Source organism: Cherax quadricarinatus, chromosome 61, assembly GCF_038502225.1.
Source record: "Cherax quadricarinatus isolate ZL_2023a chromosome 61, ASM3850222v1, whole genome shotgun sequence".
In the NCBI taxonomy this organism is placed as follows: Eukaryota; Metazoa; Arthropoda; class Malacostraca; order Decapoda; family Parastacidae; genus Cherax; species Cherax quadricarinatus.
In genome coordinates this window covers 22,972,440-23,107,702 of record NC_091352.1, presented here as the reverse complement: position 1 = coordinate 23,107,702, position 135,263 = coordinate 22,972,440, and the positions used below count along the sequence as shown (strand labels likewise).

General features: G+C 40.5%; 1 long non-coding RNA gene across 3 annotated transcripts; it reads left to right on the top strand.

Annotated features, from left to right (window-relative positions):
- Window positions 1–13,630: 13,630 nt before the first annotated feature.
- Window positions 13,631–119,224, top strand: LOC128699245 (uncharacterized). 3 transcript variants are annotated; one of them, XR_011393723.1, is made up of 5 exons: window positions 13,631–13,767; window positions 80,261–80,321; window positions 87,988–88,096; window positions 114,120–114,275; window positions 119,073–119,224. It is a non-coding gene; the product is annotated as an uncharacterized lncRNA (long non-coding RNA). The 3 variants fall into 3 exon arrangements; XR_008408569.2 differs by lacking the exon at window positions 114,120–114,275 and adding an exon at window positions 92,086–92,340; XR_011393722.1 differs by lacking the exon at window positions 114,120–114,275.
- Window positions 119,225–135,263: the final 16,039 nt, after the last annotated feature.

The window sequence follows — 135,263 nt, the reverse complement described above, 5'->3', positions numbered from 1 at the left end:
AGGAATAAGCCTTGTGCATACATCGAGTGCCACCGAGTTAATCTGTTCTAGGCATAAGTTGGGGTCTGTGTTGCTTAGTATATCTTCCCAGCTTATATCGGTTAGGACTTGGTTTACTTGGTCCCACTTTATGTTTTTGTTATTGAAGTTGAATTTGGTGAATGCTCCCTCGTGACTAGTCTCATTATGTCGGTCTGGGGCTCCACGCATACATGTCTGAACCTCAATTATGTTGTGATCTGAGTATATTGTTTTTGATATGGTGACATTTCTTACCAGATCATCATTGTTAGTGAAGATGAGGTCTAGTGTATTCTCCAGTCTAGTAGGCTCTATTATTTGCTGGTTTAAATTGAATTTTGTGCAGAGATTTAAAAGCTCGTGTGAGTGTGAGTTTCAACAGAGCTGCCTCCTGGTGTTATTACTGCAACAATATTATTTGCTATATTCCTCCATTTTAGGTGCCTTAAGTTGAAATCCCCCAGGAGCAAGATGTTGGGTGCAGGAGCTGGAAGATTTTCCAGACAGTGGTCAATTTTTAACAGCTGTTCCTGGAATTGCTGGGATGTTGCATCCGGAGGCTTGTAGACTACCACAATGACTAGGTTTTGGTTCTCGACCTTTACTGCTAAAACTTCCACTACATCATTTGAGGCATTAAGCAGTTCTGTGCAAACAAGTGACTCTGCAATGTACAGGCCAACCCCCTCCCCCTTTTGCCTGTTCACTCTGTCACATCTGTATAGGTTGTAACCTGGGATCCATATTTCGTTGTCCAAGTGATCCTTTATGTGGGTCTCAGTGAAAGCCGCGAACATTGCCTTTGCCTCTGCAAGCAGTCCACGGATGAAAGGTATTTTGTTGTTTGTTGCTGGCTTTAGACCCTGTATATTTGCAAAAGAAGAATGTTATTGGACTGGTGGTATTGTTGGTACTGGGGGGGGGGATTTTTTTTCCGGCATTAGTATCTGTATCTGTTGGTTTGGAGTGGAAGCCATCGACTGTGGCTCCACTCCAGGAATGACTGGATTTGGTGTACGATTTCTGCCATTTCCTGCCAGTTTTTTTTCCTTCCTGGCACTAAAAAACCTCTCCCTCTTGAGTGGCTGTGGCTACCCAGGTTTTCCCATGGCCTGGATGTTTTGTATCTTTTTGTCCCCTTTAGATGGTATGCCTGGCAATTTAAGTTATAGCACAGTCTTTCCTGTACTGAAGAGGTACACAGTTCAGGTTGAAAAAGCTTACAGGAAGGTAGTTTGCATTTTCCTGTTGTCATATGGGCATGGTATTTTCTAGGGTGGTCATAGTTGCACGTCCCATCTGTTTTTCCAGATTTCCCATGCCAGCAGATCCCAAGTGCATAGCATGTGCACAGGCTTGGTTTCCGTTTTCCTTGGGTTTCTGTGACTGTATTCCCTGTTGGTGCATGTTTCCCTGTCTTACTTCTATCCTCCCTAGCACCAACAATGGAGCTCCCACCAGTTGTTTTTGGTAATATATCCTCACTATTGCTAGTGGAGTCCTCTTGTTTGCTATTTCCTGCGGTATTTCTAGTTTGCAATATTGGTTTTATCTTATCTTTGACTACACTTGTTTCCCTACTATGGCTCCTGTCCCCTGTGAGGTCATTTATATGTATTCCTTCCTGCGTATAATTCCCGACTACCTGGACAAAATCTCCAGCTTCACCATTACTGTCTCCCAGGACAGCATCTCCAGCTTCACCATTACTGTCTCCCAGGACAGCACCTCCAGCTTCACCATTACTGTCTCCCAGGACAGCACCTCCAGCTTCACCATTACTGTCTCCCAGGACAGCTCTATCAGCCCCACATTTACTGACTACCAGGACTTCATCTGCAGCCTTACAGTTTCTGACTACATGGCCAGTATCAAGGGCTGTACCATTCAGCCCAGACTTTTTATGTTCCCATCTGTTGTAGAAAGCTTTCAGGTTTTCTATGAAAGCAGCTTTGATGTTGTCCTCTTTTAATACCCTTGTGATTTTAGTCCACAGATTTATTTCATTTGGGCAAACCCAAAAACACTTCCCTGTTTTAATACTGCTTGTAGCTAGTTCTTGGATATCTGCACAAGGGGCGTGACACCAATTTCCACAAAAATGACAATTTACCCATGTGGAAGCCAGTTTGTTTGACTGACCACAGACTACACACAGCTTCATAATGATTTGAATGGTTGATTTACTGCAATTCTACTAGCAACCTCTTGAATATTCTATTAATAACCTCCTTAAATGAAGCTCTAGCTATTTGTATTTCTGTTTCTAACTGTTTTTGTATATTGGACAGCTTACCGTGCACGTTCCTGATTTATATTTAATGTTTGTGTTCATAAGGGCGCCTATAACCCCATCTGTTTACAGTCTGCTTTATTGTCCAATGAAACCGTTTGAAACCAGTCAAGGGTTCGGACCAGTCAAGGGTTCGGACCAGTCAAGGGTTCGGACCAGTCGATCTGATCTGATCAGTGGGTCACTTATTTAAAACATACTGGTCGGTGATTTGAGCTAACACATGAAGGATCTACTGGAAATTATCTACCCGAGTAATATGTGATTTGATTGATACAAAAGTATAACTTGCGTGTTGAAGAAACCGGTGACTGCTGGAAACTCCTACAATGACGAACGGTCGACCTCAACCCTTGTTTATCAATCGCTGTATCTAGCTTTTCTATTTTTTTTCCGTCTCCACCACAATAAATGCTATATTATCACTATAGTTGACTGGTGGAAATTTTGGAGGAAGGACGCTTTTTCTGTAGTAATAATTGCTTCTCGTTGTGTATATTGCGACCGCTGGTAACTACAGGTTATATGAAATTCACAGTGTACGTCTGGTATTTCAAGAAAAAATAAACTAATGAAAGTCACTCCACTCCACTAAGTACCATTATAATACTGGTTAGTTGCTACTACAACACTGTATTCTGCTATTCACTGGTATCACTAGATACCAGTGAATAGCAGAATACAGCAGGCCAGGAGGATTATTAAAAACAGCTGACCTGTGGTAAGTTTCTAGCAGGCCAGGAGGATTATTAAAAACAACTGACCTGTGGTAAGTTTCTGGCGACTTCTGGCACCTTCGTCTATAGACTTATCACTTCATTTACAAATTCACCTGTTTTCAAATGACACTTTAGCCTTAATCATCAATATACTAGGGAGCCACTGTAGTATACACTATACACTATGTATACTCAATGTTATCAGGGAGACTTTCTTTCCTCTGACACGAAAAGTTCAATTATTATTATTTTTTTCACACGGGACACAGGCCTGATTCCCCTCTGGCAGTAAACTCTGCTAGGTAGTGCACACTAATTCTCCTTTTTTGACTCAGTATATAATGTTTTCCTCCCAAGATTGGTTCCAGGCGCTAGAGGGATGCATCGTATAGGATTGATGACACAAATTAAAGTTCTAGCACGTAAGAGCATCTGTGAAAACACGAGAAAACCCGGAGCACAACGAGGCACGCTGACACGGTTGACAATGATAAGTAAAAGATCTGGCTTTTTGTATTTCTATTTCTAACTGTACTGTTGTGATAGAAACACAGGCCTTATCTCTAGGCTTTATTGAACATAGAATCTTCATAGTACTTCTGCAACAACAAAATATAATGACTAGTACATCTAATAATGGCTTCTACAGGGATGGTGATGTCTTGCATATGTCAAGAGAAAAGTTATAACTACAGGCCACATATTTAAACTCACCATGTAATCTGCATCGCTTATAAATGGATAAAGTAGGAGAGAATCACACACCATGTGTTGGTGCCCATGACACACACCAAACTGTTGTTGTTGTTAAGGGCCCCTAGAGGTGGTGCAGTATTATCCTGCTGCTGCTCCCCACAGGACCAGTATCACTACAATCTCCCCCTTCTAAAATATCAGAGACAGTAATCTCCCAAACTGTTAGGTGGGCGACGTACACGTCCCGACCTTCGTAGCCCTTGAGCCTCTTCACCAGGTTCGATATTTTCCAGCGGGGTTTGATTAACTGCTGGAGCAGAATCCTCTATTTCCATAGGGGTAGTCTCAAGGGGCTTTCCAGGAGAAAACGAAGCATCTTTCACATCTATTGGTGTATCTTGAGATTCCACACTAATAGGGATTTCAACTGGGGCTAAATGTCTTGTAGATACTGTAGTCTCTTCACCATTTTGGTAGCGAATGTGGGCGTAATGTGGATTAGCTTGCAGGAGCTCTACCTCTTCCACTAAAGGATCCGTCTTGTTCATCCTACGGTGACTCTTCAGGAGAACGGGTCCAGGATGACATAACCAAGTGGGCACGGAGGCTCCCGTAGAGGAACGACGTGAATAGTTGAGGAGTCTTTCATGAGGGGTTGCATTAGTAGCTGTGCACAGCAGTGATCTAATAGAGTGAAGAGCATCAGGTAGGACAGTTTGCCAGTGTTGAACAGGTAGATTGCGTGACTTTAATGTCATTGTAACTGCCTTCCATATAGTACCATTGAACCGCTCCACTTGACCATTGCCTTGAGGGTTGTAGCTTGTTGTTCTGCTGCAGGCAATACCTTTGCTAGCCAAAAACTCCTGAAGTTCGTTACTCATGAACGAGGATCCCCTGTCTGAATGGATATAAGCTGGCATACCAAAAATAGAGAACAACTGTGAAAGACAACTAATAACAGTTGAAGCAGCCATATTTGCACAGGGGAATACAAAGGGAAACCTTGAATATTCATCTACTATGTTAAGGAAATACCTATTCTGATTTGTGCTTGGTAGAGGTCCTTTGAAATCTATATTCAATCTTTCGAAAGGCTGGGTGGATTTTATGAGATGAGTCTTCTCTGGCTGATGAAAGTTTGGCTTGCACTCTGCACATACTCTGCATGCTCTGATCACTTGTCGCACATCTTCCACTGAGTAGGGCATGTTCTTTGATTTGACAAAATGGTACAGGCGTGTAACTCCTGGGTGACACAAAGCCTTGTGGAGAGCTGAGAGTGATTGCAAATCATGACATGCTGCTCCACAGAGGGACCTAGAGAATGCATCAGGTGAGATGTTCTCTTGACCCGGTCGGTACAGAATATCAAAGTCATAACACGATAGTTCCATCCTCCAGCGTAATATCTTGTCATTCTTTATCCTACTTTTGTGCCTCTTGTCGAACATATACATCACGGACCGTTGGTCAGTCCTTATGGTGAAATGTCTACCAGTTAAATAATGCCTCCAGTGGCGAACTGCTTCTATGATGGCCTGGGCTTCCTTTTCTACAGCAGCATAACATTTCTCTGATCCTTGAAAAGTTCTCGAAAAGAAGGCTACTGGTCGTCCTGCCTGAGATAAGACTGCAGCAATGGCAATGTCAGATGCATCCGTTTCCACTTCGAATGGTAGGGACTCATCAATGGCTTGAACTACTGAGTTTTCAATGTCCTGTTTGAGAGTATGGAAAGCGGCTTCTGCTTCCTTTGTCACAGGAAATGTGGTAGCACTCAATGGGCGGACTTTACTTGAATAGTTGTAGATCCATTGTGAGTAATAAGCAAAGAGACCAAGAGTTCTTCGGAGTGACTTTTTGTCTTGAGGCATTGGAAGTTCCCGTAGAGGTCGTAGTCGTTCAGGGTCTGGGAATATTGAACCTCCTTCCACTACATAACCAAGGATGCTAAGCCTTTTAGTTGAAAAAGTGCACTTTTCCTCATTGTAACTGATATTTTTCTTCTTGGCGGCTTCCAAAAACTTATCAAGGTTTGCATCATGTTCCTCCTGGGTCTTGCCACAAATGGTAACATTATCTAAATACGCGTAGGTTCACATGAGTTGCTCTTCCTGAATGAGTGAATCCATAATTCGTTGGAAGCAGGCTACCCCATTGGTGACTCCAAAAGGGACTCTGGTAAACTGATACAGGCCATCACTAGCCTGAAACGCTGTGTATGGTTTATCTTCATTCCTTATAGGGACTTGATGATAGGCACTCTGCAGATCAATTGTACTAAACACGTAGTGCTGAGCAATTTTGTTCACTGTATCGTCAATTCGAGGTAGAGGGTACCCATCAAGAAGTGTAAATTTGTTGATTGTCTCAGAGTAATCGATAGCCAGTCTCCGTTTCCTATAACCATCTTTAACAACAACAACCTGTGCACGCCAAGGGGAATCACTCGGTTCTATAATACCCTCCTTCAGCAGCCTCTGAGTTTCTTTCTCAATGAACATCCGATCCTCATAAGAATAGCGGCGTGACTTAGCTGATATAGGATGGCAATCCGCGGTAAGATTTGCAAACAGCTTTGGTGGGTCTACCCTTAAAGTGCTAAGTCCACAGACAACAAGAGGAGGCAGTTCACCTCCATATGTTAAGGTGACACTACCATGCAGCTTCTGAAAGTCCTGACCAAGGATAACATCAGAGCACAGTTGTGGCAGAATAGCTAAATGTACATCTTGATAATCCTTTCCATTAACTCTGAGATTTACCTTACAAAACCTTAAGGTCTGAATAGAGAGAGATGTTGATGCCATGGAAACGGTACCTGATGAGTGATGTAGAGTCAAGGAGAGCCGTTTAACTAAGTCAAGGTTGATGAAACTCTCTGAGCTGCCACTATCAATAAGACCATCTACTTCTGTTCCTTTGATGAATACTTTCACAACTGCCTTTGACAGTGAATTTGGAGTAGCCGCAGAAGTCACTGTTGCTAGAGTCGCATGATCACTGGAATGTGTGGAGGCACTAGCTCTTGTTGATGCATTAGCACGACATACTTTAGCAAAGTGACCTTTCTTGTGGCATTTATGGCACATTGCTTCACGAGCAGGACACTTTGGACGTGGATGTCTTGAAAAACCACAAAAGAAACACACCGTACCTGCTGCTGCTGTCACTGAGGCAGGTTCCCAAGTAACTTCATTGCAAGAGTCTTGGTCAGGAATTGCAGCACTTACCACTCGAGAAGGCTGAGTGGTACTGTATACTTCAGAATTCTTCTGGGCTGAATCTAGAGCTCTTGCCTGGTCAAAGGCAGCGGCTAAGTCGAGAGTTTTATTCTCCAATAAACGCTGCCTTATTATTGGTGATTGCAGGCCGCTGATAAAAGCATCCCTGATGGACTCTTCACAATACTGAGCAGCTGTCACTGCTTGGAAGTGACAGTCCTTACCTAAAATTTTCAGTGCTTGAAAGTATTCCTCTAAGGACTCATCAATCTGCTGGCGGCGAGTTGCAAGGCGATAGCGTGCAAAGATTTCATTTGTAGGTTTAATATACTGAGACTTGAGGGTTTTGATAGCATCTTCGTAGGTATTACACTCAGAAATAGCCTCATATATCTTAGGTGACACAAAATTGATGAGCAGACTTAGTTTATCTAGATCTTCTTTAGGAAGGGCTCCCAAGAAGTTTTCGAAAGTCTTAAACCAGTGCTTCCATTCCTGAGCAGCCGTTGATAAGCTGGGGTCACAGTCTAGCCTCTCAGGTTTCAGTAAACGCTCCATGTTGTGATGTAGTCTAGCGCAGGATCACCACCAGGTAGCCCAAGATTCTATGTTCAATAAATTGTTGTGATAGAAACACAGGCCTTATCTCTAGGCTTTATTGAACATAGAATCTTCATAGTACTTCTGCAACAACAAAATATAATGACTAGTACATCTAATAATGGCTTCTACAGGGATGGTGATGTCTTGCATATGTCAAGAGAAAAGTTATAACTACAGGCCACATATTTAAACTCACCATGTAATCTGCATCGCTTATAAATGGATAAAGTAGGAGAGAATCACACACCATGTGTTGGTGCCCATGACACACACCAAACTGTTGTTATTGTTAAGGGCCCCTAGAGGTGGTGCAGTATTATCCTGCTGCTGCTCCCCACAGGACCAGTATCATTACATGTACTTGTATATTAGGACAGCTTACCGATGAACGTTTCTGTTTTATATTTATTGTTTGTGTTTGATAAGGGTGCCTAAAACCCCTTCTGTTTACAGTCTGCTTTATTGTCCAACGAAACCGTATGAAACTGGTCAAGGGTTCAGATCAGTCAAGGGTTTGGAACCAGTCGGAGCTGATCAGTGGGTCACTTATTTAAAACATATCTGGTCTGTGATTTGGGCTAACACAGGAAGGGACTACTGGAAATTATTTAACCGAGTAATACTGATACAAAAGAATAACTTGTATAACTGCATCCTACTCCACAAACTTGACAACTATGATACAAGAGGCCATGCGCTTGCATATTCTAAATCCTACCTTTCTAATAGGTATCAGTATGTCACCATTAAAGACACAGCCTCATCAATACGGCCACTTGATACTGGAGTTCCGCAGGGAAGTGTCCTTGGACCCCTGCTCTTCCTCATTTACATCAATGATCTTCCAAACACATGAAACCCATTCTCTTTGCAGATGACACGACTTATGTCATCTCCCACCCGAATCTTGCCACCCTCAACACCATTGTTAACGAGGAGCTGCTCAAAATATCGACTTGGATGACAGCCAATAAACTTATACTTAACACTGGCAAAACCTACTATATTATGTTTGGTAGCAGAGCAGGTGTTGCGCAACGTAACATTAAGATCGACAACACTCTAATTGCCAGACATAATGAGGGCAAATTCCTTGGCCTATACCTCGACAACAACCTAAATTTCAGCACCCATATCCAACACATAACAAAAAAAGTATCCAAAACGGTGGAGATCCTCTCCAAGATACGATACTACGTACCGCAAACTGCCCTTCTCACACTATACCATTCAGTTATATATCCATACCTCACCTATGCTATCTGTGCTTAGGGTTCAACTTCAGCAACACACCTAAAGCCAATAATAACCCAACAAAAAGCCGCAGTAAGAATAATCACTAAATCCCATCCCTGGGAACACACCCCTTCCTCTCTTCATAGATCTAAACTTACTCCCTGCTCAGAACATCCGCGCTTACTACTGTGCAGTCTATATCTACAGGACCTTAAATTCCAATATTAATCTTGACCAAAAATGCTTTCTTGATAGTTGTGACAGGATCCACAGGCATGACAGTGTCTTCCATTGCAGACACTGCAAGGCTCCAGGCGGACATCAACCGAATCTTTCAGTGGGCTGCAGAAAACAATATGAAGTTCAACGATGAGAAATTTCAGTTACTCAGATATGGTAAACACGAGAAAATTAAATCTTCATCAGAGTACAAAACAAATTCTGGCCACAAAATAGAGCGAAACACCAACGTCAAAGACCTGGGAGTGATCATGTCGGAGGATCTCACCTTCAAGGACCATAACATTGTATCAATCGCATCTGCTAGAAAAATGACAGGATGGATAATGAGAACCTTCAAAACTAAGGAGGCAAAGCCCATGATGACACTCTTCAGGTCACTTGTTCTATCTAGGCTGGAATATTGCTGCACACTAACATCACCTTTCAAGGCAGGTGAAATTGCTGACCTAGAAAATGTACAGAGAACCTTCACGGCGCGTATAACGAAGATAAAACACCTCAATTACTGGGAGCGCTTGAGGTTCCTAAACCTGTATTCCCTGGAACGCAGGAGGGAGAGATACATGATTATATACACCTGGAAAATCGTAGAGGGACTAGTACCGAACTTGCCTGGAGTTTACCTGGAGAGAGTTCCGGGGGTCAACGCCCCCGCGGCCCGGTCTGAGACCAGGCCTCCTGGTGGATCAGAGCCTGATCAACCAGGCTGTTGCTGCTGGCTGCACGCAAACCAACATACGAGCCACAGCCCGGCTGATCCGGAACTGACTTTAGGTGCTTGTCCAGTGCCAGCTTGAAGACTGCCAGGGGTCTGTTGGTAATCCCCCTTATGTGTGCTGGGAGGCAGTTGAACAGTCTCGGGCCCCTGACACTTATTGTATGGTCTCTTAACGTGCTAGTGACATCCCTGCTTTTCATTGGGGGGATGGTGCATCGTCTGCCAAGTCTTTTGCTTTCGTAGTGGGTGATTTTCGTGTGCAAGTTCGGTACTAGTCCCTCTAGGATTTTCCAGGTGTATATAATCATGTATCTCTCCCTCCTGCGTTCCAGGGAATACAGGTTTAGGAACCTCAAGCGCTCCCAATAATTGAGGTGTTTTATCTCCGTTATGCGCGCCGTGAAAGTTCTCTGTACATTTTCTAGGTCGGCAATTTCACCTGCCTTGAAAGGTGCTGTTAGTGTGCAGCAATATTCCAGCCTAGATAGAACAAGTGACCTGAAGAGTGTCATCATGGGCTTGGCCTCCCTAGTTTTGAAGGTTCTCATTATCCATCCTGTCATTTTTCTAGCAGATGCGATTGATACAATGTTATGGTCCTTGAAGGTGAGATCCTCCGACATGATCACTCCCAGGTCTTTGACGTTGGTGTTTCGCTCTATTTTGTGGCCAGAATTTGTTTTGTACTCTGATGAAGATTTAATTTCCTCATGTTTACCATATCTGAGTAATTGAAATTTCTCATCGTTGAACTTCATATTGTTTTCTGCAGCCCACTGAAAGATTTGGTTGATGTCTGCCTGGAGCTTTGCAGTGTCTGCAATGGAAGACACTGTCATGCAGATTCGGGTGTCATCTGCAAAGGAAGACACGGTGCTGTGGCTGACATCCTTGTCTATGTCGGATATAAGGATGAGGAACAAGATGGGAGCGAGTACTGTGCCTTGTGGAACAGAGCTTTTCACCGTAGCTGCCTCGGACTTTACTCTGTTGACGACTACTCTCTGTGTTCTGTTAGTGAGGAAATTATAGATCCATCGACCGACTTTTCCTGTTATTCCTTTAGCACGCATTTTGTGCGCTATTACGCCATGGTCACACTTGTCGAAGGCTTTTGCAAAGTCTGTATATATTACATCTGCATTCTTTTTGTCTTCTAGTGCATTTAGGACCTTGTCGTAGTGGTCCAATAGTTGAGACAGACAGGAGCGACCTGTTCTAAACCCATGTTGCCCTGGGTTGTGTAACTGATGGGTTTCTAGATGCGTGGTGATCTTGCTTCTTAGGACCCTTTCAAAGATTTTTATGATATGGGATGTTAGTGCTATTGGTCTGTAGTTCTTTGCTGTTGCTTTACTGCCCCCTTTGTGGAGTGGGGCTATGTCTGTTGTTTTTAGTAACTGTGGGACGACCCCCGTGTCCATGCTCCCTCTCCATAGGATGGAAAAGGCTCGTGATAGGGGCTTCTTGCAGTTCTTGATGAACACAGAGTTCCATGAGTCTGGCCCTGGGGCAGAGTGCATGGGCATGTCATTTATCGCCTGTTCGAAGTCATTTGGCGTCAGGATAACATCGGATAGGCTTGTGTTAATCAAATTTTGTGGCTCTCTCATAAAAAATTCATTTTGATCTTCGACTCTCAGTCTGGTTAGCGGCTTGCTAAAAACTGAGTCATATTGGGACTTGAGTAGCTCACTCATTTCCTTGTTGTCATCTGTGTAGGACCCATCTTGTTTAAGTAGGGGCCCAATACTGGACGTTGTTCTCGATTTTGATTTGGCATAGGAGAAGAAATACTTTGGGTTTCTTTCGATTTCATTTATGGCTTTTAGTTCTTCCCGCGATTCCTGACTCCTAAAGGATTCTTTTAGCTTAAGTTCGATGCTTGCTATTTCTCTGACCAGTGTCTCCCTACGCATTTCAGATATATTGACCTCTTTTAGCCGCTCTGTTATTCTTTTCCGTCGCCTGTAAAGGGAGCGCCTGTCTCTTTCTGTTTTACATCTACTCCTCCTTTTTCTTAGAGGAATAAGCCTTGTGCATACATCGAGTGCTACCGAGTTAATCTGTTCTAGGCATAAGTTGGGGTCTGTGTTGCTTAGTATATCTTCCCAGCTTATATCGGTTAGGACTTGGTTTACTTGGTCCCACTTTATGTTTTTGTTATTGAAGTTGAATTTGGTGAATGCTCCCTCGTGACTAATCTCATTATGTCGGTCTGGGGCTCCGCGCATACATGACTGAACCTCAATTATGTTGTGATCTGAGTATATTGTTTTTGATATGGTGATATTTCTTATCAGATCATCATTGTTAGTGAAGATGAGGTCTAGTGTATTCTCCAGTCTAGTAGGCTCTATTATTTGCTGGTTTAAATTGAATTTTGTGCAGAGATTTAAAAGCTCGCGTGAGTGTGAGTTTTCATCAGAGCTGCCTCCTGGTGTTATTACTGCAACAATATTATTTGCTATATTCCTCCATTTTAGGTGCCTTAAGTTGAAATCCCCCAGGAGCAAGATGTTGGGTGCAGGAGCTGGAAGGTTTTCCAGACAGTGGTCAATTTTTAACAGCTGTTCCTGGAATTGCTGGGATGTTGCATCCGGAGGCTTGTAGACTATCACAATGACTAGGTTTTGGTTCTCGACCTTTACTGCTAAAACTTCCACTACATCATTTGAGGCATTTAGCAGTTCTGTGCAAACAAGTGACTCTGCAATGTACAGGCCAACCCCCCCCTTTTGCCTGTTCACTCTGTCACATCTGTATAGGTTGTAACTCACTACGAATGCAAAAGACTTGGCAGACGATGCAACATCCCCCCCAATGAAAAGCAGGGGTGTCACTAGCACGTTAAGAGACCATACAATAAGTGTCAGGGGCCCGAGACTGTTCAACTGCCTCCCAGCATACATAAGGGGGATTACCAACAGACCCCTGGCAGTCTTCAAGCTGGCACTGGACAAGCACCTAAAGTCGGTTCCTGACCAGCCGGGCTGTGGCTCGTACGTTGGTTTGCATGCAGCCAGCAGCAACAGCCTGGTTGATCAGGCTCTGATCCACCAGGAGGCCTGGTCACAGACCGGGCCGCGGGGGCGTTGACCCCCGGAACTCTCTCCAGGTAAACTCCAGGTAAACGTAACACCAGACACAAACATCTCTATGACATTCCCCGTGTTCGACTAACCCTTTACAAAAATTCAATGTATTTCAAAGGACCTAAAATCTGGAACACCCTACCTGAAAACTCTAGAACTGCAGACACATTCATCACTTTCAAAACTACAGTTAGAAAACATCTTATCTCCCTGATACATCCCGACAACTAACTACATGATAACCACCTGGTGGTTCACAATTACACTCACTCACCCACTGACTATAAACCCAGAAATACTAATCTTAATCTTAAAATAATAAATCCTAACTAGTCATAAGTTTGCCTATGATACTCCAGTATAGACACTTTGTATTGTGCCAAAACAAAAGCATTCACATTGCTAATCTCACAAATTATAATGTAGTCACTTAGCCTTAATACCATAATCTGTAAGGATTTAATGTTAAGAATTAATCTAAGTCTGCTCGAAATGCCTAGCCAGGCTAGGTGTCCTAGTGGCCCCCTCTGTAATTAGTATTTTATAACATGTAAACTACACAATACCCAAAACCTGTAAACCCCACATTGTAATCCTTATAGAGAATAAACTTGAATTGAATTGAATTGAATTGAATTGAATTGAATTTTTTTCCCAGGCATCGTTTACGTCCATGCAACTTGTTATCAATGATCTAATAGGGAACTTCCATTTATAAAAGAACTCTTGTTCCTTTTTCTTTCATGGACCAACTTTGGACAAGAAATCATCCCCGGACATCGGGAAGTCGGGTTCGGTACTGAGTAAGCTGTCGGAAGCCCTGATAAACCCAAACAATAACAAACAATAACAACACATAATTTTCCTCACTATATGATCACTTATTTAGTTTATATTTTAGAGACTGATGTCTGAGGTAAGTAGAAATAAAGGCACATTAATTTTTTTTCTGGAAAATGCTCTTATTTGCTTTAGGAAACAGAAATAATGGCAATGGCGGATATGTTAATTTTTTACTCAATGATTCTCAATATTCATATTTTATTTACCATTTAAAATGTTGTATGTTAAGTACACCAGAAATGTTGAGTGTTAGCTCCTGGCCCTCCTGTGTGTGTGTCACGGTGCTTAAAATGAAATTTTTGGATTATTAACTCAAAGGTTTACTGCGAGAAATTGTGTATGAATTTCAGAGGTACAATAGACCCCTGAGTGTCTTCAAGAAGGCGCTGGACAGGCACCTGGAGTCGGTACCTACCAGTCAGGCTGTGGTTCCTACGTCGGGTTGTGTGCGACCAGCAGTAACAACCTGGTTGATCAGACTCTGATCCATCATGAGGCCTGGTCACAGACTGGGCCACGGGGCATTGGCCCCCGGAACCCTCTCCAGGTATACTCCAGGTACACTCCAGGTACACTCCAGGTATACTCCAGGTATACTCCAGGTATACTCCAGGTATACTCCAGGTATACTCCAGGTACACTCCAGGTATGCTCCAGGTACACTCCAGGTACACTCTCCAGGTACACTCCAGGTATACTCCAGGTATACTCCAGGTATACAATCCTGAGTTAAACCTCCACCTTGACTACCTCACATTAGTACTAAGATATAATAAAGATTTATTAAAACGTTAACCACTTTTCTATTGTCTAGACTTAAGTAGTTATTATATACAGTGGTGCCCCGAGTTTCGTCCATAATTCGTTACTGAACGAATTTGTTTCCCTAAGGAATAATGTAAATTAGATTAGTCCATTTCAGACCCCCAAAAATACACTCACAAAGCAATTACAATAATACACTTACATATTTGTTTGAGTTGGGAGCTGTACGAAACTTGGGGTACCACTGTACAAGGATTAATCTGCCAGAAATGCCCTGGCATGATAGTGGCTTTCATTGTACTTAACAAATCAAAATTGTAATTATACATTGTAACCTTTACAAAGAAATAAAATCTTTATTCTTTTTTCTTTAACATTTCCAACACATAGCTGGGGAGAACTCTGGCACATCTAAAACAGAGTTCACTTATTGAGAGATCTGTACCTTGGAGACATGTATAACTTCAGGAATAATGGGTCACCATATTACTCCACCTTTTCAGCTCCTCAACTCACACATTAGGACCTTAAATTATGTAAATGCATAGTCCTTGAATATTGATTAATAAAGGAATTTCAAGCCAGTAAAACTGGCTGTATTTGATAAATTAGACACATGTGCAACTCTTGGGTATCTTTATTGAGGAAACGTTTCGCCACACAGTGGCTTCATCAGTCCATACAAAGAGTTGCATGTGTCTAATTTATCAACATGTCGGTTCTGTGAACCATTCATCTACAATCCTGTCAGACACTGCAACTTCTTGGGATCTTAATACTTGGGAATTCTTCGCTTGCCCAACCCTTGGGCACGACCTACTTCTACATTGAACAAATGTGACACCACCTATGACTGCTGCACCTCTCCTGCTTACAGTTTATAAGCTCCTTCTCCGCACTTATGCCGTATTCTATTCAAGATTGATGGACTGACCATATTGACTCAAGGCTGAGGGACTGATTACCTCATTCTCCTCCTGGTCTTCAAGATTCTCCTTTGTATGGACTGATGAAGCCACTGTGTGGCAAAACGTTTCCTCAATAAAGATACCCAAGAGTTGCACATGTGTCTAATTTATCAACGTGTCGGTTCTCTGAACCATTGATTACAATACTGGCTGTATTTAACATAGACTCCATATTAACCTTTAAACTGTCCAAATGTAGTTCTACGTTCACTCGTGTAGCGCTCTGAATGAAGATCTACTTTTTTTCTTTTTTACGTTAGAAAACATGTAAAATCGAACGTTGATCTACGTTCGGAGCACTACACAAGTGAACGTGGATCTATGTTTGGACAGTTTAAGGGTTAAGGATTATCAGTTGCTTGATCTAAATGGAAATAAGTCACTTTGTCTGACTTTTTTGGGTTATCCTAGGTTCTCTACACATATGCTACTATGTATGATAATCTATGTATACCTGAATAAAGTTACTTACATGAGTACCTTGAGTCATAATTTCTATAAATTAACTACAGTGGTCCCTCGTTTTTCGTAGTTCTCGGGAATCATAGATTTTGGAAATCATAGGGATATTTTCATATAAACATGGGCTCGCTAATCATAGGTTGACTCGCGAATAGTAGTTCGTCCGGGATGTGTATGCACGGTGTGAGCCGGGGCGGCCTCCCTACCCGGCCAGTCTGGCATTGTTTACCAGTGAGCGAAGGTCCCCTCACGTGCTCCTACGAAATATTTCATAATATTCCACTCATTTTAGTGCTTGCAAGTACTAAATAAGCTACCATGGCTCCAAAGAAAGCTCCTAGTGCCAAGAAGGTGAGAAATACTATTGAATTTAAGAAAAACATCAGCAGGAACAGCAACAGATCGCAGCTCAGAAACTTGCTGCAGAGGAGGAGGAAGAGAGATGGAAGAAGGTACCTTCAGAAATTAAAGAGATTTTTGCTATGTGGGGTAAGATGGAAAGCTTTATGGAGAAACATCACCCTGACAAGGTTGTTGCAAGCCATGTTGGCAACATGTACAGTGGCAAAGTCTTGGGCCATTTTAGGGAAGTGTTAGAGACGCCAGAAACAGAGCTCTCTCCTCAGTTATATTGCGAGACAGGACTCCAGTGACTCTCAAGGTGGTCCTAGTGGCATTAAGAAACAGAGAAGAGAAGCAACCCCAGAAAAGCAATTGGTACCTGAGGTGTTGATGGAAGAGGATTCCCCTTCCAAACTGTAAACAATCCAATCTCTCTCCTCCAGTCTCCCATACACTAAGAAGAATCTCCAATAAAGGTAAGTGTTATGCTGTTAATGTTTCATTCATCATTTCCCATTGTATTGTTTATGTACTACATCTGTATTTCATGTAAACAAAATTTTTGTTTTAATACTTCTGGGTGTCAGGAACGGATTAATTGTATTTACATTATTTCTTACGTGGAAAATTGATTCGAAAATCGTAGATTTCAATAATAGTAGCAACTCCAGGAACGGATTAACTATGAAAAACGAGGGACCACTGTATATAGAAAAAACACGGAGGACATTTAAAGAATATGTTACTAACCAAATTATGATCTTTGTGATGTATCCTAATGCCTCCCTAACAGGAGAGTAACCTAATATTAACCAATAAATAGATACCTGTTCTGTGGTTTTTATACCATATATAAGGTGGTGAACATAACTTATTCCAATTCACAATATGTTCAACATATTGCACGTTCTATCAGCATTAGTTTAACAGTTATTTCACAGATCTAGACCTTTCCAGACACAGTCTCATCATTTAGACTGACGTTAAAAGACACGACTGATATCTTCTCTGTCTGCTCTGATTACAATGGATTAAATGCCCACAAACTCCGGTCTGTCCTTCCATTATGCCATATACTGACTTTTTTATCTCCTCAAAGTGTTTTCGTTCAGGTAGTAGGTTGGTAGACAGCAACCACCCAGGGAGGTACTACCGTCCTGCCAAGTGAGTGTAAAAGGAAAGCCTGTAATTGTTTTACATGATGGTAGGATTGCTGGTGTCTTTTGTCTATCTCATAAATATGCAAGATTACAGGTATGTCTTGCTACTTCTACTTACACTTAGGTTACACTACACATACATGTACACATTTATTTATACACACTCATCTGAGTTTCCTTTGATTTTATCTTAATACCTCTTGGTCTTATTACTTTTCCTTTTATATCCATGGGGAAGTGGAATAAGAATCTTTCCTCCGTAAGCCATGCATGTTATAAAAGTCAACTAAACTGCCAGGAACAATGGGCTAGTAACCCCTTTTCCTGTAAAGATTGCTAAAAAGAATAATAATAAGAAAATTGTCAAAGTGGGAAGTCTGAATGTGCATGGATGTTGTGCAAATGATAAGAAAGAGATGATTGTGGATGTTATGAATGAGAAGAAGCTGGATGTCCTGGCTTTAAGTGAAACAAAACTGAAGGGGGTGGGAGAGTTTCAGTGGAGAGGTATAAATGGAATTAGGTCAGGGGTTTCAAATAGAGTTAGAGCTAAAGAAGGAGTAGCAATAATGTTGAAGGATAAGATATGACAGGAAAAGAGGGACTATAAATGTATTAATTCAAGGATTATGTGGAGTAAAATAAAGGTTGGATGTGAAAAGTGGGTTATAGTAAGCGTATTTGCACCTGGAAAAGAGAGAAGTGTAGAGGAGAGAGAGAGAGATTTTGGGAAATGTTGAGTGAATGCGTGGGGAGTTTTGAACCAAGTGTGAGAGTACTTGTGGTTGGGGATTTCAATGCTAAAGTGGGTAAAAATGTTGTGGAGGGAGTAGTAGGTAAATTTGGGGTGCCAGGGGTAAACAAGGAGCCTTTAATTGAGCTATGTGTAGAAAGAGATTTGGTAATAAATAATACATATTTTATGAAAAAGAGGTTAAATAAATATACAAGGTATGATGTAGCACGTAATGAAAGTAGTTTGTTAGATTATGTATTGGTGGATAAAAGGTTGATGGGTAGGCTCCAGGATGTACATGCTTATAGAGGGGCAACTGATATATCAGATCATTATTTAGTTGTAGCTACAGTTAGAGTAAGAGGTAGATCGGACAAGAGGAAGGTGGCAACAACAAGTAGGAGGGAAGTGAAAGTGTATAAACTGAGGGAGGAGGAAGTTCGGGTGAGATATAAGTGACTATTGGCAGAGGGTGGGGGCAGGAGGAAAGAGGAGTGATTGGTGAAATGATGAAGTATAGAGTGTGATAAAAGAGAAAAAGTTAGCTTATGAGAGGTTTTTACAAAGCAGAAGTGTTATAAGAAGAGCAGAGTATATGGAGAGTAAAAGAAAGGTGAAGAGGGTGGAGAGAGAGTGCAAAAGGAGAGCAGATGATAGAGTGGGAGAGGCACTGTCAAGAAATTTTAATGAAAATAAGAAAAATTTTTGGAGTGAGTTAAACAAGTTAAGAAAGCCTAGGGAATGTATGGAGTTGTCAGTTAAAAACAGAGTAGGGGAGTTAGTAGATGGGGAGAGGGAGGTATCAGGTAGATGGCAAGAATATTTTGAGGAACTTTTAAATGTTGAGGAAGAAATGGAGGCAGTAATTTCATGCACTGGCCAGGGAGGTATACCATCTTTTAGGAGTGAAGAAGAGCAGAATGTAAGTGTGGGGGAGGTACGTGAGGCATTACGTAGAATGAAAGGGGGTAAAGCAGCTGGAACTGATGGGATCATGACAGAAATGTTAAAAGCAGGGGGGGATATAGTGTTGGAGTGGTTGATACTTTTGTTTAATAAATGTATGAAAGAGGGGAAGGTACCTAGGGATTGCCAGAGAGCATGTATAGTCCCTTTATATAAAGGGAAGGGGGGACAAAAGAGATAGTAAAAATTATAGAGGAATAAGTTTACTGAGTGTGGTAGGGTCATAATTGAAAGAATTAGAGGTAAGACAGAATGTAGGATTGCAGATGAGCAAGGAGTTTTCAGAGTGGGTAGGGGTTTTGTAGATCAAGTGTTTACATTGAAGCATATATGTGAACAGTATTTAGATAAAGGTAGGGAAGTTTTTATTGCATTTATGGATTTAGAAAAGGCATATGATAGAGTGGATAGAGGAGCAATGTGGCAGATGTTTCAATTGTATGGAATAGGTGGTAAGTTACTAAATGCTGTAAAGAGCTTTTATGAGGATAGTGAGGCTCAGGTTAGGGTGTGTAGAAGAGAGGGAGACTACTTCCTGGTAAAAGTAGGTCATAGACAGGGATGTGTTATGTCCCCATGGTTGTTTAATATATTTATTGATGGAGTTGTAAAAGAAGTAAATGCTAGGGTGTTCGGGAGAGGGGTGGGATTAAATTATGGGGAATCAAATACAAAATGGGAATTGACAGAGTTACTTTTTGCTGATGATACTGTGCTTATGGGAGATTCTAAAGAAAAATTGCAAAAGTTAGTGGATGTTACGTTGGTTTGTCCCTTATTACTTTGATAGTAAGGTTCTCACTACATGTTCTAGTGTGGGGGTAGCTTTTACTTAATGGTCTTATTTGTCTAGGGGTAATACTTACATCATGGCTGATCATCCTGAGTGTCTCTGATACCCTTTCACCAGCCCTCTTCACAGGTTATGTAAACTACTACTATAAAAATATAACTGTATTCTCAATAGATATGTACAGAATATACAATTACAGCCTCACATTTTCAAAACAACGATCTACACACTGCATAGCTGTTCTCCCACATGGTATATCTCAACAACTTTAGTCCTCTCTCCTTGACATAACTCTGGGCTAACCAGTGTTTTGACACACTTTAGTCACCCTGGGTATGGTGGTCACAACTTAAATTATAAAAAAACTCACCCCTGGAGCACACATAATGCCCCAAAAGATAGAAGAAGGACCCAGAGATCCTGCCAGGTTGAAGGCCAGCCACAGAGAGCCCGAGTCAGTGCGAGGGAGAGAGAGAAAGAGGCTAAGCTCCTCCCACCAAAACAAAAGACTGTTGCCAAGCACAATTCTCCAGTTACCACAATTCTACCACACCTTAATTTTACTTTTACAAAAGGAAATACAACTTTATAAACTACTTATTTAAATTTGTGTGTTTATGTGTCTATAGTATAACCTATTATATTGAGAAAAATAGGCTTGACCCAGCTGCTTCTCAGTCATAAGGTTGATCAGTCCTTCTGACATTTAGAGCAAAGCCCCCATCAATTCAATATAATTAGGTATTCCAGAGTAACTGTTACTTATAAATACATGTTGGGTCCTATAGCCCCATAACAGTGGATGAATTAGGGAGTGTGTGTAAAGGCAGAAAGTTGAAAGTGAACATAGAAAAGAGCAAGGTGATGAGGGTATCAAATGATTTAGATAAAGAAAAATTGGATATCAAATTGGGGAGGAGGAGTATGGAAGAAGTGAATGTTTTCAGATACTTGGGAGTTGATGTGCCGGCGGATGGATTTATGAAGGATGAGGTTAATCATGGAATTGTTGAGGGAAAAAAGGTGAGTGGTGCATTGAGGTATATGTGGAGTCAAAAAACGTTATCTATAGAGGCAAAGAAGGGAACGTATGAAAGTATAGTAGTACCAACACTCTTATATGGGTGTGAAGCTTGGGTTGTGAATGCAACAGCGAGGAGGCGGTTGGAGGCAGTGGAGATGTCCTGTCTAAGGGCAATGTGTGGTGTAAATATTATGCAGAAAATTCGGAGTGTGGAAATTAGGAGGTGTGGAGTTAATAAAAGTATTAGTCAGAGGGCTGAAGAGGGGTTGTTGAGGTGGTTTGGCCATTTAGAGAGAATGGATCAAAGTAGAATGACATGGAGAGCATTTAAATCTGTAGGGGAAGGAAGGTGGGGTAGGGGTCGTCCTCGAAAAGGTTGGATGGAAGGAGTAAGGGAGGTTTTTTGGGCGAGGGGCTTGGACTTCCAGCAGGCGTGCATGAGCGTGTTCGATAGGAGTGAATGGAGACGAATGGTATTTGGGACCTGATGATCTGTTGGAGTGTGAGCAGGGTAATATTTAGTGAAGGGATTCATGGAAACTGGTTATTTTTATATAGCTGGACTTGAGTCCTGGAAATGGGAAGTACAATGCCTGCACTCAGGAGGGGTTCGGGATATTAGCAGTTTGGAGGGATATGTTGTGTATCTTTATATGTATATGCTTCTAAACTGTTGTGTTCTGAGCACCTCTGCAAAAACAGTGATTATGTGTGAGTGAGGTGAAAGTGTTGAATGATGATGAAAGTATTTTCTTTTGGGGGATTTTCTTTCTTTTTTGGGTCACCCTGCCTCGGTGGGAGACGGCCGACTTGTTAAAAAAAAAAAAAAAAATCTGTTCACTTAGTTCAATAACACGTCCAGGTGTGTAATACATTGTCATTTTTTGAATATTAATTTCCTCTAGTTTACACTGCTTATATTTTACTAAATTAACTGATTACCATAAAAAAAGCAAATTATAGGGATGTTGGTTCCTCTGTGGCTTATCATCTTTTAAAAGTCACATCTACACTACACACAAACACTACGTTATTTAAACACTATTATATCCTTCAATTGTTATCAAATTACAGGAAAATTATCAAAATTTCCCACAGTTACTAACCTTTCAGGTTCATTTATTAGGAACTTTTTATCAGTCTTCCTGAACTGGTTCTTTCTAAGACTGGCCTTGACAAGTTCAAGCAATCCACTCTCCTTCTTTATTACTGTATAATAACTGTAATAAAAGGTGTCTAAGGCCTGACTACCTTCTGTAGGTAATAATAAACTGTATTTACTTTTCCCAGTACCTTACTGGTTTTAGTTCCTTATTCTAACAAAATCTGCAGTGAGATATTTTGGAAACTGAGAGCAATTTATAAATGTGATTTACTCAAGACTGCACTGCCCCATCTTCCACTAGAATTTCAGAACCTGGGAGATGGGGTACAGCAGTTGAAAGTAAACCATATTGCTCACAATCAGTGCCCAGACTATCTGGCTGCAAATTTTGTTATGGTTAAGTACAAAATCTGTTTCAGTACTAAGGGAAGTGAAGACAGTTTTGTAGTACTTACAATAGGTGGTCTGGCCTCAAGTAACTCTTATTATGCAGTAATAAATGAATGGAGTTGATTAATGAAAAATGTTCAAGCCATTCTTATCATAAACCAGTTCAGGAAGAGAGGCAAAAGTCTCCTAATGAATGATGTTAGATAAAAGGAGAAAGGTGATTTCTTGTAAAATTAAGAATCATGTATAATTTTTGTCAAGTACTCACTTTATATTTATCTCTGGTGATAATTAAGGACTCTTGTTCTCGAAGAAGAGAATAAATTTTGGTAAAAACATCCAAATTTTAACTCACAGCTGTTTACAGTGGAACCTTTATATTTGTACGTTCTAATACAGTGGACCCCCGGTTTACAATATTATTTCATTCCAGAAGTATGTTCAGATGCCAGTACTGAACGAATTTGTTCCCATAAGGAATATTGTGAAGTAGATTAGTCCATTTCAGACCCCCAAACATACACGTACAAACGCACTTACATAAATACACTTACATAATTGGTCGCATTGGGAGCTGATCGTAAAGCGGGGGTCCACTGTATTTGCATGACTTGATATTCACGCAACTTTTTCAAGAAAAATTTGACTCAATATTCGTATATTTGACCTAAACAAACTCGACTCGATATTCGAGCTAAACAAATGACTCGATATTCTACCTAAACAAACACAGCATCATGCACTTAGTCTCTCGTCAGCTTTCACTCATTAAGCATCGTTTGTACAAGCTCCATGAAAATTTTTGGTACATATTTCATTGATATTCTGTAGTGTTTTTTAAATATTTTCATTGAAAATATGTGATCATGTATCAGAATATAAAACAAATTCCAAGCACACAATAGAGCAAATAACTAATGGGAAGGACCTTGGAGTGATTATGTCAGAGGGCTCACCTTCAAGGATCACAACAATGTAGCTACCACATCTGCTAGAAAAATGATAGGTTGGATAATGAGAACCTTCAAAACTAGGTATGCCACGCCCATGATGACTATTCAGTTTGCTTGTTTTCTCTAGACTGGAATGTTGCCCAGACTCATGGAACTCTGTGTTCATCAAGAACCACAAGAAGTCCCTATCACGTGCTTTTAACATCTTATGGAGAGGGAGCATGGACACTGGGGTCGTCCCACAGTTACTAAACACAACAGACATAGCACCACTCCACAAAGGGGGCAATAAAGCAATAGCAAAGAACTACAGACAGATAGTGCTAATGTCCCATATCATAAAAATCTTTGAAGGGATCCTAAGAAGCAAGATCACCACTCATCTAGATACCCATCAGTTACACAACCCAGGCCAACATGGGTTTAGGGCAGGTCACTCTGTCTGTTCCAACTACTGAATCACTACAACAAGGTCCTGGATGCACTAGAAGACAAACAGAATGCAGACATAATATACACAGACTTGCAAAGGCCTTTGACAAGTGTGAGCATGGTGTAATAGTGCACAAAATGCGTGGTAAAGGAATAACTGGATAAGTTGGTAGATGGATCTATAATTTCCTGACAAATAGAAAACAAAGAGTAGTAGTCAACAGAGTAAAGTCTGAGGTGGCTACGGTGAAAAACTCTGTTCCACAGGGCACAGTACTCACTCCCATCTTGTTCCTCATCCTCATATCAGACAGACAGGGTTATAAGCCACAGTGCTGTGTCTTCCTTTGCAGATGACACCCGAATCTGCATGACAGTGTCCTCCATTGAAGACACTGCAAGGCTCCAGGAGGACATCAACCAAATCTTTAAATGGGCTGCAGAAAACAATATGAAGTTCAACGATGAGAAATTTCAATTACTCCAATATGGTAAACGTGAGAAAATTAAAATTCATTGGAGTATAAAACAAATTCCAACCACACAATAGAGCAAAAAACTAACGTCAAAGACCTGGGAGTGATCATGTCGGAAGATCTCACCTTCAAGGACCATAACATTGTATCAATCGCATCTGCTAGAAAAATGACAGGATGGATAATGAGAACCTTCAAAACTACGGATGCCAAGCCCATGGTGACACTCTTCAGTTTGCTTGTTCTATCTAGGCTGGAATATTGCTGCACACTAACAGCACCTTTCAAGGCAGGTGAAATTGCTGACCTAGAAAATGTACAGAGAACCCTCATGGCATGCATAACTGAGATAAAACACCTCAGTTACTGGGAACGCTTGAAGTTCCTGAACCTGTACTCCCTGGAATGCAGGTGGGAGAGATACATGATTATATGCACCTGGAAAATCCTTGATGGATTAGTACCAAACTTGCACACAAAAATCACTCCCTATGAAAGCAAAAGACTCGGCAGATGATGCAACATCCCCCCAATGAAAAGCAGGGGTGCCACTAACACGTTAAGAGACAACACAATAATTGTCTGGGGTCCAAGACTGTTCAACTGCCTCCCAGCGTGCATAAGGGGGATTACCGATAGACCCCTGGCTGTCTTCAAGCAGGCACTGGACAAGCATCTAAAGTCAGTACCTGACCAGCCGGGCTGTGGTTTGTATGTTGGATTGCATGCGGCTAGCAGTAACAGCTTGGTTGATCAAACCTTGATCCACCATGAGGCCTGGTCACAGACCGGGCCACAGGGGTGTTGACCACCAGAACTCTCTCCAGGTAAACTCCAGTTAACACCCCCTTTCAAGGCAGGCAAAATTGCTGACATAAGTACAATAAAGCACCTAAATTTCTGGGAACAGTTGAAGTCCCTTGATTTGTATTTTCTGGAACACAGGCACGATAGATACAAGATAATATACCCCTGGAATATCCTAGAGGGATTTGTTCCAAGTTTGCACATGAAAGTCGCTCCCTACAAAAGCAAAAGACAGCAGATGCAACATTCCCCCAATGAAAATCAGGGGCACCATGAGTATGCTAAGAGACAACACAGTAGGTGTCAGGGGTCCAAGAGTCCAAGACTGTTCAACTCCCTTCCAGCATACATAAGGAGAATTACCAATAAACCCCTGGGTGTCTTCAAGAAGGCGTAGGACAGGCACCTAAAGTCAGTACCTGATCAGCTAGGCTGTGGGTTGTATGTTGGTTTGTGTGCAGCCAGCAGTAGCAACCTGGTTGATCAGACCCTGATTCACTTCAAGGCCTGGTTATAGACTGGGCTGCAGGGGCATTGGCCCCAAAACCCTCTCCAGGTATACTCTAGGTATGGCCCCAAAAAAGAGTAGTGACTCAAACAAGCCTAAAAGGAAAAGCAGTGAGAAAAGAACTCATTGCAAAGTGGGAAAGTGGAACACGTGTTGGACATGGGTACTCAATATGCTACAACGAATTCCATCATTTCATCCATTTTGAAAAAGAGAAGCAATAAAAGGGGCTGATGTGGTGAAAGGAGTGAAAATTCTTTCTATGAAAAGGTCACAGATAATTGAAGAAATGGAAAAACCTTTGTTAGTGTGGATTTACAAAAAACTATTAACTAGTGACAGTGTTTCTGAAACAATGAGAAAAAATGCTATAATGCGGAGGGCTAATAATAAAGCTTGGGTAACAAGGCAGTTCCTCACTGAGTGGATACATGAAGTGTTCGCCCACAAGCGTGAAGCAGTACCTAGCGAAACACCAACGTCAAAGACCTGGGAGTGATCATGTCGGAGGATCTCACCTTCAAGGACCATAACATTGTATCAATCGCATCTGCTAGAAAAATGACAGGATGGATAATGAGAACCTTCAAAACTAGGGAGGCCAAGCCCATGATGACACTCTTCAGGTCACTTGTTCTATCTAGGCTGGAATATTGCTGCACACTAACAGCACCTTTCAAGGCAGGTGAAATTGCCGACCTAGAAAATGTACAGAGAACTTTCACGGCGCGCATAACGGAGATAAAACACCTCAATTATTGGGAGCGCTTGAGGTTCCTAAACCTGTATTCCCTGGAACGCAGGAGGGAAAGATACATGATTATATACACCTGGAAAATCCTAGAGGGACTAGTACCGAACTTGCACACGAAAATCACTCACTACAAAAGCAAAAGACTTGGCAGACGATGCACCATCCCCCCAATGAAAAGCAGGGGTGTCACTAGCACGTTAAGAGACCATACAATAAGTGTCAGGGGCCCGAGACTGTTCAACTGCCTCCCAGCACACATAAGGGGGATTACCAACAGACCCCTGGCAGTCTTCAAGCTGGCACTGGACAAGCACCTAAAGTCAGTTCCGGATCAGCCGGGCTGTGGCTCGTATGTTGGTTTGCGTGCAGCCAGCAGCAACAGCCTGGTTGATCAGGCTCTGATCCACCAGGAGGCCTGGTCTCAGACCGGGCCGCGGGGGCATTGACCCCCGGAACTCTCTCCAGGTAAACTCCAGGTAAGGGCACTTCTGATCATGGACAATGCTCCTGCTTACCCTCCAGGCTTGGAGGAGAATTTGGTAGGTGAATAAAGCTTTAGTAAAGTAAAGATTTGTAATACCACAGCCTGGTCAACCAGGCTGTTGCTGCTCCCTCACATGTCCCTCACAGCCTGGTTGATCTGGCATCTGGTAAAGATATTTGTACAGTTTCCTCTTGAAGACTTCTGTACTTGTTCCAGCAGTGTTCAGTGACAATGTTGTTGACCACTTGAAAAAAATTTTGTAGAGTCGTCAAGAGCAGATAACATTGGACAGCTTTTTTAGCAAAGAAAAAATGTCAAATGCTAGAATCCCCATCATCTTCCAGTGCTACTGCACAGAGACAGAAAAGGGGATAAACACCAGATGGGCAGTTACTTGATGTTTTTATGGAAGGTGGCACCCTTTACGAACAATAACATCTCTCCACCTTCCTCTTAGGCCATCAGAACTCCTCAGTAAATATCAAGTGCAGTTGAATTTTCATTTATTTCATGTATTTATTGTTCTTATAGTTTTCATGTATGATTTTATGCATGCAATATACTATTATACAGGTTTAAATAAGCAATAGTTTCACTTAAAATGTTTTATAACTGGTAATTTTTTGGGGTCTGGAATGGTTTAATCCAATTTACATTATTGGTCTTGGGAAAAATATATTCACAATTTGTGGAACTCACTGTTTGAACAGCCTCCTGGAACGGATTAAGTTTGAATATCAAGGTGCCTGTGTAATGCTTTTTATTGTAACTGAGTTTCACGCAATTGAGTTACTTAGCTGTTTTAAGTTTTAAGGTTTAAATACAGGTCTGCCATCACAAATTCGGCAATCAGTTATTCGGTTCCTTCAGTTATTCGGTTCCTTCAGTTATTCGGCACTAATTTCGGCTAGCATAATTTTAAATTTCCAGGGTTGCCACACCAACCTGCTGGTACTGTTTGGTGGCACTACTTGCTGCATAAGTCATTCTAATTTCTTTTTCTCCATTTATTGTTATAACCTGCTTACTTTTAGCCCTAGCCATGGTTCCAATGAATAAAAGAAATGCTTTTCGTTATGTAAAGCACCTACACAGTACATTCTCCATTAAAGATAAGGTGGCTTTGAAGCCACTGTCGGTTGCTATGAGCTCAGTCTCGTGATGCAGGAGAATATGCTTTATTATTATGCTAATATCAACACTACAGCTTATTTGCCTATCACAATTGATCTAATATGACATAATAAACAATATAACATAAAACATGTTAAATACTCCAGAATGAATAATATTTGGCATAATACCGAGCAGTTCGACGGAGGTATGAAGAGGATACGAGATACAGTGGACCCCCGCATACCGTACGCATCGCATACCGTACAATCCGCATACCGGACGCTTTGATCGCAAAAATTTGGCCTCGCATACCGCCCAAAAACCCGCTCACCGTCCTTCGTCCGAGACACGTCCAATGTGCGGCCTGAGCCAGCCTCATATGTTCCGCCGGTGGCATTGTTTACCAGCCAGCCTCCGCGGTAACATCCAAGCATACAATCTGAATATTTCGTATTATTACAGTGTTTTCGGTGCTTTATCTGGAAAATAAGTGACCATGGGCCCCAAGAAAGCTTCTAGTGCCAACCCTACAGCAATAAGGGTGAGAATTCCAATAGAAATGAAGAAAGAGATCATTGATAAGTATGAAAGTGGAGTGCGTGTCTCCGAGCTGGTCAGGTTGTACAAGAAACCCAAATCAACCATCTCTACTATTGTGGGCAACAGAAAGGCAATCAAGGAAGCTGTTCTTGTCAAAGGTTCAACTGTGTTTTTGAAACAGAGATTGCAAGTGATGGAAGATGTTGAGAGACTCTTATTGGTGTGGATAAATGAAAAACAGCTAGCAGGAGATAGCGTCTCTCAAGCGATCATAAGCGAAAAGGCTAGGAAGTTGCATGACGATTTAATTAAAAAAATGCCTGCAACTAGTGATGATGTGAGTGAATTTAAGGCCAGCAAAGGTTGGTTTGAGAGATTTAAGAAGCGTAGTGGCATACATAGTGTGATAAGGCATGGTGAGGCTGCCAGTTCGGACCACAAAGCAGCTGAAAAATATGTGCAGGAATTCAAGGAGTACATAGACATTGAAGGACTGAAACCTGAACAAGTGTTTAATTGTGATGAAACAGGCCTGTTTTGGAAGAAAATGCCAAGCAGGACCTACATTACTGAGGAGGAAAAGGCACTCCCAGGACATAAGCCTATGAAAGACAGGCTTACTTTGTTGATGTGTTCCAATGCTACTGGTGATTGCAAAGTGAAGCCTTTATTAGTGTATCACTCTGAAACTCCCAGACCGTTCAGGCAAAAGAATGTCCTCAAGGAGAATTTGTGTGTGCTGTGGAGGGCAAACAGTAAGGCATGGGTCACTAGGGACTTTTTCTATGACTGGTTACACCATGCATTTGCCCCCAATGTGAAAGATTACCTAACTGAAAAGAAATTAGAACTTAAGTGCCTCCTGGTGTTAGACAATGCCCCTGGTCATCCTACAGACGTGGCAGAGCGACTTTATGGGGACATGAAATTCATTAAGGTGAAGTTTTTGCCTCCTAATACCACTCCTCTCCTGCAGCCCATGGACCAGCAGGTTATTGCAAACTTCAAAAAACTGTACACAAAAGCTCTGTTTGAAAGGTGCTTTGTAGTGACCTCAGAAACTCAACTGACTCTAAGAGACTTTTGGAGAGATCACTTTAATATCCTCAATTGTGTAAACCTTATAGGTAAGGCTTGGGAGGGAGTGACTAAGAAGACCTTGAACTCTGCTTGGAAGAAACTGTGGCCAGAATGTGTAGACAAAAGGGATTTTGAAGGGTTTGAGGCTAACCCTGAGAGGATTATGCCAGTTGAGGAATCCATTGTGGCATTGGGAAAGTCCTTAGGGTTGGAGGTTAGTGGGGATGATGTGGAAGAGTTGGTGGAGGAGGACAATGAAGGACTAACCACTGATGAGCTGATAGATCAACTTCAACAGCAAGAGGCCAGACCTGAGGAAACTGGTTCAGAGGAGGGGAGAGAGAAATTGAAGAAGTTGCCTACTACAAAGATTAAGGAAATCTGTGCAAAGTGGCTTGAAGTGCAAACCTTCATGGATGAAAATCACCCTCACACAGCTATTGCAAGCCGTGCTGGTGATTATTACACTGACAATGTTGTGAAACACTTTAGGGAAGTCATAAAGGAACGAGAGGTACAGGCCACTATGGACAGGTATGTTGTGCGAAAGAAGTCCAGTGACTCTGAAGCTGGTCCTAGTGGCATTAAAAGAAGAAGGGAAGTAACCCCAGAAAAGGACTCGACATCTCAAGTCTTAATGGAAGGGGATTCCCCTTCTAAACACTAACACTCTCTCTCCCCTCCTCCCATCCCATTAATCATCACCAGATCGTCAATAAAAGTAAGTGTCATGTAATTGTGCATGCCTTTTTCAGTTTGTGTGTATTAAAATTAACATTTCATGTGGTAAAAAAATTTTTTTTTCATACTTTTGGGTGTCTTGCACGGATTAATTTGATTTCCATTATTTCTTATGGGGAAAATTCATTCGCATACCGAACATTTCGCATAACAACCAGCCCTCTTGCACGGATTAAGGTCGCTATGCGGGGGTCCACTGTACAAGTACCATTCTCTTATCCCTGTCTTGGGGGCTTATATTAAAGAAAACGGAGTGTAGCACAGAGCTAACTGTGATATACACTCGTACTGCACCATAAACCTGAAACAAAAAAGCTATTTTCTCTATATAGATTACCACACATAGCAGCATGTGTAGAGAACCTAGGATAACCCAAAAAAGTCAGACAACGTGGCTTATTTCTAGTACCTGCCTTGGGTTAGCCATATATCTTTGTTAAATATTCGATTCCCAGCAAGGGTAGAAACATTGGGCGTGTTTCTTTACACCTGTTGTCTATGTTCACCCATCAGTAAATGGGTACCTGGGTGTTAGTCGACTGGTGTTGCTGTTATCCTGCTATCCTTGAAATACTCTGCATAACAAGCGGCTTTCTATATAGTAGTATGTCACTGATGTCAGCTATGTCTGTATCCCATGTACATGTACGTGTAGTAAATTATTATTATTATTATTATTATTATTATTATTATTACTATTATTATTATTATTCTCATTTGTTTGTTGGGTTATCTTATTGAAACTTGGGCAATGTATGATGGAAAGATACTTCTTAATGCACACCAAAAATGAAAGAAATCAGACCATAAATAGCGGAGTTCACTTCTCAGCCATTAGAGGCCGCTTAACGGTATATTTTTGTATGGTTGTTATGGTTATATTCTCATTTTTTCGATCTCATTTGATATAATGGAAGATATATTACAGAAATAGATATGATTTTGATTGCTTTCATGATGAAAAGTACCTTGAAATTGCGCTCACAGTAGCAGAAAAGTTCTATTCTTTAGCGATGCTCGAGTAAACAAATGACTTCATCGTCCAATACCTGTCCGCCTGCCAGTCCAAATTCCAATATGCAGTCAAGAATGCCTTGGCATTATTTATACAATTATTACAATAATGCATAACAGTAAATCTTCTATTTTTTTGTGTGAATAAAAAATCCCAAATGGTAAGCAAGATTAATATAAGAGGGGCCTGGAGCCATGACTAATGAACAGAGAAAATGTTATTTTAGTGCCAGGAATATCTGCATTGTCTATTCTGGACCCTATTTTGAAATTGACATCTGTGAAATTGGCCAAATTGCCAATTTCTGACCACTTTATTGGGTAGTTAAAATAGGTGAATGGGCGGTTTCTTGTACAGTGGTCCCTCTTTTTCGTAATTAATCCATTCCTGGAGCCATTACTATAAATGAAATTTATGATTTACGAATCAATTTTCGCCATAAGAAATAATGTAAATACAATTAATCCGTTCCTGACACCCAGAAGTATTAAAACAAAAATTTTTTTACATGAAATGTACATGTAGTACATAAACAATAGAATGGGAAATGATGAATGAAACATTAACAGCATAACACTTACCTTTATTGGAGATTCTTCTTAGTGTATGGGAGACTGGAGGAGGAGGAGATGGTGGATTGTTTATAGTTTGGAAGGGGAATCACCTTCCATCAACACCTCAGGTACCATTTGCTTTTCTGGGGTTGCTTCTCTTCTCTGTTTCTTAATGCCACTAGGACCACCTTGAGAGTCACTGGAGTCCTGTCTCGCAAAATAACTGTGGAGAGAGCTCTGTTTCTGGCGTCTCTTTAACACTTCCCTAAAATGGCCCAAGACTTTGTCACTGTACATGTTGCCAACCTGGCTTGCAACAACCTTGTTAGGGTGATGTTTCTCCATAAAGCTTTCCATCTTACCCCACATAGTAAAAATCTCTTTAATTTCTGAAGAAGGCACCTTCTTCCATCTCTCTTCCTCCTCCTCTGCAGCAAGATTCTGAGCTGCGATGTGTTGCTCTTCCTGCTGAAGCTCTTGCAGCTCCTCAGTGGTGAGCTCTTCATTGTGGTCTTCCACCAATTCATCCACATCCTCCAAACTCACATCCAACCCCATGGAACTACCCAGTGCCACAATTGATTTTACAACAGACATAGGCTCATTAGGGTCAGTCCCAAATCCTTCAAAATCCCTCTTGTCGACACAATCTGGCCACAATTTTCTCCAGGCAGAGTTCAAAGTCCTGGTAGTCACTCCCTCCCAAGCCATACCTATAAGGGTTATGCAATGGAGGATGCTGAAGTGTTCTCTCCAAAATTCCCTTAGGGTCAAGTGAGTGTCTGTGGTCACAGTCAAGCACCTGTGAAACCTTGCTTTTGTGTAGAGTTTTTTAAAATTTGTAATAACCTGCTGGTCCATGGGTTGGAGGAGAGGAGTGGTATTCGGGGGCAAGAACTTTACTGTGATGAACCCAAACTCCTCGAAAATTAGGTCATCCAAGTTTGGAGGATGAGCAGGTGCATTGTCCATTACTAGCACGCACTTGAGATCCAATTTCTTTTCCAGGAGATACTCCTTCACACTAGGGCCAAACACTTCATTGAACCACTCGATGAAAATTTCCCTTGTGACCCATGCCTTACTATTAGATTTCCAAAACACACACAATTTACTCTTCATAACATTGTTTTTCCTGAACACTCTGGGATTTTCAGAATGGTACACTAGTAATGGCTTCACTTAGAAATCCCCACTAGCATTAGCACAGAACATTAGCGTCAGCCTGTCTCTCACAGGCTTGTGTCCTGGCATTGCCTTTTCCTCTTGTGTAATGAAGGTCCTCTTTGGCATTTTCTTCCAAAAGAGGCCTGTTTCGTTACAATTGAACACTTGTTCAGGTTTCAGTCCTTCAGCCTCTATGTACTCCTGGAATTCATGCACATATTTTTCAGCCGCCTTGTGGTCCGAACTGGCAGCCTCACCATGCCTTACCACACTGTATGCCAGTACGGTTCTTAAATCTCTCAAACCAGCCTTTGCTGGCCTTAAATTCACTCACATCACCACTATTTGCAGGCAATTTCTTTACCAAATCTTCATGCAACTGCCTAGCCTTTTCACAAATAATCTCCTGCTAATTGTTTCTCATTTATCCACACCAATAATAACTTCTCAACCACTTCCAGCACTGGTGATCTCATTTTTGTCAGCATAGTTACTCCCTTTGTAACAATAGAGTCCTTTATTTCCTTTTTCTTGGCCACTGTGGAACATAAGGTTGTGTAGGGTTTCTTATACATCCTGGACAGTTCGGCCACACTTGTACCACTTTCTTATTGTTCAGTGATGGTTTTCTTAAATTCAATCGTATTTCTCACCTTTACCACAGGCTTGGCACTAGGAACTTTCTTTGGAGCCATGGTAGTTTATTTAGTACTTGCAAGCACTAAAATAAATGGAATATTATGAAATATTTCGCTGGAGCACGTGAGGGGACCTTCGCTCACTGGTAAACAATGCCAGACTGGCTGCCGCCCCGGCTCATGCCGTGGGTATGCGTCCCGGACGAACTACGACTCGCGAGTCAACATATGAAAAGCGAGTCCATGTTTATTCAAAAATACCCCTATGATTGGCGAAATTTACGATTGCCGGGAACTACGAAAAGAGGGATATCACTGTACTCAGTCAACAGACTAGAAGTAAGTAAGTTTATTCAGGTACTATACACAAATAGTACAGTTACATAGATTATCATACATAGCAGCGTATGTATAGAGAACCTAGCATAACCCAAAAAAGTCAGACAAAGTGACTTATTTCCAGTACCTGGCTTGGGCTTACCATGATTTTTGGTAAATATTGTTTTTTTCTCAGTTGTTTGTTGGGCTATCTCATTGAAACTTGGGCAATGTATGATGGAAAGATGCTTCTTAACATACACCAAAAATAAAAAAGATGGACCATAAATAAGGGAGTTCACTTCTCAGCCATTAGCTGCCTCTTTTTGGTATATTTTTGTATGGTTTTTATGGTTGTATTTTTGTTTTTTGGTCTCTTTTGATAGAATGGAAGATATATTACAGAAATAGATATGATTTTAATTGCTTTCATGATGAAAAGTACCTTGAAATTGAGATCAAAGTAGCGGACATGTTTGATTTTTGCCGATGTTCAATGAACTTTGTGTAAGTAAAGTTGGTTAGTTTTATTAAGTGTATTCTAACCTAACCACTCTGTAATCCGGCAAACTCAGTAATCTGGCACACTACAGGTCCCAATGATGCCGGATTTGTGATGGAGAACCTGTAATAAGATATTACAAGATCCCTAATGGAAATAAGTCACTTTGTCTGACTTTTTTGGAATATCCTAGGTAATTTACACTATGTATGATAATTGTACTTGTGAGGAACTGTGCCTAAATAAACATACTTAATAGGCCTCCCCCACAAAGACAATGGCCTGACCCACAGGCAGGTTGTCCACAAGCATTTTAAGCTTAGGATATGGATTTAGCCGATCTAGAATAATAGCCTGTATACTGGCAAAAAATTTTTTGCATTGTTTCACATAAATTTAGCTAGTTTTAAGTTCATGATCAGCAGATGCTTTATCATGACTAATCTTTCTCTGACTGTGTTTCAGTACAGTGCTTTTGAGTTCACTACGTGAGGAGCTCAGCTCATTCAGATAAGCTGTATGGGTTTTATGGTTGTATTCTTTGTTTCTTGGTCTCATTTGATAGAATAGAAAATATATTTCAGAAGTAGAGATAATTTTGATTGGTTTTGTGAGTAAAAATACAGTGGACCCCCGCTTAACGATCACCTCCAGATGCGACCAATTATGTAAGTGTATTTATGTAAGTGCGTTTGTACGTGTATGTTTGGGGGTCTGAAATGGACTAATCTACTTCACAATATTCCTTATGGGAAAAAATTCGGTCAGTACTGGCACCTGAACATACTACTGGAATGAAAAAAGTTCGTTAACCGGGGGTCCACTGTAGTTTGAAATTGAGCTCAAAGCGGCAGAAATGTTTGATTTTTGTCGATGTTCAAGAGTAAACAAATCACATAATGCATCCAATACACGTCAACTGGTGGGTCTAATATGTGTTCACAAATGTGCTGATATTATTTAACCCTTTCAGGGTCCAGAGGCCAAGTTTCAAAGTGCATCAGGGTCCAAGAATTTTCAAAAAATAATTTTGTTATTTTTTCTTATGAAATGGTAGAGAATCTTTTTCTAAAGGTAATAAAACAAAAAGTACAAAATTTGATGGAAAATTGACAAAATTATGCTCTCACAAATTTTTTGATGTGTCTGGGATATTTATGCATCAGTGATTTTGCCGACTTTGACTCCCATTTCAAGCCAATTACATTATTCCAGTCAACCAAATTCTTAGCTATTTCACTAGTATTGCTTCTATTCTATCGATTGAGAACAAGAAATCGCCAAGTTAATTGTTTCAACCACAAAATAAAGTGATCAGAAATTGGTAATTTGGCCAATTTAATGCAAAGTTCAAATTATTCCAATTTCAAAATAGGGTCCAGAATAAACAATGCAGGCATTCCTGGCACTAAACTAACATTTCCTCTGTTCAATAGTTACATTTTCAGGCTTTACTAATGTTGCAACCCCTGAATGGGTTGCAATGTATATTATGTATATATATTACATGTATATTACCTTTTTATATAATTTTATATTGCTTATATTTGCGATAATAGCTAAGTCGTAAATATATTGCTTTATATTATTATTTGACTTAGTTACCTGGTGTTAGGTAGGATGTAACACATATATTATGTGCTCATAGTTCTAGTCTTGATTGTCTAACTACTGTAATTATCGCTCTTTGCTCGTTATTCTGCTGGCTTCTGTCGCTGAGCTGCAGCTGTCCATGGAGCTATCACGTGATCGAGGGGGGGGGGTGATCACACCTCGCCTGAAGTATTCAGTCTGGTCTAGACTCTCTTGGTGGTTGGACATATTCCTGACAAGTGACTAACTCTTTCTTATTGACCCTTGGTGGAAGATCGTCTCTTGTCTTATTATTGTTAGTTCTGGAGACTGTTCACAGAACATTGTATAGACTTAGTGATTTTCGACGTTGTATTGAGGTTGTGTGTCAAATAGACACTCTGAGCAACTCAGGTCCTGAGCTGTAGCTTCTGGCCTAACTTGTACTGGTTTCTGTGTACTGTCACAGTCGGGAATTTTCTTATGCTGAACTTAGATTCAGTAGTATGGGAGTTTTGTGACTTTTGTGGAGGATCTGCTGATGGTCCCTACTTAGTGTAGTTATATTATCTCCTTGTTCCTGATTGTGTCGCAGTCGCTTGTTACATTGCTATTGGGCTTAGCATTCTTTTTATTGTTCAAGCAGACTGTTCTGGTTGCCAGTCGATCAAGAAGTTAGTTTATTTGAGGACTTTGTCAGTCACTTGTTTAAGTCTAGTCGAGTCGTGAGACATAGCGAGCTACTTAGAGCACTTACACATATACACATAATTATTTGTATATTGTATTATTAAATGTTAATGTACCAGACGGTACTTAAGACATAAATGCGATATGTGCTATCAGCACAATACTGCTGTACACGAGAGAAGTGATTATTCTTATTTTGTTGATTACTGTGATTAATTTAATTTGATATACGCCTAGACAACTTAATTAATAAATTTATTAAATTTTAATTTCTCTAGTTAGTAGCCTACCAGTTGTAATCCTGAAGCACTATTGAATCATACTGAATTCTAATGGATAATTTGACAAGGATACTGACTAATTGTTACGAAAACCCAGTAACAGGCTGGATGCTAGAAGGGCAGTTCTTTCTAGTATTCACTGGAGATCTCTAAGCTTTTAGAATCTCGTTTTTTGTAACAAATGGGGGCCTGTCGGGGAGGCTCTTGATCCAAGGTGTTGGAAAAATTGTCCAGTTTGACATACTAGTAACTCTATGATCAAACACTTTGAGTACTTTCCTAATCTGAAGACTTTGAGTTTAGTCTTGTACAACATACTAGGTGGATGTATGTACTTGACTGAGTCTCTTGATCCAAGGAGATGGAAATACTGTTAATGAGCTCTAGCTCTAAGACAACCAACACTAAAATTCCTATTAGGATTATAGTTTCCCATAATCACTCTCTCGTAGTACATTTATTTTCATGATGTATGCTAAAGTGAAACAGTTAATTGATACTCTGACTTTGTCTGAGTTAAGTACATTAAAACTTCAGACGTGTTGGCGAGTAGCCAAATATCTCGGTGTGATGTATAACAGGAATTACACCGCAGAAACTGTCAGAGCATTAATTAAAGATATATTGTTTCCTGCTCATACAGAGATTTCTGATTATGATTCAGATTCAGAAAGCCTAGTGTCACAGTTAGGAAGTATGACTCTATTTGATTACTTAGAAGAAAGAGCAACTATGGCAGAAGTGTCTGAGCCTATTGAACCTCCGCTCATGCCTTCCCGCCTCACTGACACAATAGTACAGAGTATAGCTGGTAGTATGACTCAGCCTCATACTAGTACAGTGTATGCTACACCTGTATCTACTTATCCTAGACCAGATCTAGACTCTCTTGAGACGCCTGGACAAGGTGTCCGACCTAAGGACCGTCCAGACCACGTTAGATTCCTGACTCCTAAATTACCCACTGGTCCTATCTCTCAGGATCAGTTTGAGAGGTTTGAACGCCTCATTATGTTGCAGACTGCACAAATAGAGGTACAGAGGAAATTGAACAAAGAAGATTTCCAGAGAGAAAATATTCGTCTTGGAAGACAACAGGCTGATAGATCACAGGACACATTTAATGTGCAGAAAGCTGCATCCATGGTTCCTAAGCTTTTTGAGTGTGACTTAGACACCTATTTTGATGTGTTTGAGAACCAGGCAAGTGCTATGAACTGGCCACGTAAGCACTGGGCTACCTTGTTGCACACAGCTTTGACAGGAAGAGCTCAAACTTGTACTGCTGCTTTACCATTTGCCAAGTACATTAGTTATGATGCTGTCAAGTTAACTATTCTAGAGACATATAACTTGTTACCCGTAAGTTATCAAAGCGCATTTCGTAAGTTAAAACGACGACAAGATCAAACTTGTGTAGAGTTTACTCGTGAGAAAAAAGTTGCATTTGAGAGATGGTGTAGGTCTGCCAAGAGTAACAACTACGACAGCCTAGTTCAGTTGTTACTTCACGAAGAGTTTTACAACTGTATGTCTGCTGATATACAAAAATATCTGATCGATCATACTACCTCGGATATTCTGGAAACTGCAGCATTAGCAGTCAATTACGAGATTTCTCACAAACTTGTATGTACTAAAACACAGAGAAACAAGGTAACTAAAATTTGTCCTAGAAGTTGACAACCTAAATCAGCTGCTCATTGCCGGCCTGATGTACCTGCTACTGTAACTTCTCGTACCTTTACCAGGAAAACTCACAATCCTGAATCTGTCTCTGTGGTTAGACAGAAATCTGATATCGAGAAGAAGAAAGTTAAATGTACCTATTGTAACAGAAAAGGACATGCTAGAGAGTATTGCTATAAGTTAGAAAGAGATGCGAGAGACAGTCGTGCGGCTGGCGCCCCCACACAAGTTGTATCTTCTTCCGAGCAACAAAGGCACCAAAATCCTAGTAATACCTCTGATCCTACTGTTTTAGATAATATTACTCAGGATAGATGACTAGCGTCAGAAAGTGTATCTGACGAAAAGATTCGTTCAGTGATGAGTCCTTACTTTTCGAGAGGTAAAGTAGGATTTGACGAATCACATCTAACTGAGATAATTACTTTCAGAGACACTGGCAGTTATCTCACGTTATTAAGAGAAGATGTACTGCCCATAACTGATGATACCTATTGCAAAATAGATGTATTGTTAGAAGCCTATGGTGGGGCTGTTATAAAAGTACCTCTTCACAAAGTTTACATTGAAACAAGCTATTATACTGGTTATATTTCAGTGGGTATATCCAGTGGTGTATTTCCCATCAGGTCAGTGGACTTGTTGATAGGGAATGATATCCTTCATGCTGGTATATGTAAAGAACCACTTGTGATTGATAATAACACTGATGATAATTATGCCATTGAGGCTTGTAGAGAGAAACCTATTTTATTTCCTCTCAGCGCAATTACTAGAGCTATGTCAAAGTTTCAACAGCCATCCTTGTCTCCTGTTGAGTTAGTGGATGACAATGATTTGGGCTTGAATATGTTGTTCAGTGACGCTCTGCGCCCAGGGTCATTAACACTGACTCCCCCCCTGTCAGCGACTTAGTCAGGACACAACTGACGATAAATTTCTAACTCATGATGATTTAATCAAGGATCAGTTTGTTGATCAGTCACTGGAAAGACTGAGAGATATAGCAGTTACTGAGAGTGAAGCAAAGGATCTCGATAATTGTTACTATTATAGTAACGGTGTACTGATAGAGAAAAATACTTGTAAGTTGTCAGCCAATAGTGTTTCCACCACAGTCATGCATCTCGTAGTGTTACCAGTTACACTTCGTGAACAAGCCATTGATTTTGCTCACAATAGTCCCATAGGAGGACATTTGGGTGTCAAGAAGACACTCAGTAAACTGGCAAAACATTTTATTTGGCCTAAAATGAAGGAAACAGTAGCTGATCATGTGCGACGTTGCCACGTGTGTCAAGTGACAGGGAAGCCAGCACACACACCTCCACCTACATCTCTCACTATGTTCGCTAGTAGCAAAGTTCAGTTCATCTGGACTAGTGATTGTTCAGATTTGCTCAAAAGGTTGAAGCATCTGCTCTCTTCTGTTCTTGTGAAAAGTCCTAATTTCAATCTTCCCTTCTTTTTACATATAGATGCGAGTGGCTATGCAGTGGGTGCTGTGCTGCTCCAACAGTCAACATCCACTGACATTCTCCATCCTATATGTTACTATTCATCTAAGCTTAAACGACACCAGAAAAATTATGCCACTATTGAGAAAGAGGCTCTAGCTCTTGTGGTGTCCTTGGAACATTTTGACATGTATTTGGGCACTTCCCCATTTAAAATTAACGTTTTTTCAGACCACAATCCACTCACTTACGTAAACACTATGAAGAGTAAAAATGCTAGGATCATGAGGTGGGCACTCAGAATCCAGCCTTATTCTATTAGTATAAAACACATAAGTGGTCATTGTAATGTAATTGCTGACGCTCTGTCACGTCCTTAATAATTATCAGTTACGTTAAATTAACGTAATTTTAATGCCCAAATACCTTTTGTTACTTGCTATGTCAAATTCAGTAGAGTAACTTAATCCCTCCAGCCCATATTAACTATATATACTAATGTCTAATTAATCTATTTATATATTCACAGTAGTGGTGATATGTGTGTGAGTTGGAGACAGAAGCTGAGTGATGAGTGGGTAGTGTTGTGTGGGCGACGTTACTGCATGGCAGAACACTGTCCTGCCGTAGACCCCCTCCCTCACTACACACCTTAAGCTGTTTCATACTCAGATATCCATACTGCATAGCATTCCACAACCACTACTTAAGAGTGGAATGCAGTCTCCTCTACTATGATCGAGCCTCAACGTGCCATGCTTGTCTACGCTATCCTGTCTCTACACTGATGTACATAACCACGAGTATGCAGAGATACGATACTGTGTACTGCCCTAGTACTAGGGGCATAACTTAGTGATATAGACACTGTAAAATTATAGAAGTGCTTGGCACAAGAGTGACTCTGATTAATGTTTATGTTAAATTGTATTGATATGAATAATCAGTAATAATGTGAAAGACATTAATGCAACTCCTAGTGCGACCGTTCGTCATGTTGGGGGGGTGTTGCAACCCCTGAATGGGTTGCAATGTATATTATGCATATATATTACATGTATATTACCTTTTCATATAATTTTATATTGCTTATATTTGCGATAATAGCTAAATCGTAAATATATTGCTTTATATTATTATTTGACTTAGTTACCTGTTGTTAGGTAGGATGTAACACATATATTATGTGCTCATAGTTCAAGTCTTGATTGTCTAACTACTGTAATTATTGCTCTTTGCTCGTTATTCTGCCGGCTTCTGTTGCTGAGCTGCAGCTGTCCACGGAGCTATCACGTGATCGAGGGGGGGGGGGTGATCACACCTCGCCTGAAGTATTCAGTCTGGTCTAGACTCTCTTGGTGGTTGGACGTATTCCTGACAAGTGCCTAACTCTTCCTTATTGGCCCTTGTTGGAAGATCGTCTCTTGTCTTATTGTTAGTTCTGGAGACTGTTCACAGAACATTGTGTAGACTTAGTGATGTTCGACGTTGTATTGAGGTTGTGTGTCGAATAGACACTCTGAGCAACTCAGGTCCTGAGCTGTAGCTTCTGGCCTAACTTGTACTGGTTTCTGTGTACTGTCACAGTCGGGGATTTTCTTATGCTGAACTTAGATTCAGTAGTATGGGAGTTTTGTGACTTTTGTGGAGGATCTCCTGATGGTCCCTACTTTGTGTCGTTATATTATCTCCTTGTTCCTGATTGTGTCGCAGTCGCTTGTTATATTGCTGTTGGGCTTAGCATTCTTTTTATTGTTCAAGCAGACTGTTCTGGTTGCCAGTCGGTCAAGAAGTTAGTTTATTTGAGGACTTTGTCAGTCACTTGTTTAAGTCTAGTCGAGTCGTGAGACATAGTGAACTACTTAGAGCACTTACACACATACACATAATTATTTGTATATTGTATTATTAAATGTTAATGTACCAGACGGTACTTAAAACATAAATGCGATATGTGCTATCAGCACAATACTAGTGTCTAGTGTACACGAGAGAAGTGATTATTCTTATATTGTTGATTACTGTGATTAATTTAATTTGATATACGCCTAGACAACTTAATTAATAAATTTATTAAATTTTAATTTCTCTAGTTAGTAGCCTACCAGTTGTAATCCTGAAGCACTATTGAATCATACTGAATTCTAATGGATAATTGGACAAGGATACTGACTAATTGTTACGAAAACCCAGTAACAGGCTGGATGCTAGTATTCACTGGAGATCTCTAAACTTTTAGAATCGCGTTTTTTGTAACAACTATTGAATTACATTTTTATTTTTTATTCACATAATGAATTTTTATTCAAACCAAAAAACAGAAGATTTACTGTTGTGCAATATTATAATACTAATATAAATATTATCGCCACATTTGTGAACATGTATTAGACCCGCCAGCTGGCGTGTATTAGACATGTGAGGTCATTTGTTTACTCTTGAATATCGGCAAAAATTTAACATTTCCACTACTATGAGCTCAGTTTCAAGCCATTTTCAGTACTACAATCAGTCAAAATCATCACTATTTCTGTAATATATCTTTCATTCTATCAAATGAGACCAAGAAATCGCAAATACAACTATAAAAAACATACGAAAAAACACTGCAAAGTCGCTTTTTTAATAAATTATGGTCTCATTTTTTTCTCACATGCACTGTGTGCTGCAAGATTTGTTTTATGTGGTGCACACATACCACATAGTTGTATTCTCTCATATCTTGGCCCAAATTTACTGTTAACAGTTTATCAGAGTGAGCTGAGCTCATGGCGTAGATCTACGGTTTGGACGCTCAATATAAAGCCTTAGATCTATGGCACGGACCCTGAAAGGGTTAAACAATTATTACGATATTGCATAACAGTAAATTTTCCATTTTTTGTGGGAATAACAATCAAAATGGAATTCATGTGTAAAGTCTGGAAACATTACCAAAAAACAGAGTAAATCTTATTTTAGTGCCAGGAATGCCTGCAATGTTTATTCTGGCCCCTATTTTGAAATTGGGATAGAGTAGAACTCCCGTAGCTGCTGATTTGGTATCCACGGTTTCAGTTATCCATGGTTTACTGTGGCCCCAAAATATATCTTAATTTTACATAATAATGGCCCCAAAGTACAAAAGTAGAGAATCTGACAGAGAAGCCGTGAAGCGCTTCCCATCAGTGAAAAAGTGATAATTCTCCAATTATTGTGTATAATTTATCAGTTAAACTTTATAATAGGTATGTATAGGACTTATATATATATATATATATATATATATATATATATATATATATATGCTATTTATATATAGGGTTTTCTACTATCCACAATTTTGACTCACGAAATTGTAATGACACGATTGCAAACAAACCATACCCCGGCCGGGATTGAACCCGCGGTCATAAAGTCTCAAAACTCCAGCCCGTCGCGTTAGCCACTAGACCAGCTAGCCACAATAAGATTCGTCCAACTAGGTATATTTCTACACCATAGGAAGGTTAGCACAGGCACCACTGTGACCACAAATGCAAGTTTTTACAGACGAATCTCCAGCTAGCGTGGCCGTGACGTGGCTAGCTGGTCTAGTGGCTAACGCGACAGGCGAGTTTTGAGACTCTATGTCCGCGGGATCAATCCCGGCCGGGGTATGGTTTGTTTGCAATCGTGTCATTTCAATTTCATGAGTCATGTTGACGGCAGTGAAGGGACTTGAGCTAGAGTTCGTCACGGCCACGCTAGCTGGAGATTCATCTGTAAAAACTTGCATTTGTGGTCACAGTGGTGCCTGTGCTAACCTTCCTATGGTGTAGAAATATACCTAGTTGGACGAATCTTATTGTGGCTAGCTGGTCTAGTGGCTAACGCGACGGGCTGGAGTTTTGAGACTCTATGACCGCGGGTTCAATCCCGGCCGGGGTATAGTTTATTTACAGTTTTGGTATCCACGGTAGGTCCTTGGAGCGCATGCACCATGGATACGAGGGTCCTACTGTATTTTGAAATTTGTGTGCAATTGGCTAAATTACCAATTTCTGATCACATTATTGGGTAGTTGATTGGCTGGTTTCTTGTTTACCTGGAGTTTACCTGGAGAGAGTTTCGGGTGTCAGCGCCCCCGCGGCCCGGTCTGTGACCAGGCCTCCTGGTGGATCAGCGCCTGATCAACCAGGCTGTTGCTGCTGGCTGCACGCAAACCAACGTACGAGCCACAGCCCGGCTGATCAGGAACTGACTTTAGGTGCTTGTCCAGTGCCAGCTTGAAGACTGCCAGGGGTCTGTTGGTAATCCCCCTTATGTGTGCTGGGAGGCAGTTGAACAGTCTCGGGCCCCTGACACTTATTGTATGGTCTCTTAACGTGCTAGTGACACCCCTGCTTTTCACTGGGGGGATGGTGCATCGTCTGCCAAGTCTTTTGCTTTCGTAGTGAGTGATTTTCGTGTGCAAGTTCGGTACTAGTCCCTCTAGGATTTTCCAGGTGTATATAATCATGTATCTCTCCCTCCTGCATTCCAGGGAATACAGGTTTAGAAACCTCAAGCGCTCCCAGTAATTGAGGTGTTTTATCTCCGTTATGCGCGCCGTGAAAGTTCTCTGTACATTTTCTAGGTCGGCAATTTCACCTGCCTTGAAAGGTGCTGTTAGAGTGCAGCAATATTCCAGCCTAGATAGAACAAGTGACCTGAAGAGTGTCATCATGGGCTTGGCCTCCCTAGTTTTGAAGGTTCTCATTATCCATCCTGTCATTTTTCTAGCAGATGCGATTGATACAATGTTATGGTCCTTGAAGGTGAGATCCTCCGACATAATCACTCCCAGGTCTTTGACGTTGGTGTTTCGCTCTATTTCGTGGCCAGAATTTGTTTTGTACTCTGATGAAGATTTAATTTCCTCATGTTTACCATATCTGAGTAATTGAAATTTCTCATCGTTGAACTTCATATTGTTTTCTGCAGCCCACTGAAAGATTTGGTTGATGTCCGCCTGGAGCCTTGCAGTGTCTGCAATGGAAGACACTGTCATGCAGATTCGGGTGTCATCTGCAAAGGAAGACACGGTGCTGTGGCTGACATCCTTGTCTATGTCGGATATGAGGATGAGGAACAAGATGGGAGCTAGTACTGTGCCTTGTGGAACAGAGCTTTTCACAGTAGCTGCCTCGGACTTTACTCTGTTGACGACTACTCTCTGTGTTCTGTTAGTGAGGAAATTATAGATCCATCGACAGACTTTTCCTGTTATTCCTTTAGCACGCATTTTGTGCGCTATTACGCCATGGTCACACTTGTCGAAGGCTTTTGCAAAGTCTGTATATATTACATCTGCATTCTTTTTGTCTTCTAGTGCATTTAGGACCTTGTCGTAGTGATCCAGTAGCTGAGACAGACAGGAGCGACCTGTTCTAAACCCATGTTGCCCTGGGTTGTGTAACTGATGGGTTTCTAGATGCGTGGTGATCTTGCTTCTTAGGACCCTTTCAAAGATTTTTATGATATGGGATGTTAGTGCTATTGGTCTGTAGTTCTTTGCTGTTGCTTTACTGCCCCCTTTGTGGAGTGGGGCTATGTCTGTTGTTTTTAGTAACTGAGGGACGACCCCCGTGTCCATGCTCCCTCTCCATAGGATGGAAAAGGCTCGTGATAGGGGCTTCTTGCAGTTCTTGATGAACACAGAGTTCCATGAGTCTGGCCCTGGGGCAGAGTGCATGGGCATGTCATTTATCACCTGTTCGAAGTCATTTGGCGTCAGGATAACATCGGATAGGCTTGTGTTAATCAAATTTTGTGGCTCTCTCATAAAAAATTCATTTTGATCTTCGACTCTCAGTCTGGTTAGCGGCTTGCTAAAAACTGAGTCATATTGGGACTTGAGTAGCTCACTCATTTCCTTGCTGTCATCTGTGTAGGACCCATCTTGTTTAAGTAGGGGCCCAATACTGGGCGTTGTTCTCGATTTTGATTTGGCATAGGAGAAGAAATACTTTGGGTTTATTTCGATTTCATTTATAGCTTTTAGTTCTTCCCGCGATTCCTGACTCCTAAAGGATTCTTTTAGCTTAAGTTCGATGCTTGCTATTTCTCTGACCAGTGTCTCCCTGCGCATTTCAGATATATTGACCTCTTTTAGCCGCTCTGTTATTCTTTTCCGTCGCCTGTAAAGGGAGCGCCTGTCTCTTTCTATTTTACATCTACTCCTCCTTTTTCTTAGAGGAATAAGCCTTGTGCATACATCGAGTGCCACCGAGTTAATCTGTTCTAGGCATAAGTTTGGGTCTGTGTTGCTTAGTATATCTTCCCAGCTTATATCGGTTAGGACTTGGTTTACTTGGTCCCACTTTATGTTTTTGTTATTGAAGTTGAATTTGGTGAATGCTCCCTCGTGACTAGTCTCATTTTGTCGGTCTGGGGCTCCTCGCATACATGTCTGAACCTCAATTATGTTGTGATCTGAGTATATTGTTTTTGATATGGTGACATTTCTTATCAGATCATCATTGTTAGTGAATATGAGGTCTAGTGTATTCTCCAGTCTAGTAGGCTCTATTATTTGCTGGTTTAAATTGAATTTTGTGCAGAGATTTAAAAGCTCGTGTGAGTGTGAGTTTTCATCAGAGCTGCCTCCTGGTGTTATTACTGCAACAATATTATTTGCTATATTCCTCCATTTTAGGTGCCTTAAGTTGAAATCCCCCAGGAGCAAGATGTTGGGTGCAGGAGCTGGAAGATTTTCCAGACAGTGGTCAATTTTTAACAGCTGTTCCTGGAATTGCTGGGATGTTGCATCCGGAGGCTTGTAGACTACCACAATGACTAGGTTTTGGTTCTCGACCTTTACTGCTAAAACTTCCACTACGTCATTTGAGGCATTAAGCAGTTCTGTGCAAACAAGTGACTCTGCAATGTACAGGCCAACCCCCCCCTTTTGCCTGTTCACTCTGTCACATCTGTATAGGTTGTAACCTGGGATCCATATTTCATTGTCCAAGTGATCCTTTATGTGGGTCTCAGTGAAAGCCGCGAACATTGCCTTTGCCTCTGCAAGCAGTCCACGGATGAAAGGTATTTTGTTGTTTGTTGCTTGCTTTAGACCCTGTATATTTGCAAAGAAGAATGTTATTGGACTGGTGGTATTGTTGGTACTGGGGGGGGGGATTTTTTTTCCGGCATTAGTATCTGTATCTGTTGGTTTGGAGTGGAGGCCATCGACTGTGGTTCCACTCCAGGAATGACTGGATTTGGTGTACGATTTCTGCCATTTCCTGCCAGTTTTTTTTCCTTCCTGGCACTAAAAAACCTCTCCCTCTTGAGTGGCTGTGGCTACCCAGGTTTTCCCATGGCCTGGATGTTTTGTATCTTTTTGTCCCCTTTAGATGGTATGCCTGGCAATTTAAGTTATAGCACAGTCTTTCCTGTACTGAAGAGGTACACATTTCGGGGTGAAAAAGCTTACAGGAAGGGAGTTTGCATTTTCCTGTTGTCATATGGGCATGGCATTTTCTAGGGTGGTCATAGTTGCACGTCCCATCTGTTTTTCCAGATTTCCCATGCCAGCAGATACCAAGTGCATAGTATGTGCACAGGCTTGGTTTCCGCTTGCCTTGGGTTTCTGTGACTGTATTCCCTGTTGGTGCATGTTTCCCTGTCTTACTTCTATCCTCCCTAGCACCAACAGTGGAGCTCCCACCAGTTGTTTTTGGTAATTTATCCTCACTATTGCTATTGGAGTCCTCTTGTTTGCTATTTCCTGCGGTATTTCTTGTGCTCAATCAATAAAATGGAAGACATACAACCTCTCCTCACTTAACGACGGAGTTGCTTTTCTAAGACCACGTCGGTAAACGAATTCATCACTAAGTGAGGAGCATACTATCAATCAATCAATCAATCAGTCAGTCAATCAATCAAGTTTATTCTCTATAAGGATTACAATGCAGGGTTTTCAGATTTTGGTTATTGTGTGGTTTACATGTAATAAAATACTAATTACAGAGGGGGTCACTAGGACACCTAGCATGGCTAGGCATTTCGGTCAAACTTAGATTAATTCTTAACCCTAAATTATTACAAATTATGGAGTAAGTTGACTAAATACTAAGTGACTAAATACTAGTTTGTGAGTTTAGCAATGTGAATGCTTTTGCTTTGGCACAATACATAGTTTCTATATTGGAGTATCACAGGCAAACTTATGACTAGTTAGGAATCATTATTTTAAGATTAAGATTAGCATTTCTGTGCTTATAGTCAAATGGGTAAATGAGTGAGTGTAAGTGTGAACCACCAGGTGGTTTTTTATGTAGTTAGTTGACGGGGTGTATCAGGGAGATAAGATGTTTTCTAACGGTAGTTTTGAAGGTGATGAATGTGTCTGCAGTTCTAAAGTTTTCAGGTAGGGTATTCCAGATTTTAGGGCCTTTGACATACATTGAATTTTTGTATAGGTTTAGTTGGACACGGGGAATGTCGTAGAGATGTTTGTGTCTGGTGTTCTGCCTGTGGGTCCTGTCGCAACTAACAAGAAAGCATTTTAGGTCAAGGTTAATATTGGAATTTAAGGTCCTGTAGATGTAGATTGCACAGTAGTAAGTGTGGATGTTCTGAACAGGGACTAAGTTTAGATCTATTTATTTATTTATTTAAAAATTTGAGCACACATACAGAGGTACAAAAAATACAGATAAGAGCAGCATGCCAAAGCCACTTATACTATGCATAGCATTACGGGCTGGCTTAAAATTAACTTAAGATGAACTAAGCAATGATGACATCAGTGATAAAACTTTAATGTAAACAGATTACTATAAAGCACAAGTGAGTACAGTGGACCCCCGCATAGCGAACTTAATCCGTGCAAGAGGGCTGGTCGTTATGCGAAATGTTCTCTATGCGAATTAATTTTCCCCATAAGAAATAATGGAAATAAAATTAATCCGTGCAAGACACCCAAAAGTATGAAAAAAAAAATTTTTTACCACAAAAAAATGTTAATTTTAGTACACACAAACTGAAAAAGGCATGCACAATTACATGACACTTACTTTTATTGAAGATCTGGTGATGATTGATGGGATGGGAGGAGGGGAGAGAGAGTGTTAGTGTTTAGAAGGGGAATCCCCTTCCATTAGGACTTGAGGTAGCAAGTCCTTTTCTGGGGTTACTTCCCTTCTTCTTTTAATGCCACTAGGACCAGCTTCAGAGTCACTGGACTTCTTTCGCACAACATATCTGTCCATAGTGGCCTGTACCTCTCGTTCCTTTATGATTTGTCTAAAGTGGTTCACAACAGTGTCATTGTAACAGTCACCAGCACGGCTTGCAATAGCTGTGTGAGGGTGATTTTCATCAAAAAAGGTTTGCACTTCAAGCCATTTTGCACACATTTCCTTAATCTTTGAAGTAGGCAATTCCTTCAATTTCTCTCTCCCCTCCTTTGAACCAGTTTCCCCAGGTCTGGCCTCTTGCTCTTGAAGTTGATCTATCAGCTCATCAGTGGTTAGTTCTTCATTGTCCTCCTCCACCAACTCTTCCACATCCTCCCCACTAACCTCCAACCCCAAGGACTTCCCCAATTCCACAATTGATTCCTCAACTGGTATACTACTCCTCTCAGGGTTAGCCTCAAACCCTTCAAAATCCCTTTTGTCTACACATTCTGGCCACAGTTTCTTCCAAGCAGAGTTCAAGGTTCTCTTAGTCACTCCCTCCCAAGCCTTACCTATAAGGTTTACACAATTGAGGATATTAAAGTGATCCTTCCAAAACTCTTTTAGAGTCAATCGAGTGTCTGTGGTCACTTCAAAGCACTTTTGAAACAGAGCTTTTGTGTACAGTTTCTTGAAGTTGGAAATGACCTGCTGGTCCATGGGCTGCAGGAGAGGAGTGGTATTAGGAGGCAAAAACTTCACCTTAATGAAGCTCATGTCCCCATAAAGTCGCTCTGCCACGTCTGTAGGATGACCAGGGGCATTGTCTAACACCAGGAGGCACTTAAGGTCTAATTTCTTTTCAGTTAGGTAATCTTTCACATTGGGGGCAAATGCATGGTGTAACCAGTTATAGAAAAATTCCCTAGTGACCCATGCCTTACTGTTTGCCCTCCACAGCACACACAAATTATCCTTGAGGACATTCTTTTGCCTGAACGCTCTGGGAGTTTCAGAGTGATACACTAATAAAGGCTTAACTTTGCAATCACCACTAGCATTGGCACACATCAACAAAGTAAGCCTGTCTTTCATAGGCTTATGTCCTGGGAGTGCCTTTTCCTCCTGAGTAATGTAGGTCCTGCTTGGCATTTTCTTCCAGAACAGGCCTGTTTCATCACAATTAAACACTTGTTCAGGTTCCAGTCCTTCAGTTTCTATGTACTCCTTGAATTCATGCACATATTTTTCAGCCGCTTTGTGGTCCGAACTGGCAGCCTCACCATGCCGTATCACACTATGGATGCCACTACGCTTCTTAAATCTCTCAAACCAACCTTTGCTGGCCTTAAATTCACTCACATCATCACTAGTTGCAGGCATTTTTTTAATTAAATCGTCATGCAACTTCCTAGCCTTTTCACATATGATCGCTTGAGAGACGCTATCTCCTGCTAGCTGTTTTTCATTTATCCACACCAATAAGAGTCTCTCAACATCTTCCATCACTTGCGATCTTTGTTTCGAAAACACAGTTAAACCTTTGGCAACAACAGCTTCCTTGATTGCCGTTTTCTTGCCCACAATAGAAGCGATGGTTGATTTTGGTTTCTTGTACAACCTGACCAGGTCGGTGATACGTACTCCACTTTCATACTTATCAATGATCTCTTTCTTCATTTCAATGGGTATTCTTACCCTTTGAGGTGTAGGGTTGGCACTAGAAGCTTTCTTGGGGCCCATGGTCACTTATTTTCCACAAACAGCACCGAAAACACTGTAATAATACGAAATATTCCGAGTGTATGCTTGAATGTTACTGCGGAGGCTGGCTGGTAAACAATGGGACGGGCGGCACATGTGAGGCTGGCTGAGGGCGCACATTGGACGCGTCTCGGACGAAGGTCGCTGAGCGGGTTTTTGTCCACTATGCGGGGCAAAATTTTAGCGAACAAAGCGCTCGCTATGCGGATTGTTCGCTATGCAAGGCGTTCGCTATGCGGGGGTCCACTGTATTACAAAGACAGGTCATATGGTTGTATGCATTGTTGTACATTCAGTAGAATGGAGTATTCTGTTAGGTAGTGTATTTAAAAAATAATAAAGTTAGATTGGGTTTTAGGTTTAACATTTATGTGATATAATTGTGAGAAACATTTAAGATATACAATTTATAAGGTTCAGTTATTCAGTATTTATTTGGTTTTGGGTGAGTAAGTGATCTTTGAGAAGAGACTTGAATTTATAAACAGGTAGTGTTTCTTTTATATTTACAGGTAATGAGTTCCAGATTTTAGGGCCTTTTATGTGCATTGAGTTTTTGCATAGTGTGAGATGGACACGAGGAACATCAAAGAGTGATCTGTGCCTTGTGTTATGGTCATGTGTTCTGTTGAGGTTGGCAAGGAGATGTTTGAGGGGAGGGTTAATATCAGAGTTAAGTGTTCTATGTATGTAATAGGTGCAGTAATAAGTATGGATGTTTTGTATGGTGAGTAGGTTTAGTGTATTGAATATTGGTGGAGTGTGCTGCCTATAGTGAGAATTTGTTATCATTCTAACTGCAGCCTTTTGTTGGGTAATTAGTGGTCTGAGATGGTTACTTGTTGTTGAGCCCCATGCACAAATTCCATAGGTGAGATAGGGGTAAATAAGAGAGTGATATAGGGCCAGGAGGGCTGACTGTGGAGCATAGTACCGTATCTTCGATAGTATGCCTACAGTCTTGGAAATTTTCTTAGAAATTTGTTGTATATGTGTATGAAATTTGAGTCTATTATCAAGGTGGATTCCTAAGAATTTTCCCTCTGTTAGCTTTGTGATAGGTGATCCGTTTATCATTATGTTAAGAGGGACATCTGTAGCTCTGTTACCAAACTGAATGAAGTAGGTTTTGTCAATGTTTAGTGTAAGTTTGTTAGTCCTCATCCAGGTAGATATTTTCTGTAATTCGGTATTTACAGTATTGGCTAGCATGACTGGGCTCGGGTGGGAGAAGACGTATGTAGTGTCATCTGCAAATAGTGTGGGTTTGAGTAATTGCGAAGCATTTGGTAGGTCATTTATGTATAGGAGAAAGAGAAGAGGGCCAAGGACACTTCCCTGTGGGACACCAACTGTAATTGGTTGTGCAGAAGAGTTTGCCCCATTTGCATACACATATTGGCTTCTGTTGCTGAGGTATGACTTGAGGTAGTTGAGGGAGTGCCCTCTTATACCATAGTGTGACAATTTTACGTGGAGCAAGTCATGGTTAACTGTATCAAAAGCTTTACATAAGTCAATGAAGATCCCCAGTGGGACTTCTTTTTTCTCTATTGCAGTGTATATATGTTCTAGCATGTGTATAATAGCATCATTAGTATTTTTATTTGGCCTGAATCCAAATTGGCAAGGGTTGAGTATGTTTTGGGAGATAAGGTAGGAGTAGATTCGTTTATGAATTAATTTTTCGAAGATTTTTGAGAGAGGGTGTAAGTTGGATATTGGCCTATAGTTATTCAACTCTGTTTGGTCTCCTCCTTTGTGGATCGGGGTGACCCTTGCTATTTTGAGTACTGTAGGGAAGGTGGAGGATTCAATGGATTTGTTAAAGAGTGTTGCAATGATTGGTGATAGGGGGGGGGGGGGTGTTGCCAGGGATGGGATTTAGTGATTATTCTTACTGCAGCTTTTTGTTGGGTTATTATTGGCTTTAGGTGTGTTGCTGCAGTTGATCCCCAAGCACAAATAGCATAGGTGAGGTATGGATAAATGAGTGAATAGTATTGTGTGAGAAGGGCATTTTGCAGCACGTAGTATCGCATCTTGGAGAGGATCCCAACTGTTTTGGATACTTTTTTTGCTATGTGTTGGATATGGGTGCTGAAATTCAGGTTGTTGTTGAGGTATAGGCCTAGGAATTTGCCCTCATTATGTCTGGCAATTAGAGTGTTGTTGATCTTAATGTTAAGTTGCGAAAAGGATTTGGGAGTTCTGGTTAGCAGTAACCTAAAACCAAGACAACAGTGCATTAGTGCTTGCAATAAAGCTAACAGAATTCTTGGCTTCATATCTAGAAGTATAAATAATAGAAGTCTTCAGGTTGTTCTTCAGCTCTATATATCCTTGGTTAGGCCTCATTTAGACTATGCTGCTCAGTTCTGGTCACCGTATTACAGAATGGATATAAATGCTCTGGAAAACGTACAAAGGAGGATGACAAAGATGATCCCATGTATCAGAAATCTTCCCTATGAGGATAGACTGAGGGCCCTGAATCTGCACTCTCTTGAAAGGCGTAGAATTAGGGGGGATATGATCGAGGTGTATAAATGGAAAACAGGAATAAATAAAGGGGATGTAAGTAGTGTGCTGAAAATTTCCAGCCAAGACAGGACTCGCAGCAATGCTTTCTAGTTGGAAAAATTCAGATTCAGGAAGGATATAGGAAAGCACTGGTTTGGAAATAAAATTGTGGATGAGTGGAACAAACTCCCAAGTGCAGTTATTGAGGCTAAAACATTGTGTAGTTTTAAAAATAAATACATGAGTGGGTGTGAGTTGGACCTGACTAGCTTGTGCTGCTGGGTCTGGTGCAGTGCTCCATCCTTGAGTGGAGGACCAGACTGGGTGGGCCATTGGGATAATCCGGGGGGTGGGTCATTGGTCTAATCCAGGGGGGGGGGCATGGACCTGCTCCGCATGGGTCAGTAGGCCTGTTGCAGTGTTCCGTCTTTCTTATGTTCTTATGTTCTTAACACCTGCTCTGTTGCCAAACATAATATAGTAGGTTTTGTCAGTGTTAAGTGTAAGTTTATTGGCTGTCATCCAACTCGATATTTTGAGCAGCTACTCATTAACAATGGTGCTGAGTAGATTAGGGTAAGAGATGACATAAGTTGTGTCGTCAGTAAAGAGAATGGGTTTCAGGTGTTGGGATACGTTTGGAAGATCATTGATGTAAATAATTAAGAACAGGGGTCCAAGGACACTTCCCTGTGGAACTCCAGTATCAAGTGGCCGTGTTGATGAGGCTGTCTTTAATGGTGACCTACTGATACTTATTAGTAAGGTAGGATTTGAAATATGCAAGCGCATGGCCTCGTATACCATAATGGTGAAGTTTGTGGAGTAGGATTCCGTGGTCTACTGTGTCAAACGCTTTTCTTAGGTCAATAAAAATTCCTAGCAGATATTCCTTATTTTCCAATGCTGTGTAAAGCAGATCTAGCATTTTTACAATTGCTTCATTAGTGCTTTTATTTTTCCTGAATCCAAATTGGCAGGTTTTGAGTATGTTTTGTGCCGTTATAAATGGGTATAGTCTCCTGTGCACGAGTTTCTCAAAGATTTTGGAGTGCAATGGTAGGTTTGATATTGGCCTATAGTTGTTTACATCTGTAAGGTCACACTGGTTTTAATGTTAATTTGTATCTCATCTTTTATTAGCTGAAGTGCTTTGTTAGTGCAGTTGTCATGGTTTGTATCCCATGGTAAGTTAGAGCTGGTTAAAATGACAGAGTCTAGGAGCTTGTCTTGTTCAATCATATCCCTTTGACACTGGAAGCATGCACTCCATTGGGATTCTATGTTTAACCTCCAATCTTGTGTAGCTTCTGACAGCTTGGTGGTGAGGGAATCTATTTGCTTAGTATTTGTGTCTACAGTTAATTGCAGGTTTGTGTGATGCTTGGACAAGTTTGTTTAGGTTGTCAGTTTGCTTTCTAGTTCACTAATCCATAAGTTTTGTGTTGTTAGATAGCACTCTTGGTCACTGATCCTCATGTTTTGGGTAAATAGATAGTGTTCTAGGCTCCCAGTCAGTTTTTCAAAGGCTTTGTTTTGCTGTCTCAGCATATTATTTTCCTGTAGAATTTTATCAATGGTGTTGAGTCATTGTTGAGAACTGCATACCTGGGCTATACCTTTGGGTGTTGATGAGTTATAGTCGATGATGCTGTTTGGGGTGAAGAGATTTTGAGTGTTTGCCATAGTTGGAGAAGAGAAGTCAGCTTGGATGTGAAATGTGGATGAGGATGAATGTTGAGGGAATCCAGAGAAAGTTTTGGAGTCGTCTGCTGTTGTTGTTGTTGTTGTTGTGTTGGTCTGGGTGGGGGTGAGGGGGGTGGAAGATGCCCTGGTGTCCTTCAGGGTATACATTATGGGTAACAGTTTCCTAGGAGGCTTGGTGTACATCTTGGATTTTTTTTTTTTATTTTTGTGTCTCTTGAGAACACTAGCATAGCTGATATGGAGCTACTGTAGCGGTAACTGTTGCATGGCTGGTGTTACATCTGGCATCAGGCTGGTGTTTGGTATGCCAGGCAGTCCTCTTTTAGCTGTAAATGGTCAGCTTCTCCCAAAAGCACAGTGTCATCAGCAAAGAGCAACTGTGACAACTCCCACTTTGTGTTAGATTCTTTATCTTTTAACCCCACACCTCTTGCCAACACCTGCACACTCACTTCTCTTACAACCCTATCTTTAAATATATTGAATGACCATGGTGACATAATACACCCTTGTCTAAGGCCTACTTTTATTGGAAAATAATCTCCATCTCTCCTGCATTCTCTAGCCTGAGCCTCATTATCCTCGTAAAAACTTTTCAGTGCTTTTAATAGCCTACCTCCTGTTCCATGCATTTGCATCATCTGCTACATTGCCCCCCTATCCACCCTGTCATACACCTTTTCCAAATCCATAAATGCAATGAAAACCTTTTTACCCTTATCTAAATACTGTTCACCTATATGTTTCACTGTAAACACTTGGTCTACACACCCCATACCCTTCTTAAAGCCTCCTTGTTCATCTGCTATCCTACTCTCCATCTTACTCTTAATTCTTTCAATAATAACTCTACCATACACCTTACCAGGTATACTCAACAGACTTATTTCCCTATAATATATATATATATATATATATATATATATATATATATATATATATATATATATATATATATATATATATATATATATATATATATATATATATATGCAAAACAACCACTCTGAAAGAATAGAGAAATTCCAAGCACTTTCGTGACTACTCACATTATCATAGTTCCTTGATAATGTGAGTAGTCACGAAAGCGCTTGGAATTTCTCTATTCTTTCAGAGTGGTTGTTTTGCATATTCTGAAATCACCTGTTTACTGTGATCTTATTGCATATTTATATATATTTTTTTTTTTTTTTTTTTATTATCACACCGGCCGATTCCCACCAAGGCAGGGTGGCCCGAAAAAGAAAAACTTTCACCATCATTCACTCCATCACTGTCTTGCCAGAAGGGTGCTTTACACTACAGTTTTTAAACTGCAACATTAACACCCCTCCTTCAGAGTGCAGGCACTGTACTTCCCATCTCCAGAACTCAAGTCCGGCCTGCCGGTTTCCCTGAATCCCTTCATAAATGTTACTTTGCTCACACTCCAACAGCACGTCAAGTATTAAAAACCATTTGTCTCCATTCACTCCTATCAAACACGCTCACGCATGCCTGCTGGAAGTCCAAGCCCCTCGCACACAAAACCTCCTTTACCCCCTCCCTCCAACCCTTCCTAGGCCGACCCTTACCCCGCCTTCCTTCCACTACAGACTGATACACTCTTGAAGTCATTCTGTTTCGCTCCATTCTCTCTACATGTCCGAACCACCTCAACAACCCTTCCTCAGCCCTCTGGACAACAGTTTTGGTAATCCCGCACCTCCTCCTAACTTCCAAACTACTAATTCTCTGCATTATATTCACACCACACATTGCCCTCAGACATGACATCTCCACTGCCTCCAGCCTTCTCCTCGCTGCAACATTCATCACCCACGCTTCACACCCATATAAGAGCGTTGGTAAAACTATACTCTCATACATTCCCCTCTTTGCCTCCAAGGACAAAGTTCTTTGTCTCCACAGACTCCTAAGTGCACCACTCACTCTTTTTCCCTCATCAATTCTATGATTCACCTCATCTTTCATAGACCCATCCGCTGACACGTCCACTCCCAAATATCTGAATACGTTCACCTCCTCCATACTCTCTCCCTCCAATCTGATATTCAATCTTTCATCACCTAATCTTTTTGTTATCCTCATAACCTTACTCTTTCCTGTATTCACCTTTAATTTTCTTCTTTTGCACACCCTACCAAATTCATCCACCAATCTCTGCAACTTCTCTTCAGAATCTCCCAAGAGCACAGTGTCATCAGCAAAGAGCAGCTGTGACAACTCCCACTTTGTGTGTGATTCTTTATCTTTTAACTCCACGCCTCTTGCCAAGACCCTCGCATTTACTTCTCTTACAACCCCATCTATAAATATATTAAACAACCACGGTGACATCACACATCCTTGTCTAAGGCCTACTTTTACTGGGAAAAAATTTCCCTCTTTCCTACATACTCTAACTTGAGCCTCACTATCCTCGTAAAAACTCTTCACTGCTTTCAGTAACCTACCTCCTACACCATACACTTGCAACATCTGCCACATTGCCCCCCTATCCACCCTGTCATACGCCTTTTCCAAATCCATAAATGCCACAAAGACCTCTTTAGCCTTATCTAAATACTGTTCACTTATATGTTTCACTGTAAACACCTGGTCCACACACCCCCTACCTTTCCTAAAGCCTCCTTGTTCATCTGCTATCCTATTCTCCGTCTTACTCTTAATTCTTTCAATTATAACTCTACCATACACTTTACCAGGTACACTCAACAGACTTATCCCCCTATAATTTTTGCACTCTCTTTTATCCCCTTTGCCTTTATACAAAGGAACTATGCATGCTCTCTGCCAATCCCTAGGTACCTTACCCTCTTCCATACATTTATTAAATAATTGCACCAACCACTCCAAAACTATATCCCCACCTGCTTTTAACATTTCTATCTTTATCCCATCAATCCCGGCTGCCTTACCCCCTTTCATTTTACCTACTGCCTCACGAACTTCCCCCACACTCACAACTGGCTCTTCCTCACTCCTACAAGATGTTATTCCTCCTTGCCCTATACACGAAATCACAGCTTCCCTATCTTCATCAACATTTAACAATTCCTCAAAATATTCCTTCCATCTTCCCAATACCTCTAACTCTCCATTTAATAACTCTCCTCTCCTATTTTTAACTGACAAATCAATTTGTTCTCTAGGCTTTCTTAACTTGTTAATCTCACTCCAAAACTTTTTCTTATTTTCAACAAAATTTGTTGATAACATCTCACCCACTCTCTCATTTGCTCTCTTTTTACATTACTTCACCACTCTCTTAACCTCTCTCTTTTTCTCCATATACTCTTCCCTCCTTGCATCACTTCTACTTTGTAAAAACTTCTCATATGCTAACTTTTTCTCCCTTACTACTCTCTTTACATCATCATTCCACCAATCGCTCCTCTTCCCTCCTGCACCCACTTTCCTGTAACCACAAACTTCTGCTGAACACTCTAACACTACATTTTTAAACCTACCCCATACCTCTTCGACCCCATTGCCTATGCTCTCATTAGCCCATCTATCCTCCAATAGCTGTTTATATCTTACCCTAACTGCCTCCTCTTTTAGTTTATAAACCTTCACCTCTCTCTTCCCTGATGCTTCTATTCTCCTTGTATCCCATCTACCTTTTACTCTCAGTGTAGCTACAACTAGAAAGTGATCTGATATATCTGTGGCCCCTCTATAAACATGTACATCCTGAAGTCTACTCAACAGTCTTTTATCTACCAATACATAATCCAACAAACTACTGTCATTTCGCCCTACATCATATCGTGTATACTTATTTATCCTCTTTTTCTTAAAATATGTATTACCTATAACTAAACCCCTTTCTATACAAAGTTCAATCAAAGGGCTCCCATTATCATTTACACCTGGCACCCCAAACTTACCTACCACACCCTCTCTAAAAGTTTCTCCTACTTTAGCATTCAAGTCCCCTACCACAATTACTCTCTCACTTGGTTCAAAGGCTCCTATACATTCACTTAACATCTCCCAAAATCTCTCTCTCTCCTCTGCATTCCTCTCTTCTCCAGGTGCATACACGCTTATTATGACCCACTTCTCGCATCCAACCTTTACTTTAATCCACATAATTCTTGAATTTACACATTCATATTCTCTTTTCTCCTTCCATAACTGATCATTTAACATTACTGCTACCCCTTCCTTTGCTCTAACTCTCTCAGATACTCCAGATTTAATCCCATTTATTTTCCCCCACTGAAACTCTCCTACCCCCTTCAGCTTTGTTTCGCTTAGGGCCAGGACATCCAACTTCTTTTCATTCATAACATCAGCAATCATCTGTTTCTTGTCATCCGCACTACATCCACGCACATTTAAGCAACCCAGTTTTATAAAGTTTTTCTTCTTCTCTTTTTTAGTAATTGTATACAGGAGAAGGGGTTACTAGCCCATTGCTCCCGGCATTTTAGTCGCCTCATACGACACGCATGGCTTACGGAGGAAAGATTCTTTTCCACTTCCCCATGGACAATAGAAGAAATAAAAAAGAACAAGAGCTATTTAGAAAAAGGAGAAAAACCTAGATGTATGTATATATATATATGCATGTGCGTGTCTGTGAAGTGTGACCAAAGTGTAAGTAGGAGTAGCAAGATATATATATATATATATATATATATATATATTATATATATATATAAAATTTATATATGCATATATATATATATATATATATATATATATATATATATGCTGTCAGAGCACACATATATATATACAGTGGACCCTCGACCAACGATGGCATCGATTAACGATAAATTCGACTAGCGATACATTTTAATGCAAAAATTTTGCCTCAACTAGCGCTAAAAAGCTCAACCAACACTATTTGTTCTTTCTGAGACGCATCCACTTCTGGCCAGTGTTTACAAGCCAGCCAGCCACTGCGGTCGCTTCCAAGCATACAATCGGAACATTTCATATTATCACAGCCTTTTTAGTGATTACACCTGCAAAATAAGTCACCATGGGCCCCAAGAAAGCTTCTAGTGCCAACCCTACAGCAAAAAGGGTGAGAATTACTATGGATATGAAGAAAGAGATCATTGCTAAGTATGAAAGTGGAGTGCGTGTCTCCGAGCTGGCCAGGTTGTACACAAAACCCCAATCAACCATCGCTACTATTGTGGGCAAGAAAATGGCAATCAAGGAAGCTGTTCTTGCCAAAGGTGCATCTATGTTTTCGAAACTGAGATCGCAAGTACTCGAAGATGTTGAGAGACTGTTATTGGTGTGGATAAACGAAAAACAGATAGCAGGAGATAGCATCTCTCAAGCGATCATATGTGAAAAGGCTAGGAAGTTGCATGACGATTTAATTAAAAAAATGACAGCAACTAGTGGTGATGTGAGTGAATTTAAGGCCAGCAAAGGTTGGTTTGAGAGATTTAAAGGGAAGGGAAGTAACCCCGGAAAAGGACTTGCCACCTCAAGTCCTAATGGAAGGGGATTCCCCTTCTAAACACTAAGACCATCAACACTCTCCCCTCCTCCCATCCCATCAATCATCACCTGATCTTCAATAAAGGTAAGTGTCATGTAACTGTGCATGTCTTCTTCAGTTTGTGTGTATTAAAATTAATATTTCATGTGGTAAAAACAATTTTTTTTTTCATACTTTGGGGTGTCCTACACGGATTAATTTGATTTCCATTATTTCTTATGGGGAAAATTAACTTGACTAACGATAATTTTGACTAATGATGAGCTCTCAGGAACGGATTAATAGCGTTAGTCGAGGGTCCACTGTATATATATATGTCGTGCCGAATATGTAAAACTGGTCAATTAGCAAGAATTCATTTAAAATTAAGTCCTTTCTGAAATTTTCTTTTATATGTTTAAAGATGTATTTTTTCCATTAATGTTAATGTAAAAAATTTTTAATTTTGCACCAAAAGAATCTTAGAAAACTTACCTAACCTTATTATAACAAGAGCAATTTATTTTAGCCTAACCCAACTAAATATATTTTAGATTTGTTTACAGAAATTTAATACTAAATAAACACAGTGAAATATATTTTTTTTGTTAGGTTCAGAATGATTTTGGCGATATTATTGCATACACAAATTTTCGCTTGTCCTATATGGCAAGATAAGCATTGCTATTTAAGCCAAGATGGCAAGTTCTGCCTATTCGGCACGACATTATATATATATATATATATATATATATATATATATATATATATATATATATATATATATATATATATATATATATATATATATATATATTTATATATATATATTTATATATATATAAATATATATATATGCAAAACAACCACTCTGAAAGAATAGAGAAATTCCAAGTGCTTTCGTGACTACTCACATTATCAAGGAACTATGAAAGTAAAGTATCCAAGGAAGGTATATAAGGGGTCTGGCCAACACCTCACTATCAGATCCCACAATGGTTAAACACATGACGCGCGCCGGCCCAACTGGACAGGCCCTTTGCACGACCCACCAACAAACTATTCTATCCAAGAAAATTTTAAAAATTATTATTTGTCCAGTGTATTATTAAATTCTTCCCAAATTCTATTAATTATAAATGGATCTAATTTATATAAACCAAAGGAAATATTCATATTATTGTCAAAACTGCTTTTTATGAAACTAGATTCAATTATATTCCTGTCGACCATGGACTTGCTTGATACTACTTTCTCAACTTTTTGAAAATCAGTTGGATGGTTAACCCTTTCAGGGTCCAAGGCCCAAATCTGGAGTCACGCACCAGTGTCCAAGAATTTTCAAAAAAAAAATTTGTTATTTTTTCTTATGAAATCGTAGAGAATCTTTTTGTGAAGGTAATAAAACAAAAAGTACGAAATTTGGTGGAAAATTGACGAAATTATGCTCTCGCGAATTTTGATGTGTCAGCGATATTTACGAATCGGCGATTTTGCCGACTTTGACTCCCATTTTAGGCCAATTACATTATTCCAATCAACCAAATTCTTAGCTATTTCACTAGTATTACTTCTATTCTATCGATTGAGCACAAGAAATCGCCAAGTCAACTGTTTCAACTACAAAATAAAGTGATCGGAAATTGTTAATTTGGCCAATTTAACACAAAGTTCAAAATATTCCAATTTCAAAATAGGGTCCAGAATGAACAATGTAGGCATTCCTGGCACTAAACTAACATTTCCTCTGTTCATTAGTTATGTTTTGAGGCTTTACAAATAAATTCCATTTTGATTTTTTATTCACATAATGAATTTTTATTCACACCAAAAAATAGAAGATTTACTGTTATGCAATACTGTAATAATTGTATAAATATCATCAACATATTTGTGAATGTATATTAGACCCACCAGCTGACGTGTATTAGATGTGTGAGGTCGTTTGTTTACTCTTGAATATCGGCAAAAATTTAACATTTCCGCTACTTTCAGCTCAGTTTCAAACCATTTCCAATGCTAAAACCAATCAAAATAATCTCTATTTCTGTAATATGTCTTCCATTCTATCAAATGAGACCAAGAAATCGCAAATACAACTATAAAAAACATACGAAAAAACACTGCAAAGTTGCTGTTTTAATCGAAAAATCATGATTTCATTTTTTTTCTCTCATTATACACAGTGTGCTGCAGGATCTGTTTTATGTGGTGCACACATACCACATAGATGTATTCTCTCATATCTAGGCCCAAATGTACCACTCACAGTTTATCAGAGTGAGCTGAGCTCATGGCGTAGATCTACGGTTTGGACCCTGAACGTAAAGCCGTAGATCTACGGGACGGACCCTGAAAGGGTTAAAATCTCTTACATGAACAAACAGAGCATTGGAATCTTGTCCAGTTCTAATGCTATATTTATGTTGTTTTAATCTTAGTTCGAGATTTTTACCAGTTTGACCGTAATAAACTTTATCGCAAATTTTACAAGGAATCTTATAGACACATCCATCAGCATTTTGGGGGGAATTCTTTTTCAAAAGTTTTTTTACTGTATCAAGATTTTTTAATACAACTTTAATATTAAAAGTCTTAAGAAGAGAAGGCATATCAACCAAGTTTTCATGGTAAGGGAGAACCAACATATTTTTAGTTGAATAAGGCTGATTGTCCCTTTTTGGATTGTAAAAAGTATTTCTAGCAACTTTAAAAGATTTATCAATTGCATTTCTTGGGTATTTTAAATCATTACCTATTTCATAAATTTTGGATATTTCCTCATCTATGAACTCAGGACTACAAATTCGTAAAGCTCTCAAAAACATTGATGAGAAAACAGACAGTTTGACTCTATCTTGATCCGAAGAATAATAGTGGACATAGGAACAGTTATTTGTAGGTTTTCTGTAAATTTTAAATTTGAATTCATTATTACCCTTAATAATTAAAACATCTAGAAAAGGTAATGAGTTATTTTCTTCAAACTCAACAGTAAAGTTTATAGAATGGGCTAAGTTATTTAATTTTCCAAGGAAATGGTGTATATCTACATTTTTGGGCATAAGACACAAAATATCATCAACATATCTGAACCATTTAGCTCTATTAGGGAGGATTGTGTTAAGCAACCTTGTTTCAAAAAATTCCATGTACGTATAGGTTACTAAGAACAGGTGAAAGAGGATTTCCCATTGCCATACCAAACTTCTGAGTGTAAAACTTATCATTAAATACAAATATTGCATCAACAATGCAAAGTTTAATGACAGGAACTGGCAATGGTAAATCATAGTTAACGAGTTCTTCAGATAAGAAACTTAATAAATCATCAACAGGAACTTTCGTAAACAAGGAAGTAACATCAAAACTAACCATGTTAAAATCATTTAAGTCAGTCAAGGAGCTTAATTTATCAACTAAGTCTATGTTGTTTTTAACATTAAAGTTAGAAATTTTGCCAACAATAGGGCTCAAAATATCAACAAGCCATTTGGATAATTTATATGAAACTGACCCTAGGGAGCTAATAATTGGTCTGACTGGATTCCCTGGTTTTGTGTGTTTTTATTAGTCCATACATGTAAGGTAAAGATGGATTAGTGAAACCTATTCTAAACTTGGGAAAAATCCCCTAGAAACCGTTAACAACAATTTCATTAAAACAATAAAACTTCTACTGAAAGGCAAAGATGAATTAGTCAAACAATTTACTTCCACTAATCCATCTTTACCTTATATGTATGGACTAATAAAAACACTCATACCAGGGAATTCAGTCAGACCAATTATTAGCTCCATAGGGTCACTTTCATATAAATTATCCAAATGGCTTGTTGATATTTTGAGCCCTATTGTTGGCAAAATTTCTAACTTTAATGTTAAAAACAACATAGACTTAGTTGATAAATTAAGCTCCTTGACTGACTTAAATTATTTTAACATGGTTAGTTTTGATGTTACTTCCTTGTTTACGAAAGTTCCTGTTGATGATTTATTAAGTTTCTTATCTGAAGAACTCGTTAACTATGATTTACCATTGCCAGTTCCTACTATCATTAAACTTATTAAACTTTGCATTGTTGATGCAAAATTTGTATTTAACCCCTTCAGGGTCCAAGGCCAAAATCTGAAGTGGTGCTCCAGTGTCCAAGAAATTTTGAAAAAAAAAAAAAAATTATTTTTTCTTACAGAATTAAAGAGCATATTTTTGTGAAGGTAATAAGAAAAAAAAAATTCTGATCAGTACTTACCGAGATACAGTGCCAAGAAGTTTGTCAAAAATGATGTGGTGGCGGCAACATCGACGAATTCCACATACGCGCATTACATTATTTTGCGGTTTTTACATTTTTTCTTTTCTTTTCCAATTTTTTTCTATTCCTACTAACATTTGGGGCCTGAGAGACCAATACTGTATATAATGTTTATATATAAACTCACTGTATTGAACACAATAACCGCACTAAAGTTATTATCATATTGTTGTTTACCACTGTTGTTTATTACAATAAACATGCACAAATCTTGTATAATACTAATGTTCTATCATATATTTACATATTTACAATCACTGGACATGGTTTTAGAACTGCTGGAGCTTGTGGAACTCCTTGAAACAAGGCACCATGCACAGAGGCACCTTACATTCCTCACACATAAACCGAGTGTCTTTGCGTCTTTGTTGCCGTTGTTTTGTTTGTGCACAGACGATGCATCTCTTCTGAGCAAATTTCTTCTGAGTTGAAGGAAGTTGTATTATGAAATGATCACCTTCCCTCATCGAAAGCTTGGGTATATCCTGAGGAATTCGAGGACCTTGTTGTATAGCAGGTGTTGTTACCTGGTACTTCATTATGAGTTGTCTGACAACAGACAAACAAAATTCACCATACGGTGGTCTGTTGCCAGTCTTTATTTGGTACATATTATATGCATTGAGCACTGAAATGTCCATGAGATGGAAGAAAAGTTTCATGTACCACTTGTAACTCTTACGAACACAGTCAACAAAACCAATCTGCATGTCACATTTGTCAACCAAACCCATGTTTTGTATATAATCAATCACTGTCACTGGTTTTCGAATACGTTCATTAGTCACTCGATCAACTTCGCCACTGTCTTGCATTTCATTACGGTGAATGGTTGTCAACAATGTGACATCTCGTTTGTCATGCCACCGTAATGCCATGATGTCATTGGCAGTAAACACCTGCACGTCATCACCACGAGCACCTGCGTTGAGCCTGGGCATATGTTTACGATTAGAACGCACTGTGCCACACACATCTGTCTTGTTCACTCGCATGAAATCACTGAGTAATGGGCTTGTGTACCAGTTATCGGTATATAATGTATGCCCCTTACCAAGATAAGGTGCCATCATGTTTCTCACTACGTCACCTGAGATACCCAATAACATCTTGGTATCTTTCAATGTTTTACTACCCGTGTATACAACAATATCCAACACCAGGCCACTGTCACAATCACAGAGTACAAACAGTTTTATACCAAAGCGTTTCCTCTTGCTCGGTATATACTGCTTGAATGACAGTCTAGCTTTGAACAAAATCAAAGACTCGTCAATTACAAGATTCTTGAATGGATAAAAGTATTTGCTGAACTTTTGTTTGAGATACATGAAAACATTTCTAATCTTGTATAACCTGTCACTTCTGTCAGGCCTGGTTTTGTCAGAGAAGTGCAACATACGTAAGAGTAAGATAAACCTGTTCACTGGTATGATTTCACTGAAGACCGGGGTAGAAATTAGCCGATCTGTGGACCAGTATGCTTTTATATTATGTTTGTACACATGAGGCATAAGCATTATTGTTGCAAAAAGCAAATACATTTCTGCAACAGTCGTCTCTTTCCACCTGTGTAGTCTTGACTGTGGTGATAAGATCGTATTTGCCAGGGTGTACTCAAAATACTTATTACTTTCCCTGACAATAGCTTCCATCAATGGCTGGTCAAAGAATAATTCAAAGAATTCCAGTTCATTGGCCGTGGTTCCAAGGGGACAAGTAGGTAGAATTCCACTTTGAGAGTCATCAAAGTGGTGAGGCTTGGGATCAAAATTGGGATTTTGCTGCCAATCCCACATATGGTTTGCTGGTGGATACTGGACATCATAGGCTGGTTGTGCGGGTGGTTGTGGTTGTGGTGGGCTGGTGGCTGACGCTCCGCTTTGTTCTTGAACTGACGAGTCAGCAGCGTGGGTCCCAGCCTGGGCTGGTGAGTCACGCATGGCGGTGCCACTACCATCACCACTAACACCATCCACTGATGCCTGTGGTCTATCCATGCCAAGTGTAGCCACATCATCCTCACTATCACTACCTAAAACTGGTGTAGGGCCACGGGATGCACTCCGGGATGTACTCCGGGATGTACTCCATCCCCTGGGCACAGCATAGGGTACACTACCCGAGCGCATGCGGCGGCGAACATACTGACGCTTCACTGGTGAATATGATTCCTCACTATCACTACTCGAATCATCGTCGAGCGCAATAAAATCACAATCCATGTCACTATCATCATCATTACTGAAGTCAGAGGCCTGGCCACGTGAAAATATTAGTTTTCTCTTGCGTTGAGGAACAACCGACCGTGAGTCACGAGTGCCCACACCAGAGGTAGAAGGTAGAGGATCGTCAGGGTTTTCTGCACTATTATCGATATCCTGGTCATTCTTTTCGGTCACTAACTGATCAAAGCCATAGAATTCGTCTTCATTTCCACTTCCATCAGTGTCAGAACTATCAGATAGGAAGAGGAGAGTCCCAATTTTCCGGGGAGTGAGAGCTGACTTGCGACGAGGCATGGTGAACAAGGGTAACTGAGCCGGCGTTCCCACAATGCTATGCGGGCACCTAGATTTTTTGTTTATGGCGCACACCCACCACACAGACCCGTTCTCTCACATGTAGGCCTATGAGCGTTTTCCCGCTAAATTTGATGGCGCTAGAATTTTGGCATAGATCTATGGTTTGGACACTCAACGTGAAGCTGTAGATCTACGGGACGGACCCTGAAAGGGTTAATGATGAGTTTTACACTCAGAAGTTTGGTATGGCAATGGGAAATCCTCTTTCACCTGTTCTTAGTAACCTATACGTACATGGAATTTTTTGAAACAAGGTTGCTTAACACAATCCTCCCTAATAGAGCTAAATGGTTCAGATATGTTGATGATATTTTGTCTTATGCCCAAAAACGTAAATATGCACCATTTCCTTGGAAAATTAAATAACTTAGCCCATTCTATAAACTTTACTGTTGAGTTTGAAGAAAATAACTCATTGCCTTTTCTAGATGTTTTTTAATTATTAAGGGTAATAATGAATTCAAATTTAAAATTTACAGAAAACCTAAAATAACTGTTCCTATGTCCACTATTATTCTTCGCATCGAGATAGAGTCAAACTGTCTGTTTTCTCATCAATGTTTTTGAGAGCTTTACGAATTTGTAGTCCTGAGTTCATAGATGAGGAAATATCCAAAATTTATGAAATAGGTAATGATTTAAAATACCCAAGAAATGTAATTGATAAATCTTTTAAAGTTGCTAGAAATACTTTTTACAATCCAAAAAGGGACAACCAGCCTTATTCAACTAAAAATATGTTGGTTCTCCCTTACCATGAAAACTTGGTTGATATGCCTTCTCTTCTTAAGACTTTTAATATTAAAGTTGTATTCAAAAATCTTGATACAGTAAAAAAACTTTTGATAAAGAATTCCCCCCAAAATGCTGATGGATGTGTCTATAAGATTCCTTGTAAAATTTGCGATAAAGTTTATTACGGTCAAACTGGTAAAAATCTCGAACTAAGATTAAAACAACATAAATATAGCATTAGAACTGGACAAGATTCCAATGCTCTATTTATTCATGTAAGAGATTTTAACCATCCAATTGATTTTCAAAAAGTTGAGAAAGTAGTATCAAGCAAGCCCATGGTCGACAGGAATATAATTGAATCTTGTTTCTTAAAAAGCAGTTTTGACAACAATATGAATATTTCCTTTGGTTTATATAAATTAGATCCATTTATAATTAATAGAATTTGGGAAGAATTTAATAATACACTGAACAAATAATAATTTTTTAAATTTTCTTGGGTAGAATAGTTTGTTGGTGGGTTGTGCAAAGGACCTGTCCAGTTGGGCCGGTGCGCATCAGGTGTTTAACCATTGTGGGATCTGATAGTGAGGCCAGACCCCTTATATACCTTCCTTGGATGCTTTACTTTCATAGTTCCTTGATAATGTGAGTAGTCACGAAAGCGCTTGGAATTTCTCTATTCTTTCAGAGTGGTTCTTTTGCATATTCTGAAATCACCTGTTTACTGTGATTTTATTGCATATATATATATATATATATATATATATATATATATATATATATATATATATATATATATATATATATATATATATATATATATATATATATATGTATATATATATATATATATATATATAAAGGACATTAAACTCCATTTTAATCCTTCCTCTCAAACTCCTTGATAGCTACAACAGAACACACGGGCACAACACAATGCACACAACTCTCTTTGACATTCCTCATGTCCGTCTCACCCTACGCAAAAATGCAATGCACATGAAGGGCACTTAAGATCTGGAATTCATTACCTGAACCAGCAAAAGGTCCCCTATCTGCTAATCAGTTTAAGGCTATAATAAAAAAAAATTTTGCCTTCCAAGCTTAACTATACCAACTCATACTAAATCATTCACCCAGTTTGAAACTACTTGAGAAACCTATGAAACCATAGGATAGCTAGATCTGTATAAAATATTAATACACGCTTAAAGTTGTACTGTTGTAACATTGTAAATTGTAGTATAGATCTTATTAATTATAATATTTTGGCTCTCTCTCTCTCTATTGTGATATATAAAATAATGAATAATTAAAATTTAGCACTCCATAACCTATGTCTAGTTTTAAGTAGCGTTGTAAGCATTGATTAGCCTGCTAGAAATGCTCGAGCATGTTAATGGCTTTCTATGTACTTAACATGTAAATCACACATTGTGATGTTTGCAAAGAAAACAACGTTATTTGAGGACCTGTTGTATATATTGATTTACATGAGGCTTATGACAGGGTGGACAGGAAAAGCAATGTGGAAAATGTTGCAAATGTATGGAATAGCTGGTAGGCTAATAAGAGGAGTAAAGAGTTTCTGTGTGGATAGTGAGGCTGACGTTAGGGAATATAATAAGAATAATAATAAATTAATTTTTATTTCAGCATGATACAATGTTTGTACAGATATGGGTGACATTTACTTGTGCAGAAAGTCCATAATTATACAGAGCATTTCAGGTAAGCTTAAGCCTAACTTAAGACATCAATGACAGTAACTAATAAACTGGTTATATATAAGGACATTAACCCTTTCAGAGTCCGTGTCATAGTTCTACGGCTTAGAGTTGAGGGTCCAAACCATAGATCTACGCCATGAGCTCAGCTCACTCTGATAAGCTGTGAACAGTAAATTTGGGCCTAGATATGAGAGAATACATCTATGTGGTATGTGTGCACCACATAAAACAAATCCTGCTGCACACAGTGCATAATGAGAAAAAAAACTGAGACCGTAATTTTCTATTAAAACAGCGACTTTGCAGTGTTTTTTCATATGTTTTTTATAGTTGTATTTGCGATTTCTTGGTCTCATTTAATAGAATGGAAGATATCTTACAGAAATAGAGATGATGTTGATTGGTTTTAGTGCTGGAAATGGCTTGAAACTGAGCTCAAATTAGCGGAAATGTTAAATTTTTGCCGATGTTCAAGAGTAAACAAATAACCTCACACGACTAATACACACCAGCTGGTGTGTCTAATATATGTTCACAAATGTGGTGATATTATTTATACAATTATTACAATATTGCACAACAGTAAATCTTCTATTTTTTGGTTTGAATAAAAATTCATTATGTGAATAAAAAATCAAAATGGAATTCATTTATAAAGCCTCAAAACATAATTAATGAACAGAGGAAATGTTAGTTTAGTGCCAGGAATGCCTGCATTGTTTATTCTGGACCCTATTTTGAAATTGGAATATTTAGCCAAATTACCAATTTCTGATCACTTTATTTTGTAGTTGAAACAGTTGACTTGGCGATTTCTTGTCCTCAATCGATAGAATAGAAGTAATACTAGTGAAATAGCTAAGAATTTGGTTGACTGGAGTAATGTAATTGGCCTAAAATGGGAGTCAAAGTCGGCAAAATCACCAGTACGTAAATATTGCTGACACGTCAAAATTCGTGCGAGCATAATTTCGTCAGTTTTCTATCAAATTTCATACTTTTCATTTTATTTTCTTCAGAAAAAGATTCTCTACCACTTCATAAAAAATAATTTTTTTTTTTTTAAATTCTTGGACCCTGGTGCACACTTTAAAATTTGGCCTCTGGACCCTGAAAGGGTTAAGGGTATACAGACATCAAATTAAGGAATTACAAGAAGAAACAAGCAAATAATTGTTCCCTAAGTTTGATTATGATTACAGGTAATGAGTATAAGAATATTCAGATTTTCACATGTTTGTGGTTGAGAAAATTGTTTAGTACTGTATATTTAACACATATTTTAGTTCATATATCATATTTAATTGTTACTAGGATATACAGTGGGCCGTTATATTACATGGTAGTTACATTCCTGAAAAGACCGTGTTAGACAAATCTGTGTTAGATAAACTGAGGAACTTAGGGGAAAAATGGGGTTACGTTCTTGGGAGCCCCGAAAAAGCCAAAAAACTTTTTTTTAGACCTCCAAATCTTACAAAAATAAAAGTGAATATGTAATTGTAGTTCATTGTTGTGATGTATTATGCTGTTTTTACTGCTTAACACTTCAACTGCAACAGCAATAATAGTATAAGAACATAACATAAGAAAGAAGGAACACTGCAACAGGCCTACTGACCCATGTGGACCAGGTCCATGTCCCCCCTCTTGATAAGACCAATGACCCCTCCCCCTGGATTAGCCCAATGACCCACCCAGTCTGGTCACCTAAACTCAAGGATGGAGCACTACACCAGACCCAGCAGCACAAGCTAGTCAGGTCCAACTCACACCCACCCACACCCACTCATGACGGTACTCGGGACTTTGTTCCACTCACCCACAACTCTATTACCAAACCAGTGCTTTCCTATATCCTTCCTGAATCTGAATTTTTCCAACTTGAAACTATTGCTGCGAGTCTTGTCTTGGCTGGAAATTTTCAGCACGCTATTTACATCCTCTTTATTTATTCCCGTTTTCCATTTAAACACCTCAATCATATCCTCCCTAATTCTACGCCTTTCGAGAGAGTGCAGATTCAGGGCCCTCAGTCTGTCCTCATAGGGAAGATTTCTGATACATGGGATCATCTTTGTCATCCTCCTATGTACGTATAAAATTGTGGGTGCTGGTGTTTGTCGATGACTGTGAAGAGAGTGGAGAGTTATGTTGTGGCACTACTGGGCCAAGCCCATGATGACACTCTTCAGGTCACTTGTTCTATCTAGGATGGAATATTGCTGCACACTAACAGCACCTTTCAAGGCAGGTGAAATTGCTGACCTAGAAAATGTACAGAGAACCTTCACGGCACGCATAATGGAGATAAAACACCTCAATTACTGGGAGCGCTTGAAGTTCCTGAACCTGTACTCCCTGGAACACAGGTGGGAGAGATACATGATTATATACACCTGGAAAATCCTAGAGGGACTAGTACCGAACTTGCACACGAAAATCACTCGCTATGAAAGCGAAAGACTCAGCAGACGATGCAACATCCCCCCAATGAAAAGCAGGGGTGTCACTAGCATGTTAAAAGACAACACATTAAGTGTCAGGGGCCCAAGACTGTTCAACTGCCTCCTAGCATACATAAAGGGGATTACCAATAGACCACTGGCTGTCTTCAAGCAGGCACTGGACAAGCACCTAAAGTCGGCACCTGACCAACAGGGCTGTGGCTCGTATGTTCAATTGCGTGCAGCCAGCAGTAACAGCCTGGTTGATTAGGCTTTGATCCACCATGAGGCCTGGTCACAGACTTGGCCGCGGGGGCATTGACCCCCGGAACTCTCTCCAGGTAAACTCCAGGCGAGGTGGATGGTAGAGGTTCTGGTACTGAGGTTGATGGTTGTACTGGAGTGTGCATAAATTCTGTAATTGATTTCTGGGCTATTTTCCCCTGCAGTACATTATACAGCTGACAGTAAGGTATAAGCTGCTCTAGACACCATTTCACAGCACTGCTTCTAGATTTGTCAGGGTCCTCCTCAGTAAGTCAGTAAATCAGTCACGTCAGTCTGTAAAGTCAATAGGTAAGTTAAGTCAGTCAAGTAAGTCAGCCAAGTAAGTCAGTCAAGTAAGTTGGTCAAGTTAGTCAGTCAAGTCAGTCAGTAAGTCAGTCAAGTAAGTCTGTCAAGTAAGTCTGTCAGTCAAGTCAGTCAGTCAGTCAGTCAGTTATTCATCACACAAACTCATATATTTACCTCATTCTTTTTAATTGTATGAACTGATGCTTCATTAAGGTCACAAGCTATCTCTTGTCTAATATCTTTATTTTCTTCGTTAATTTTAAGACTTAAGATATGGCAATTAACCCTTTGAGGGTCGACAGGCCCTCTCCGAAACTCGTTCTCAGGGTCGGCCAAATTTAAAAAAAAAAAAAAATTATTTTCTCTTATGAAAAGATAGAAAATCTCTTCCCGATCATAAAGACACCAAAAGTTTGAAATTTGATAGAAAACTTACGGAATTATGCTCTCGCAAAGTTAGCGGTCTCGGCGATGTTTACGCATCGGCGATTTTGCCCACTTTGAGCCCCATTTTCGGCCAATTTCACTGTACTAGTCGACAAAAAACATGAATATTCCGCTAGAACTCCATTTTTTCTATCGAATGGGTGCAAGAAACTACCCATTTATAAATTCAACTATCCAGTACAGTGGTCAGAATTTAGCAATTTTGCCAATTTCACACAAATTTCAAAAGATGCCAATTTCCGAATAGGGTCCAGAATAAACAAGAAAGACATTCCTGGCACTAAAATGACATTTCCTCTAGTCATTAGTCACGTCTCAAGGCCCCTCTTATATTCTTTTGCTTTCCACTTTGAATTTTTATTCTCACAAAAAATAGAAGATTTACTGTTATGCAGACTACTGCATTAGTGTAAAAAATGGTATAAATATTATTGGTGCACTTGTAAAAGAATATTAGACTCACCAGTTGACGTGTATTGCACGCTTGGCACGATTTGTTTACTTTTGAAGTTTGGTAAAAATCGAACATTTCTGCTACTTTGAGCTCAATTTCAAGGCACCTTTCATTGTAAAACCAGTCAAAATCATCTCAATTTCTGTAATATGTCTTCCATTCTATAAAATGAGACCAAGAAAACTAGAATACAACAATAAATACCATACAAAAATACACTGCGAAGTCACTGATTTATTAAAAAAAAATGGTCAAAGTTTTTTTTTTCTCATTATGCACTGTGTGCTGCAGGATTTTTTTTAGACTGTGCACACTGACCACATAGACCCATTCTTTCATATGAAGGCCTACCAGCTTTCTCCCACTAGATTTGAGGCCGCTAGAATTTATTAGTACTAGTACGTCAAAAACCCCTACGCGTAAAACGTACTAGTACGATCAAAACCCTCAAAGGGTTAAAAGATCAAAACACAATTTTGTCCTAAGATGGAATAGAACTGGACACGTATTCACGATGGCTGGGTTGGGGGTGGCGGGAGTGTCGGGGGTGGCAGGGGATGGCGGTAGGTCTCCCCCGCTGATCCACAACAAGGCTGCAGCTGGAGCTGGGGAAATTTTTTCCACACCTGCAAATGGAACCGTGTTAAGTTAATTTTACGAAGTGTTGTATAAAATTGTGCTGCAATTTTTCTATCAATCAATCAAGAATAGAAAAGAATAACAGAGCGGCTAAAAGAGGTCAATATATCTGAAATGCGCAGGGAGACACTGGTCAGAGAAATAGCAAGCATCGAACTTAAGCTAAAAGAATCCTTTAGGAGTCAGGAATCGCGGGAAGAACTAAAAGCCATAAATGAAATCGGAAGAAACCCAAAGTATTTCTTCTCCTATGCCAAATCAAAATCGAGAACAACGTCCAGTATTGGGCCCCTACTTAAACAAGATGGGTCCTACACAGATGACAGCAAGGAAATGAGTGAGCTACTCAAGTCCCAATATGACTCAGTTTTTAGCAAGCCGCTAACCAGACTGAGAGTCTAAGATCAAAATGAATTTTTTATGAGAGAGCCACAAAATTTGATTAACACAAGCCTATCCGATGTTATCCTGACGCCAAATGACTTCGAACAGGCGATAAATGACATGCCCATGCACTCTGCCCCAGGGCCAGACTCATGGAACTCTGTGTTCATCAAGAACTGCAAGAAGCCCCTATCACGAGCCTTTTCCATCCTATGGAGAGGGAGCATGGACACGGGGATCGTCCCTCAGTTACTAAAAACAACAGACATAGCCCCACTCCACAAAGGGGGCAGTAAAGCAACAGCAAAGAACTACAGACCAATAGCACTAACATCCCATATCATAAAAATCTTTGAAAGGGTCCTAAGAAGCAAGATCACCACCCATCTAGAAACCCATCAATTACACAACCCAGGGCAACATGGGTTTAGAACAGGTCGCTCCTGTCTGTATCAACTATTGGATCACTACGACAAGGTCCTAAATGCACTAGAAGACAAAAAGAATGCAGATGTAATGTATACAGACTTTGCAAAAGCCTTCGACAAGTGTGACCATGGCATAATAGCACACAAAATGCGTGCTAAAGGAATAACAGGAAAAGTCGGTCGATGGATCTATAATTTCCTCACTAACAGAACACAGAGAGTAGTCGTCAACAGAGTAAAGTCCGAGGCAGCTACAGTGAAAAGCTCTGTTCCACAAGGCACAGTACTCGCTCCCATCTTGTTCCTCATCCTCATATCCGACATAGACAAGGATGTCAGCCACAGCACCGTGTCTTCCTTTGCAGATGACACCCGAATCTGCATGACAGTGTCTTCCATTGCAGACACTGCAAGGCTCCAGGCGGACATCAATCAAATATTTCAGTGGGATGCAGAAAACAATATGAAGTTCAACGATGAGAAATTTCAATTACTCAGATATGGTAAACATGACGAAATTAAATCTTTATCAGAGTACAAAATAAATTCTGGCCACAAAATAGAGCGAAACACCAACGTCAAAGACCTGGGAGTGATCATGTCGGAGGATCTCACCTTCAAGGACCATAACATTGTATCAATCGCATCTGCTAGAAAAATGACAGGATGGATAATGAGAACCTTCAAAACTAGGGAGACCAAGCCCATGATGACACTCTTCAGGTCACTTGTTCTATCTAGGCTGGAATATTGCTGCACACTAACAGCACCTTTCAAGTCAGGTGAAATTGCCGACCTAGAAAATGTACAGAGAACTTTCACGGAGCGCATAACAGAGATAAAACACCTCAATTACTGGGAGCGCTTGAGGTTCCTAAACCTGTATTCCCTGGAATGCAAGAGGGAGAGATACATGATTATATACTCCTGGAAAATCCTAGAGGGACTAGTACCGAACTTGCACACGAAAATCACTCACTACGAAAGCAAAAGACTTGGCAGACGATGCACCATCCCCCCAATGAAAAGCAGGGGTGTCACTTGCACGTTAAGAGACCATACAATAAGTGTCAGGGGCCCGAGACTGTTCAACTGCCTCCCAGCACACATAAGGGGGATTACCAACAGACCCCTGACAGTCTTCAAGCTGGCACTGGACAAGCACCTAAAGTCAGTTCCTGATCAGCCGGGCTGTGGCTCGTACGTTGGTTTGCGTGCAGCCAGCAGCAACAGCCTGGTTGATCAGGCTCTGATCCACCAGGAGGCCTGGTCACAGACCGGGCCGTGGGGGCGTTGACCCCCGGAACTCTCTCCAGGTAAACTCCAGGTATAAGGATTACAATGCAAAGTTTACAGATTTTGGTTATTGTGTGCTTTACATGTAATAAAATATTAATTACAGAGGGGGGCCACTAGGACACCAAGCATGGCTAGGCATTTTGGGCAGACTTAGATTAATTCTTAACCCTAAATTATTACAAATTATGGAGTAAGTTGGTATTATAACTAAGTGACTAAATACTAGGTTGTGATTTTATATCTTTTTTATATCTCCTCTTGTGTCAGTGAATCTGCTGGAGTAGTACAGTTGTTCGGCTTTCTTTATTACTTTTGTGAGAACTGATGAATAGTGTTTAAGAATATCTTTGTGTATTAAGCTCTGTCTATATTGCTTTTCATATTGCTGTTTCTTTTCAAGGGATTTCAGAATGCTGCTTGTTAGCCATGGGCAACCGAGCCGTTTATTCATAATCTGTTTCGTTTTTATAGGACAATGTTTGTTATATAGTCTAAGTAATTTGTTAAGAAAAATGTCTGTCCAATTGTCAGTACCATTGGCCTTGGAGAATTCTGTAGGCCAGTCAACAGTCTCTAGGTCTGCTGTGAAATTCCTTATTGAGGCCTCGTCATGGAGTGTAAATGAAACTTTGTTATATTCCAGTGGTGGTTTACTAATGTTTGTTAAGAGGAAGGTAGGGTAGTGGTCTGTAGTGCTGTCCAAAACGTGGCAAATAAATCCGTGTAATATAACAGTCTACTGTATTAGAGGAAGGAATTTTTTTTTATTTTACAGTATCTTTGAAGCTCCTGGCAAATAAAGAGGCTCTGGAAATTTCTGGTAAGGAGTTCCAGATTTTGGGTCCTTTTATTCACAACTGAGGTAGTAGGTTGGTAGACAGGAACCACCCAGGGAGGTACTACCATCCTGCCAGATGCTTGTGAAACACAAACCTGTAGGATTGCTGTTTTTTTTCTTTCTGTTTCATGAATATGCAAGAAAACAAGTGCATCTTAGTACTTCTACTTACACCTAGGTCATGCTACATAAACATACGTATATGTATACGCACTGATCTGAATTTTCTCTATTTTCTAAATAATTCTGTTCTTATCTGTTTCCTTTCATCTTCACATGGAAGTGGAAAAGAATCTTTCCTCCACAAGCCATGTGTGTCATAAGAGGCGACTAACATGCCAGGAGCAATAGGCCAGTAACCACTTCTCCTGTATAAATTACTAAAAATAAAGCTTGGGTATTTGAATGTGCTTGGATGAATGCAGATGATAAGAAAGAGATGATTGCCGGTGTTTTGAATGGAAAGAAATTGGATGTCCTAGCTCTAAGCAAAACAAAGCTGAAGGGGGTAGGGGAGTTTCATTGGGGAGAAATAAACAGGATTAGGTCAGGAATATCTGAGAGAGAGCTAAGGAAGGGGTAGCAATAATGCTGAAGGATCAGTTATGGAAGGAGAAGTGGGAATATAAATGCATAAATTCAAGGATTATGTTGATTAAAATAAGTGTCAGATGAGAGAAGTTGGTTATAACAAGTGTTTATGCACCTAGAGAAGAGAGAAAGAGAGATATTGAGGATAGTAAGCCGTTGTTTGAGAAGTTTTGAGCCTAGTGAGAGAGTAGTTGTGGTGGGGGACATGAATGTTAAAGTGGGTGAAATGGTTATGGAGGGTGTGGTGGGTAAGTTTTGGGTGCTATGTGTAAATAATAATGGGGGGCCTTTGATTGAACTATTTATTTATTTATGTACATGCAGACAGGGGTTAGGTGATAGGTAATACATATTTTAAGGAAAAAAAAAAGGATAAACAAATATACAAGACATAATATAGAGCGCAGTGACAGTAGTATTGGTAGATAAATACTTCAGGATGTGCATGTTTATAGAGGGGCCACAGATATATCAGATCATTCTTTGGTTGTAGCTACAGTATATGGAAAACAAGGAGAATAGCATCAGCAAGTAAGAGAGAGTTTTTTTTTTTATTAGCACATCACTTTTTTTTTATACACATCGGCCGATTCCCACCAAGGCAGGGTGGCCCGAAAAAGAAAAACTTTCATCCTCATTCACTCCATCACTGTCTTGCCAGAGGGGTGCTTTACAGTTTATAAAACTGCATGATTAACACCCTTCCTTCAGAGTGCAGACACTGTACTTCCCATCTCCAGGACTCAAGTCCGGCATGCTGGTTTCCCTGAATCCCTTCATAAGTGTTACTTTGCTCACACTCCAACAGCACATCAAGTATTAAAAACCATTTGTCTCCATTCACTCCTATCAAATATGCTTACGCATGCCTGTTGGAAGTCTAAGCCCCTCGCACACAAAACCTCCTTTACTCCCTCCCTCCAACCTTTCCTAGGCCAGCCCCTACCCCGCCTTCCCTCCACTACAGATTTATACACTTGAAGTCATTCTGTTTCGTTCCATTCTCTCTGTATGTCCGAACCACCTCAACAAGCCTTCCTCAGCCCTCTGGACAACAGTTTTTGGCAATCCTGCGCCTCCTCCTAACTTCCAAACTATGAATTCTTTGTATTATGGGTAATGCAGAAAATTCGAGGTAAAGGCTTATAAACTAGAGGAGGAGGCAGTTAGGGTGAGATATAAACAACTGTTGGAAGAAAGATAGGTTAGTGAGAGTATAGGTAATGAGGTTGAAGAGTTATGGGATAGATTTAAGAATGTAGTGCTAGTGTGTTAGGAGAAGTGTGTGGTTATCAGTAGATGCAAAGAGGGGAATGTATGAGAGTATAGTGGTTCTAGTGCTCTTATATGGGCGTGAAGCATGAGTGGTGAATGTTGCGACAAGGAGAAGGCTGGAGGCAGTGCGGGGTTTCTAAGGGTATTATCCAGAGGGCTTAGAAAGGGTTGTTTAGGTGGTTTGGACATTTAGAGATATTGGAGAAAATAGAATGACTTAAAGGCCATATAAATCTGTAGTGGAAAGTTGGGTAGAGGTCATCCTGGGAATGGCTGGAGGGAGGGGATAAAGGAGGTTTTGTATACGAGGGGCTGGGACTAACAGCAAGCGTGCATGAGTGTGTTATATAGGAGCAAGTAGAGATGATTGGCTTTTATGACTTGATGTGCTGTTGGAGTGTGAGCAAAATAACATTAATGGAGGGATTTGCAGAAACTGGTTAGCCAGACTTGTCTTGGAGGTGGGAAGTATAGTGCCTGCACTCTGAAGGAGGAGCATTGATATGTTGCATTTTTTTTTTAGCTGTAGTGTAGGCATACCTCTGGCAAGATAGTGATGGAGTGAGTGATGATGAAAGGTTTTCTTCCATTTTGGGTCACCCTGCCTTTGTGGGAAATGGCTGAAATGTTAAAAAATATCGTAGTGTGTTCTGAAAATGGGAATATTCTTGCATCTGTAGTTTAAGAAGATTTCAAATATGTTTTATGATAAATTCAAGGAATGTTAATCTCAAATTATTTCTTTTTGCAGTTCATCCTTTCAACAGAATGATAACACTTGCTGTACCAGAACCCAGTACCAGAAAATTAATGTAAGTGATAGATATACTGAAGACATTATGTAATCAATATTGTATTCTTTTCCACAATGCATGGGCAGCATCTGAGAGGGAAGGGGAGGCATGGGAGCTTCAGCCCCTCCATAAAATTTCCTCAGCCTCCCCTAATAAAAATAGTAATTGTGGCATGCAAAGAGTACGTAACCTTTATTCGGCCCATGTACACACCCTCATTTACAGGCTATCTCCCCCAACCAGCGAACCAGGTTGCTAAGAGTTGATGATGGGGCCCCGTCGTTCAACTAGTGACCAGGTTCTAGCCAATAAGAAGATGGTTTTGGCAATCGCAGAGGTTATGTGGGTACTGCTCTCCTGTCTGCCCTTGTCATTCCCATTCTAGAGCTGGTTGAAGCTCAGTCTGCTATCTTGTGGCTTCTATTTCTGCCTTGCTTACCGTGGAGTGCACTATACTTATCACTGTACATAGTGTACATATTGCTGTTCTAAATTGGTGAAGGATAATATAAATCTAAACTTTTTCTGCTGTGTTTATTTTGCTCCCATTACACCCGGGGTAACAGGCCATTTGGAATCCTGGGTTGTAATATGGGTAGCCTGTCCGAGAGCTGGAGCTGGACTTAGAGAAACGGTTGAGCTTAGGGTGAAGCTCGTAGCAGGAACATTGTGCAGCTTGCTGTCTGGCATTGCTTTACAAATTTTGCGTGTCAGTTGCTTTATGATCAGCCTTGTTATTGTGTGATCGTTCAACAGCTCACTACTAGCTTGTTCGGTGTGCTCGCTTCGCTACGGTCAATCTTCTAGAACAGTGTAGCTGTCTGGCATTGCTTTACAAATTTTGCGTGTCAGTTGTTACTAGCCTGTTCGGTGTGGAGAATTTTGCAGTCAGCTTTGCTTGTATGCGTATTCTGCAATCGTACTGTGCATAGCGAATAACTTATGCCACCTAGACGAGTCAGACGTCTGGTGTCGGCATATACTTTGCATAACCTACCTAAATTGTCCCTACAGCGTTGTTGGCAAATTGCTTGTTCCATTGGCATTACATACAAACGCACTCTCACAGCTGCGCAACTGCGTTCACTGATTGCTGACAAACTTATAGAAGAAGAGATGGCACATCAGACTCCTCCCTCTACGGGAGCTAGGGCAAAAACTCCTATGTTCTTGCAGGAGGAAGATGATACACCTACGGAGCAAAATGGTCAGTATAGTGCAGCTGGGTTGTCTCAGGGTGAATCAGCGTCGTTGGCACTTGAGCTGGCAAAAATCAATCTTGAGCAAACTAGGGAACAGAGAGCATTTGCAAGGGAAGAATATGATAGGGAAAGAGAAAGGCAGTTTTCGCATTCTGTAAATAATTTTAGTTTACAGAAAGCAGTACAGTTTGTTCCCCGCTTCAATGAGGCCGAACCAGAGCAATTTTTTGAAAGCTTCGAAAATCAGGCTCGAGCCTTAAGGTGGCCGGAACAGCATTGGGCATCGTTGGTTCATACAGCATTATTGGGTAAGGCACAGGAATTTACGTCAGTATTAAATGACGCTGAATTTTCTGATTATCAAGTAGTGAAGACCACAGTGTTAGGAGCATATACATGTATCCCAGCCAAATACAAACGAAATTTTAAGCTGGGCAGACAACAGCTTGGTCAATCCCTAGTGGACTTTGTGAGACAGCAAACCAAAGCTTTTACCAGCTGGTATAAAGCAAGTGGTGTCTCTACCTTTGAGGAGCTGGTGCAGCTTATTCTGATTGATAACCTGCTGGAGTCTGTGGGACCAGAGGTTCGAGTCTTTCTGCAGGATCGTGACTTATCCACTGCATTGGAGGCAGCCAGGTTGGCTGATACCTTCGAAACTAACCGCTCCTTGTCCGAGCGGTCCCGTCTCTCTTTTCAACAGCCTGGCATGAACAGAGATCGTCAACCTTGGAGAATGAAGTGCCAGCCGGAGGGAGAACGTCTACGTCAACCAACTAAGTCACCTGGTGAGCCACACTTCTCAACACATGGTCCACCTGCGGAGAGGCAAACTACTCATGGTGCATCTCGACAACAGTATCCAGAGAGACACCAGCCAGAACGACACCATTTGCAACGTCAACAGGGAGTAAAGGGCAAGCCTGTCGTCTGCTTCAGGTGCAATAAAGTAGGTCACATCAGTCCCAACTGCCCCCATAAACCCCAACCCATTGGGAAAATCTCTAATATCCCTAGTAACATGTCCCCTAGAGAAGTAGAAAAAGGTATGGCCCCTTATTATTGCAAAAGTCTTATTTCCCTTCAGGAAAACTCAGAAACAATTAAAGTAAATACCTTTAGAGATACTGGAGCATATTGCTCACTTGTAAGAGAAGGAATATTACCCCTTTCAGAGAATACTTCTTTGAATTCCTCTGTTTTATTGGAAGCATTTGGAGGAGCTATATATTCTGTTCCTTTGCATAAAATTTATGTACAGTGCAAATATTACACTGGGTACTTGACTGTAGGTGTCTCAAAAGGATTCCCCATGAAAGATGCCATGTTATTACTGGGTAATAACATTACTACTGTTAGTTCGTGTCCTGAACCTATAATGATTAATTCTTCTCCGGTGTTGGCCATAACTCGGGTAACATCCCAAGGGTTGTCTGGAGGGAATGTTGACCTATCCTTGGATGACTCCGATCTCGGAATAGCCACATTGTTTTATGAGGAAAACTGGCCAGAGCCTCGTAGATCAAGTGAACAGACCCCGATCAAGCCTTCCTATTCCCAGGTTGCAGGATTGCCAGATGTCTCTGTTTCCATGCCCGAGGGACTGTCCTTCTGAGAGGAACAACGAAAGGACCCTTCTTTAAAATTCGCTTTTGAGGCAGCCATGGGTAAATCCTCTTTGGGTCATCCGGTCAAGTATGAAGTTAAAAAAGATTATTTGATCTGCACTGAGACTGGTAAGGAGATAGAGAGCCGGCAATTGTTTAACAGGTTAGTAGTTCCAACAAAGTATAGACCTCAAATATTAAATATAGCTCATAATACGTCATTAGGAGGTCACTTAGGAATTACAAAAACCTTGTATAGAATCACAAAAGAATTTTATTGGCCAAAATTAAAGAAAGATGTGAAGAATCATATTAGGTGTTGCCGAGAATGTCAGCAAGTTGGGAAACCTGGACATTCCATTAAACCTGCACCTCTCCAACCTATACCTGCTGATGGAGAACCTTTCGCAGATTTAATTATAGATTGTGTAGGTCCACTACCTAGGTCAAAGTCTGGAAATCAGTATTTATTTACGATTATGGATAAAGTAACCAGATACCCTGAAGCAATTCCCATGCGTAGTATTAATACTAAAGCTATTCTCAAAGCTTTAACAAAATTCATTTCTTGTTTTGGCATTCCTAAAACTATTCAAAGTGATCAAGGTACTAACTTTACTGACATAGCATTTAGGGAAGTTTTAACTAGGTTAGGGATAATCCACAACTTATCCACTGCCTATCATCCTCAGTCCCAAGGCACCTTGGGAAAATTCCATCAGACATTAAAAACAATGATGAGAAGTTTTTGCATGCACTTTCCTACAGACTGGGATGAATCACTACCTTTGTTGCTGTTCTCAGTACGAGAGACTGTGCAAGAGTCTACAGGGTATAGTCCGTTTGAGCTGATCTTTGGGCACAATGTACGAGGTCCTCTTCGGGTGCTCAAAGAAGGATGGATGGGAGAAGACGTTAGCTCAACACTCTACAACCCGTCTTCAAGGTTGCAGGTGGCACGTCAGTTAGCCAAGGCTAACCTAAAGACAGCTCAAAGTAAGATGAAACAGAGGTATGACAGAAGTGCACAATTCTGCTCCTTCCATCCAGGAGACAAGGTGTTGGTGCAGGAACCTATACCTGGCCACACCTTGAAAGCTAGATTTACGGGACCTATGCAGATTGTAAGTAGATTATCTGATGTAAATTATGTGGTAGCTCCCACTGATAAGACCTCAAAAACTAAAACTTACCACATTAATCAATTAAAATACTTCCATACACCAGATAAAGTCCCAGTAATAACTCTGTCCTCCACCTCTGAGGACGACTCTGACTCTTTGCACTCTATCTCTGAAATTAATATTAAACTTTCAAATTCTGTCCTCCTCAAGGATCCTAGCCCTTTAATGGAGGGATTATCTGAAATGCAAGCAACAAATTTAACTGAGCTTCTACAGTCATATCCTAATATTTTTTCGGATGTGCCGAAAAAATGTGCGTTAGGTTATCATGATGTAGATGTGGGAAACTCTAAACCAATTAAACTCTCCCCCTACAGAGCTAATCCTGAAAAGCAAAGGCTACTTCAGCAGGAAGTAGAATTTTTGTTAAAGCATGGTTTAGTGGAGGAGTCATCTAGTCCATGGGCTTCACCGTGCATCCTTGTGAAGAAGGCTGATGGAGGGTTTCGTATGTGTACAGACTACCGTAAGGTGAACTAGGTCACCATTACAGATGCTTACCCTCTTCCTCGTCTGGATGACGTAATTGACTTTGTGGGTAAGGCTACTTTTGTGTCCAAGTTAGATCTCCTTAAAGGCTACTATCAGGTACCTTTGACAGATAAAGCGAAGGAAATCTCTGCCTTCATAATTCCAGGAGGTCATTATCAATACACAGTTACCCCCTTCGGAATGAAAAATTCCCCCTCTTCATTCCAGAAACTTATCCATCAGGCTATTAAAGGACTTGAAGGCACGGCAGAGTACCTAGATGATATTGTTGTGGTGTCTGATACTTGGGATCAACACCTACTTTGACTTAAGGCTCTTTTTGAGACCTTTAAGAGTTCCCATTTAACAGTTAATTTATCTAAATCTTCCTTTGGCCAGGCCACTGTCACTTTTCTAGGCCATGAAGTAGGTAGTGGTAAAGTTACACCTAAACTTGCTAAAGTTCTTTCTATTAAAGATTATCCAGTTCCTCATGATAGGAAATCTCTTCAACGTTTCCTAGGCATGATAGGATTTTACAGAAGATTCTGTAAGAATTTCTCAGATATTGTAGCCCCTCTTACCAGTCATAAAGTTCCCTTTATTTGGACGTCAGACTGTAACACTGCTTTTAATAAAGCAAAAAGATTATTGTGTACTGCACCCATTCTCTTGTCTCCAGACTTCTCCAAACCTTTTTCATTACAGGTTGATGCTTGTGAGTCTGGGGTTGGGGCAGTACTATTACAAATCGGGAACAAGGAGTTGCAGCCTGTAGCATACTTTTCAGCCAAGTTCCAGCCACATCAGAGGGCTTACTCTACCATTGAAAAAGAAGCCCTCGCGCTGGTACTGGCTTTGGAGCATTTCGATGTTTATGTGGGCCAGACATCGCAGGTGGTCACAGTCTACAGTGATCACAATCCTCTAGTATATCTCCAAGCCATGAAGAACCACAACACAAGGCTTATGCGCTGGACGCTAAGGCTGCAGCCATATAATATTTCAATTAAATATATTGCCGGCAAAGAAAATATGTTGGCAGACTCTTTATCTAGAGTATAATATTTTTAGGTTAGGATGTTATTTGTGGTAACCCCTTTTCAAGCTCTTTTTTTTATCCTCTGGTGTGGGTTTTTTTTTTAGTGAGGGGATGCAGGCTACCGTCCGCCTGTATCTTGGACCTATGCTAGCCTGTCTGACTGCTGTCTCACTCTAAGTTTAGGGTTTGGCTTTTGGTCACAAGAAAAGCTGAGCTCTATCTAAGAGTTGGATGGTGGAGAGGAAAGGCGGTCCCATTATTTTGTGCCATGGCGGCACGGTTACCACTGGGAGGTGGCAGCCTAATCCTGAGCCTTCTCGGGGTGGGGGTGTGGCATGCAAAGAGTACGTAACCTTTATTCGGCGCATGTACACACCCTCATTTACAGGCTATCTCCCCCAACCAGCGAACCAGGTTGCTAAGAGTTGATGATGGGGCCCCGTCGTTCAACTAGTGACCAGGTTCTAGCCAATAAGAAGATGGTTTTGGCAATCGCAGAGGTTATGTGGGTACCGCTCTCCTGTCTGCCCTTGTCATTCCCATTCTAGAGCTGGTTGAAGCACGGTCTGCTATCTTGTGGCTTCTATTTCTGCCTTGCTTACCGTGGAGTGCACTATACTTATCACTGTACAGAGTGTACATATTGCTGTTCTAAATTGGTGAAGGATAATATAAATCTAAACTTTTTCTGCTGTGTTTATTTTGCTCCCATTACACCCGGGGTAACAGGCCATTTGGAATCCTGGGTTGTAATAGTAATAATGCTGCTTCAAGTCTTGTAGCTCCCTTCCACAAAATAGCTGTGGAGAAATTTTCTCCAGGAGGGGGGTTATCAGCTCCTTTCAACCCTTTTCAGCTCTTTCAGCCCTCTCAGGAAGAGGAATGACATCTTGCTTCTGCAACAACACTTTTAATTGCAAGTATATGACCGTGTGTCATGATCATGCCACGTCTTTGCAAGAGACCACTCTTGCAATGAGTGTGGAAAAGAGAAAATCAGTCTATTACCTTCACAGGACAATTAAGGAAAATCCTGCACCCACTTTATTACCATGTTTAAGATAGCATGAATTGTTACCTATGGCCAGACAGCGAGAATCAAGCGTTCTGCATTGCTTCATCGTGGCAAGCAAGGGAAACATGCTTGATTGACACTTCTTTTGTGTCAAGGGCATGCCAGGGCGATGGAGGCGCCGCGGGGAAGTTTCTTTTAGACTAAGTCAAGACAACTCATGTGTCATGCTGTAATAGCAAAGACATTAGTGATCACTTGTTTTGTTAATAAACGTCTCAATGGACACAGCAGAACAATTACAGAGATGTGTGATCAGCTTCCTGTAATGACATCACTGTGAAAAGGACAAATCTTGTGGAACATAGTGTACCAGTGCAAGTGTAGTGTATTCCTAGACTGAGTGGACAGCCAAGGACACTTCAGCTTCAATCAATTCACCAGATAGCTATCGAAAGGTGCAATCAACACCTTAGTTCACACTACAAGAGCATGGTAGGTTTTGAATTTACTTGTTCTGCAGGGGACTGTGCAGTTCTTGTGTAACAAGGAGTTCAAAATCACCCTATAGTTGGCAGTAAGGTGTGGGCTTTTGAGCCCAACACAAGTGAGTATAAGGCCATCATCACTATTTGGTTATTCAATTAAATACTGACACAACACCCCCCCAGGGGTAATTATACTTACAACCAGTTTTACACTAACAGCCCAGGTGCTGTTGCATCAGCGGCTGTGGGATGTGAAGCCATCATCAAGCAAAGTCCCATTACAGTCCATTTATATGGCTTTGCTTGTTTATATGCAATCCTCCAAAATAGCCATTCCTAACCCCCATGTACAGAAATTCTGGTGCTGCTCATGACATGTCATAAATACATCTTGAATCTCTACACTTATGTCTTGTGACAAAGCATCAACAGTGTTATAATAAAAAAAAAATGCTCAGCTCATTCTGTTTCTTGAAAATTATGAATATACAATGGGGCTCTCTTATTGATCTAAAAAAAAAAAGTGTTCAGTACAGTAGACCACAACTTTCTGCTGCTCAAATTGTAATGTTATGGAATCATTGGACATGTTCTCTCATATGTGAAATTTTACTTTAATAATAATAATAATAATAATAATAATATTAATAATAATAATAATAATAATTTTTATTTCAGCATGATACATGTTTGTACAAAGGAATATAACTATTGGGTGTACATGTCAAAAGCCCCTTTATATGCAGAACATTTTGGGCCAACTTAAGACTAATTTAAGATTAATAAGGTAAGAACAGTGCAAAATTGTACATATGCTCATTAGGTGAGTTACAATGAATACAAGAAAACTGGTTATTCTATTAGTTCATGCTATATGGCTTTAATAAATTTGGTAGAGAAGAATTACAGTTTAGATTAGTAACCTGTGGTGGACACAGTGGAATAATTAATATTACATTTGAGTTTATTACAGATATTGAGAGTAAGCATATATTGATTATAATGATTTACCTATGTTCATGATATTGAGCAAATGCACATATAGGCTTTTTACATATTTATGACAGGCTGGGATTGGTTAAGGATAAAAGGTTTTTTCTAACTGTAGTTTTAAAAACGCTAGCAGAGTCAGTGGTTCTGGAGATTTCTGGTAGAGAGTTCCAGATTTTGGGTCCTTTTATGTACGCTGAGTTTTTGAAAAGATTTAACCTGACACAGGGAATGCCATAGAGATTTTTGTGGCCATGGGTCCTTTTGCAACTGTCAAGAAAGTGCTTCAGGTCAGGATATTTTTTTTTTTATTATTATCACACCGGCCGATTCCCACCAAGGCAGGGTGGCCCGAAAAAGAAAAACTTTCACCATCATTCACTCCATCACTGTCTTGCCAGAAGGGTGCTTTACACTACAGTTTTTAAACTGCAACATTAACACCCCTCCTTCAGAGTGCAGGCACTGTACTTCCCATCTCCAGGACTCAAGTCCGGCCTGCCGGTTTCCCTGAATCCCTTCATAAATGTTACTTTGCTCACACTCCAACAGCACGTCAAGTATTAAAAACCATTTGTCTCCATTCACTCCTATCAAACACGCTCACGCATGCCTGCTGGAAGTCCAAGCCCCTCGCACACAAAACCTCCTTTACCCCCTCCCTCCAACCCTTCCTAGGCCGACCCCTACCCCGCCTTCCTTCCACTACAGACTGATACACTCTTGAAGTCATTCTGTTTCGCTCCATTCTCTCTACATGTCCGAACCACCTCAACAACCCTTCCTCAGCCCTCTGGACAACAGTTTTGGTAATCCCGCACCTCCTCCTAACTTCCAAACTACGAATTCTCTGCATTATATTCACACCACACATTGCCCTCAGACATGACATCTCCACTGCCTCCAGCCTTCTCCTCGCTGCAACATTCATCACCCACGCTTCACACCCATATAAGAGCGTTGGTAAAACTATACTCTCATACATTCCCCTCTTTGCCTCCAAGGACAAAGTTCTTTGTCTCCACAGACTCCTAAGTGCACCACTCACTCTTTTTCCCTCATCAATTCTATGATTCACCTCATCTTTCATAGACCCATCCGCTGACACGTCCACTCCCAAATATCTGAATACGTTCACCTCCTCCATACTCTCTCCCTCCAATCTGATATTCAATCTTTCATCACCTAATCTTTTTGTTATCCTCATAACCTTACTCTTTCCTGTATTCACCTTTAATTTTCTTCTTTTGCACACCCTACCAAATTCATCCACCAATCTCTGCAACTTCTCTTCAGAATCTCCCAAGAGCACAGTGTCATCGGCAAAGAGCAGCTGTGACAACTCCTACTTTGTGTGTGATTCTTTATCTTTTAACTCCACGCCTCTTGCCAAGACCCTCGCATTTACTTCTCTTACAACCCCATCTATAAATATATTAAACAACCACGGTGACATCACACATCCTTGTCTAAGGCCTACTTTTACTGGGAAAAAATTTCCCTCTTTCCTACATACTCTAACTTGAGCCTCACTATCCTCGTAAAAACTCTTCACTGCTTTCAGTAACCTACCTCCTACACCATACACTTGCAACATCTGCCACATTGCCCCCCTATCCACCCTGTCATACGCCTTTTCCAAATCCATAAATGCCACAAAGACCTCTTTAGCCTTATCTAAATACTGTTCACTTATATGTTTCACTGTAAACACCTGGTCCACACACCCCCTACCTTTCCTAAAGCCTCCTTGTTCATCTGCTATCCTATTCTCCGTCTTACTCTTAATTCTTTCAATTATAACTCTACCATACACTTTACCAGGTACACTCAACAGACTTATCCCCCTATAATTTTTGCACTCTCTTTTATCTCCTTTGCCTTTATACAAAGGAACTATGCATGCTCTCTGCCAATCCCTAGGTACCTTACCCTCTTCCATACATTTATTAAATAATTGCACCAACCACTCCAAAACTATATCCCCACCTGCTTTTAACATTTCTATCTTTATCCCATCAATCCCGGCTGCCTTACCCCCTTTCATTTTACCTACTGCCTCACGAACTTCCCCCACACTCACAACTGGCTCTTCCTCACTCCTACAAGATGTTATTCCTCCTTGCCCTATACACGAAATCACAGCTTCCCTATCTTCATCAACATTTAACAATTCCTCAAAATATTCCTTCCATCTTCCCAATACCTCTACCTCTCCATTTAATAACTCTCCTCTCCTATTTTTAACTGACAAATCCATTTGTTCTCTAGGCTTTCTTAACTTGTTAATCTCACTCCAAAACTTTTTCTTATTTTCAACAAAATTTGTTGATAACATCTCACCCACTCTCTCATTTGCTCTCTTTTTACATTGCTTCACCACTCTCTTAACTTCTCTCTTTTTCTCCATATACTCTTCCCTCCTTGCATCACTTCTACTTTGTAAAAACTTCTCATATGCTAACTTTTTCTCCCTTACTACTCTCTTTACATCATCATTCCACCAATCGCTCCTCTTCCCTCCTGCACCCACTTTCCTGTAACCACAAACTTCTGCTGAACACTCTAACACTACATTTTTAAACCTACCCCATACCTCTTCGACCCCATTGCCTATGCTCTCATTAGCCCATCTATCCTCCAATAGCTGTTTATATCTTACCCTAACTGCCTCCTCTTTTAGTTTATAAACCTTCACCTCTCTCTTCCCTGATGCTTCTATTCTCCTTGTATCCCATCTACCTTTTACTCTCAGTGTAGCTACAACTAGAAAGTGATCTGATATATCTGTGGCCCCTCTATAAACATGTACATCCTGAAGTCTACTCAACAGTCTTTTATCTACCAATACATAATCCAACAAACTACTGTCATTTCGCCCTACATCATATCGTGTATACTTATTTATCCTCTTTTTCTTAAAATATGTATTACCTATAACTAAACCCCTTTCTATACAAAGTTCAATCAAAGGGCTCCCATTATCATTTACACCTGGCACCCCAAACTTATATATATTGGAATTGATTGTTCTGTAAATATAGTTTGCACAGTAGTACGAGTGGGTGTTTTGTATAGTGAGTAGGGTTAGGTCTTTGAAAAGTGGGGAAGGGGGTTGTTTGGCTGTGGATTGTGTGATCGTTCGCACTGCAACTTTTTGTTGGATTACTATTGCCTTTAGGTGATTTGTCATTGTGGAACCCCAGGCACAAATTGCATAAGTGAGGTAGGGGTAGATAAGTAAATAGTATAGTGTAAGTAGTGCTGTTTGTGGTACATGGTAACATATCTTTGAAAAGATGCCAACTGTTTTGGATACTTTTGTTATGTGTTGGATATGGGCGTTGAATTTCAGGTTGCTGTCAAGGTGTAGAACCAGGAATTTTCCCTCATTATGTTTAGCAATAAGGATGTTGTTAAGCATAATTTTTAATTGGACCTCACTTGCTCTACGCCCAAACATAATATAAAAGGTTTTGTCTATATTCAGTGTAAGCTTATTGACAGTCATCCAGGTTGCTATTTTTGCGAGTTCTTCATTAACAATAGTGTTGAGTGAGAGTAGATTAGTGTGAGATTAGAGTGTCGTCAGCAAAGAGAATAGACACAAGTTGTTGAGATACACTTGGAAGGTCGTTGATGTATAAAAGGAAAAGGAGGGGATTGTGGAAAATTTGACATAATTTTCCTAAATTTATAATGTATAAATTTCAGTAATGTAAATAATGTGCAAAATGTGTTGTTGGTGATCTAAATTTAATTTCTGAGTGAAAAAAGAACCAGCAGGCGTGGAGACTGGTGGAAGGAGAGGATGCCATAATGGAAATTTAGAGGAAGACTGATCACAATAACTGTCGACTGGAATTGGATGTCATTGGGGCAAAATTTTAGTGGAGCGGCCTCGGACGATGATTAAATAATGTAGCAATGTCCTCCACTGCAACATGGGAAGAAAATATGTGTGAAACCACTATGATAGAGTGGTAAAATTGGAAAATATTGAAGAACACCAGTAGCTTCCCTACCACACACCTTGGATAAGTAATGCTCACCTATTTTGTACAGTAGTTTTACATTGGTCTTTGTATTTCTAGCTGGCTAGGTAGCATTAGGGTGTGTTCCACCTGTGGTCTAAATTGATGAGTTTTAATATTAAGAATTTAGTTGATGTGTTCACCATATGCTTTTATAGTGTTGATGTTAATTGTAATAGACCTTAACACATTTTTTAGTCAAGTGCAATTCATACAGTACATGAAAAATAATCTTACCAGAATTACTGGTTTCTTAAATACAACCTCTCCATACAGCCTCTCCTCACTTAACGACGGAGTTCCATTCCTAAGACCATGTCGGTAAATGAATTTGTCACTAAGTGAGGAGCACACTATGGTGGTAGTGGGTTTGTGTCAACCATTGTTGATATTGTTTTAATGTCGCCTTTGCACAATTTATAACATTTCTGGCATATTTTTTAAATGTTTATACACTAATGTAGTGTATTTTGTAATAAACAGAATAGAAGAAATCAACTCTAATATACAATATTTAGGCATGCATACTGGTCAGAGATCCTGTCGTAAGTCCGAGTTGTCGGTAAACGAGTACGTCGGTAAGTGAGGAGAAGCTGTATAATTAAATAATTTAAGGTTCCACTTAGCGTGAGTGTGGTTGAGGTGTGTGGGCATCGGAGGAGTCACTTTCCTGTGACCAATTGTGACTTAAGTCCCACTTGCTTCAGAGGTACAACAAAATTTGGTGAGTAATAATTACTTTAGCTGCATCTTTTCCAAATAACATGCATAAAACTAATTGTGAACCTCGTGCATGTAATTTCTCAAAGGGACCATGAATGTTTCCTTGTGGTACACCAGTATCCAGGGGTCTTGTTGAGGAGGTTGTGTCTTCGATCAAGATTTATTGCTTTCTGTTAGTAATGTATGACTTGATATATGTAAGTGCATGGCCTCTTATAACATAATAATCAAGCTTGAGGAGTAAGATGCTGTGGTCCACTGTATCAAGAGCTTTCTTAAGGTCAACGATGAGTCCAAGTGGGTATTTGTTTTTTTCAAGTGCTGTATAAAGTAGGTCTAGCATTTTTATTATTGCATCACTTGTGCTTTTGTTTCTCCTGAAGCCAAACTGGCAGGGGTTAAGGATGCTTTATGATGTTATAAAGGAGTATAACCTATTGTGTATGAGCTTCTCAAAGATTTTGGAGAGTAAAGGCAAGTTATTGGCTTATAATTGTTTACATCTGTTGGATCACCACCTTTGTGTATTGGTGTAATCCTTGCTAGTTTGAGTGATGCCGGAAAAGTGTTTGTTTCTAGTGATATGTTAAAGAGTAATGCAATGGTGAGTGAAAGGATTTGAGCCGCTCATTTATACAGTAGTGGTGGCACTTGGGTTACATTTCCTGATTTGTATTTTAGAGAGTTAATAATCACAGTAACCTCAGTGGGCTCTGTTGGTGCATGGTAGAGGGATGTTGGGAAGTTTCCATTTAGATAATCATTAGCTTGGATATTGGTAATGGAATTTTACTGGCAAGATTTGATCCTATGTTTGAGAAGAAGTCCATTATCTTGTTAGCTGTATCAATTGGCCGCAGTTTCGGTTCGTTCGGTTTAGTTAGTACAATACTACTAGTTCTGTTCAGTTCGAGGCTGCCCAAGATCTGAGAGAGTGTTTTCCAGGTCTTTTTAATATCACCTCTTGTTTCAGTGAATTTACAGTGGACCCTCGGTTATTGGCTGTAATCCGTCCCAGAAGGTAGGCCTAAGACCGAAATGGCTGAAAATTGAAGTAATATTTCCCATAAGAATTAATGGAAATACAATCAATCCGTTCCAGACAAAAATATCCACAAAAAAAAAAAAAAAACTTTTAACAATTATATAAGTATTACATACCTTTATTGAAGGCTAATGCTGGCTTCTGGAAAATAGAGAAGAGGAAAGAGGGAGGAATTAGTGTTTGGAAGGGGAATCCCCTTCCATAAAGACTTTAGGTAGCAAAGCCTTCTTTGGGGTTACTTTCCTTCTTTGTCTTTTAATGCACTAGGACCAGCTTGAGAGTCACTGAACCCCTGTCGCACAAAATAACTGTCAAGAGTGCTCTGTTTCTGGCGTCTCTTTAAGATTTCCCTAAAGTGGGACAGGGTTTTGTCACTGAACATGTTGCAGATACGGCTTGTTTCAGCTTGGTCAGGGTGGTGTTTCTCTGCAAAAGCTTGCACCCTAGTCCACATTGCACACACCTCTTTAATCTCTGAAGAAGGCACCTCCTTCACTCCCTCTTCCTCCTCCTCTAAAGCAAGTTCCTCAGCTGCAGTCTGTTGCTGTTTGAGTTGAAGCTCTTGCAGCTCTTCAGTGGTTAGCTCTTCCCTGTGGTCCTCCACCAACTATTCCACATCCTTGCCATTTACCTCCAACCCTAGGGACTTCCCCAGTGCCACAAAAGAGTCCACAGGGTCGGCAAGGTCAGGGTCAGCCTCAAACCCTTCAAAATTCCTCTCTTGGACACAACCTGGCCACAGTTTTCCCCAAGCAGAGTTCAAAGTCCTGGAAGTCTCTCCCTCCCAAGCCTTACCTATAAAGCTTATGCAATTGAAGATAGTGAAGTGATCTTTCCAGAACTCTCTTAGGGTCAACTGAGTGTCAGAGGTCACTTCAAAGCACTTTTCAAACACTGTTTTTGTGTATAGTTTTTTGAAGTTAAAAATGACCTGCTGGTCCATAGGCTGGAGGAGAGGAGTGGTGTTAGAAGGCAAGAACTTCACTTTTATGAAATTGAAGTCCCTAAACACTTGGTCTTCCAAGTCTGGAGGATGTGCAGGAGCATTGTTCAGTACCAGGAGGCACTTAAGTGGCAATTTCTTTTCCAGGAAGTATTTTTTCACACTTGGGTCAAACACATCATTAACCCACTCTCTGAAAATTTGCCTTGTGACTCACGCCTTTTGATTAGCTTTCCACATAACACACAATCTATTTTTGATGACATTGTTTTTCTTGAACACTTTGGGATTTTCTGAGTGATACACCAGTAAAGGCTTTACTTTAAAATCCCCACTTGCATTACCACACAACAAAAGAGTAAGCCTATCTTTCATAGGCTTGTGTCCTGGCTGTGCCTTTTCCTCCTGTGTGATGTAGGTCCTGTTTGGCATTTTCTTCCAAAACAGGCCTGTTTCATCACAATTGAACACTTGTTGGGGTTTTAATTGTTCAGCCTATACATAGTCCTTGAACTCCTGTATGTACTTTTCAGCCGCTTTTTTGTCAGAACTTGCAGCCTCTTCATGCCTTACAACACTGTGTATGCCACTATGCTTCTTAAGTCTCTCAAACCTCCCCTTGCTGGCCCTAAATTCACTACCAGCAGCACTTGTTCCAGGAGTTTTCTGTAGAAGATCCTCTTGTAACTGCTTTGCCTTCTCACAAATAATAAATTCCACATCACTGTCTCCCACTAATTGTTTTTCCTTAATTCACAATAACAACAACTTTTCCATCTGTTCCATTATTGGTGACCTTTGTTTCATTAGAAAAGTTACTCCTTTCACAATATTAGCATCCTTGATTTGCTCTTTCTTTGCCAGGATGGCTGTTATTGTTGATTTATTTTTCCCATACATCCTGGCAAGTTCCAGCACCCGCATACCCCTCTCGTATTTATCAACCACTTCACGCTTAAATTCCATGGTGTGTCTCTCTTTACTACAGGAACTTTACTAGGAACTTTCTTTGGAGCCATGGTTACTTATTTCGCAGTTGCACTGCAAAAAACCACGGAAGACAATGGAAAACAAGTGAAATGTCTGGATGTATGAGCAGAGGCTTCCTCATGCACAGAGAGACGCAGCCAAACTGACGCGCAAGCGGCCCCAGCTGGCGGACGGATGCTTCTAAAACGGCCAATCACTGAAATAACGGCTGATCACTGACCGAAAAACCAGCTGATGACCGAGTTGGCCGATAACATGAACGGCTGATAACTGAGGGTCCACTGTATTAAAATAGTATAGTTGCTTGGACTTTCTGATTTATTTAGTGAGGACTAACGTATAGTGTTTGATGAATTCTTTAGTTATTAAGCCCCTTAATAACTTATGTGACCATTAACCCTTTAACATAAAAATGGAGGAGCACTGCAGCAGGGCCATTGGCCCATACTAGGCAGGTCTTTCTCAAACCCAAACCCACTTAGCAAATATATCTGCCCAATCCAAGGGAATGAGATGGGAAGCCAGGGATTCCTACACCTGACATCCTACAAATAAGTACTACTCACCTCTTGCCCTACTTTAACACTACAAATTTTTTAAGGTAAGTAATGAATGTACTGTGTATGTATTTTACTTTTTATTGTCTTTTTTAATGCCTAGTTCTATTACTAACTTAATATAAGTTAGTGTAAATTTATTGTCTGGCATTTATATGCATTTATAAATAGAAAAAATGGCATTCTGCTTTCTGGCAATGTCTGCTTTTTAGCGATAGCCTGGAACCTAACATACCATATAAGTGGAGCCCTACTACTGTACTGACACAGTAGTCTGTGGACCAGTACTGTGCTGTATTGTGCTTATACATATGTGGCATATGCATGACAGTGTCAGGGAATAAATAATTTTGGCCACAGTTGTATCTTTCCACCTGCACAGCCATGATGATTCTGCAACCTCTGTGTTGTCCATTATATAGCGGTGTAATTGTTCATCTGGGTGACAATCAAGTTCATTATAGGCTTGTCAAAGTATAGTCAGAAATAGTCTCAACTCTGTAGACTCATTCGTGATGGGACATTCTGGGAGGATGCCACTTCTACTGGCATCAAAATCAAAAGGATGTGGCATGAATGGTGTACTTTCTGTCTAGTTCCATTCACAGTCTGGTAGTACAGGGTGGACCTGTGGCATGGGGCATGGGGGAGCAGAAGGAGGGATGGGAGTGGAGGCAGCACATGGTTGAGGGAGTGCCAGGCGCTCCTTTGTCTGCCCACCCACCATGCCATGCAACCCAGGCACCATGTCACCCACCACCACCTCCTCCCCCTACTCCTCCATCCTGGCATATTCCCCTTCATGATCAGTATCACTATCAGTGGCCGGGGTTTTTGATCGTGACCTCCAATGACCCTTGGGGATTGCTTATGGCACACTGCCTGAACATATTCAACCATACCTAAAGGTACGCTTCACTGGGGATTAACATACATGTATATCACTATCACTTGACAAATCCTCTAAAGGGCATAAAATCAATCTCTCACTTGTATCACTTTCACTATCACTAAAACTGTGGGAAAATGATAATTTCCACTTGTGTAGTTGCCTCTGAGTAGTAATACATACTGGCCACCCCAGAGGTGCTGGGCTGAGGGTCTGGTGTGGCCACACTGTCCACACCCGAGGTGATGAACCTGTCGGAAGTCCGAGGCATCGGTAATCGAGTACGTCGCTAAGTGAGGAGAGGCTACATCATTGCCTCCAGCACTGAGGCAGATAATTAAATTGATCTCATCATCTTGTCATCAGTGTCGAGGTTGGGGGACTATGCTCTCTGGTCTTTGCATCGGACACACTCATCTTACTCTGTGAGAATTGTCAGGTTCCAGTTTCAGTTAGCCATATTCTGTTGGACTGTCTGGTCTATCAACGAGCACACAGAATTACCTCTTTAAGGGCATCAGAGAGGTGACATTGTCACCTCTCTGATGCCCTTACTTTATCTTCCTTCCTTGCTGATGGACCCACCTTTGATTCAAACTTCCTTATTGGCTTTTTGACAGCAACTGGCTTCCTATACAAACTTTAAAGATACTTCCTCTAGCACTCCTCACAGCCATTTCTAAATCTCTCTCTCTTGTCCTCTCCATCCTTACTCCTCTATGATCCTGAACTATCCACTGCCATGCTGTTCTGTATGACTTTTGTAGGTTTAGTGCTTCTTTTATATTATGTTAATAATAATTACTGCTGTGAAATTAACCCTTTGACTGTCGCGGCCGTATATATACGTCTTATGAGGTACCGTGTTTGACGTATATATACAGTGGTCCCCCGCTTTTCGTAGTTCCCGGCAATCGTAAAATTCGCCAATCATAGGGGTATTTTCATATAAACATGGACTCGCTTTTCATAGGTTGACTCGCGAGTCGTAGTTCGTCCGGGACTCGTACCCATGGCGTGAGCCAGGGCGGCAGCCAGTCTGGCATTGTTTACCAGTGAGCAAAGGTCCCCTCACGTGCTCCAGCGAAATATTTCATAATATTCCATTTATTTTAGTGCTTGCAATTACTAAATAAGCTACCATGGCTCCAAAGAAAGCTGCTAGTGCCAAGCCTGTGGTAAAGAAGGTGAGAAATACGATTGAATTTAAGAAAACCATCATTGAACAATATGAAAGTGGTACAAGTGTGGCCGAACTGTCCAGGATGTATAAGAAACCCTACACAACCTTATGTTCCATAGTGGCCAAGAAAAATGAAATAAAGGATGCTGTTGTTGCAAAGGGAGTAACTATGCTGACAAAAATGAGATCACCAGTACTGGAAGAGGTTGAGAAGTTATTATTGGTGTGGATAAATGAGAAACAATTAGCAGGAGATACTCTTATGACTTCGTTTATTTGTGAAAAGGCTAGGCAGTTGCATGAAGATTTGGTAAAGAAATTGCCTGCAAATAGTGGTGAAGTGAGTGAATTTAAGGCCAGCAAAGGCTGGTTTGAGAGATTTAAGAACCGTACTGGCATACACAGTGTGGTAAGGCATGGTGAGGCTGCCAGTTCGGACCACAAGGCGGCTGAAAAATATGTGCATGAATTCCAGGAGTACATAGAGGCTGAAGGACTGAAACCTGAACAAGTGTTCAATTGTGACGAAACAGGCCTCTTTTGGAAGAAAATGCCAAAGAGGACCTTCATTACACAAGAGGAAAAGGCAATGCCAGGACACAAGCCTATGAAAAACAGGCTGATGCTAATGTTCTGTGCTAATGCTAGTGGGGATTTCAAAGTGAAGCCATTACTAGTGTACCATTCTGAAAATCCCAGAGTGTTCAGGAAAAACAATGTTATGAAGAGTAAATTGTGTGTGTTTTGGAAATCTAATAGTAAGGCATGGGTCACGAGGGAAATTTTCGTCGAGTGGTTCAATGAAGTGTTTGGCCCTAGTGTGAAGGAGTATCTCTTGGAAAAGAAATTGGATCTCAAGTGCCTGCTAGTAATGGACAATGCACCTGCTCATCCTCCAAACTTGGATGACCTGATTTTCGAGGAGTTTGGGTTCATCACAGTAAAGTTCTTGCCCCCGAATACCACTCCTCTCCTCCAACCCATGGACCAGCAGGTTATTGCAAACTTTAAAAAACTCTACACAAAAGCAATGTTTCACAGGTGCTTGACTGTGACCACAGACACTCACTTGACCCTAAGGGAATTTTGGAGAGAACACTTCAGCATCCTCCACTGCATAACCCTTATAGGTATGGCTTGGGAGGGAGTGACTACCAGGACTTTGAACTCTGCCTGGAGAAAATTGTGGCCAGATTGTGTCGACAAGAGGGATTTTGAAGAATTTGGGACTGACCCTAATGAGCCTATGTCTGTTGTAAAATCAATTGTGGCACTGGGTAGTTCCATGGGGTTGGATGTGAGTTTGGAGGATGTGGAAGAATTGGTGGAAGACCACAATGAAGAGCTCACCACTGAGGAGCTGCAAGAGCTTCAGCAGGAAGAGCAACACATCACAGCTCAGAATCTTGCTGCAGAGGAGGAGGAAGAGAGAAGGAAGAAGGTGCCTTCTTCAGAAATTAAAGAGATTTTTACTATGTGGGGTAAGATGGAAAGCTTTATGGAGAAACATCACCCTAACAAGGTTGTTGCAAGCCAGGTTGGCAACATGTACAGTGACAAAGTCTTGGGCCATTTTAGGGAAGTGTTAAAGAGACGCCAGAAACAGAGCTCTCTCCACAGTTATTTTGTGAGACAGGACTCCAGTGACTCTCAAGGTGGTGCTAGTGGCATTAAGAAACAGAGAAGAGAAGCAACCCCAGAAAAGCAAATGGTACCTGAGGTGTTGATGGAAGGGGATTCCCCTTCCAAACTATAAACAATCCACTCTCCTCCTCCAGTCTCCCATACACTAAGAAGAATCTCCAATAAAGGTAAGTGTTATGCTGTTAATGTTTCATTCATCATTTCCCATTGTATTGTTTATGTACTACATGTATATTTCATGTTAAAAAATTTTTTGTTTTAATACTTCTGGGTGTCAGGAATGGATTAATTGTATTTACATTATTTCTAATGGGGAAAATTGATTCGTAAATCGTAAATTTCGTTTATAGTAATGGCTCCAGGAACGGATTAATTACGAACAACTAGGGACCACTGTACTCATAAATTCTAGCGGCTTCAAATCAAGCAGGAGAAAGCTGGTAGGCCCACATGTGAGAGAATGGGTCTGTGTGGTCAGTGTGCACCATATAAAAAAAATCCTGGAGCACGCAGTGCATAATGAGAAAAAAAAAACTGACCGTTTTTTTTAATTAAAATGCCGACTTTGTGGCCTATTTTCGTATAGTATTTATGGTTGTATTCTCGTTTTCTTGGTCTCATTTGATAGAATGGAAAACATATTATAGAAATAGAGGTGACTTTGATTGATTTTACTATAAAAAGAACGTAGAAATGGACCTCAAAGTATGGGAAATGTTTGATTTTGCCAATGTTCAAAAGTAAACAAATGATGCCATTGTCCAATAAATGTCCAACTAGTCATTCTAATATGCAGTCATGAATGGGCTGATGTTATTTATACAATTATTACAGTATTGCAGTAGTCTGCATAATAGTAAGTCTTCTATTTTTTGTTTGAATAAAAATTCAAAATAGAAAGCAAGAGTAATATCAGAGGGGCCTGGAGACGTGACTGATGAACAAAAAGAATGTTATTTTAGAGCCAGGAATGTCTGCATTGTTCATTCTGGACCTTATTTTGAAATTGTCATATTTTTTAGTTTTCCTTAAATTGGCCAAATTGCAAATTTCTGACCACATTATTAGGTAGTTGAAATCGGTAAATGGGCAGTTTCTTATACTCAATCGATAGAAAAAATGGAGTTCTAAAGAAATAGCTATGAGTTTGGGCGACTGGAACAATGGAATTAGCCGAAAATAGGGCTCAAAGTGGGCGAAATCGCCGATTTGTAAACAGCGCCAAGGTCGCTAACTTCGCGAGAGCATAATTCCGTCAGTTTTCCATCAAATTTCGTTTTTTTGGTGTCATTACAATCGGGAAAAGATTCTCTATCATTTCATAAGAAAATATATATATATATTTTTTTAACCCTTTCAGGGTCCAAGGCCAAAATCTGAAGTCCAGTGTCCAAGAAATTTTGAAAAAAAAAAAAATTATTTTTTCTTACAGAATTAAAGAGCATATTTTTGTGAAGGTAATAAAACAAAAAAAATTAGAATCTGATCAGTACTTACCGAGATACAGTGCCAAGAAGTTTGTAGAAAATGATGTGGTGGCGGCAACATCGACGAATTCCACATACGCGTATTATATTATTTTGTTGTTTTAGTTGTTTTTTCTTTTCTTTTCCAATTTTTTTCTATTCCTACTAACATTTGGGGCCTGAGAGACCAATACTGTATATAATTGATATATATATACTCACTGTATTGAACACAATAACCGCACTAAAGTTATTATCATATTATTGTTTACCACTGTTGTTTATTACAATAAACATGCACAAATATTATATAATACTAATGTTCTATCATATATTTACATATTTACAATCACTGGACATGGTTTTAGAACTGCTGGAGCTTGTGGAACTCCTTGAAACAAGGCACCATGCACAGAGGCACCTTACATTCCTCACACATAAACCGAGTGTCTTTGCATCTTTGTTGCCGTCGTTTTGTTTGTGCACAGACAATGCATCTCTTCTGAGCAAATTTCTTTTGAGTTGAAGGAAGCTGTATTATGAAATGATCACCTTCTCTCCTCAAACGCTTGGGTATATTGTGGTGAATTCGAGGACCATGTTGTATTGCAGGTGTTGTTACCTGGTACTTCATTATGAGTTGTCTGACAACAGACAAACAAAATTCACCATACGGTGGTCTGTTACCAGTCTTTATTTGGTACATATTATATGCATTCAGCATTGAAATGTCCATGAGATGGAAGAAAAGTTTCATGTACCACTTGTAACTCTTACGAACACAGTCAACAAAACCAATCTGCATGTCACACTTGTCAACCAAGCGCATGTTTTGTGTATAATCAATCACTGTCACTGGTTTTCGAATATGTTCATTAGTCACTCGATCAACTTTGCCACTGTCTTGCATTTCATTACGGTGAATGGTTGTCAACAATGTGACATCTCGTTTGTCATGCCACCGTAATGCCATGATGTCATTGGCAGTAAACACCTGCACGTCATCACCACGAACACCTGCGTTGAGCCTGGGCATATGTTTACGATTAGAACGCACTGTGCCACACACATCTGTCTTGTTCACTCGCATGAAATCACTGAGTAATGGGCTTGTGTACCAGTTATCGGTATATAATGTATGGCCCTTACCAAGATAAGGTGCCATCATGTTTCTCACTACGTCACCTAATATACCCAATAACATCTTGGTATCTTTCAATGTTTTACTACCCGTGTATACAACAATATCCAACACCAGGCCACTGTCACAATCACAGAGTACAAACAATTTTATACCAAAGCGGTTCCTCTTGCTCGGTATATACTGCTTGAATGACAGTCTACCTTTGAACAAAATCAAAGACTCGTCAATTACAAGATTCTTGAATGGATAAAAGTATATCCTGAACTTTTGTTTGAGATACATGAAAACATTTCTAATCTTGTATAACCTGTCACTTCTGTCAGGCCTGGTTTTGTCAGAGAAGTGCAACATACGTAACAGTAAGATAAACCTGTTCACTGGTATTATTTCACTGAAGGATGGGGTACAAATTAGCCGATCTGTGAGATAAGATAAGATAAGATAAGATTTCGTTCGGATTTTTAACCCCGGAGGGTTAGCCACCCAGGATAACCCAAGAAAGTCAGTGCGTCATCGAGGACTGTCTAACTTATTTCCATTGGGGTCCTCAATCTTGTCCCCCAGGATGCGACCCACACCAGTCGACTAACACCCAGGTACCTATTTGCTGCTAGGTGAACAGGACAACAGGTGTAAGGAAACGTGTCGAAATGTTTCCACCCGCCGGGAATCGAACCCGGGCCCTCCGTGTGTGAAGCGGGAGCTTTAGCCACCAGGCCACCGGTATGCTTTTATATTATGCTTATAGACGTGAGGCATAAGCATTATTGTTGCAAAAAGCAAATACATTTCTGCAACAGTCGTCTCTTTCCACCTGTGTAGTCTTGACTGTGGTGATAAGATCGTATTTGCCATGGTGTACTGAAAATACTTATTACTTTCCCTGACAATAATTTCCATCAATGGCTGGTCAAAGAATAATTCAAAGAATTCCAGTTCATTGGCCGTGGTTCCAAGGGGACAGGTAGGTAGAATTCCACTTTGAGAGTCATCAAAGTGGTGAGGGCTGGGAACAAAATTGGGATTTTGCTGCCAATCCCAGATACGGTTTGCTGGTGGATACTGGACATCATAGGCTGGTTGTACGGGTGGTTGTGGCGGGCTGGTGGGTGACGCTCCGCTTTGTCCTTGAACTGACGAGTCAGCAGCGTGGGTCCCCGCGTGGCACAGTGAGTCACGCATGGTGGTGCCACTACCACCACCAGCCCCACTAACACCATCCACTGATGCCTGTGGCCCATCCATGCCAAGTGTAGCCACATCATCCTCACTATCACTACCTAAAATGGGTGTAGGGCCACGGGATGTACTCCGGGATGTACTCCGGGATGTACTCCGTCCCCTGGGCACAGCATAGGGTACACTACCCGAGCGCATGCAGCGGCGAACATACCGACGCTTCACTGGTGAATATGTTTCCTCACTATCACTACTCGAATGATCGTCGAGCGCAATAAAATCACAATCCACGTCAGAATCATCATCATTACTGAAGTCAGAGGCCAGGCCATGGGAAAATATTAGTTTTCTCTTACGTTTAGGATCACCCGACCGTGAGTCACGAGTGCCCACACCAGAGGTAGAAGGTCGAGGATCGTCAGGGTTTTCTGCACTATTATCGATATCCTGGTCATTATTTTCGGTCACTAACTTATCAAAGCCGTAGAATTCGTCTTCATTTCCACTTCCATCAGTGTCAGAACTATCAGACAGGAAGAGGAGAGTCCCAATTTTCCGGGGAGTGAGAGCTGACTTGCGACGAGGCATGGTGAACAAGGGTGACTGAGCCGGCGTTCCCACAATGCTATGCAGGCGCCTAGATTTTTTGTTTATGGCGCACACCCACGGCACAGACCCATTCTCTCACATGTAGGCCTATGAGCGCTTTCGCGCTAAATTTGACGGCGCTAGAATTTTGGCATAGATCTACGGTTTGGACACTCACCGACCAGCCGTAGATCTACGGGACGGACCCTGAAAGGGTTAAATTTTGTGACACCAGGATTGGGGGTTGCGACAGTCAAAGGGTTAACTACCATATTGCTTTTGTGTATAAACAATTCAGTACATATTAATAAGTTTATATAGTCAAGGAATATAATAAAATTAACATTTCCCTTGCATTTTCAGCAAAAATATCTGTCTATAGGAAAGGGTGTGTGGGATGGTTGCTTACTGTTAGCCCTAAAGACCAACAACAACAACAAAAACACCCTCACACACGTCCTACTTTGTTTACTACAATATACGAGTGTACCAACTAAACTGATGCACAAATATACATGAAGTAGGTATTGTATAAATATTGCATACAGGTTCCTTTCATTTTTTAACCTTTATTATGCAAAGGAAGATAAGCAGAGGGTATATTAACACTGGGAGAGTCCCTCATGAACCTACCTGGAGGATATTCCGGGGAGTGACACCCTTGCGGCCAGGTCCATGACCAGGCCTCCTGGTGGATCAGGGCCTGATCAACCAGGCTGTTACTGCTGGCTGCACAGAGTCCAACATACGAACCAAGGCTAGCTGATCTGGCACCGACTTTAAGTATCTGTCTAGCTCCCTCTTCAAGGCAGCCAGGGGCCTATTGGTAATTCCCCTTATGAGTGGTGGGAAGCTGTTGAACAGTCCTAGGGCCTGGACACTTATTGTGTTTTCTCTTAGTGTACCAGTGGTACCCCTACTTTTCATTGGGGGTATTTTGCTCCATCTGCCCAGTTTTTTGCTTTAATAGGGAGTTATTTCTGTGTGCAGATTAGGGACCATTCCTTCTAGATTATGATGTATCTCGCCTTAGTTCCAGCGAGTACAAGTCAAGTACTTCCAAGTGTTCCCAGCAGTAAAGGTGTTTGATGGAACTTATATGTGCAGTAAAGGTTCTCTGTATATTCTCTAGATCTGCAATTTCATCTGCTTTGAGTGGAGATGTTAGTGTACAGCAGTTTATTTTTTCTTGGCAAAGGTTCGGATCCATGTTTATGATATCTTCCCAGGTTGTTTCATTTAGGACATGGTTGACTTGTTCCCATTGTATGTTTTTGTTATTGAAGTTGAATTTTGTGAAGATGCCCTCATTATTGATCACATTTTGCTGGTCCGGAGCCCTGTGCATACATGTCTGTACCTCTATTATGCTGTGATCTGAGTGTATTGTCTTTGATATGGTTATATTACGTATCAGGTCATTGTTGTTAGTGAAGATGAGGTCCAGTGTATTTTCTAGTCTTGTAGGCTCTAATATTTGCTGGTTTAAGATGAATTTGGTTAGTAATACCAACACTTTACATTGTGTACAAGTTGTCTCCACATTGATGCAGTAGAATAAATATAGAGGAATGCTCCCATTCTCATGTAACACCATTTTTAGAAGAAATAATGCCCTTTGTCAAGGCATTTGAAACTAATAATTTTATAGTTACCCCTCAGTAATATTATAGTGTGTGATGAATGGTTTTGAAAACCGACAAGTTGAAGATTGAGACACTTATGTAACATGTGGGAATCTGTATTTAGGAAACTTTTTGCCACACAGTGGCTTCATCAGTCCAATGCAAAGCAGAAGGGTGTAAGGAGAGGAGGAGTTTGAGTTAATCAGTCCCTCAGCCTGGAGTCGATGTGTTCAGTCCATCAATCTTGTAGAATGTACAGCATAGGGCTGTAGACGTGGCTTACATACTGTAGTCAGGTGAGGCAAAGTAGGAGAAGGCAGGGTCATAGTGGTACCATCCACTAGCCGAAGTAGGTCTTCGTCCAAAGGTTGGACAAAGATACAAAGAATTCTTCCAAACTTGTACACTTGTTCCACGAGTCTGAGCCTGGAGCCAAGTGTATGGGCATGTTGTCAGTGGCTTTCTCAAAGTCTAGTGGAGTTAGGACAGCTTCAGAAATCTGGCATACATTGACGGAGTTTTGTGGCTCATGAAAAATTTGGATTGTCGATCTTCAGACTGATTAGTGGCTTGCTAAACACAGACTCATGTTGAGTTTTCAGTATCTTACTCATTTCAAACCATACCCCGGCCGGGATTGAACCCGCGGTCAGAGAGTCTCAAAACTCCAGCCCGTCGCGGGTTCAATCCCAGCTGGGGTATGGTTTGTTTGCAATCGTGTCATTACGATTTCGTGAGTCATCTTACTCATTTCTTTGTTGTCATCTGTGTAAGTTCCATTTTGTCTGAGCAAGGGCCCGATACTAGATGTGGTGTTTGCCTTGGTTTTTTGCATATGAAAAGAAATATTTTGAGTTTCTGTCTCTGCTGGATCCTGTATGAATCCTTGAAATTAAGCTCAGTACTTTTCACTTCCCTGATCAGCACTTCCTTTGGTGTATTGGGTAGTCCAGCATTCTTAACTCTTTCAGGGTCAGCAGGCCCTCTCCCAAACCTGTTCTCAGAGTCAGTAAAAATTCGAAAAAAAAAAAATTATTTTTTCTTATGAAAAGATAGATTTTTTTTTCTAAATTTTTTGCCATCGATACTTACCGAGATATGGAGACGTGAAGTTGACAGAAATTGAACTGCATACAGCAACATCGCTGATTGCCAGTCACCCAGTAATAGTTTTTTTTTTTACTTTTTTCTTTTATTTTTTATTATTTTATTTTTTCAAGTAACTTTTATGGCCTCTGAGACCAATATCAAGACTATTTGGTATATATTCACAATAACAGCACAAACTTTGCTGTCATTATATTGTTTACAAAACATGTTTACACTAACCAACAATAAAAAATGTTGTTTATTGCTATTTTTCTATCATATATATACTCATATAGAGTCACTGGATAGGTTCCTATAACTACAAGAGGTTGTGAAAGCTTGTAGTTGTGTGGGGGTGGACTTGTAAATATGCTGAGTCACCAGTGTGTTGTGTGTTGCAGTGATGCTTCATACCACCACTCACTAACCTCACTGCTGAGTCACCAGTGTGTTGTGTGTTGCAGTGATGCATCATACCACCACTCACTAACCTCACTGCTGAGTCACCAGTGTGTTGTAGTGATGCATCATACCACCACTCACTAACCTCACTGCTGAGTCACCACTGTGTTGTAGTGATGCATCATACCACCACTCACTAACCTCACTGCTGAGTCACCAGTGTGTTGCAGTGATGCATCATACCACCACTCACTAACCTCACTGCTGAGTCACCAGTGTGTTGCAGTGATGCATCATACCACCACTCACTAACCTCACTGCTGAGTCACCAGTGTGTCGTGTGTTGCAGTGATGCATCATACCACCACTCACTAACCTCACTGCTGAGTCACCAGTGTGTCGTGTGTTGCAGTGATGCATCATACCACCACTCACTAACCTCACTGCTGAGTCACCAGTGTGTTGTGTGTTGCAGTGATGCATCATACCACCACTCACTAACCTCACTGCTGAGTCACCAGTGTGTAGTGTGTTGCAGTGATGCATCATGCCACCACTCACTAACATCACTGCTGAGTCACCAGTGTGTTGCAGTGATGCATCATGCCACCACTCACTAACATCACTGCCTTCCATAACACATCCCTTTCTCCCCACAAACCTTCCTTCCTTCGTTCCATCCTCTCATCTCTTCCTACCTACTTTCTCTCCTCCCTTCCTTCCTTCCTTCCTTTCTTTTCTCCTTCCTGTCCTCCTTCCTCCCCTCCTTCATTCCTTCCTTCATTTATTCCCTCCTTCATTCCTTCCTTCATTTATTCCCTCCTTCATTCCTTCCTTCTCTCCCTCCTTCCTTCCCTCCCTTCTTCCTATCTTCCCTCCCTCCCTCCTTCCTTCCTTCCCTCCCTCCTTCCTTCCCTCCCTCCTTCCTTCCCTCCATCCTTCCCTCCCTCCCTCCCTCCCTCCCCTCCTTCTCTCCCTCTCTCCTTCCCTCCCTCTCTCCTTCCCTCCCTCCTTCCCTCCCTCCTTCCTTTCCTCCCTCCTTCCTTCCCTCCCTTCTTCCTTCCCTCCCTCCTTCCCTCCCGCTCTCTTTGCTTCCCTCCTTCCTTCCATCCTTCCTTCCCTCCCTCCCTTCTTCCTTCCCTCCCTCCATTCTTCCTTCCCTCCTTCCTACCCTCCTTCCTTTCTTCCCTCCCTCCTTCCTTCCCTCCTTCCTTCCCTCCCTCCTTCCTTCCCTTCCACCCTACTTCCTTCCCTCCATCCTTCCTTCCCTCCCTCCTTTCTTCCCTCACTCCTCCCTTCCCTCCCTCCCTCCTTCCTTCCCTTCCTCCCTCCCTCCCTCCCTCCTTTCCCTCCCTCCCTCCCTCCTTCCCTCCCTCCTTCCTTCCTTCCCTCCCTCCCTCCTTCCTTCTCTCACTCCTTCCTTCCCTCTCTCCCTCCTTCCTTCCCTCCCTCCCTCCTTTCTTCCCTCCCTTCTTCCTTCCCTCTCTCCATCCTTTCCTCCCTCCCTCCTTCCTTCCCTCCCTTCTCCATTCCCTCCCTCCCTTCTTCCTTCCCTACCTTCTTCCTTCCCTACCTTCTTCCTTCCCTACCTTCTGCCTTCACTACATTCTTCCTTCCCTCCCTCCCTCCCTCCCTCCCTCCCTCCCTCCCTCCCTCCCTCCCTCCCTCCCTCCCTCCCTCCCTCCCTCCCTCCTTCCCTCTTCTTCCTTCCCTCCCTCCTTCCTTCCCTGCCTCCTTTCTTCCCTCCCTCCTTCGTTCCCTCCCTCCTTCGTTCCCTCCCTCCTTCCTTCTCTTCCTCCCTACTTCTTTCCCTCCCTCCCTCCTTCCTTCCCTCCCTCCTTCCTTCCCTCCCTCCCTCCTTCCCTCCTTTCTTCCTTCCCTCCTTCCCTCCTTCCCTCCCTCCTTCCCTCCCTTTTTCCTTCCCTCCCTCCTTCCTTCCCTCCTTCCTTCCTTCCCTCCTTCCTTCCCACCCTCCTTCCCTCCCTCCTTCCTTCCCTCCCTCCATCCTTCCCTCCCTCCTTCCTTCCCTCCCTCCCTCCTTCCTTCTCTCAGTCCTTCCTTTCCTCCCTCCCTCCATCCTTCTCTCAGTCCTTCCTTCCGTCTCTCCCTCCTTCCTTCCCTCCCTCCCTCCTTCCCTCCCTCCGTCCTTCCTTCTCTCAGTCCTTCCTTTCCTCCCTCCCTCCTTCCTTCTCTCAGTCCTTCCTTCCCTCCCTCCCTCCCTCCTTTCTTCCCTCCCTACTTCCTTCCCTCTCTCCTTCCTTTCCTCCCTCCCTCCTTCTTTCCCTCCCTTCTCCATTCCCTCCCTCCCTTGTTCCTTCCCTCCCTTGTTCCTTCCCTCCATCCTTCCTTCCCTCCCTCCTTCCTTCCTTCCCTTCCTCCTTCCCTCCTTCCCTTCCTCCTTTCTTCCCTCCCTCCTTCGTTCCCTCCCTCCTTCCTTCTCTTCCTCCCTACTTTCCCTCCCTCCTTCCTTCCCTCCCTCCTATCTTCCCTCACTCCTTCATTCCCTCCCTCCTTTGTTCCCTTCCTCCCTCCCTCCCTCCTTCCTTCCTTCCTTCCCTCCCTCCTTCCTTCCCTCCCTCCTTCCCTCCTTCCCTCCCTCCCTCCTTCCTTCCTTCCTTCCTTCCTTCAAGTAACTTTTCTGGCCTGTGAGACCAATATAAGTTATATTGAATGTATATTCACTCGTATGCTACACAGTAAGCGCACATACAGTTATTATATTGTTTACAAAACATGTTTACACAAACCAACAATTAAAAATGTTGTTTATTATTTTTCTATCACATATATACACATATAAAGTCACTGGACACTTGCCAGAACTGCTACAGCTTCTGTAAAGCTCATAGTTGTTGTGCGGGGGGAGGGGGGGTGGACTTGTAAATATGCTGAGTCACCGGCCTCATTAGTGTCACAGTGACAAATAACACCACCACTCACCACCCTCACTGCCTGTCAACACCCATCCTTTCCTCCCCACCCCACCAACCCACATGGAAATAAGTCACTCTGAATTTTTTGAGTTATCCTAGGTTGATGGACTCCTTCCTTACTTCCCTCCCTCCTTTCTTCCCTCCTTCCTCTCATCTCTTCCTTCTTTCCTCCCTTTCTTCTACCTTCCTTCCTTCCTTCAGGTTGGTTTCCTGGGCATTGCTTTCGGTCATAAACTCCTCGAAACCATGAAATTCATCTTCACTGACACTTCCATCTGTGTTTGAACTGTCACTTGGGAACAAAAGAGCCCCAGTTAGCCGAGGAGTGAGGGGTTTCTTACCGCTAGACATGGTGAACAAGGTGCAATAAAATGGCTTTTCCACAATGCATCACTGGGTCCCCGATTTTTTTTAATACCTCGCACACTGACCATGGAGACCCATTCTCTCACATCCAGGACTACCGCCCTTTTCCTGCTTATACTAGTATGGCACCAACCCTGGCATGTAAGCCTTACTAGTACGGCACCATCCCTGAAAGGGTTAAAGAGCTCAGTGATTCTTTGTCATCTTCTGTAGAGGGAGCGTCTTTCTCTTTCCAGTTTGCTTCTTCCCTTTGTTTTTCTTTGGGGAATAGGCCTTGAATATTCTTCAGCTGCCAGGGAGTTGATCCTTTCAAGGTACTGGTTTGGATCCATGTTATTTAACCCTTTCAGGGTCCAGAGACCAAATTTCAAAGGGTGCACCAGTGTCCAAGAATTTAAAAAAAAAAATTGTTATCTTTTCTTATGAAATGGTAGAGAATCTTTTTCTGGAGGTAATAAAACAAAAAATATAAAATTTGATCTAACATTGACGAAATTATGCTCTCGCGAATTTTGATGTGTCAGCGATATTTACGAATCGGCGATTTTGCTGACTTTGACTCCGATTTTAGGCCAATTACATTATTCCAGTCAACCAAATTCTTAGCTATTTCACTAGTATTACTTCTATTTTATCGATTGAGAACAAGAAATCGCCCAGTCAACTGTTTCAATTACAAAATAAAGTGATCAGAAATTGGTAATTTGGCCAATTTAACACAAAGTTCAAAATATTCCAATTTCAAAATAGGGTTCAGAATAAGCAATGCAGGCATTCCTGGCGCTAAACTAACATTTCCTCTGCTCATTAGTTATTTTTTCAGGCTTTACAAATGAATTCCATTTTTATTTTTATTCACATAATGAATTTTTATTCAAACCAAAAAACAGAACATTTACTGTTATGCAATATTGTAATAACTGTATAAATATCATCATCCTCTCCAAGATACGATACTACGTGCTGCAAAATGCCCTTCTCACACTATACCACTCACTTATTTATCCATACCTCACCTATGCTATTTGTGCTTGGGGATCAACTGCAGCAACACATCTAAAGCCAATAATAACCCAACAAAAAGCTGCAGTAAGAATAATCACTAAATCCCATCCCTGGCAACACACCCCCCCACTCTTCATAGATCTAAACTTACTCCCTGTTCAGTACATCCACACTTACTACTGTGCAATCTACATCTACAGGACCTTAAACTCCAATATTAACCTTGACCTAAAATGCTTTCTTGATAGTTGTGACAGAACCCACAGGCATAACACCAGACACAAACATCTCTATGACATTCCCCATGTCCAACTAAACCTTTACAAAAATTCAATGTATGTCAAAGGCCCTAAAATCTGGAACACCCTACCTAAAAACTCTAGAACTGCAGATGCATTCATCACCTTCAAAACTACCATTAGAAAACATCTTATCTCCCTGATACACCCCGTCAACTAATTACACAAATACCACCTGGTGGTTCACACTTTCACTCACCCATTTGACCATAAACACAAATATCAATCTCAATCTTAAAATAATGAATCCTAGCTAGTCATAAGTTGGCCTGTGATACTCCAATACTGAAACTACGTATTGTGCCATAACAAAAGCGTTCACATTGCTAAACTCACAAACTAGTATTTAGTCACTTAGCCATAATACCAACTTACCTCATAATTTGTAATATTTTAAAGTTAAGAATTATTCCAAGCTGCCCAAAATGCCTAGGCATGCTAGGTGTTCTAGTGGCACCAAATTCTGTAAACTCAGCATTGTAATCCTTATAGAGAATAAACTTTGAATTTGAATTTGAATCACATTTGTGAATGTATATTAAACCCAGCAGCTGGCGTGTATTAGACGTGTGAGGTCGTTTGTTTACTCTTGAACATCAACAAAAATTTAACATTTCTGCTACTTTGAGCTCAGTTTCAAGCCATTTCCAGTCCTACAACCAATCAAAATCATCTCTACTTCTGTAATATATCTTCCATTCTATCAATGAGGCCAAGAAATCTTAAATACAACTATAAAAAACATACAAAAAAACACTGCAAAGTCGGTTTTAATCGAAAATCACCGTCTCAGTTTTTTTCTCTCATTATACACTGTGTGCTGCAGGATTTGTTTTGTGTGGTGCACACATACCACATAGATGTATTCTCTCATATCTAGTCCCAAATTTACCACTCACAGCTTATCAGAGTGAGCTGAGCTCATGGCATAGATCTACTGTTTGGACCCTGAACGTAAAGCCGTAGATCTATGGGACAGACCCAGAAAGGGTTAAGATATCTTCCCAACATGTTTCATTTAAGATATAGTTCATCTGATTCCAGTTGATGTTCTTGCTTATTGAAGCTGTATTTGGTGAAGACACCTTCATAGCTGTGTGCATTTTGCTGGTCAAGACCCCCTGTACATGTAAGTCTGAACTTCGATTAGATTGTGATCGAATTAGTCGTTTTTCATATTATGTTTCTTACCATGTCCTCATTATTTGTGAAAATAAGGTCAAGTGTGTTTTCCAGTCTTGTTGGCTCCACTATCTGATGACTCAGGGTGTGTTTATTGCAGAGATTTAGTAGAACATGTGTGTGTGACTTTTCATCCATGCTGCCTCCTGGGATTGTTTCTGCTATAACATTGGTATTTGCTACATTCTTCCATTTTGTATGCCTTATGTTGACATCACCAAGCAGTAAGTGTTTGGGGATGGAGCTGGAGCTCCTTGAACTGTTGGGAGGTTGCATTTGGTGGCTTATATACAACCACAATGACTAGGTTTGGGTTCTTGATCTTTGTTACCCTATTTTTCACATAAGTTCTTCAGTTCATCTAACGCAGTTTTACCTAACAAGCCATTAAATGACAGTCTACTGTACCAAAAATAGCACTGGTCCTAGGACTGACCCCTGTGGGACCCCGCTCGCCATAGGTGCCCACTGTGATACCTCTTCATGTACCATGACTCGTTGCCTCCCTGTCAGGTATTCTCTGATCTGTTGCAGTGCCCTTCCTGTTATATGTTCCTGATCCTCTAACTTCTGCACTAATCTCTTGTGAGGAACTGTGTCGAAGGCCTTCTTGCAGTCCAAGAAAATGCAATCAACCCACCACTCCCTCTCGTGTCTTACTTCTGTTACTTTGTCATAAAACTCCAGAAGGTTTGTGACACAGGATTTGCCTTCCATGAATCCGTGCTGGTTGTCGTTTATAATCTTGTTCCATTCCAGGTGCTCCACCACTCTCCTTCTGAGTCTTCTCCACGACTTTGCATACTTTACACGTCAGTGACACAGGTCTATAGTTTAGTGCCTTGTTTCTGTCTCCTTTCCTTAAAATGGTGACTACATTTGCCGTCTTCCATACCTCAGGTAGTTTCCCAGTTTCAAGGGATGTGTTGAAAATTGTGGTTAATGGCACACACAGCATCTCTGCTCCCTCTCTAAGGGCCCATGAAGAGATGTCTGGTCCCACTGCCTTTGAGGTATCAAAGCCATATATATATATATATATATATATATATATATATATATATATATATATATATATATATATATATATGCAATAAGATCATAGTAAACAGGCAATTTCAGAATATGCAAAACAACCACTGTGAAAGAATAGTGAAATTCCAAGCACTTTTGTGACTTCTCATATTATCAAGGAACAATAAAAGTAATACATCAGAGGAAGGCATATAAAGGGTCTAGACCACACCTCACTATCACATCCCACAACAAACCAACACCTGACGTGTGACCACACACGACTCATAAGAAAGAGAACACTGCAGCAGGCCCACTAGCCCAACTAGACAGGTCCTTCACGACATCCCACTAACAAACTCTTCTTCCCAAGAATTAAGATTTATTATTTGCCCAATGTATTATTAAATTCTTCCCAAATTTTATTATAAATGGATCTAATTTATAACCAAAGGAAATACATTATTTTCAAAACTGCTTTTTATGAAACAAGATTCAATTATATTCCTGTAAACCATGGACTTGCTTGACACAACTTTCTCAGTTTTTTGAAAATCAATTGGATGGTTTAAATCTCTCACATCAATATATAGAACATTGGAATCTTGTCTAGTTCTAATGCTATATTTATGTTGTTTTAATCTTAGTTCGAGATTTTTACCAGTTTGACCGTAATAGACAACAACTGACTTTACAAATTCTGATACCTTCAGCCCTTTCTACTTCAATCTCTTGCTACCCTCTACCCCCATACTATCCCCTGCCCCGCTGTTTTCTGTAACCTACTGATCATCCCCCCTCCCTTCTGCCATCCAATACCCTCGCTTCCTTCCCTACCCTGCAGTGCTGTATAGCCCTTGTGGCATAGCGCTTCTTTTTTATTATAATAATAATAATTGGCCCTAATAAACTTTATCGCAAATTTTACAAGGAATCTTACAGACACATCTGTCAGCATTTTGGGGGGAATTCTTTATCAAAAGTTTTTATTACTGTATCAAGATTTTTAAATACAACTTTGATATTAAAAGTCTTAAGAAGAGAAGGCATATCAACCAAGTTTTCATGGTAAGGGAGAACCAACATATTTTTAGTTGAATAAGGTTGGTTGTCCCTTTTTGGATTGTAAAAAGTATTTCTAGCAATTTTAAAAGATTTACGAATTACATTTCTTGGGTATTTCAGATCATTAGCTATTTCATAAATTTTGGATATTTCTTCATCTATGAATTCTGGACTACAAATACGTAAAGCTCTCAAAAACATTGATGAGAAAACAGACAGTTTAACTTTATCTTGATGTGAAGAATAATAGTGTACATAGGAACAGTTATTTGTAGGTTTTCGTCTGTTTTCTCATCAATGTTTTTGAGAGCTTTGCGTACAGAATGGGTCACATAACCAGAGACCAAACAAAACGTTACTCGTCAATCCTAACCAGCCTGATAAGAAGGGCAAAAAAATTGTATTATGAGAACAGATTATCCAACTTACGAGGTGATATAAAAAAGACCTGGAAAACCCTATCAGAAATTCTGGGAACAAAAAAGATATCACGAAATAGCGAAATAAAATTAGCAAAAACAGATGAACCCCAACTCCCACCAACAGAAACAGCAAACAGACTCAATGATTTCTTCTCCACTATAGGACAAAACCTTGCCAATAAAATCCCAAGCTCAGATACCCCACCAAATGACTACCTCACCGGCAACTACCCGAACACACTGTTCCTAGCTCCGACTAACCCATACGAAGTCTCCCTTATTATCAACGCACTAAAAAACAAGGCAGGAGATTTAAATACCTTACCACCCCTTATATACAAAAAAGTGTCACAAGTGCTATCACCAATCATTGCAACACTCTTTAACAAATCCATTGAATCCTCCACCTTCCCTACAGTACTCAAAATAGCAAGGGTCACCCCGATCCACAAAGGAGGAGACCTAACAGAGTTGAATAACTATAGGCCAATATCCAACTTACACCCTCTCTCAAAAATCTTCGAAAAATTAATTCATAAACGAATCTACTCCTACCTTATCTCCCAAAACATACTCAACCCCTGCCAATTTGTATTCAGGCCTAATAAAAATACTAATGATGCTATTATACACATGCTAGAACATATATACACTGCAATAGAGAAAAAAGAAGTCCCACTGGGGATCTTCATTGACTTACGTAAAGCTTTTGATACAGTTGACCATGACTTGCTCCACGTAAAATTGTCACACTATGGTATAAGAGGGCACTCCCTCAACTACCTCAAGTCTTACCTCAGCAACAGAAGCCAATATGTGTACGCAAATGGGGCAAACTCTTCTGCACAACCAATTACAGTTGGTGTCCCACAGGGAAGTGTCCTTGGCCCTCTTCTCTTTCTCCTATACATAAATGACCTTCCAAATGCTTCGCAATTACTCAAACCCACACTATTTGCAGATGACACTACATACGTCTTCTCTCACCCGAGCCCAGTCACGCTAGCCAATACTGTAAATACCGAATTACAGAAAATATCTACCTGGATGAGGACTAACAAACTTACACTAAACATTGACAAAACCTACTTCATTCAGTTTGGTAACAGAGCTACAGATGTCCCTCTTAACATAATGATAAATGGATCACCTATCACAAAACTAACAGAGGGAAAATTCTTAGGAATCCACCTTGATAATAGACTCAAATTTCATACACATATACATCAAATTTCTAAGAAAATTTCCAAGACTGTAGGCATACTATCGAAGATACGGTACTATGTTCCACAGTCAGCCCTCCTGGCCCTATATCACTCTCTTATTTACCCCTATCTCACCTATGGAATTTGTGCATGGGGCTCAACAACAATTAACCATCTCAGACCACTAATTACCCAACAAAAGGCTGCAGTTAGAATGATAACAAATTCTCACTACAGGCAGCACACTCCACCAATATTCAATACACTAAACCTACTCACCATACAAAACATCCATACTTATTACTGCACCTATTACATACATAGAACACTTAACTCTGATATTAACCCTCCCCTCAAACATCTCCTTGCCAACCTCAACAGAACACATGACCATAACACAAGGCACAGATCACTCTTTGATGTTCCTCGTGTCCACCTCACACTATGCAAAAACTCAATGCACATAAAAGGCCCTAAAATCTGGAATTCATTACCTGTAAATATAAAAGAAACACAACCTGTTTATAAATTCAAGTCTCTTCTCAAAGATTACTTACTCACCCAAAACCAAATAAATACTGAATAACTGAACATTATAAATTGTATATCTTAAATGTTTCTCACAATTATATCACATAAATGTTAAACCTAAAACCCAATCTAACTTTATTATTTTTTAAATACACTACCAAACAGAATCACTACCTAACTGAATGCAACCATATGACCTGTCTTTGTAATACTCACTTGTGCTTTATAGTTATCTGTTTACATTAATGTTTTATCACTGATTTCATCATTGCTTAGTAGCAGCGCTGTATAGTCCTTGTGGCTTAGCGCTTCTTTTTGATTATAATAATAATAATAATCATTGCTTAGTTAATCTTAAGTTAATTTTAAGCCAGCCCGTAATGCTATGCATAGTATAAGTGGCTTTGGCATACTGCTCTTATCTGTATTTTTTTGTACCTCTGTATGTGTGCACAAATTGGAAATAAATAAATAAATAAAATAAATAAATAAATAAATTTGTAGTCCAGAATTCATAGATGAAGAAATATCCAAAATTTATGAAATAGCTAATCATCTGAAATACCCAAGAAACGTAATTGGTAAATCTTTTAAAATTGCTAGAAATACTTTTTACAATTCAAAAAGGGACAACCAACCTTATTCAACTATAAATATGTTGGTTCTCCCTTACCATGAAAACTTGGTTGATATGCCTTCTCTTCTTAAGACTTTTAATATCAAAGTTGTATTTAAAAATCCTGATACAGTAAAAAAAACTTTTGATAGAGAATTCCCCCCAAAATGCTGACGGATGTGTCTGTAAGATTCCTTGTAAAATTTGCAATAAAGTTTATTACTGTCAAACTGGTAAAAATCTTGAACTAAGATTTTGTACTTGCATGAAATGTGTGGATAATAATTGCATAAAGCACCTTCTGTGCTGTCATTCTCCATGAAAATTATAAAATAAAATGTGTGGATAATAATTGCATAAAGCACCTTCTGTGCTGTCATTCTCCATGAAAATTATAAAATAAAATTTCATTTAAGAAACAGTAAGTGTAATTTTTCTTTTAAATTTTACAAGTATTTCCATCAATAAGAGATGCTCTATAATAAATGAGAGATTATAATGAAATATATCTATTGTCATTGTGGCTAAATGACTTTTCTTATAAATTTAGTTTAACATTCCAGGACACACATGATTATAATCCAGTCAGCAGAAAAAAACTGCATGTGCATTCACTGTCTAAATTATTTTTCAGATGAATCGCATGATGCAGTTCATGGAAGTTCCTTCGGGAGAAAAACTTGATCAGTGTTCAGTGTGTTTGAAATTCTTAAAAACTAAATCATATCTAATAAAGCACATGAGAGTTCATTCTCAAGAAAAACCCTATAAGTGTTCAGTGTGTCCTAAGAGCTTTTCACAGAAAGCTAACTTAATAACACACTTGAAAGTTCATTCTGGAGTGAAACCATTTAAATGCTCAGAGTGTGTAAAAGACTTTTCACTAAAGTCTTCTCTAATGCATCACATGAGAGTTCATTCTGGAGAAAAACCATACAAGTGTTCAGAGTGTCTAAAAGATTTTTCATTTAAATCACATCTAGTAAGGCACACGAGAATTCATTCACAAGAAAAACCATATCAGTGCTCCGAGTGTCTAAAAAATTTTTCTCAAAAAGCAAACTTAATAACACATATGATAGTTCATTCTGGAGAAAAAACTTACAAGTGTTTAGAGTGTCTAAAAGGCTTTTCACAAAAGTCTTCACTAATGCATCACATGAAAACTCATTCAGGTGAAAAGCCATTTAAGTGTTCGGAGTGTTTAAACGAATTTTCAAGGAAATCAAATCTAGTGCAACACATGAGAATTCATTCACAAGAAAAAACTCATCAGTGTACAGTGTGTCTAAAAGATTTTTCACTAAAATCACAGCTAGTAACTCATATGAGAGTTCATTCCGGAGAAAAAATATATCAGTGTTCAGAGTGTTTAAAAGATTTTTCTAGAAAATCAAATCTAGTACGACACACGAGAGTTCATTCAATAAAGTAACCATAACATTGTTAACCATAATTTTACTAATTGCATTGTCTTCTGGGGGTTTGTGTGGAATCCAAGCCTTTAAAGATTGTGATGGTTTTCACCAGTAGTCCTAATCATGGGAAACTCTTGATTCAATGCTCGAGCAAACAGATTGTTGAGAAATGGAACAAGACACTAATGTACAGTTCAGGACATTTATTAAAGGAAACGTTTCGCCACCAGTGGCTTCTTCAGACCCAAGAAGCCACTCGTGGCAAAAGGATTCCTTTTATAAATATCCTGAATTGTACAAAAGTGTCTTTTTCCCCAAATAGATTGTTGTTATTGACTGGCAGTCAGTATGTTGTAAACATCTTAGTTGTTTACTGAGAGTTGTAGTGACTTCTTAATTTTCCTTTTGAAGTCTGTGTAATTGGCGCTTCATCGTGTATGTTAAGGAGGGGCACTTGAGGTACTCTATACCTAGAAGTTCACATTTTTCAACCATCCTTTTGTTGGGCTATTTTACCTCATCTAAGTAGATGTCATTCCCTGTGAGTAGTTATTTCAGTGTAGTGTTTTAATATATAATATAATTCGGGTTCTAATTATAACATTTTCCTTCAGGAAGAGAGTCACTTCTCTAGGTGAAGAGGGATTCAATCTCGTCTCCTTCCTCAGATCGAATTGCCACTTTCCTCCTGTCCCTTCCTACCCATTCAGCCTTGTAAATTACAGCTCTTAGGTTGAGGGAAGGGGAACTGTCATCCATTCCATTCATTTGAGGACCTCAGTGGTGGTGGTGGTATTTAACCTGGGAACTGAATCATCTAGGGATGTGCTGAGCTGTCCTTATGAGTGGCTTCGAATGTTCTCATGTGATAAAAAATATCCCTGGTCATATAATCGTCCTTGATTAATTTCTTTAAAAAGGGGGAGGGATAAGGGGAGAAAAAGAGGGGCAGCTCCAAGAAGAAAAAATGACGGTATATCCTCCTTTATGTCTAAGTATCCTTAGCATGGCTGGTAGTGCTGTTGCTGCTTGGAAACCACTTCCTACCGTCCCCTTTATGCCAGTAAACCAGAAATCCAGGATGGTACTTCCTGCATCAATCATGCCACCTCAGGTGACAAGAGACATGGATGGTCAGGCATCCACCAAGAGTCATAATCCCTCCCCCTTCCTTTTGTTGCCTATCAATTCTAGGAGATGGTGGCCAGAAGGGGTATGAATCATGGAGTGTATCTGACTGCCTATATCTCATGTCAGGAGGTGGCTTGGTTAATGAGGAATTAGCCATCCTAGATTACTGGGTTACTGGCATGAATTGTAAGATAAGATAGGCAGCAGGATCCATGCAGCATCAGCCATGGAGAGAGTACTCTTAGATGCAGAGGGGCATATGCAATCTCCTTATGTTTCTCCTCAGAGCTCTTTCCCCTTTTTTTTTGTTAGAAAAAAAGTCTTTATTCATGGATGATCAAATCTATGATTTGCCTTCTCACAAGCTCTTTCTTTTCCCAGTGGCACCCTTAAATGACCCTGGTATGCCCATGGACCTTTCTACAAACCTAGTTTACCTTTTGGGCAATGCTTCATTGCAGTACTTTAGTGCTGAACTTCCAACTGACTATTTTTCATACCTCTAACCTTCACTCAACTTTAACCATGATACCGGTTTCTTCCTTGACAACATGTTGATTTTTTGATTGATTACACATCACAGGATGGATTGGCTCAAAGCCTCTGTCCAAGTGACATTGACCTTTAATTGATGATGCTGACACAGTTGCTGACACTTATTGCTCCTATTCTAAGAAACAGCCCAGAAAACTCTTCCTCTTCAATTTGTATTGAAAGGATGTTCCTGGATGAAATTCTTTTATTTCAGCCCTCTACACCTACTGATTATCTTTCTGACCATATCATTAGCAAAGCACTCTTAAGGCATGGTGGACAAAATGTTTCCTTGCATGCCTTCAAGAGTGGAACAAACATTGGGCAGAATGATGAGCAAGCTGATCTGAAATGTGAGATGAGCAAAATATAACACACAAAATGCTGTTATTATAGCAGATGACTCGGAAATACATAGAGACCTCTTGTAAAGAGTACTTATAACCAGACCATCACCCTGCTCAGCCCCCAGCCTTAGTGCTGATGCAACTACAAACCCTAATACAGATTACATTGCAGACTTAGCTGAAGACTATCACAGCTGAGTCACAAGGATGTTAGGAAGTGCTATTTCAGTCATAGAGTTGTCAGGAAGTGAAACAGTTTGGAGAGTGATGTAATGGAGGCAGGATCCATACATTAGCTTTCAGAAGAAGTACGATAAAGCTCATGAAACAGGGAGAGAGTGGGTCTTGTAGTGATCTGCAAAGAGGTGGGACCAGAAGCTGTGAATTGACACCTAAAACCACAAATAGGTAAGAACAGCTACCATTACACAGATTTAACAAAGCAAGAGTCTGCTTCTGGGAACAGTGCAGGTCCAGCTCCAAAAGTAGCTGGTGGTGGTGATTCTGGGAGGGTTAATGAAGATAATATTGTATTTCTAGAAACTGTACAAACTGAGATTTCAGCCCCAACTAATTCTAGTCAGATGAAAGCAAAATGTTTCAGATTCTATGTTTGGAGTATCTGTAGGCATGGAATATCTGGCAAAGCAACTGGGACATTTAACTTTGAGCACCCAAAAGAATGCCAAGACCTGTCCAAAGAAGTGTGTCGTTCTATCTCTTGCAAACTTTTTCATAATGCAATGTGTTATACATGAATCCATAAAAAAAAAGGAATAACAGGAAAAGTGAGTAAAAGGATCTTTAATTTTCTAAGTCCGAACTAGGTCAGGTTGAATTACCAGTATATAAACCTAAACACCTCACTGTGTACACCTTGTTTAACCATTAAACTGTCCAATCATAGATCTTCATTCATGTGCGAAGCGCTCCGACCTTGATTTTCCCCATTTGAAAGCATGTAAAAAGAAGTAGATCTACATTCGGAGCCTGCCGCACATCAGTGTATATCTACATTTGAACAGTTTAAGGGTTAAATTAAATTAAACAAAACACAAAATAAATTATTAAACAGGAATTGATTGGATACCTACAGACTTGATGGGAGCCAAAAGTCAAGTGACTGTCAGCCGGTCGGAGGGACGCATGTCAGCTCTCACTGGGTGGAAAAAGGAAAGGAGGGGGAAGGGGAGTAGCAGTAATGATGCACACACCTTACAGAACCAGCATATTTTTTTTTTTTTTTTTTTTATTATCACACTGGCCGATTCCCACCAAGGCAGGGTGGCCCGAAAAAGAAAAACTTTCACCATCATTCACTCCATCACTGTCTTGCCAGAAGGGTGCTTTACACTACAGTTTTTAAACTGCAACATTAACACCCCTCCTTCAGAGTGCAGGCACTGTACTTCCCATCTCCAGGACTCAAGTCCGGCCTGCCGGTTTCCCTGAACCCCTTCATAAATGTTACCTTGCTCACACTCCTACAGCACGTCAAGTATTAAAAACCATTTGTCTCCATTCTCCCAAGAGCACAGTGTCATCAGCAAAGAGCAGCTGTGACAACTCCCACTTTGTGTGTGATTCTTTATCTTTTAACTCCACGCCTCTTGCCAAGACCCTCGCATTTACTTCTCTTACAACCCCATCTATAAACATATTAAACAACCATGGTGACATCACACATCCTTGTCTAAGGCCTACTTTTACTGGGAAAAAATTTCCCTCTTTCCTACATACTCTAACTTGAGCCTCACTATCCTCGTAAAAACTCTTCACTGCTTTCAGTAACCTACCTCCTACACCATACACTTGCAACATCTGCCACATTGCCCCCCTATCCACCCTGTCATACGCCTTTTCCAAATCCATAAATGCCACAAAGACCTCTTTAGCCTTATCTAAATACTGTTCACTTATATGTTTCACTGTAAACACCTGGTCCACACACCCCCTACCTTTCCTAAAGCCTCCTTGTTCATCTGCTATCCTATTCTCCGTCTTACTCTTAATTCTTTCAATAATAACTCTACCATACACTTTACCAGGTATACTCAGCAGACTTATCCCCCTATAATTTTTGCACTCTCTTTTATCCCCTTTGCCTTTATACAAAGGAACTATGCATGCTCTCTGCCAATCCCTAGGTACCTTACCCTCTTCCATACATTTATTAAATAATTGCACCAACCACTCCAAAACTATATCCCCACCTGCTTTTAACCAGCATACTGGCCAACAAACTACCACCACCACTCATTCATACATCTACTCCTATCTAATGAACTTTTTCCTCACAGTCTTTCAGTCCATCTGCAGCTGAGCCTGATGGCATCTATATGTGTATGTTGCAACACTTAACACTGTACAGTTCTCATCATACTTTTGCATAATCTTTTCAGTCTTGTTTGGTGTGAAGGGGATCTTCCTCATCAGTGGAAAAAACTACCTTTTCATAAAATGGGGACTTTGGGCCTTGACATCTCTCACTACAGACTCATTGCTTTTACTAATGCAATTTGTAAGTTTTAGGAACACCTAGTTAGCAAACATTTAGTATAATATTTGGAAACCCACAATTTTCTCTTCCCTAGTCAGTTTGAATTTTGTAAGGGCCTGTTTACTGCAGATCCTTTAATCTGTTTAGATACCTGTGTTCTTAATGCTTTCACTAATAAGCATTGAGTTATTGCAGTCTTTTTTGAAAAGACTTATGGCACCACCTATCATTATAATATCTTAGTCTAGACTCAGGAATGAGTTTAGACTAAGATATTGTAATGGGTCAATCTGTTGCTTTTCCTTAAGGATTTCTTGATAGAGAAGGATGTTTATGTCTGAGTTAATATGTTTTTCCCTGTCTTAGTCCAGGCTAAAGGTGCCCCTCAGTGTTGTGTTCTTAGCACCACTTTTTTTTTACCTGCTTGCTATTAATGACCTTGCCTTTACTTCCTTCAGGTATTTGGTTATCTGCATTGTTAACTTTGCTATAGCTTGTACAGGCAGTGAATCTCCTTTAGGCTGCCTCTCCCCAGGATGCTATTGATCACTTTTCTCACTTGGCCACTTCTTGTGGGTTTAATTTTTCTGTTACTAAAGGACAGATTACTAAACACAGCAAATAACTTTCCTCACACTGCTTCATAAGTGCATGGTTTCCATATCTTTGAATGAGATATGGTAAAATTTTGCAGTCACCTGCTTGATCATCAAATGTCCTGAAAGTATCACATGACCTTCCTGAAAGCAGCTTGCTCTAGCTTCCTAAACCTCCTTCAAACCTTGAATCTTAGCCCATCTTTCTTGGGGATGCTGATACATGAACCCTTCTTCATTTTAATTCTGCCTTAGTCTTATCTTAATTGGACAACGTAGACTAACTGTACACATATAACCCGCACATAAAAGAGAGAAGCTTACGACAACGTTTCGATCCGACTTGGACCATTGACAAAGTCACACTAACCAGAAGTGGAGCACGACGGCTATATATAGGCAGGAATAGGTGTTGGTAGTAGTAGTAGTAGTAGTAGTACAAGAATGGTATATAATACCGACAAGATGAAATTAAGACACACGCAACACCCGGGGATCCCTATCGCAGACGTTTCGCCATCCAGCCGTCTGCTCCACTTCTGGTTAGTGTGACTTTGTCAATGGTCCAAGTTGGACCAAAACGTCGTCATAAGCTTCTCTCTTTTATGTGCGAGTTATTTGTGTATCGTTCCAGTCACAGTATTGTGCCTTTTTTTGTTATTTATAGACTAACTGTGTTCTGCAACCTTCCCCATAACTCTTTCTAAACTTGATCTGATTCATCATTTTGTCCTTTCCTAGCTGAGGGTTTTTGTGCAGAGGCAAATGTTCCATTTTTGTAAGATCGGCACAATGCCTGTTGTCTTCATTATTTTGTCTGCTCTCATGACTTCACAATCCTTATATATGTATAGAACAGTTATGACTTCTAGTAGAGCTTTCTTGTTTAACCCATAAACGGTCCAAACGTATATATACGTTCTCTCCCGTAGTGCCCCAAATTTTTTGAGGAAAAAAAAATCGTTTCTTTTTTTAATAGGAAAAAAGAGCATATGGTACCCAGGCATCCCCAATTATTTTAATATGGCGCACAGTGAGTGTGTACACTCATTCTCTCATGTCTAAGCGACTCAGGCTTATCGTGGCAATGTTGAATGTATGACAAATAAAACGTATGTATACATTTGGGGCACTAGCGGTAAAAACGTATATATACGTTTGGACCATTTACGGGTTAATTGCTGCCTCTATTTACTATGCTCCTTTTAACTCTGTTTAAGCTCTCTCTTGGATTCCCTTAATTTGCTTCCTCTTTATATTTATCCTGCAAATTAATTTACTCTTTCTCAGTTGGAAGTCTGACAGTTTGTGTTTCCTCTTACCCACTTACATGTATGAAAGCTCATTTATCTAGTATAAGTTCATGCTGGCTCTTTCTTAATCACTTCCATTCAGTAATAATGTTGGTATAATTGCTGACACTATATTAAGTTAAAGGACACAAGTGCAACTAATTTGACATTTTATTGTGGCAACGTTTTGACAAAGCTCTTGGAGAAAACGTTGCCACAATAAAACTTCACACTCATTTCACTTGTGTCCTTGCACTTCGTTTTGCATTCTCATATTGTTGCAGTGTACACTGTTGGTTCTAACTCTTGATGTTTTGTGTATGAAGCTGCTTTTCCTCACAAAATTATATGAGGTCATTTACTGGACTCAACCAGTATTTTTGAAGCTGAGTTGTATGCACTTCTCATAGCCATCATATGCATTGCTTTCATGTCCACTTTGTCATTCATAATAGTTTTTGACATGTTTGTTACAGGCCATCCAGAAGTTTTATTCCCTTCATCCCATCATTCTGTGATGGTTATGCTGCATTTCTACTGAACAAAAAGACATTTTTTTTGTGGTTCTCTGGACATTTATGTTTGGGGTAATGAACAGGTGGTAAGTCCAGTGAATTCCCAGTTTCACACAGGGGGTATTCCTTTCTCGGACTATTTATTAGTTTTATCTGTTGCCATTGGCAACAGCAGTGCTGTATGACCCTTGTAGGTTCAGCGCTTCTGTTTGATTATAATAATAATAATTCTGGCAACAACAGCGGTCCGAGTTAGTCCACAATAAATTGCTTTTTATTAAACCACATTTGTGTTTCTGGCTTTACCACCACTGTCGTGTTTTGGAGACATCACTCTCCTTCTTACATATCAGCCACTCGTCTCTCTCACAGTACAGCACTCAATCCAACTTTGTGAGGTTTGTCAGTTGTGGTCAGTTTACCATATCTTAATAATTTGTTATATCTATTAGCTGGCATGAAAAATTCACTTCTAACACACACTACTTCACCTACTTACAGGAAGTCTCACTTTTAACTCATTGCTACATGACCCTTTGGGTTTATTGTTTACTCTGATTATATTATTATTATTATTATTTTTATTGCTATTATTATTATTATTATTATTATTATTATTATTATTATTATTATTATTATTATTATTATTATTACTATTATTATTATTATTACTATTCTTCTTTCTTTCAACACACTGGCCATATCCCACCGAGGCAGGGTGGCCCAAAAGGAAAAACGAAAGTTTCTCCTTTTACATTTAGTAATAAATACAGGAGAAGAGGTTACTAGCCCCTTGCTCCCAGCATTTTAGTCGCCTCTTACAACACGCATGGCTTACGGAGGAAGAATTCTGTTCCGCTTCCCCATGGAGGTAAGAGGAAATAAACAGAAACAAGAACTAGAAAGAAAATAGAAGAAAACCCAGAGGGGTGTGTATATATACTATATGCTTGTACATGTATGTGTAGTGTGACCTAAGTGTAAGATGAAGTAGCAAGACGTACCTGAAATCTTGCATGTGTATGAGACAGAATAAAAAGACACCAGCAATCCTACCATCATGTAAAACAATTACAGGCTTCCGTTTTACACTCACTTGGCAGGTCGGTAGTACCTCCCTGGGCAGTTGCTGTCTACCAACCCACTACTTAGTTCTTTCTTTCTTTCAACACACTGGCCGTATCCCACTGAGGCGGGGTGGCCCAAAAGGAAAAACGAAAGTTTCTCCTTTTACATTTAGTAATACATACAGGAGAAGGGGTTACAAGCCCCTTGCTCCTGGCATTTTAATTGCCTCTTACAACACGCATGGCTTACGGAGGAAGAATTCTGTTCCGCTTCCCCATGGAGGTAAGAGGAAATAAACAGAAACAAGAACTAGAAAGAAAATAGAAGAAAACCCAGAGGGGTGTGTATGTATACTATATGCTTGTACATGTATGTGTAGTGTGAGCTGTGTAAGTAGAAGTAGCAAGACGTACCTGAAATCTTGCTTGTTTATGAGACAGAATAAAAAGACACCAGCAATCCTACCATCATGTAAAACAATTACATGCTTCCGTTTTACACTCACTTGGCAGGACGGTAGTACCTCCCTGGGCGGTTGCTGTCTACCAACCTACTACCTAGTTATTATTATTATTATTATTATTATTATTATTATTATTATTATTATTATTATTATTTTATTAACACACTGGCCGATTCCCACCAAGCCAGGGTGGCCCGAAAAAGAAAAACTTTCACCATCATTCACTCCATCACTGTCTTGCCAGAAGGGTGCTTTACACTACAGTTTTTAAACTGCAACATTAACACCCCTCCTTCAGAGTGCAGGCACTGTACTTCCCATCTCCAGGACTCAAGTCCGGCCTGCCGGTTTCCCTGAATCCCTTCATAAATGTTACTTTGCTCACATTCCAACAGCACGTCAAGTATTAAAAACCATTTGTCTCCATTCACTCCTATCAAACACGCTCACGCATGCCCGCTGGAAGTCCAAGCCCCTCGTACACAAAACCTCCTTTACCCCCTCCCTCCAACCTTTCCTAGGCCGACCCCTACCCCGCCTTCCTTCCACTACAGACTGATACACTCTTGAAGTCATTCTGTTTCGCTCCATTCTCTCTACATGTCCGAACCACCTCAACAACCCTTCTTCAGCCCTCTGGACAACAGTTTTGGCAATCCCGCACCTCCTCCTAACTTCCAAACTACGAATTCTCTGCATTATATTCACACCACACATTGCCCTCAGCCATGACATCTCCACTGCCTCCAGCCTTCTCCTCGCTGCAACATTCATCACCCATGCTTCACACCCATATAAGAGCATTTGTAAAACTATGCTCTCATACATTCCCCTCTTTGCCTCCAAGGACAAAGTTCTTTGTCTCCAGAGACTCCTAAGTGCACTGCTCACCCTTTTCCCCTCATCAATTCTATGATTCACCTCATCTTTCATAGACCCATCCGCTGACACGTCCACTCCCAAATATCTGAATACATTCACCTCCTCCACACTCTCTCCCTCCTGTCTGATATCCAATCTTTCATCACCTAATCCTTTTGTTATCCTCATAACCTTACTCTTTCCTGTATTCATTTTTAATTTTCTTCTTTTACATACCCTACCAAATTCATCCACCAACCTCTGCAACTTCTCTTCAGAATCTCCCAAGAGCACAGTGTCATCAGCAAAGAGCAACTGTGACAACTCCCACTTTATGTGTGATTCTTTATCTTTTAACTCCACGCCTCTTGCCAAGACCCTCGCATTATTATTATTATTATTATTATTATTATTATTATTATTATTATTATTATTATTATTATGATTATTATTATTATTATTATTACTTCTTCTTTCTTTCAACACACTGGCCGTATCCCACCAAGGCGGGGTGGCCCAAAAGAAAAAAACAAAAGTTTCTCCCTTTACATTTAGTAATATATACAGGAGAAGGGGTCACTAGCCCCTTGCTCTCGGCATTTTAGTCGCCTCTTACAACACGCATGGCTTACGGAGGAAGAATTCTGTTCCACTTCCCCATGGAGGTAAGAGGAAATAAACAAGAACAAGAACTAGTAAGAAAATAGAAGAAAACCCAGAGGGGTGTGTATATATATGCTTGTACATGTATGTGTAGTGTGACCTAAGTGTAAGTAGAAGTAGCAAGATGTACCTGAAATCTTGCATGTTTATGAGACAGAAAAATGGACACCAGCAATCCTACCATCATGTAAAGCAATTACAGGCTTCCGTTTTACACTCAATTGGCAGGACGGTAGTACCTCCCTGGGTGGTTGCTGTCTACGAACCTACTACCTAGTTATTATTATTATTATTATTATTATTATTATTATTATTATTATTATTATTATTATTATTATTATTACTATTATTACTATTATTGTTAATTATAACATTGTATCTCCTGTGGCTTCTTGTGCATACATTTGTTATTGTTGTTTTCATATAAAGTGATAATCCTGTGTTTCTTATTTAACACTCTATTGCATGAAAGAGAAAAATGTTAGTGGGAGGTAAGTAAAGATGTTGAAGTAAAGTAAGAGGGAAATCACTGTCAGTGTAGCCAGCAAGTGTCAGTGTAGCCAGCCAGTGTCAGTCAAGAAGGCATAAGGAGAATGTATTACCTGTGTAAATTGATAAATGAGGCCTCGTAGAGTAAGGATGTTTGGGCATCAAAGGAAAGGTTTAAAATTAAGTTGGTTATGATCTGATTAATGGAATATAAATAAGTGTATTATTCTCTGCATTATATCTCATTTCCCACAGAGGAGTGCTAGTTGCATTGTTAATATTTCCAGAATTTCTGATATAACCAATAACATAACTGGACTTTGAAAAGGCAATTAACGACCTGCCTGTGCACTCTGCCCCAGCCAAGACTTGTTGAATTCTGTGTTATCAAGAACTGCAAGGAAACCCCTTTCATGTGCCTTACATATTCAATGGATAGGGAACATAGACACGAGTCATCTCACAGTCAATTAAAACAGCAGATATAGCCCCACTCTCCTCTTCAAGGGAGGCTCCTTCTCACGGTGAAGAGGCTATTGGTCTGAAGAATTAGACCTTTTGGTCTTCCTCAGACTGAACCTAATTACTCCCCAATCCCTCCTTCTCTTTCCTCTACCTCTCCCCATCCCTCCACTTTCCCTTTCCTTTTTCTGCCTTTGAGGTTGTTCCTTTAGGCTTTGTAGTTCCTGGACCTGAGAAAGGGTTCTGAGGTCCATCTCCTTCCATTGAGGTCCTTGGTGGTAGTGTAGTCTGCCATGGAATCTGGATCATCTAAAGATCCCAATCCCTCTCCGTCTCCCGGGGGGGTAGGAGGCTTCGGGTGTCTTTCAGGTGACGGGTGTATCTCTGCAAGTGATGTGAAGTTGCTATCCCGGATTGCTGGTTTACTTGCTTGAAGGGTAGGGTATGGTATGGGTTCCATGCCTCATCTGCACCACCGGCTGCACTGAGGTTGTCCTCTTGGGCACGGAAGGGGAGACTTGTGGTCCTTTACCCCTGGAAGCTGCCCCTCCATGCTCCCCCCTTTTTTCTTATTTTTCTTATAAACAAAAGAAAAGACTGACCTAACCATGGAATCCCAAGTCCATGAGCCGCCTCCTCCTCCTGGGTCCCTTCCTCTAGTAGCACCCTGTGATGACCCTGCCTTATTATGGGATCATTCTTTGGACCTTTCTACAGCCCCTGTATCTTCTGTGGGTGACATTTTGACCCATGCTCCAGATACAGAGGCTCCGCCTGACTCCTTTGACACCTCTGACCTCTGCATGTCTTTGACTATGCTTCCGGCCTCTCCCCATATGGTGCGACGTTTTTTTGGATCACATGCCCGCCTCAAAACAGACCACCTCCGGTCCTGTATCTAAACAGCCATGACCTTCTACTGATTATGTTACAGTGGTACCCCGAGTTTCGGCCATAATTTGTTCCAGAAGGCTATTCGTGTGCTGTTACTGAACGAATTTGTTCCCATAAGGAATAATGTAAATTAGATTAGTCCGTTTCAGACCCCCAAAAATACACTGACAAAAGTACTTACAATAATACACTTACATAATTATTCGAGTTGGGAACTGTACAAAACTCAGGGTACCACTGTATTTTGGCCAACTCTCGATCTACTCAGAAAAGACCAATGTGACAATCACTTCCTTTAAATACTATGTATTATAGTACACAATAAGCGAAGTTTTTCATTCTGCAACCGACACCTGAATATCTTAATGATCATAGTATCAGCAAGGTGCTACTACACCATGTTGGTCATAATATTCCATTTCATGCTCTCAAGAGCTGTGCACGCATCTTCACAGTACAGAATGCTAGCCAAACTCACGATCTTTCTCTCCTTACATCCATAGATACCATTCCTCTGACAATTGTAAAACATCACTCTCTCAATTCTTGCAGTGGTACTGTCATTCTACCACATACCATTGTTCAACATAATTTCCAGACATGTGGTGATGACATTCTGGAACAGCTTGAGCTCCAAGACCTCCTGATCCTTAAAGTAGACATGTATGTACTGCCTGCCCATGGGTGGAGATGCTACCCCTGCAATGTAGCTCATTTAACTTCTGAGGGCCGTGAGCTTCCATCATTGGTTTATATTGCAGGACACTATTTACAAGTCCAACAGGTGACCCCCTACACCACAACAGTGTAGAAATTGCTGGTGGTTTGGCTGTCTGGCAAAATATTGCAGGTCCATGGCTGAATGCCCAGTTCGTGGTGCTGAGGACCATACCAATACATTCTGTGGCCTACCTCTCTCCTGCCTTAATTATCATGAAGCTCAGCCATCTTATTTTCGTCGTTGCCAGGCTTACTTGAATGCAGTGGCATTGCTAGGGTTGGTATCACCCGGGGCGGCATCTTTGGTGTCACCCCCACGACATCCAAGGGCGGGGGGATGGGGGGAGCAAACTCCAATTACATCACTACTACATGCCCAGTGACTAATATTTAGCAGTGAGAATGTTAAGGGCCATAAACCAAACAGGAGAATACTTCTCAACTTTATTAATGATAAACAATCATAGTAATATTGAGGAAACATAAACTCAAATACCACATTGAGCACAGCCAACAGATCCTACATTTATTCATCTTCAACAATGCCCCCCCAAAAAAAAAAATTGAAAAATAAAGAAAAACATTGCAATATCAGAGAAACACTAGTTTCGATTTGACCTTGACTACAGGTAACATCTCAGTGAATCTGATCTTACATTTTCTTGCCTTCAATCCTGCAAAACCATCTATCACATCAAAATCATTGATTTTCCCTATATAGGCCTATTTGTACTGTAATCATGTAAGAGGTTATATAGAAATGAAGGATTCTTCACTTATGTTGCTGCAGCACTATTTAGGACATTATTGTTGCCTTCTTTAAAGGCTCTATGGTGTCACCCGGCCGGCCTTCCCTCCCACTCCCCTTACGATGCCACTGTTTGAACGAATGTGAAATCCATTGTCTCAAAGAGACAGAAGGCTTTACGTATGCCATGGTAGTCTCTCATCTATGCCTCCAGGGGAGACTTCCCCTGTATTTCTTATCAAGTTACTAAGAGACCCCCCAACCTCTGGGGTTCCAATTCCCACGGTATCCCCTGCAATCACTCCTTCCACAGTCGCCTCTGTGTCTTTTGCAGTCCTGGACTCTGAGGTCCCTACCTCGTCACCTCCTACTATTCTCCAACCATCATCTCACATGGAAATATAAACACATATGCAGTATAATGTGATCCTTTATTGACAACATTTAGCCCATACAGCGGGCTTTTTCAAGTCACAAACAGATCTACCTGGGGTGGAAGGTACGCAAGTATTTATAGTCAGGTTCAGAATGTTGAGGTCAGGTGGAGAATGCTGCATCTGATGATGTACCGAGTGGGGTTATAGAGTCTAAAATCTTGGGTAGCTTGGAAGGGAGATTGGATAAGTTTGTGAGCAGACTTTCTGAAGTGTTCTTCCATTCCTATGCTCTTATGTGGGATAGCGATGAAGAAGTTTCTTGGCAAGTGGTTCAGCTATGTTATAGAAGCCATTATTCTGGTTGAAGTTGTCAGATATAGAGATAAGCAATGATTTCAGGATTCTTCGGTATTGAGTGTTGTCTTCTGTGGCGATAAGTCTTGAGTTTCTGTAGTTTATTAAATGGTTGTGTGAATTATGGTGTTGTACACAGGCATTCCTTGTATCGTCAGACCTGCTTGTGTATTGGTGCTCTGAAATACGTGTTTGGAGGTCCCTTGATGTTTTGCCCATGTATAATTTGCTGCAGTCATTACAAGGGATTATGTATACCCCTGCAGAGGATGGAAGCTTGTCCTGTCTATTACAGGTAATGTCCTTGATGGTCGTGGTTGTGGAGGTAGATACTTGGAATGAGGTATTGGAAAAGATGTTGGAAACGTGTTTGGTAATGGAGTTGGTGGGGAGGACTATGTATCTCTTCTCGGCAGTGTCTTCTCTGGGTGTGTTGAAGATGTTTAATGCTCGTCATCTGCAGTCTCTGATGAAGTGACGAGGATAGTGGAGTTTAGAAAATACTTGTTCAATTATAGTGCATTCTTCCTCAAGAAACTCATTGCTGCAGATTCTGAGTGCACGCAGGAAGAAGCCTATAATTTCACCACGTTTAGTTTTGGTGTCGTGGTGAGAGTAGAAGTGGAGAAGATCGTTTTGGTTGGTGGGTTTTCGATAGACTTTAAAACGAAGTTCATGGTCAGCTTTGCAGAGAAGAACATTAAGGGAAGGAAGAGTGTTGTCGACTACTTCTTCAAGTGTGAACTGGATTGTTTTCTGCTGCCTCCACATGTGGATTTTTTTTAACCCTTCTAGGCCTCTCAAGAGAGGTTCCTTGAAGCGGGTGAAGGACTCTTGATCTTGGGAATTGGATCTGTGCTCCGGTTCCCTGAATTGAGTCTGAATACCCTTCATCCCCCCATATGCGCTGTATAATCCTCCGGGTTTAGCTCTCCCCCATGATTATAATAATAATAATCTAACCCTTCTAGTCCATAGAAATCTCTACCTTCAGATTTCTTGCATTCTTCTCTTCGCAAATCATGGAATATTGGAGGCCTCAGAGGTAACCGGAGTGAGCTTCCGGTGTTACAAGAACCCAAATTACGCTCCACTGTTACCCATCCCTTCTTGGGCTATGTTTTATTATATTCATCGGATCCTTTTTCCAATGGAACCTTTAATGAAAGTACACTTATATGCACCAATATACCATACCATCAGCTCTTTGCTTAAAATTTGGTGCATTACACTGCATCTACTTGAATAAGTGATATACAATCTGTTCTTTGTATCTCTCCTCTTCTTGGCCATTATCTATCCCAGATGTTGCATTTCTGGTTTCTGCCTTACCGCAACCCCTTCTGTTACTCGGCGATTTTAATGCTCACCATTTCTTGGTGGGGGTCTCGCT